We start from the raw sequence: 109,816 nt of genomic DNA, 5'->3' as shown, positions 1-109,816 counted from the left end.
TTGGATATTGCATGAATTAGGCTTCTTTCATGGTTTTGGCCTGTTATATATTTCGTGCATGAATAGGAATTTCTCCTATCGCAATTCACGGAGTGAGATACGGGAAAAGGATAAGAAAATCTGCATTAATTTTATTGACTTATCAGCATCACAAGACGATATTGCGGCATTTCCATTAGCTATTTGTTAGTTCATTGATGACTCTCAAAGGTTGAGACGATGTACGTTTCGTCTAGGGCACCAAACCATACAAGCATTCACAAATTTCACTTGACAATCTTCTGTGTCGTAAAATTGTGTTACATTCTGAAGAGTACCCCTTGTTATTGTTGGGGTTCGTGTTGCTTATTCTTTAGTTTTCTATGTTGTATCATGTGTACTATTGTTTGTCTGTTTGTCTTTTTCGTTTTTAGCCATGGCGTTGTCAGTTTCTTTTCGATTTATGAGTTTGTCTGCCCCTCTGGTATCTTTCGTCCCTCTTTGATAAAAGGTTTTAAATAAAGACATCATAGATACCATGAATGAAATTTTGTATTTACGCCATACGCGCGTTAAATGTGTGATGTTAAAACTTGACACTGGAAATGGACACACCCTATAAATTGTTTATTTTGGACTTTTTATTATTTCGATAAATGTTTTACATGGTTTTAAATCAAATATGAGAATTTGAGTCAAATCGGTGAACATGCATTTGACAGCTAGTGCCCCTTTGAAAAACGTTAGTTGAAACGCTCAATAATATTTGCCCTTTTATGTTATTATAATGATGATGATAGGAATTTATGTCCTTTTCATGAGAACAATCTCTATTTTGTACTCATTTTTCAATAGGTAAGTAAGGATATTTGGTATAACTACCAATAAGACAATTTTAAGCAGAACCGCCTCCATTAATATGCAAAAGCAATGCTACATAGTCAGCTATCAAAGACCCCGCCATGTCGATGTAAATAACACTATTTATTTCGAACATCCGGTGCGTTATTTTTGGTTTTACAGTCGTTATAATAAAAGCTCAAAACCAAAACACTCAGTGTAAAAAATCGACAAATATAACGCCTACTCATGTTTAAACGAGTATAGAGGATGACATGACGGAATGATTTTTAATTTCATTTTTTTTTTTTTGTTAGAGGTATTTTTGCTTTTTATCGACCAGATAATAAATCCTTTCAAACTGATTTTTATGGTGAACTGTTAGACCGCTGTCCCATGTTAGAGGAGAATTTTCGCACCTTCAACTAGTTTAACTCGCCACATTATATGTATATGCCTGTTCGAAGTCGGGTGCTCGCAATTAATTGTTTGTAGTTGGTTGTGTATACCATTTATTATTTGGAATTTGGCATAAATCAGGCCGTCAGTTTTCTCGTTTGAATTGTTTTAAATTTGTCATTTTCGGGTTTGTATAGCTGACTATGATGTATTGATGAATGCCTTACGGTGAACTATACTAGTTGTTAATATTTGTGTCATTTGGTCTCTTGTGGAGAGCTGTGTCGTTCGCAAACATACCACATCTTTGTACTTTATACATTATATAAGAAATTTTGCGAGGCTGGACATTTTTTCGAGAGCTCAACCACTCTCATGACCTGAATCAGTGGTGTACCAGAAAACATTTAGAGCAAACATTTCATTAAAGATCTAGACCGAATGTTATCTGTTTTTTTTTCAAAATCCAAGATAATGGAGGAAGACACCCTATCTACCTTAAGGTAGTTTCATGATATACAACCATCTTTGATTGTACAATCACAGTTCAAGTTGATCTAGTTATTTGACCAAACCTGCAAATTTGAAGACAGATTTGCAATTTAATGGTTAGAATTATTATTTATATAAAGAAAACTTGATGATTTACAATTGTTTTATTCAAAATATTTAAACAAATATCAAATTTGTACTTAAAGCATATTATAAAACCTATCTTCTAACAATTTATTTGAAAATTCTATCTCATAGAATTTTTTTATGCATACACATGTGTTTTTTCATGAAAAACCTTACCAAATTAAGCCAAATTTCATTTGCTTGAAATTAAATAAGCTTGAAAAATAGCACGGTGACCCATACATTTTATTATATTTTTTAAAAAAACATAGTAAAATCCTCGTTTTGGCAAAGTATTAGAAAATTCTATCTAAAAAAATATATACATTTTGTACTTATGATCTACTTTTTTAACATATATTCTTAATTCACGCCATACTGATTACCGCAATAAGTTTGACACTTCTTGGTTAAGATCTCTCTTATTAAATCTGATGACTGTGCAGTAGAATATTACGACTAATTTATTTTCGTGACCTGTAACACAATTTCTTTTTATCTCCTCTGTTTTAGTATATAAAATAGGTAGTTGCGATTTGTTCGGCTAACAAGACGAATTGTACCAGGACTATTTGTCCGGCCAATACATTGTGCATATCTGTGTGTCAGGGTTACACGTACGTGGTGCTTATTTTCCCAAATCCCTCATTTCTTTTTGACCAGATCCTACATCCCACTTTGTTGTTACCTATATTTCATATATTTTGACGAAATCAACTATTAAACTATTAATTAAAACGTGATTTTGTTTAAATAACATTACCGCAAAATGTTTCAAAACTGCTAAATTGAAAACATCACTAATGAAACTTGACAAAATACCAATTATCAAAATGACGTTGTTGATGATAACAACAATATAAAATATATATAATAATCATAATAATAAATTTAAATCTAAATTAGTGATAATAAACATAATGATGATACTAATATATAATAATGACATCACAATAATACAGAGGATGATAATAATATCACAATAATAAAGGTGTAATACCACTATTGATTTCCCCGAATTAGTCTGCTAAATTTGCACTTTTCAAAAAATATTGCAGATTTATACTTGTTTCAAATAAAGAAATACTTGGCCAGTACAATAGAAAACAAATTCACATCATGTTTCATTGCATATAAGAAAATAACCATCACTGGAAGCTAACCAATATCATATTCACCCTTTCTCTTCCAGGGTTTAAGCTTTATTACAAGTAAGCATGTAACTTCAAGTTCCAAACATATTCTCTAGAAACACCAAATAAAAAAATAATAATGGTGCTTTGAAACACTCATGCTATATATGTCTGTGACACAGATTTGTTTCACTGGAATGAAATGTAAGATTTTCTACAACTGTCAAATTCAAGAGAATATTTTTTTTTCGAACCTTCATCGTATACAACCGGATTTGGTGGTATTACACAAAAAGATAATAATAATTATTTCATAAAATCAAGACGATACATGTAAACCAAAGAGCAAAATCGTGATTCAAACTTGCAATGAAAACATTTACTATTGTCTCAAAAATGTGAATCGAATTTGAAAAATATTTCAAAACGTACTGGGCTCAATAATTTTATTAAAAATACCACATAAAGTAATTCTTATTTTTTTATCAAATGTAGTTGGGGCAGCAATGGCATCTTTGATTGCGTTTTTAGATATCTAAAGACAAGAAGGTCAAAACAAATTAACCAAAATCAAAATCAAAATCAAATTTGACTGAATCTTGAATTCTTTCTTTTTTTCAAGTTACATTTTCTGTTTTGATTTGTTCAACTGCAAACACTCTCACTGCGTTTCTAACGGAAACAAGTAAATCTAAAAAGATATCAACACACTGTATGACAAAAATTACACTGACAACTGTTTTTAAAGATTTAATAGAGTTTGAAAAGTCAACAATGGTATCACCAGCGTACATTGAAAGGAAAAGCGAAAACAAAAACATGGTAATATCTAATATTAGCATAGCAATTTTTAAAAAAGTAATCATTATCCAATAGCCATGTTTTGTTTCACTAATGTTGTTTCCTTTACAACAGCATACCAGAAAACAAATAAATATGACTACAATTTCAATGATTACAAATATAAAAGTGAGATAAATGTCTAAATAGATTAATCCGTCATAATAAGCAGCCGTAATTGTATGGTTTGTTTCATTTAGAAATATATAATTTTCTGTTGAAAACTCTGCTGTAACAACAAGGAGACCAATAATTACTCGGAAGCAATACACCATCCATAGAGGCTCCTTGATATCATACAATTGCATTGAAATGTTAAGTCTGTTTGCAGAATATGTGTTGTAGATTGTATAAAATACTTTTTATTATGTCTTCTGAAAAAAAGAGAATGAAAAGTAATCACAAATACAAATATTATTTCTGTAATAGAAGATCAAGTGTGAAATAACAAGAGAAGTACCAATTGTCATACAATCATAAACACACAAAGAACACGTATTTGTTCGTTGCAAGTACCAGTACTCTGCTGATAATTCTTATATGATTTGCATATCTAAAATATTAGTTATATAGTGTGTTAATGACCGTATACATGTGTGTACAATATGTAACGAATTTATCTTGCCAACTATCATTATTTGTTGCATTTAGACTAGAGGTGTCTCATTTGCAATCATACCACATCGTCTTCTTCCTGTGTATGTGGACAAGCCTGCAAAATAGCTATATTAGGTGCTTGATCATCTATGTTGAATACGTTTGTTTGTAGATTGACCCTGCACTCTTTCCACCAACATCGCCAGTATATACCATGAATTCTCCGTCGTTTTTCTCTGGTATTTGAAACCGTTATTAAAACTTTGGCTCCGCGATTCTAGCGATGACCCTACCAGCCTTTTTAGAGATATAATAGAAAAGGGCAGTAGAGTCCTTGATATACCATCTTTTCATGGGAACTTTTTCAACTTACACAAAGATGTTAATTTTAAAACAAAATTGATGTTGTTGACACTTCCTGTATGTTGCATCATCAACTTGGTAACGCACACCTTGCACCGCGCAACGACAAGTATTTCACGTGAAAGTGTGAGATTCTAAAGTAGTTTAAATAGCTTAAATATAGCTTGAAATATGAAAGAATATTTTATTATGAAAATTAAACAAAAAGAATAAATAAAAGAAAAGGGGGATCCGCGACATACGTGTCTGCGACTGTATTCGATTTCATGATACTTTTATCTTCCAACGTTTTTTTTTTAAAAGGAACATATATTTTTATAGAAAATATATTGTAAGCATTGAGTTCAAAACCGACCAAAGTCGGAATCGGGGGGGGGGGGGGGGGGGGGGGGGTTGGGGGAGGGGATTATCTGTGAAGTAAGTTAAAAAAAAACCAATAACGACAGATTAGTTCTGTCGCGTCTCGAAAGCCAGGTAGAACGTCTTGTGCCTGTGATTATTCTAATGTTTTATTCAGAGTCGATATCACTCCATTTACAATTGATTGTGCCTGATGTTTGTCTGCTAGAAAACAATCCTGGTTTAAAAGCTGAGTTGATCTATGTTGGAAGTTAGAGCATATAAATGATGAAGGCATCACATTTGCTGACCAATTATCTTCCCGGTCTGCTCGTACTTTCGAAAAAATAATTTGTACCACAACCACGAACATGTCTTTATATTTGATAGTTAGTGATGTATAATATCCCCTACCGATTTGAGACTGTAAAAGGTCTTCAAACAATCCTTCCTGGTTATTTATAATTACGGATATTTTATTCCTTTGATCAAATCTACTTGTATGGAAGTCTAAAAATGCATTCATAACGCAGATCGTATCTGATCGAAAAAATCAGAGATTACAACCAGTGTATGATTGCTTAGATACTTATAGTACTTGTAGGGCTTTAATTACAAGTGTGAACCCTTATAACCTGTCAAACTATATTTCAACTTTTCCAGCATACACACCGGAATCTACCAACAAATCATGAAGACAACAAATTTTTTCGATACAGACTAAGAAACACGACACGATTTGGAAACCACAGAGACAGAGAATGTTGCCATTGAAAATGTTAGGCTTCTTGAATTCGACTTGTTGTGCAACTGCACCAATGTTTGACCCTGTGAACCATCATTGAATTTGTCTAAACATTACGTCATGCCAGTAACACAACGGATATAGCATTGGGCTTGTCATCTATTATCGGAGTAAATGCTACAACTGCTACATCGGAGACAGACAATTATACTCTAAAAAAGAAACCTGTTCATCAGGTGCTTGTAATTCTATTGTGAACTCTACAGTTACCCTCGTCAAAAAAACTGAAAAAAACCCATATCTAGTCCGCATCACTCCTCTCACCTTGATTCCATAGTTGAAGTTTGTCGAAAGTACCCGATCGTCATGATGGTGCTGCTCTATATTTTGATTTACAATACGTAGTCACATGGGCTAATGATGCTTTTATATTACAAAAGCAAAAGATCCCAAAATAAACGCATGATTTGTTCTGGACTAGAGTCATAGACGTCAACTGGACGTCAACTGGATTTGTTTGAAATTTAGTCTTGGTAATTCAATGAAACGTGTTTTTTCCATCTAATATCTCGGTGTTTATTTTATTATTATCGGAATCCTCTTGAACCAACAGATCTCTTTTTGAAAAGGAAAAAAAAACCTGGGATGTGTCAATCGCTACTGATACGACTGATTGTATGGTTTGCAACACAATTCAATATATGAAACGCAAAACTATTCGATTTCAAAATTTTGATGATGCACATAGACTCAAACTCGTGACAAAAAAAATCTAAGACTAAGATAAAAAGGCGTAAAGATACTACAATATAAACAATAAGTTAAAGTCAAAATTGTCTTCATACTTTCTCTTAAGCCTCGGTCACACCTTACCGGATAGCTCGAACGGACGACTAGCGGATAACTTTTTTTTCAATCCGTTCATGTCCGTTAGACGTCCGTTTTTATTCGTTAGACGTCCGTCCATATCCGTTGCATGTCCGTTAAGCGTACGTTTTATCCGTGAACGTCCGTTGTGTCCGTTGGAAAATTTTGAGCATGTTAAAAACTTTTAACGGACGTCCAACGGATAAAATGTCCGTTGAACGTACGTTAGGCGTCCGTTTTGTACGGTACTCGTCCGTTTCGTTTCCGTTTTGTATCCGTTACGTGTCCGTTATACATTCGTTGGAGGTCTGGAAGATGCATTCACCAACGGACTTCTACCGGACAATTAATGGATAAAACGGATGTTGAACGGATGAGAAACGGACTTCTACCGGACGTATAACGGATAAAACGGATGATGAACGGATCTGAAACGGTTAAAATGCCAATTGAAAATTTCACATCAGAAATGCCAATTATTGGTATGTCAGATTTCTTAAGGTTCATGAATTCTTATTATTCATAGTCGATCTTAAAGTATAGGCACGTCTTCACCATCAAGCAGTTCTTTTTCAGGCCAGACACTACCCTTTGGCGGAATTTTAAAGAACAAACCAAAACCAGCTACACAGAAACATTTTGAATATTTGTGCGATTTACATGTATTATTATTGTCGCCTTTGATTTTTCCGTATATCTTGTTCATCCGTTTTATCCGGTACGCTTCCGTTAGGTGTCCGTTTTATGCGTTACTCGTCCGTTGGATGTACGTTCGACATATGTTCTGTCCAGTACGTGTCCGTTTCTCGTACGTTGCATATCCGGTGTGTGTCCGTTATGCATCCGTTACACGTCCGTTTTATTCGGTCAGTACATCAACAGACAAGACTGTCGTGTTGCTCATGTTATTACAAACCTAGTAAATAGTATTATTCGGAAGGTCACATTCGTTAAAAGGGAACGGGGATGAAGTTACGACATAAGGAACATATCCGATATCATCTGTAAAACGGATATTCCATAACGGTCAACCAAAGCTGGATGGCGTCCGTAAAATGTACGAATGGATGATTTCAACTTCACCATTTGGAACGCTTGATTTTATAGCTTAACCATATATCAGACCATCATGATAGGAAATACAAGCCCGGGAATGTCGTATCAATTGGGAGATATATAATCCGTATGCAGGCGGTGCTGAAATCGTGCTACATAGAATATTGTAAAAATGGAAAGTACACAATTAGGAAGCTGAACTCATCTCTTTTGTCTTAATTTTTGTTTTCAACCGACCCTCTGTCTGCATACATTCCTTAGAAAATTTGTAATTCATTGAACGTTTCAATTGGTGGTTCCCCTGTACCCTCGAAGTTTACCAAGTTGATACCCAACGATAATTAATGAATTCACAGTAGTCAACAAATAGATATAGGAAGATGTGGTGTGAGAGCCAATGAGGCAACTCTCCATCAAAAGTTGGAATTATTTAGTGAGAGAAAATTCCTATACAGCGGAGATTAAAGTGAAAGGTTAATGTTTACTTCTTATCTTTTTTCATAAGAAGGTCCTGTATGAAGTCAGCTTCATAATAATAAAGGAACCAATTCGAAAGAAGAGGGACAAAATCAGTTCCCATTGGAATGCCGATAGTTTGTTGAAAAACACGTTCTCCAAACGTAACAAATATGTTGTCAATCAAAAAAAGAATCAAGCATCTTGATAATGTCAGTTTCTTTTTTCCTTTTTTTCAAATGTGACAACTGAAATTGACCTATCACCGTGTTTCTACTAACACGAGCAACACGACGGAATCCACATGTTGAGCAGGGTCTGGTCACCCTTTAGAATCATATTAGGTCATTCCATTTGTTTTAAGGAGTTCATGTAGCTTAGTGTCTCGTTTTCTATGTTGTGATTGTACAATTATGTTTGACATTTGAATTTTTCTTCCCTTTTTTATGCCAAATGCATTGTCATTTTGTTTTCGTCAAATGAGTTTGAATGTATTGCTAATACATAATAAAGGCGTATCGGCATTAGATATTATTTAAGATAAATAAAATCTGTTATTAGTTTTTTGTACAATTCTATAATTAGCTAGTTTAGTATTATAATCAACAAAATATTAGAAGTATGTATATAAATCTAAGAGCTCAATGATAAGTAAAATTTCGGTAAGTTATGTTAAAGCTGCAAAAGCTTTTTTAGTGTTTCATTCAGAAACATTCCATCTGGATCACACTCAGATTTCTTCAGCTGCTCCTTAAACTCGTCAATCTGACCTTTCATGCGCTGTAAAATCAAAAGATAGAAAAATCAGTGGAGGGTAGAATTTTTTTAAAATCACATAGTTGTCTTATTTAAAGGGATATTATGATAAAAATAAGGGTGTTGGTGGGGTGAATAGAGAATAATGCAGTTCATTAAAATATGAACCAAATGCACTTAGTTTATCAACATTTACACATACAATAACATGAATAAAGTTATTGTATTACTCCAAGCTACTTGCTTTTCAATTTTCCCCATTTGTAGTCAGTATATATTTGTATTGACTTTTAGAGTATTTATAATTTCTAATTCTTAATCTAATGTGGGTTATGACAAAATATGTTTTAAATTAGTAGAGACCAACGCATGCGTATGTCAATATGTTGGTATTTGAATCTGTCTATGATAGTTGCTCCACTGATGAGACTTGAGTGGATGAATCGCAGGTCTAGCGTACCAAATCATAATTTTGCAAACACTATGTTTCATACAGTGGTTGTAGTTCTTTGATGTATGTCATACTTCTTTTCATTTCATTGTTGTTTCATTATTCTGGCTGTTCATTTGGTTGCTTTTTTCCCCTACTTAATTTGTTTCACATATTCATCCTATCAGGGCCTTTCAAACTAACTACATGATTTTTGGTTTATATTTGAAGGTCGGAAGGTGACAAATTGTGTAAAGACACTTTGTTTCGTTCTGTTACATAAATTTCTCATGGTCATCTTTCAATATCGTCTTATTTTATAAAAAAAAATATATATATATTGATCCGTCTTTATTTTTGTAAACTTAAATTAGTTAATTGTAATGTCGTTCATGCATTTCTAATATTAATCAAATTACAATTTGTAAAATCGTGTATTGTGCCAGATATTTATGAGACAAAAAGAAGTTCTTAACGTTTAAATGTTGTGCTTAGTTATATTTTCCATCTTATGTTTTAAATAACTTAGCATTTGCATTCTTCATTAACAATAATAACACTTTAGCCAAATTTTGCATCTAGTTTTAATTCGTACCTCGTTAATATGCTTGTTTATTCCAGGGATAAAATCCCACTGTTTGGCTAAATGAGGAACACCGTCTAACTTCATCCATTCTAGTGCTACTTCTTGGCAAAACTGTTCCCATTCATCGGTGCGGACAACGCTGATGACTTCTACGTAAAGCACGTGACGAGATCCATTATAAGCAGGGTTTCCTATTGAAGCAGGACAAAGAAGTGCGTCGCTAAACAAAAAATGCCATTTTAGAATTAGAAATATAAGACATATAAACATGATAAAAGGACTAATTTAAGACAAGAACACAACTGAATATTTTATACTATCTTATAAGGACAAGAGATCTGAATACCTGATCGGTTTAAAAAGAAATGAGTATTGATATTTCACTTATTGCACAATTCTTAAGTTCAGACAACTGTTTACAACTGAAAAGCAAACGATATGGGTTATCCATCCGACAAAAGATCAGTACATACACAGCAAAAAACAAACAAAAACAAACAAACAAACAAACAAAAAAACAAACAAACAAAAAAAAAAAAAAAAAAAAAAAAAAAAACAATCACAAAAAAAAAAACAAACACAAAAATCAAAGGAACAGCGTTTTTTTGTTGTTGCTGCTCTTTATTTCAAAGCTTGAGCGAAATTCTTTGATCACAATTCTTGGATAGACTTTGTTAGATGTAACCCCGATTATAGAAAGGTTGATAGTACTGAATTGTTTTTGCGTCATGATATTTACCTATAACCCATCATTCGCATTTCAAGTGCGATGTTCAATGGATACTCCCCTTTTTCCTTGTGACGTTGTACTTTGAGAACTACGACTTCGATAATCTTCTTCACTTGCTGATAATTCTTCAAATCGAAGGCAAATTCCATGTCATACATAGGAGCCATGCGAATGTGCTGTCTGTGAAAAACGTGATATTATAAGATTTCAAATACACATCAGTTGAAAGAAAGAGAACATGAACATCAATGTAAGATAAAATCAATTATAAATAAGCAAACCATTAACATATTTTTTAGCAACTTATTTCGTGTAATAATGTTCTTTTATAAGTCTTCGTAAGTATCAGCCATCGTTTTTTGCATAGTGATAAAGATAATAACACTATGTTTACTCCAACATCTCTATTTTTAAATGACCTTTCATGTCTGTTTGTTTTGTTAACAACATTATTGTCAATATAATGGATTTTTTACTGTCATATAATTGAGAGGTTAAGTTAGCTATAAACCAGGTTGCACCCACCATGGTCTACATATAGAAATAATGTACCAAGTCAAGAATATGCCAGTTGTGTTCCATTCGTTTGATGTGTTTGATTTTGCCATTTGATAAGGGAATTTCCGTTCTGGATTGTCCTTGAAGTTCTGTATTTTTGTTATTTTACTTTCTAACATGTAAGTTGTTTTAATCAAACTAAACAATAAGAACAGATAACCTTTTGCATTTGATATTGTATGGTTCGATCGACTTATAAAATGGTTTTAAATGAAGAGAGTCGGTTTCATGTAATTACAAAAATTGAATAAAAACATATTCAATGTTCACATTTAGACAATTATTATGAAGAACAGGTGTAGATAAACGCAAGCTGCACACATTGTGACGTTGTTTCTGTTTTATTTTAGACATTCAGACGTCGCTGATATTGTCTGCTCACGTCTTACAGTAGCGATAGGAGAATTACGGAGCAACCGATCAAGGTTATATAGGCAAAGATGGACAATAATTTTGTTTTACCTGAAATGAACAGCGTTTGGAAGTTCCTGATGGATGGGATCGGTAGGATATATGAGGTTCTTCAACATGGTAAACGATGACCAAGAAAACAGTGGAGTTATAGAAGGATTTTCGGCTAGTGTTGGCGACATCAAGTAAAGAGATTCCTCGGATATCAAATCAATCGAGTCTTTCCTGTTGTAATAATCCTTCTGTTTTATTTCTACATTCTCTCCATTCCCTACTTTATTTATAACTCTGACCCAGACTTCATCATCATCGGGATTATATGTTACGTTACTCCTTTCTGAATTGAACGGAAACCAAAACAACTCCACCGACATGTTCTCCTCAAATAATGTATTCAATTGTTCAACATCGTAGAATATATCTTTTAATTTTCTGTATTGGTTTTCTACTTTAACGATGTCCTGTTGCTTGAGTTCAATAGTCATGTCATATATAACTCCAAAACATCCAAAGTTGGCCTGTATCGCTTTAAACATTTTGTTATCATCACGTTGAAAGGTTTTCAGATTTCCTTTTGCGTCCATTATACGCATTTTGACTACATAGTCACTAGGAGCCTTTACATCATAGCCTACACCCTAAATGAACAAATATATAATTGGATATTCAAATAATAAAATATGGCAAGGGTATCAAGATTAATCAACCTCATTACATTACTAAAAGACAAATTGATGTGCAATATATATACTTTGAAAACAGCACAATGTTGTTCCGTTTTTTTATATTCTTAAAACAATGTTTTAATAAAAACAACTGTGCAACACTACGAAACGTGTTTTAAAAAATATTGTCAATCCCAAATTGAGGAAAAAATTCTGTTAAAGCAGAGGAGAAAACAAAATATTCCGAATCCAGATTTCCCAATACCTTGTAGGGTTAAATTATGAACAGAATTATGGATTGATATTAAGTTAAATTATGTACTCCTCGATAAAAACGTGATACGATATCACATGTTTAGGTATTTAGAGAGAAGATACCGTCGTATTTCATTTAAAGTATTCTATAGGGGGTCAGTGGTGAACCGTATTACGAATTTGTCGCAAACCTGAAATATTTGTATACAAAGCTATCTATAAAAAGCAATGAAATATAAAAACGCTAATCGATGACATTACCACTTAAAATAAACATGACGTCATGTACCCATATGAAATATGCTAACCCCATCCAGGTCCATAGGCGATCAACGCGTGCTGGCATTAACCATTCATTACGACATATTAAAGCCGAGATGCGATAAATAAATGCAACAGTAGTATACCGCTGTTCGAAACTCACAAATCGATAGAAAAAAACAAATCCGGGTTACAAACTAAAACTGAGGGAAACGCGTGAAATATAAGAGGAGAACAACGACACAACATTAAAATTTAACGCACACAGAAACGAACTAAGCAGTAGACAAAATCCGATGAGAATAACAGATATAACATCAAAACTAAACACATTAATTTGGGATAGAAAAGTACCGTGACACGTCTTATAGTAATGTGAATTCACACTCAAATATGAGAGGAAACAAACAACACAACAGAAACACAACGTTAAAATGTAACACACACAGAAACGAACTATACTATAACAATGGCCATTTTTTAAAATAATATGTTTAAGTACATTTGTAATACTTACATGGCAACCTGTTGCTACAACACTAATCATCTGAACAACTTCTAGAATAACATTTGCAGGAATATTCAACTTTTTCTCTAATTGAAATTCCTTGAATTGACGTGTCGTCACACCAGCCATAACGTCTACATGGTTTACTGTACCCTGAATTATAATAGTTCACGTATGACACAAACACACACGTTTCACTGTGGTGTAATTGTACTTATTTAGACGTACATAACCTGTTTAAACGAAATCTGTACTACTTTCATGTATGCGTCATTTTGGTCTCTTGCGAAGAGTTGTCTCATTGGCATGAACACCACATCTTCTTTATATCTATAATATGATAGTGGTGTGACATTTTCAATGTTCATGATTTGAATAGTTGATTTTTGTATACTTTTAAGAGAAGACTAAAATCTTTATTTTTTTTTTCTAGAAAGTCTTATGAAATGAATTTGGGTCATTTAGGAATGTATCGGTTTATGCATTTGTTGTGACTTTGATGTTGTTATCGATGATTAGATATATCAGTAATTGCATAACTCAAGAGAACGTTTTCTTTGTTGTTGTGGTAAGCATCTCCTTTTTATCATGAAAGCTGAAAGGTGTGAAAAAAATGGCTCTTGAGTTTCCGTTCTAATTGAAAATGTGTAAATTAACTAGCTAACGCGAATTCAAAAAGGGTAGATCATTGAATTGAAGATTATTGCATCAATATGTATTTAAACATTTTATCCACTTAGTTTTGATACATAAGTCATTGTGTTAGTCTCAGTCTTAATTAAACAATGGTTTGCCTTGCTATATTATTTGTTATTGTAACGTCGAACCATCTGAACATTGGGAAAATCGGAATAACTGATAACTCGGAAGGTGTATTCACCTCCAAAGTGAATTACCACTATCCGGAAGCTGAAGTAGTCTGGTAGTGGATTTATTGTGAACGAAATGTCATGTTTGACCAATTAAAGGCCAGTTTATTCTCAAACCATGATATTTTTATGACAACCATAATCGAAAATTTAAATGCGAATATGTATATTTATGAAGATATAGTTGAAAGAAGGAAAACAAATGGGTATCGAGAGGATAATAAAAAAATATATATATATCATACATTCTTCTTTATTGATATTTTTCAAGTGACAAAATAAATGAGTACAAATAAGGATAACCGCTGTGTTTTTGAAAACACCAAGTGTTCTTACTCCTTGTAAGCAATTACTATTATGTAGGGTAAGAAAATATGCAAATCAAAAATGCAATAACATACACTACCTATTGTAATGAACTAGATGAGCATTTTGAGAATTAATTGACTTCTGTGATTCTCTAGGCCTAATTTCATATATAATAACATAACTGATATCTAACATTAAAGATCTGAGAGAAAATGTTATTCAATATGTAAGATGCAACACTACTCACAGGAGATATTCTAATTCTGGAACCATCTTCATAATCGCTTTTTATGTTTTCCATGTAAATAAGTACGTTGTTCCTGTCTGAAAATATTGGCGACCAGCTATGTCCACTACCAGCACATCTTACACTCAACTTTTCCTCAGATGCCACTTTGAGCAATCGTTTTAACTGGTCTAATGTCATGGGAACGGACGCAATAACTGGAATAGTTTGTGTCTGTCCCCAGTTTCGAAAAGTCTCTATCCATACAGGTGGATTGTTTTCAATCGCTTTTTTAAATCTGTGAATTATCCATTTAATATCGTCCTTAAAAAAATAACTGTTTGGTAAGTTCTATAGATTTGGTGATTTCTCATACCTTGTAGTATCTTATCATACATGCTTAAATCCCTTAAGCCAACGAGAATATGTAACAGTATATGGTAAATAATTTGAGGCAGTTAAAAATATGTATAAAATTTTGTAATTTTTCTTTTTCTTGTCAATACTTTTGTGGTTCAAATATAATGTTTGTTTTTAGTTTTTTTTTCTTGTCTCACTAAACAATTAAGTTGGTGCTTGTTAGATAATAGAGTTTTCGGTTAGAAATATTAACAAAAAAAACCCACATCCTTACAGAATTTGTCTTAATAGTGCATCCGTTGTCGTTAATACCTCAATCTGTAAATTATTCAGCACCTTTAGTGAACTCTAAACGATAGCGAGCATCATCTGTAACAGATCTAGAGTCACAGTAAAATATATTTTTCTGTAATCGAATAAAAGTTCCTTCATATAGTGGCTGATACATGTATATAAAAGTAATCTTGAAAGTAATTCTTTTTAACTATACCTTTTTTAGAAAGGAAATATCAACTATTGTAATTTTCTCTGCAGGGCTAATTCGGTGTGCCAAAGAATCTTCTGCACTGCCCTCTGTAGGTATAGCAATACGGTTTCCCTGTTGTGCTTTCTCCAAACAATCTTTCAGCTGTTCTATACTATCTGGTATCACATGTAAAACCTACGCGAAGAGCAAAACAGTTAATTCAAAATGTTCGAACTAAAGTGAAAACCTAGTTCATTTTGTTAATTATTTGAAGAGGATACATGTATATTCTTTCAGGATACAAAGTGTATTTTGGAACACGTATTCATTTCAGTCGTGTAATCGTGCACATTATGTCAAACAATCACGCTTACAAAACCTCTCACTTGCAGCAATAAACTAATTGCACCGGCAATGGGATATACATTTCCCAACTCATTCGGTATCTAAGAGATCACATCTGCTACCCGTACTTTAAAAAAAACGCTTCCAGTGACTGAGCAGAAAGTTGATAAGTAAAGGTTATGTCAAAGAACGTCTGTCTTTTTAGATACCAATACCTTTTTGGTAAATATTCCGTGTCAACTTCACAGATAATACATGATAGTATTGAGTTATATATTCTAGATAATGATATTGTTTATCATCTTAATTACGTTTTAATGTTTCCATTTTTAGTTCTTTTTTATTATATTTATGACGTGATTGTGTTATTTGAACTATGCTCAATATTGAAGTCTTGACTTTCAATTTTAATCATTTACTTTATGTATATGCCATTCTGTTTTCCTTGTTGAAAAAAGTAAAATCACAAAAATACTGAACTCAGAAGAAAATCAATTCGGAAAGTCCCTAATCACATGGCAAAATCAAATGACAAAACACATAAATGGACAAGAACTGTCATATTCCTGACTTGGTACAGACATTTTCAAATGTAGAAAATGGTGGATTAAACCTGTTTTTATAGCGCTAAACATCTCACTTTGTTGACAGTCTCATCAAATTCCGGTATATTTAAAACCCACAGATGTTTGTATTTGTAGTGATTCAGATTATATAACAATTATATTGACTGCCCTATCCGAGTTGTTGACGTTCTTGCCTATTATGTATGTTTGTTTTGCTGATACATTGTGGTCAATATAATGGAGTTTAATACGACTGTCCTACAAAGAAGGTTAGAAAGCTTTTAATTTTACCATTTTATAAAGGATTTTTCGTTTTGAAATTCCTTAGGAGTTCGGTATTTTGCTATTTTAGTTTTGTACATGATAGTGCATTAAATTTCCATTATCTTGACAACAATGTGTAAACAAAACCAACAAACAAAACTGTTACAAGTAAAAATGTCAAAAAAGGCGCAGCATGTAGCAATGTGTTATAATCTTAATCAATATAAAAACAAACAATCATGACAACAAAGAAAAACTAAATGAGATATAAATAAATCACATCATAATCAAATAAAGACTAGAATGCATACAAAAAGGACGATAGCACAACAACGAAATGGCGGGATGTATGAATACAGACACTAAAAGGAAGATACAATGTGCCAGTATGCACGCCAGACGTGCGTTTCGTCTACATAAAACTTATCAGCCCAATAGTTAACACTTTGGTGTTGATATGAATATCAAACATGTGGTCATTTTCATAAATTTCTTGTTGACAAAACTTTGATTTTTTCGAAAAACTAAAGATTTTCTAATTCAGGCATAGATAACCTTAGCCGTATTCGCCAAAACTTTTTTTGGAATTTTGGATGATTCTTAGTGCTCTTCAACTTTGTACTTGTTTGGCTTTATAATTACTTTGATACGAGGGTCACTGATAAGTCATATGAAGACGGAACGCGTGTCTGGCGTACTAAATTATAATCCGTGTATCTTTGATAACTATCTACACCACTGAGTCGATGCCACTGTTGGTGAACGTTTCGTACCTAAGGGTTTTACCAGTCTAGTAGTCAACACTTCGGTGTTGACATGAATATCAATTATGTGGTCATTTTCATAAGTTTCCTGTTTACAAACCTTTTGAATTTTTCGAAAAACTATGGGTTTTCTTATTCAGACTTAGATTACCTTAGCGGGATTTGGCACAACTTTTTGAAATTTTGGATCATCTATGCTCTTCAATTTTGTACTTTTTTGCCTTTATAATTTTTTTAATATGAGCGTCACTTATGGGTCTTATGCAGACGAAACGCGCGTCTGGCGTACTAAATTATAATCCTGGTACCCTTGATCACTAGTATCAATGACTCTTAGATCAAAAGCGCTTCAAAGTCAAACCAAGTACAAAATTCAAGATCGTCGAGATTTAAATTCACCAAAGGTTGTACTAAATACGTCTTTGGTAATCTTAGGAAATCCTTATCTTTTCGAAAAATGCATTATTTTGCAAACAGTAGATTTAAAAATATTTACCATATATTTGATATTGATATCAACACAAAAGAGCTGACTACTTGGCTGGTGATACCCAGAAGGAATATGACAAAGTTGTTTTCAATTCGTATGGGTTTTGATCTGACGTAAATTCCACGGTTAGAGATAAGAGACCTTGTAAATAATGTAACATAGTAGCAGTCGATTAAACTATCGACATCATAAAAAGCTTTTATCTTTAGATATATTGAAATCATCCTCCTGGTTTACTGTTTTACAACTTACATTCTGCGTAAAACCCTTATCTGCCATTTCCAGTTTATGTCTGAAAAAGGAGAAGAAAGTGGTATATGATTCAGCAAGTAAGTAATACAACGAACACGCACAGGAAAATATTCAATACGAAAACAGAAGTCACTGCATCATCATCGAACAGAAGAGACAACTAGTGGATTTGTAAAACACATGTAGGTAGTATTTTGCCGATTTTTTTTTTAAAGTATATGTATATAGAAAATAATTTAGTGGACAGAGAAAAAGATTCATCTGAAAAAATATTAATCTATTTTGATCTGAAAAGCTCAAACTGAACAATACACACGAGGCAAGAGGTTTTGTCATTTTCTGCCTTTGTGGCAACAACAAAAGAAGAAAACACTGTAAAAATAACTAGAAAAAATTACAATGTTACAATCAATTGCACGCAATAATGTCTGAATTTAGAATGTCCTGTTTTTTTTCTAGTAATATTTGCTGTTTTCTTTTTTTATTTGTTGTTGATTGATTCGTGTTATTTATAACTGCTAAATATTTCTTCAATCTTATTTTAACTTGATTCCAAGAGCAATCTTTTCAACTTCAATTCACCATTGTCAATGTATCTTCTGCTATTAATTTTACGTTGGTTAAGAGGACGCAAAATGTACAGTTACTCCAAAGGCCCTATTAAGTCATAAATACAACACCTAATTGTATTTAAAAATGTTTTATTTTTATAACAAAATCACTTCTGTAGCTGGTTATCGATCAATGATCGTTATCGAACACGGGTCAGGGCAGTTTATGTATGCAACGCAGACATATCAGACAAAGATGTATTATTTAACTAGTTTTAGTCATAAGTTTGGAAATTATTTGATTGACCTTCCATCTTTGAAATGACATTTGGTTTTATTATATATGTAGATTATTTGTTCCAGTTTTGATGAAGAAAACCACTGAATGTTTGTTTGAATTCGATAAATAATTAAATATACAGCAACAAATGTGTTTTTTTCTAAATCTTAAAAAAAATTGAAAACAACACGTTTAATTATTTCTTGCGTCCGAAGCGCTTTCCTGAACTTTGTTAAATGGAAATCATTTCCAAAAAAAATTTTGTAAAAATTTTAAAGCAAACTTATGTTAAGAAGATTTTCCAAATATTTTTTCAAAATTGCTTGTGGTTTCTTTTAAAATAAGGTTTGTCTATCCAATGGATAGAAATGTCAAATAAACCGACATTTTGAGTAAATATCTAACAACTCCAACCCCATTTATCTCTAAAAATTGCACTTGAAGGTATATGTGTATTACAGATATGATTTGACTAGATAGAAAACACCTTGTATGCAAATTTTTGTTATAAAATCACCGTGGGAACAAAACCGTATCGTATAACCCTAAGATATGATCTACAGAAATTGTCAGGTAAACAGGATAAATGTCGGTCAAAAAAGGATATTTGAACTAATAATACTTACTGTAGTATCAAGTTAGTATATTCTTATTGGGAAATTTAAAAGTAGTATTAACAAGATTCTTTTCTTTATTAATACAAGTAGAAAGAAAAATAATTATTATTTTGTCAACGACGAATTTCATTCATTATGTTCACGAACTACATATATTGAATTTATATTGAGTACTTTTTAACACTTTTGCTTACTTACTGCTTATTTCAAAACAAATCTTTTAATTTAGAAACAATAATTGAAGAAGCAATTTGTACGAATGACTACACAGAGGACTTAGATCTTATTTTAACAGACGATACGGATAATGACATCATTGAAGTAAGAGATAAGCATTTTAAACATAACGAAAAAGTGTTGATGCTTAAAACACTTAAAAGCATCAAATTATTTCACTTTTTCTGCTTTGGATAGTTCACCTATTTAAATATTGATAACCAATTATGTTATAATTTAAAGGTACATACCTGGACGTGTATTAGATAAAGAACAAAGGTAACAAAAAGCATGCTCGTTAAAGCTTTTGCCGTATAGTTTTTTTCTGCTTGAGTAGTCAGGTCATGTCCGATGTTAAAATAGAGGACCTTGACCTGACCACAAATGTTGAAAACTATACGGCTGGTTGTTTCCATCCCATTTCTTTTGTTATTTTTGTTTTGTATCTGACTTGCAAGACGTTTTAAAGTATAAAGTAATAAACATTGCATTAAAAGATGATTGCGTCATTAAAAGAGGTAAACATAAACAAAAATTGCATACCGGTTTATGTATTACGATGTTTGAAAATATTTGGTCTTAAAAACATTAGGAAATTTGATTTAACACTTGGCGCCTCTTATATTTATGCACTTTGTGTTAGCCAATTTATTTCTTATTTCGTTGATTGATATCAGTGGGGTAGGGGTAGTTTGAAAAGTTAAAAGGGGTGGGAATTATTACCGTTGCAATCAGAAACGATTGAAAATAATGAAATATAGAGTAAAATATCTTAATATGGAAATACCTGTTTCTCTTTTTAAAGGTGATAACATGTAATAGAATAAACTATTTTGTCTTGTTACTCGCAAATCTTCTTGTTTTAAAATCATTTTTTTACTTCGATTTCATGCTCATTACAATGATATGATATTCGAGCTGATGGTCTCTCACTGAATAATTCAAAATTCGGTGACTATATCGAACTCATCCTTCCAATCGAAATAGAGATAAAGGATACAAATAAACTCATCATTAATTATTAATCTGCATCATATCTTGACTTACATCTAGAAATTGATAATGCAGATCGCTTCGAAATAAAAACTGTACGACAAAATATCTGATTTCAGCCTCCAAATTATGAACTGTCTATTGCTATAAAGCAACATTTTAACAGCGCTTGCATTTGGGGTATATATCTTTAGGTTGGTACGATATTCCCATGCGTGTATGTTCTATCAGTATTTACTTAATATACTTACAGCTCACAAGGAAGCTATGAAACCTGGAGTTCCATATTTAGTTAAGTGGCACACATCAAAATTATGCAGACTGGTACCTTTATCAACTATTTTACACCACCATGTTGATGCCACTGCTGGTGGATGTTTCGTCCACGAGGATAGTCCCATAGGTGTACGCTACTCATTCAAAAGTAGGAAACAACCTTGATTTCTTTTGACAGGTTATTAAACCAAGAGTTCCAAATGGTGAAGTTGAATTCATCACTGTGTTAATTTTACTGACGACATCACGAGTTGGCTATTGAATAACCCTTTCAAAGATGAAAAAATGTTAATATTGCTACACAGAAGATAGTAAATATGAAAAAAATGAAACACAATGTTTTTTTCAAGTTGGTTTACTGTATTATCGTTTTCACATATGACGACGGATGAATTCTGGTTGTCGTAACCACAATCCAATCCTCTATTTCCCGAATGTTACAAATCTATATATACTTATCACAAGGTTTATATTGACAAGGTCAAACCGATCGTTGCTGCATGTTATGCAGGATATGTTCACCCTTCTGGAGAACATGAGATCACCATGGGTTTGTGTTGCTGAGTCAATGTTGTACTTTGTCTTTTTTTGCAAAAGCTTTATCAGCTTATTTTTGAAATATGTGTTTGATTTTTAATAGTTATCAAAGATTTCAAACTTAAAATTTGATACGACAGACGCGCGTTTCGTCTTCATAAAACTGGTCAGTGACGCTCAGATCTAAATAGTTATAAAGCCAAATAAGTACAACGTTCAAGAGCATTGAGGACCCAAAATTCCAAAAAGCTGTGGAAAATACGGCTAAGATAATCTAACTTGGGATAAGAAAATCCTTCGTATTTCGAAAAATTAACACATTTATAGACAGGAAATTTATAAAAATGACAATACAATTGATATTCATATCGACTCCAAAGTGTTGACTACTGGGATGGTGAAACCCTCGGACAAGAAACGCCCCCCCCCCCCCCCCCCAAGCAGTGGCATCAACAAAGTGGTTTTAATAGTTAATAAAGGTTCCAGGCTTATAATTTTAAACGCCAGACGCGCGTTTCGCCTTAAAAAGACTCATCAGTGATTCTCAGATCAAAATAGTTAAAAGCCAAACAAGTAAAAAGTTGAAAAGCATTGAGGACCAAAAATGGCGCTAAATACAGCTGAGATAGTCTATGTCTAGAATAAGAAAATTCTTAGTATTCCGAAAAATTCATTCTTGATATTCATTTCAACACAAAAATGCTGACTACTGGGATGGTGAAATCCTCGGGGACGAAACGAAGTCGCTTCCCTCTTACATTTTTTTTCAAATATTCTTTGAAATTGATGTTTTGTACATACGAAAATAACTATCTATAAAAATGTATAATCTATTCATTAAATCGAAATGATCACTTTTGTCAATAAGCGATTTAGGCTAACTGAGAAGTAATGGAATAAAATGATAAGTTACTGAAAACAAGTTTTTGAAGCCCCTTTAATCACTTCCCCTTTCACTATAACTTCAGATTAATGACAAATAGTAAAATCACAAAAATAATGAACTCCGAGGAAAATTCAAGACGGAAAACCCCTAATCAAATGGCAAAATCAAAAGCACAAAAACATCAAACAAATGGATTACAATTGTCATATTCCTGTCTTGGTACATGTAAGAGTGTATGGTTCGTGCATACTATTGTTACACAAAACATAGTAAATATGAAAAATGAAGCACTATATCAAACACTTTCCAGGTCCGGACTCATCTTTATTTTTAAACTGACAAAGGTATAGTTAATCATTTTTATATAATAGAGATTGATTTGAGAATTGAAATTGGAAATATGTCAAAGAAACGGCAACCCGGCAAAACAGCAGACAACAGCCGTAGGCAACCAATGGATCTTCAACACAGCTAGAAGATAGAGGTATATTTTATATACTGGTAGTATTAATGTAATTAATTAAGATAGATATAAATATCAAATACAATATAATTATGTTTAATATTTGTCAATTTTGCAGTGAAACTATTGTAACATGGTTAAGCCCTGCTGAGGGAGTCTCATAATGTTTTAAGGTGCAAAAGCATGGCAACATTTCCTTTACTGTTTTAGACCACTCGACCAAGTACACTATATGTATAAATAGCTCTTTTGTAATTTCAAGAAATGCCTTTCATCTTCAGCTTTGTAGGGTTTAAACACAGTACATGATGTATAGTGGCAATTACATTGTATGTCTTTAAGATCAGATTTGTTTTGCCTGTCATAAACGTTGATAATTTTAGTTACCATGCCGTCAAATCATATGTCAACCTTATTTATGTACGTCAAATATGTGATAATCTTTATCAGACGTTCTTCATCTGTTAACCTTTTGTTATACATGGTTATTATCACAATTTACATAAACATCGTCTCAAATGCATATCATCAATGTTGATCGACAATTTTGCTTTATCAAATGTTTGTTCTGTTTTTAGCTGGATTCGAACCACTGCATATAAGTTATCGTGGAAACACCGAGACCACTTAACCAACTAGACTATAAAAAATATAGCTCTCGTCAGTCAAGTAATGTTTCACTTCGTTGTATAAATATCCATGCAGGGTTATCAAACATTACATGATATGAGCTGCAAGTATACATACAATTTACTTTCCACTACATTTAATGTTCTGTATTAAAATCAGGGGCTCGGTGGACAAGTGGTCTTAGTAGTTTAATTACTGTAATCACTAGCCAGTCAACACTGAGGTTGTGAGTTAGAACCCCGCTCATGCGGGTGCACTCGACTTCAATCCTTATTGATTAGGATTAGCAGTTACCCTATCGACGGCCAGTGGTTTTCACGGGCACTCCGGTGTCCTCCACAAATTAAAAAAATTATGCTGCCACGAAATAGCCCTAAAGTGGCGCTTAAAAATGGCGTTAATACAGCAACAATCAACCAAACAACTGTGTAAAAACCCTAGATTGTGACGAGAGGAAACATATTGCGTGACTAACAAAAGGTATATTTCATGAGTTGGTAGAGTGGTTTAGATCGCTGGACACAATTTATTGCGGAGTTGCCTTGTCTTCGATACAGGAGTTCGAATCCCGCTTAGAGAAGAACAACAATTTGCTTTCAAATTTGATCAAACATCGTTGAGCTAAATATGAGGCAGAGTAGATGTAAATTATGGTGATGTCCTGAATGGCCACATGTTATCCTGTGGAATCATCTCTCGTAAATAAGGTGAAGTTAAAATCATCCAGTCATAAGTTGAATGTACTCCATTACTAAATGGTTGACTATTACGGAATATTCGTTTCACAGATAATATTTGATATATTCCAAATGTTGTAACTACAATCATGTTTCCTCTCCACGAATGTGACCTACCGAGTTAGACTATTGACCAGGTGTGTGATAACATATGGAGCAGTATCTGCTTACCCTTTTGAAGTACATAAAATCAACCCCAGTTTAAAAAGGGTTTCGTGTGGCTTAGTCTGATGTTTTCTATGTTGTGTCTTGTGTACTATTGTTTGTCTGTTTGTACTTTTTTTGGCAATGGCGTTGTCGGTTTTTTTTTTATATCTATGATTTTGATTGTCCCTCTAGTATTTTCTGTCCCTCTTTCTTATCCATTTTTTCTCTATTAAACAGAAAGCCAATTTTCTGAAAGGTATTTTCAAAGCTTTATTGTTCTATAATTTAACCTCTTTTATCTTGTTGACTGCATCATGGTCCTTCTTATGATGTTAAAATACTGAAACAAATTTTTAAAATCAATTATAATATTCCAACGAATTTGTATGTTTTTAAATAAAGTTTAAAAAATAAGTAAATGAATATACATCACGACAATTTCCGTTGAATGAGTTAAAGATTTAATAGATTAAAAATTAGTATTTAGTGTTTGAAACATTGTTGTAGAAAATTTTCAAATTTCAGTGGGTATCGTTTGTTGGTGTGTTTCAAAAGTATATCTCCATTCTCTTTTTCATATAGATTATATCATTTGTTTTCAAGTTTCAATGGGTTAACACTTGTAGTTTCCAGGACCCTTAAAAGCGTACTGTTTAGTGTGAGCTAAGGGTCCGTGTAAAATGCCGTACATTGACCTATGATTGTTCTCTTTTACAAATTGTGAATTAGATCGAGGGTTGTCTCACTGCAACCGGATCTTGATTCTGCTTGTACATATTCACCATGTGCGGCAATATCATTAAACTTACATTTTCATTGGTGAATAAAAATTGCACAGCTGGTACTATGGCTTTATGTTCATTTTGTGAGTATAAGACTACCAAATGTCCTATAAAAAAGAAAGAAAGTGCAAATATACTAAATTAACAAAAAGGAAATACTAATGTTTTGTTCTTTAAAGAAAGATACTTGAAATTACAAAAAAAACATAATAAAGCACACGACTTGTTAATCACTACATTATCTAACTATGCTCATATAAGTCACGTGAATGGAGAGGATGTTGTACAAAATGTATATATAAATTACAATGGTGACGTGATTGATTGAATACTAATTCTAACATTTGTCATAGATCTATGAACCCTTTTTGATGCTACAAAGGGTTTAAACATACAGAGTTTATCAGAATACTAATTATATAATCTAGCATGGGAGTGCCATACACAAGCATACATTCTATTACAATAAAAAGCAAAATGAATGCTAGTTTAACCCCGCCACATTCTGTATGTGTCTGTCCCAAGTCGGGAGCGTGTAATCTAGTGATTATCGTTTGTTTCTGTATAACAAGTTTTTCCTTCATTATTTAGTAAAAAAAAAAGTTTTCTAGTTTGATTTGTTTTATATATTTTTTTTAATTTCGGGGCCTTTTGATATGTGGTATTGGTTTCACTCATTATTGAAGGCCATACGGCGACCTTATTTATATTAATTGTCTTCAGAGTTTGATCTGTTATGGTCAGTTGTCTCATTGGCATTCATGTTAAATCTTCGAATTTTTTTATACGTAACTGTATATATTATATTTTTTATCATTAATCTTTTTCGTAATGAAATACCCAGTTTCTTTGCTATGAAAAATGGATAAAAAAAACAAAGATACAGATTTGGATGTTTTACTTAATTAAACTCTTCAATTTGATCAAATTTTTTTGAAACATAGAACATAGATCATGTGAATGGTGAAGCATACCTTTCTTCTTTCCAATTCTTTGACTGTCGACTTCATAATTGTTTTTTACCGTCATCATAGGAAATTCCTTTTTTACAATGAAAGTCGTGTCGTCTGCTTTCCTGAAACCCTCATGTTCATATGCAATATAAACAGATTCCTCATAGTTATCGATTCTAACAGCAGCGAAGTTGACTGCAACTGTTAAAAGAAGAATTTGTTTTATCTTCATACATATCATGTTTAATGATGAATAAAAATTCATTTTTTGTTGAATAATTTATCAACTTCATTCTAGAAATAAAGTGCTGACAAAAATTATTTGCTTGGTAAGGAACTTTATTTGGCCCAAGAAACTCAGTGGTAGGATCAAAATGAGGTTTTTATGGTTATTTCTGTTGAATTTAAATATCTGATTTTATTGTTGCGCATGAACAAAACAGATGAAAATAAGATAAAGAATTAGTGTTTCGTCAACAGACAACACTTGCATTTTTTCTAAAATATTGGTAAAAACAAAATACAAAAGTTAACAGATACAATTCAATCATGATAAAAAAAACTAGATTTCTAAACACGTGCTTAAACCAATCATAAAAGACATAATGAAGTATTTTTATAATGTATTTATTGTTTTGAATGACAGTTTTCTGATAAGTAATGCCATACAGTTATTTATGTATTCTCTCTATGTTATTGTATTAAGGCAACAACCATTTTCTTTTCTGGGGGAGGGGGCCTGGGATTTTGATGGCCTAGTTGAACGAAAAAAAAATTATATTTTGCACTGTAGCTGAAAAAAAATTATGCTGTCACCTGTTTGAAAAAAAATTTTGCACTGCTAAATTTGAGAATAGTGAAAATAACAACAGTTGAGACAGTGAAACAGCAGATTATAAACATCTGTCCAGTCTACAGAATTTTCCTTTGTATCATTCTGTATCATTCTTTATACCTCTTTTTTCAATGAAATATCAATTATCATAGATGGAAACAGTGGATGTTTATAATTTGAAGCTACTCACTCTTTGCCATTACATATGGCAATGGTGGCCACTTCAATTGCAGTATTAAAATTCAAGGACTGTGGTACCTGTTTGACGGACTCAGAGAATATCATAATGTAGAAAGTGGGCTAAAAAAACAAAAGAGACAATGCCAGGATATAGACAGAGCCATGCACTTTACATTTTACATCAATTAAAAAATTAAAATGAATTTTATGTAAATTTTATGGGGTTTTTTTTTTGAGAAAAAAAAATGTATTTCTATTCCACATCGTTGGAAAAAAATTGTTGCTTTCCTTCTCTCAAGAAAAAAATAATTTATCGGAGGAAGGTTCTGAACATTTTTTTATGAACATAATAAAAATCCCAATTTATATGCTAGTATTTTACATTGAATGTGGTACAATGTAATCTTAAAGAACACGCATGCGTTGTGTTATATATGTATTTAAATTGCAAACACTTTAACTACAAGAACACATAAAAAATCACCATGTAGTATTTGTGTTCTGCGTATGTTTGGGTGATTGTTTGTTGTTTTGTTTTAGAAATGTATGTTTTTCATCGACTTGAGATTTTGGATTGCCAACATGTATATCAAATATATTTTTAAATACTGACAATTGTACAGAAATATAAGCAAATAAACAGCAATTGTTCAAAGAACAATTGGGGTGTTTCTACATCAACTTCGATAATAAATTATGCAATTCATAAAAACGCTGATAGGTGTCATTGCTGGTACCTATTGATTGTAAGTTCAAACTGATTATATAAACATAAAATTTCTAAGTACGTTAACATATTTGGCCAAATTATTTTATTTTAAAACTTTTACGGTTTCTTTGGAATGAAGATAACAAGCAAGTTGTGAAATAAAAATATAAACTTGATAATTAATTTCAAATTCCTCTAAATGATTTAAAGACTTAATGCTGTGATGACCTATTGTGTATGAATTTATCCAACATACAGCCATAACTCCTACATGATATCATTTTGTCACTTCGGTTAAAAACCAAAATATTCCTTAGAGTGTACGAACAATTTGGCAAAGACAGATTCTTGATATATTTTACGGTTTAAGAGACATAAATATTACACGAAAAAGAGGAACTGCAGATAACTCCTGTATGAATAAGCTTTCGGTTAATAAGGTGAATGGGGAAATCCTCATCACTTTTCTACACCATTGGCCGAAAATTATTTCGATATGTTTTGAAACTAACAAAAAAAAAAACGTCTCACACAGCAAGAATAAAAATAATAATCGGAAGCTAATCAAAACCATACTCATTACAAATCTTATGAATTTCGTTTGGCACTTTTAATCTCTCTTAGGCTTGTGATTTCACCTGAAGTAAAGGTTATTGATGAAGACATTCTCACAAATTTATAAGACATCTGTTCAGGCGGATATTTGTTTGGTAAATACTACTGCTACATGTACACCGAAAATAGAATGCACAATACGAACATGTTTTAGTTCGTGACTTTATGAAAGTAGAAAAATGAAGCAATTGTAAATATGATTTATTTACTTACCATAGACCAGAAGGAATGCAGATAAAAATACAAGCTTTGCCATCTTTGATTTTGAACTGTTGAAGGCTTGATCAGTCGTGGTACATAGAAGTGGTATAATTTATACTGGTAGTTTTAATATAATTAAATTATATAGTATATAATTATGTTTAATCTTTGTCAATTTTGCAGTGAAATGTCAATCGATAAATAAGAAAAATGTAACTTTATTAAAGTAAAATTGGAAATTGGAATGTTTCAAAGAGACAAAAATCCGACCATAGAACAGAAGTTCACCCCTTAGGTCTTCAATGCAGCGAGAGATTCCCGCACCCGGAAGCGTCCTTCAGCTGGCCCATAAACAAATATGTATACTAGTTCAGTTTTAATGGACGTCGTAAGTAAACTCCAAATTATACACAAGAAACTGAAATTAAAATAATACAAGAATTACAGAGGCCAGAGGCTCCTGACTTTGGACAGGCGCAAATATGCGACGGTGTTAAACATCTTTGTGAGATCTCAACCATCTAGCCAAAGTAGAAAATTAAACGCTTAACAATACGCACATTAAAATTCAGTTCTAGAGAAGTTCGATAAATGACAACACTATGGCTAAAAAAAAGAAAAAGAGAATAGAAAAACAACAGTAGCCAAACACAACATGGCAAAATATGAATAAGCAACACGAACCCCATAAAAACTTGGAGATAAGCGGATTCTGCTCCACATGTGGCACCCGTCGTGTTGCTTATTTTATTTAAAACCCTGTAATAGTCCAATTGGGTAGCTCATATCCGTTGAAAGAGAACGGGATTGTAGTACGACATTAGGAACATATCCGATATCATCTGATGATGATCTGTGATGGCATCCTTAAAATTTACGATGGGATGAAATTAACTTTAACTCTTTGTTCAGTATGTATCTTGCAAGCAATGATCCTCTATCAAGGAAATCTTGTCCTCAATTCTCTTCAATTTCGTACTTCATTTGACCTTAAAAACATTTTTTGATTCGAGCGTCCGTGATGAGTCTTTTGTAGACGAAACGTGCGCCTGGCGTTAATATAAAATTTTAATCTTGATTTCTATGATAAATTTATTTGATAGGAAACACAAATTCGGAAATATCGTATCTTTTGGCAAATTTAGACTCTGTATGCAGGCGCTGCTGGCATGTTGCATTGTACTAATGGTGCTACTACTTGTATTTTGTATGGTAATTTTGAAAAACTAAGGCTTTTCTATCTCAGGAATAGATTACCTTAGCTTATTTGACAAAACTTTAAGGAAGTTTTTATCCTCAATGCTCAACTTTGTACTCTATTTGGCCTTTTAACCATTTTTATGGTTCGAGCGTCACTGATGAGTCTTATGTAGATGAAACGCGCGTCTGGCGTAAATATTAAATATTGATCCTAGTATCTATGATAAGTGTATTTGCAACCACTGGGTCGGTGCCACTGCTGTTGGAGATTTATTTTCCCGAGAGTATCACCAGCTCAGTTGTCAGCACTTCTGTGTTGACCTGAGTTATCATTGATATGTTCATAGCAATAAATTTACTGTTAACAAAACTTTGAATTTTTGAAAAACTAAGGTTTTTCTACCACAGGCATAGATCACCAGCCCAGTAGTCAGCATCTCGGTGTTGACATAAATATCAAGTATGTGGTCATTTTTATAATTTTCTGTTTACAAAACTTTGAATTTCCTTATCCGAGGAATATATAACTTTAGCCGAATTTGGCACAACTTTTTGGAATTTTGGATCATCAATGTTTTTCAACTTTGTATTTGTTTGGCTATATAACTATTTTGATATGAGCGTCACTGACGAGTCTTATGTAGACGAAACGCGCGTCTGGCGTACTAAATTATAATCCTGGTACCTTTGATAATTTTTACCTTAGCTGTATTTGGCAAAACTTGTAGGAATTTTTTATCCTCAATGCTCTTCAACTTTGTACTCTATTTGGCCTTTTAAACATTTTTTTTTATTCGAGCGTCACTGATGACTGTTATGTAGACGAAACGCGCGTCTGGCGTAAATATAAAATATTGATCCTGATATCTATGATGAGTTTATATGATGCCAATTATGTTATAAGCGCAAAAAAAAACCGTGCATACTCACCAAATGCGTTGGCTATTATTAACATAAAATAATGTATTTATATGCCAGCATTTTACATTGAATGTGTACAGGAGATAATTCCAAAAGCAATAAGCTTTCGGTTACATGAGATCAATAGGAAAATCCTCATCCCTTTTCAACGAATTGACTGAAAATCATTTCCATATGTCTTGAAACTAACAAAAATATATCTCACACAACAGGAATAATGTAATAATCTTAAACGAATCAAAACCGTAATCATTACAAATCTTACCCTTTAAGCCGTTTATAAGTTTCGTTTGGAATTTTTATATAACCTGAAGTAAAAGGTATCGATAAAGAATTTTTCACCAATCTATAATACATATATTTTGGCGGGTATATGTTTGGTAAATACTACTGCTATGTATACACCGAAAAAAAGAGCTATACGAACCTTTTTTGTCCGCGACTTCATGAAAGAGAAAAATTGAAGCAATTCAAAATGTGATTTTTTTTTACTTGCCATAGGCAAGAAGGGATGAAAATAAAATTAAAAGCTTTGCCATCCTTAATTTTGTACAGTTGAAGGCTTGATCAGTCGTGGTACATAGGAGTGGTATAATTTATTAACTGGCAGTTTTAATATAATTAAGTAGAATTATTATCAATTACTAATAGTATATAATAATAGATAATTTTTGTCAATTTTGCAGTGAAATGTCAGTTGATAAATTATCTAAATATATGTTACTTAATTTAAAGTCATATGAAACAAGTGACCGGTGAAAAATAATGGTTATCCAATTCTTGAATCAATGCATACATATATTAAAAGTTAAGACTTCTGTGCACGATTTTATCATTTTTTTCACATAAACTTCGTATAATCATCAATTTTTGTTCAATCGGTCAGTGTTGTTGTGAAATTATGGCGGTTAAATAAAGTTCGTGTTTTGAAGCCGAAGTTTAACGATTGTCACCCGTTTGTCAATAATCAAAAAAGAAGCATGGATATTTAGCACGTGTTAAACATGTACAATCAGATAATAGTTTATTTCAGTGACAGATCCATGCGTATTACGATCACCGGAGAAGGGTCATGCTCAGGTCATTTTGCAAACGGAAAATATACCAGCGAATTGCATCCTGGAAGCAAGCAGTTTAAAAAAAGTAAACTTCTTCTGAATATGGACCAGTTGAAAAATTTTCTTTAGAAAAAAGTTTATGTACACAGGTTTGATAATGATAACTATCCATTTTGTTATAAAAGAAAAAACATATACTTCATTGTTTTTAATTTTAGGTTTCATATGATTTTCAGTACTGTTGTCTAGGTATCATTAGTTGTAAAGATGTTTAACTGACAATGATTATCTATATGCCATAGTCTTATTTCAAATAAAGATTAGTTATTTCCTTCAAAGATATGTGTTGTCAAAATGATTAAAAAATACCCACCCTACATCTAAGAGAACAATCCGTTTACTTTTACCATTAAGGGACCATTCGATTTAATTTTCCTCGGAGTTTATTTTTTTTGTGATTTTACTTTCTCAAGGCATGTGTGAAGGATATTCAGTTTATTTAATCACAAGAGAGAACTACGACAACAGTAATCAATGTTGATAGATAATTGGAGACGATATTAAAGATTTTTTTATTTATTTGATATAAATCAAATAACACGAATTGAGCAAACGTTATAGATTGTGTGTAGCATTACAGACACAGTCAAAGTCATCAGGCGAAAAATGTTAACTAATATAGGCCAAAGTACGGTCTTCAATGGTCCTTAAGTGACAAGCATAAAACAATTCAAACAGAAAAATCAATCGCAAATCTATAAAACAAAAACAAGAGACGAGTACCTACATCAACAAACGACAAACACTGGTTCCTGATTTAAGACGTGTGCAACTAAACACAGCAGTTTTAATATGTGAACAGGCGCCAACCTTCACCCTAATCTAAAAAAAAAGTAGTATAACATCACAACATAGAACGAAATACCATTAAATATCAATTGAAAGTAAAAATCACAAAAATACTGAACTTGGAGGAAAATCAATTCTGAAAGTCCATAATCACATGGCAAAATCAAATAACAAAACGCATCAAAAACGAATGGACAAGAACTGTCATATTCCTGACTTGCATTGGTACACGCATTTTCAAATGTAGAAAATGGTGGATTATGAAATGGCTTTACTCGATCAAAAAGAAATATTACGAAAATCAAGTAAACATACACTCAATGAATGAATTTGATCTATGATACTATATGGATACAATTTAAAAAAAAAACATGTCGAAAAGACAACTATAACATGGGACAAAATGATGTTAGATTAAAAAAAATACACTCTATGCACAAGTTACTTTTAAATATACTAGTATTGTTGTTAGGAGTACGAACATATATTTTAAAAACTATATCTACTAATATTTTGGTTTTAGTTTCGGTATCGGTCTCGGTTTCCGTTTTAGGTATCGGCTTATGGTGAACATTTCTAATATTACAAAATATCCGTTTCACAGATGATATTGAATATGTTACTACAGTCATATATTCCTTTCGAATTTGACATACTGAATTAGACTATTTACAGAGGTTGTAATAACATGAGCAACACGGCGGGTGTCACATATTGAGCAGAATCTACTTACTTTTATGGAGTTCTTGAAATTATGTTCTTAAGACTTTATTTTTTTTTTTTTTTGTGTCTTGTGTACTATTGTTTGTCTGTTTGTCTTTTTCTTTTTTAGCCATGGCGTTGTCAGCTTTTTGTAAAAAAAAATAATGTATGAGTTTGATTGTTCTTCTGATATTTTCTGCCTCTCTCTGTCCTCTTTTCCGTGTTCTCTGCAGTAAACAGAAAGCCAATTTTCTAAAAGGTATTTTTCAATCTTTATTGTTCTCTATGTTAATGTAATCTCTATCATCTTGTTGACTGCATCATGGTCCTCTTTATGATGTTAAAATACTGAAACAAATTATCAAAATGAAATACAATCTTTCAGCGAATTTTACATAACGACAGTTTATGTTGAATGAGTAATTAATTTAATAGATAAAAGCTTAGTATTTAGTATTTGAAACATTTTTGTAGAAAATTTTGAAATGGTAATGTGGAAAGTTTAAAGGTACACCTTGTGTTCAGTAGGTGTCGTTTGTTGGTGTTTTTCATAAGAATTTCTCCATTCCCTTTTTCATATAGATTATACCATTTGTTTTCATATTTGGATAGGTTTATACTTGTAGCTTTAGGGCCCTTATAACGTGCTGATTGGTGTGAGCTACGGCCGTGTTGAATACCGTACTGTTGTCTCTTGGTTTCTTGTAAAGAGTTTTCTCATTGGCATTCATACCATATCTTCTTTTTTATATTAGACATATTATTGTTTACTTTTACAAATTGTATCTTCGATCGAGAATTTTCTCACCGCAATAATACCACATCTTCTTATATCTATTAAACATGTTTAGCAAAATTATAACTTACATTTTCACTGGTGAATAAAAATTGCACAACTGGTACTACGGTTTTATATTCATTTTGTGAGTATAAGACCACCAAATGTCCTAAAATTAATGAAAGTGCACATATACTAAATTAACAAAAATGAAATATTATGTTTTGTTCTTCAAAGCTTGATACTTGAAATTAAAAAATACATATTTATAATAAAGCTCTTGATTTTTTAATCACTACATTATCGAATCAAATAAATCATGATGATATAAGTCGTGGATACTATATAAATAAAATATATGTGTGACGTGTTTAATTGCATGCTATATTTTTACATTTGCCACTTTAGATGTATTTATTCTGTTTGAAGATACTTACTGTTTACAACATACAGAATTTATTAGAATACTAATTATATAATCTAGAATCTCCATTACTGTGAGTGTAATACACAAGCAAACATCTTATTACAATAAAAAGCAAACAATTGTGTTAGTTGAACCCCGCCTCATTCTGTATTCGGGTGCCCCAAGTCGGGAACATGTATTTCTGTGGTTGTCGTTTGTTGCTGTATATCATGTTTTTGTTCAATATTTATTAAATAAGTAAGTCCTTTAGTTTTCTAATTTAACTTGTTTTATATTTGTTTTTTTCTGGGCCTTTTAAAGATGATATGCATTATGGGTTTCAGTCATTGTTGAAGCCAACACAGTGACCTAGTTATTATTTTTCTTCAGAGTTTGGTCTGTTATGAGCAGTTGTCTCATTGGCATTCATGTCAATTTTCCGTTTTTTTTTTTTTTATATATAGCTGTATATATATTATATATTATTTATTATTAATCCTTTTAGTAATGGAATGCTCTGTAACTATGCTATAACAAAAATGAATACACAAAAAAAAGATAAAGATTTCGATGTTTTACTTAATTAAAACCTTGCAATTTATCAAGTTTTGTTGAAACATATATCATATATACGGTGAAACATACCTTTCTTCTTTTCACCACTCCGTACTGTTACTTTATAATTGTTTTTCACCGTCATCATAGGAAATTCTTTTTTAACAATGAAAGTTGTATCGTCAGCCTTCCTGAATCCCCGATTGTCATATGATATGTAAACAGATTCTTCATAGTTATCGATTCTGACGGCAGCGCAGTTGACTGCAACTGTTAAAAGAAGCATTTGTTTTATCTTGGCATAAATCTTAATGCATACAACATATATCTTTTTTTTTATATATAGATAAGACCTTTTGTTTTCTCGTTTGAATGGTTTTACACTAGCAATTCTCCTTTTTGGCTTGTTGAAGGCCTTACATTGACCTATAATGGTTTACTTTTATAAATTGTTATTTGGATTGAGAGTTGTCTCATTGGCCTTCAAATCACATCTTTCTATATCTACATCGAAATACATAACAATATATAAAATCTTTGTGCGGTAAGATATAATTATTTATTAACTTTATGCCAAGAACATTATAAAGAAAGTTGTAATAATTCTTGTTCGGCAAGGAATTAAATTTGATCGATGAAACTTTTAAAGGGGTGATGAATAAATTAATATCTGTTGATTTAATTCATGTGATTTTTATTATTGCACGTGGACGAAACTGATAAAAATAACTTAAAGTGGCAGTGTTCCGAAAAATTCCACAGACAACACTTGCTTTTTTCCCCAAAAAATGTAAAGGACAAAATACAAAACTTAAGAAATACAATACATAGATAAAATAAAAACTGACAACACTATGGCTAAAAAAGAAGAGAAAATAGAAAAATAAAAGTTACCAAACACAACATGGGAAACTTAGAATAATCAACACGAACCAAAACTAGGGGGTGATCTCAGGTGCTCCAGAAGGGTAAGCAGATTCTGCCCCACATGTGGCATCCGTCGTGTTGTGAATTTTATTTCAAACCCGGTAAATAGTCTGACTCGGTAGGTCACATTCGTTGAAAGGGAATGGGAATGTAGTACCACATTAGAAACATATCCAACATCATCTGCGAAACGGATATTCCGAAACGGCCAATCAAGTACTGATGGCGTCCTTAAAATTTACGAAGGGATGATTTTAATTTAACTCTTTCTTCAGTAGCTTCCTTGAGGAAATATCGTATCATTTGGCAGATATATACTCTGAATGCAGGCACTACTGGAATGTTGCATCGCACTAATGGTGCTACTACTTATATTTTGTATGGTGTTTCTGATGCCAATTATGTTACACGATAAACAAAACCGTGCATCCTCATCAAGTGCTTTGGCTTATATTTATTTTTTTTTAAATAATTTATTTATTTGAAAGCATTTTACATTGAATTTGTTAATTTTAAAGAACACTCATGCGTTTTGGTGCATATGTCTTTAAAGTGCAAATACTTTTAAATGGAAAATAATAATGTAAAATAAAATAAAAAAATAATAGTAAAAGGAATGTTAGTCATATCGCTTGTCTCATGTAAATACAGTTGCAGATGTGTCGAAGATTCCTTGTGAATATATGATTTCTACGGGTAAAAATAACTATACAAGGGTTTAAAATTTTATTTTATGTTATAATGCTTTCTTTTTCCACTAACAGATTAAATGTATGAAAAGTTAAATATTATTACTAGTCAGTGGTTTTAGAAACAAGATGTTTGAAATATTAGAGTGCGTTTTCACGATTAACAATAACAAATTAGAGCTTTTGCGAAAACAGCGTATTCATCCCAAATCTTACCCTATAAGCCGTTTATGAATTTCGTTTGGTACTTTTGATGTCTTTTGTGGTTTCACCTGAAGTTAAGGTTACTTATGAATATATTTGCATTAATTGATTAGACATCTATTTAGGCGGGTATATGTTTAGTCAATACTACTGCTATATGTACACCGAAAAAAGAATGCGCAATACGAACATGTTTTAAATCTCGACTTTATGAAATAAGAAAAATGAAGCAATTCTAAATGTGATTTTTTTAACTTACCATAGACAAGCAAGGAAGCAAATAAAAGTACAAGCTTTGCCATCTTTGATTTTGAACTGTTGAAGGCCTGGTCAGTCGTGGTACAATGTACATAGAAGTAGTATAAAATATATACTGGTAGTTTTAATATAATTCAGTAGAATTATTATTATTTTGAAATAGTATATAATCATATATAAGCTTTGTCAATTTTGTAATGAAATGTCAATCGACAAATAAGAATAATTGTAACTTTATTAAAGTTAAACTAAGAATGGAAACTGGGTATTTGTCAAAGAGACAACAACCCGACCATAGAACAGTAGGTCACTAATAGGTTTTAAATGCAGCGAGATATTCCCACACCCGGAGGCGTCCTTCAGCTGACCCCTAAACAAATATATATACTGATTCAGTGATAATGAACGTCATAATTAAACTCCAGATTATACATAGTAAACTAAAATAATACAAGAACTACAAAGGCCAGAGGCTCCTAACTTGGGACAGGCGCAAAAATGCGACGGGGTTAAACATGTTTATGAGATCTCAACCCTCCCCTATACCTCTAGCCAATGTGGAAAATTATACGCATAACGATACGCACATTATAATTAAGTTCAGGAGAAGTCCGATAACTGAAAACACTATGGCTAAAAAAGAAAAGGACAATAGAAAAACATCAGTAACCAAACACAACATGGAAAAATATGAATGTGCAACACGAACCCCATAAAAACGTGGGGTGATCTCAGGTGGGCAAGCAGATTCTGCTCCACATGTGGCACCCGTCGTGTTGCTAATTGTATTTTAAACCCGGGAAATTGTCCAATTTAGTAGGTCACATCCGTTGATAGGGAACTGGATTGTAGTACGACATTAGGAACATGTCCGAAATAATCTTTGAAACGGATATTCCGAAACGGTTAACCAACTCGTGATGGCATCCTTAAAATTTACCATGGGATGATTTTAACCTCAACTCTTTGTTCAGTAGCTATAGGTTACTTGCAACCATCGTACCTCTATCAATGAAATTTTGTCCTCAATACTATTCAACTTCGTACTCTTTTTGACCTTAAAAACATTTTTTGATTCGAGCGTCACTGATGAGTCTTTTGTAGACAAAACGCGTGTCTGGCGTAAGTATCAAATTATAATCCTCGAATCTATGATGAGTTTATTTGATAGGAAACACAAGCTCGGAAATATCTTCTCATTTGGCAGATATATACTTGGTATGCAGGCGCTGCTGGAATGTTGCATTGTACTAATGGTCCTATAACTTGTTTTTTTATGGTGTTTCTGATGTTAATTTGGTCACACTCGAATCAAGGCAGTGTATCCTCATCAAGTTCTTTGGCTTATATTTACATTTTTTTAAATAATTTGTTTATATGATAGCATTTTACATTGAATATGTTAATCTTTAAGACCACTCTTGCGTTATGGTACATATGTATTTAAAGTGCAAACAGTTTTAAATGGAAAATAATAATGAAACACCTAAAAAAAGGAATGTTGGTGTATGTCGCGTTCGCTTGTCTCATGTTAATACATTTAATCACTCTTGTGATGTCACCTGAAGTAAAGGGTATTGTTAAAGACATTTTCACCAATTTATCCAATACTAATGCTACGTGTACACCGAAAATTGAATGCACAATACAAACATGTTTTTGTTCGCGACTTTATGAAAGAAGAAAAATGATGCAAATGAAAATGCCATCTTTAATTTTGAACTGTTGAAGGCGTGTCGTGGTACATAGGAGTGGTATAATTGATAAAATGGCAATTTAATATAATTAAGTAGAATTATTATCAATTTCAAATAGTATATAATTATAGTAAATCTTTGTAAATTTTGCAGTGAAATGTCAATTGATAAATTATCTGAATATATGTAACTTTATTTAAGAACTGTTGTGTAGGTATCATTAGTTGTGAGGATGTTTGACTGACAATGATGATCAATATGTCGTAGTCTTATTTCAAATAAAGATAAGTTATTTCCTTCAAAGATATATGTTGTCAAAATGATTCAAACAATACCCACGCTACATTTAAGAGAACAATCCGTTCTTTTTTACCTTTAACTTTTAAGGGACTTTCCGATTTAATTTTCCTCGGAGTACTGAAGGATATTCAGTTTATCTTATCGCAGGAGAGAACTACAACAGCAGTTATCATTATTGATGGATAGTTGCAGAAAATTGGAGACGATATTATAGATTTTTTTATATGATATAAATCAAATAACACGAATACAGCAAGCGTTATATACAGATGGAAAAAAGATGGAAAAAAGTATTGCAACACCTTGATTTGTTATAACTTGAAAAATCAGCCTCTTATTTTGGATGCAAATATGATGAATAATTGTAAAATAATATTGAAATATAGTTAATAATAACATTGGCATTAAAACGGAGAAAAAGGTATAATTATAAGCACAATTTTGATAACAAAAAGAAGTGTTTATTGTACTACAACTTTTACTGAAGTCGAACTTTACAAAGTCAGACATTTCAAAATTAATCTTAAGATGATTGTTCACATCATGGTTGATCGTTATACGCCAAAGAATTAGTACTTTGTCCGCAGCCTACATTAAAACGGATAACCGCCTCTTAACGTCTTCTGGTCTTACCATAAGTCGACTAATTTGTTGCTTAGGTAGCAGTAATCAGTCCTGATGAAGGACATTGTATATTTCATGACGTGTTTGAACTGGGGTGACCTTTCGCGCACTTAACGCTCAATAGTGTCTCATATATGCTAGATATGGTTCAAATCCGGGCTACGATCGAGCCAAGGAAGATGCACATAACTCCTTTGGAACATATTGAGAAAATTTCTAAATATTTCATATGAAAATTTATAAAATGCGAATTTAAATTGTTGCGATAATAACCCTGTCCCAATTTTGGAAAAACTAAAAACATCACAATTATATCAGAATTAACAATACATATTACTTACCAAAAAATAGTCAGACGAAATACAACACAAAATAACATGAATAAGTAAACATTGAATAACAAATTGTTTTAACTGTTCATATCCAAGAACGTACGGTTTCAGAGTACTCATGGTTACTTAAGGAGAGTTTAAAGCATAAAACAATTAATAAAAATCATCATGCATCAAACACAAATCATTGTGTTCGTTTGTTTTGAAATTAAACCCGAAGTTTGTTAAATCTGGAATATCGCTTTAAGTATGGATAGTATATTTCACAGACAAAACAAACAAATCTATTTTCAAAAATATATGTAAAGCATGAAAAGGGTGAAATTGAAATAAGCGGGGGAAAACAGAAAGTCCTATAGATAAAATAACATTAATAAAATACCCCTTCCTCAAAACTTAATACATAACCCGCTAACATGTCTAACCGATATCAGGAGCTCATTACTGGCAAGCAGTATATGATGTTTGAATATATTAGAATGTCATAAGAAAAGCTGCGAAATGTAACTGAACTGAACACTGTTTAACTGATAGTTTGTTATGTATATGTAATAACAAGAAATAGAAAAAAACAATCATGTATATCATTTATATGGCTATGTTTAATTGAGATAATATTTAATAAATAGTAATCGTTACAAAACTGACACTATTTGTTTTAATCAATGCTACTGTGATTAAAACTTCGGTTATTCGCTGCCTGTCATTCTGTGAATTTGGTTTTTTTAAAGTCGTGTGCAAATTTAAAAAAAAAAGAGAAGGAAACACCACATAATAAACATTTGCCTAATATTCAATATCTAAACATAGACATCCTCTCAAATAATTGATAAAAAGATATGTATATGATAAGTATTTCTTGGTATATGTAACATGAATAATATGATATTAAATATAAATGGAAAACTTAATCATGTCATTTATCGCTTTATTCTAATAATCAGGACAACCTTTCATGACTTTCAAATGTAATCAATTGCAATACATGTAGCAATTATTTAATAGTTCATATTTAAATAAACAATCTGCTGGTTCACGTTTATTTGAAATAAATGATGCAAGAGAATGATATGTCAATATTTTAGTGTAAAGTTTTAGGAGTAGTTATTTTATTAAGAAAACTGATTGATATTATGATCGGAATCATCAATTCACGAATAATTGAAATACATACATAAGCATATGTGTTCAAAGAGAATTTGAAAAAAAGGAATATAACCTTACCTACGAATTCAAAAGCATACCACTTCCTCTGTACGGTTTATTTCACATTTAAGATTATGCTTATTATCGAAGGTCGTTATATAGCCTTTAGTGGTTCAAATTCCTTTATATTGGCCTCTGATGGGTATTTCTGTCAATGTCAATCATGCCACTGTTCTTTTGTTTATCTGAGTTTTGACTGAGTGTACAATTACTGAATTTTGTTGTAGGTCTATGAGAAGATCGTTGGGTCATAATCCTATAATTCGCTACTGACATGATATATAACATACCATCTAAACATTTCTCATTTTCACACTCGCACAGCTACAATTGACCTTAGATATATTTGGCTATTATTGTTAGCTCCTTTTGGTCATGTAACTTGATACTTACACATCTTTAAATTTCAAATATCAGTGTTGAACGTTCTTTCCTGAGCAGAATCCAGCAAAAATGCTTGGATTCAGACATTTCATAAAGGATGATTTGCATTCTTTCCTATCACTGGATCAGTATCGCTGCTCGTGAACTATGTGTGTTAAGATAGTTTTGATTACTTAATTTTGTTGAAAATTTGTTTATTGGGTTAATAGGAAAGATTTCGCCCCTCTATTAGATACATATTATCATAATTGTTCAGACAGATTCTCTTTACGGATTACTTTCGTTGTGAGCGAGGCTCTATGTTGAAGACTGTACTTTGACTTTAATTGTTATAATTTTTACAAATTGTGACTTAGATTGAGCGTTGTCTCAATGGTACTCATACCACATCTTCTTATATATATATATATGACAGTATCTCCCCTTGCAATTATATAGTCCATAAATGAAAGTAGAGACAATATGTCATATCTTAGAATTGGGAAAACAAATAACCAGCCCCTGGGAACTTTGCGGCACAAACTAAAACATATGTATTATGCAATAAACACAAGTTATCACAATACTTATGACAAAACTGATATGGACATGAATTAAATCTCACAAATAAATAATTCAACATTGAAAATTCGAATGTAACAAGTCAGATTTGTTTTCAATTAATACACATAAAACATTTGTATAATGAAGCATTTGATTATAGAAAATATGTTATGTACTGATTTAAGTTCAGTTTTACATAATATGGAAACATAAAGATTTGTTTGTTGTTTATCTCTACTACTTATCGCGGTTGTGTATGACATCGTACGGCGAACTAATATTATCCCTGACCAGAGTCAGATCTTGATAAGCTCCATGGTCCGGTTGGATTTCGTTTTCATTCTCTTCATTATCCGACTGGATTTCGTTTGCATACTCTGCTTTATAACGTTGTTCTGTGATGTTCTGAGCAGTCTTCAAAATTGTTGTTCGCCTAAAAAAACTGAAAAGAAAGAAGCAAAGTTTACGTCAACATAAATACTTTGGCATTTAAAAAGTATTATTTTGAGTATTTTCCTCAATCATATCTTGAGAGTTGACGTTTATTCTTGTTATAGAAAAAGACTGCATTTTTAGTCCTTCATGATGGTTAAAAAATATTGCAATGGACTCATTGTTAATCGAATTAGTGACTTTCTGTAGCAATAGTTATAATGCAAAACAGATAGAAAAGAGGACGAAAGATACCAAAGGGACAGTCAAACTCATAAATCTAAAACAAACTGACAACGCCATGGCTAAAAATGAAAAAGACAAACAAACAACAGCACACATGACACAATATAGAAAACTAAAGAATAAACAACACGAACCCCACCAAAAAACTAGGGGTGATCTCAGGTGCTTCGGAAGGGTAAGCAGTTCCTGCTCCACATGTAGAAGATAAGTTTGAGTGGTCCTATGAAGGTAAGTCCAGAGTAAGCGCTTCTGTCGCATGAAATTTTCAAAGAGTGATTTGCAAAAACAGAAACTCATTAGATTAAAGACAATTCAGCCTATTGATTGTCTGAAGTAAAAGACGAACAGACAAAATCAATAACCGCCCTCTAGAACTAGTTAAAAAGCTATATATCAACCTGATTGAAAATAAAGCAGTTTATATTACACATACTAGTATAATATGTTGAATAAAAACAAGTCCACTCTCACTAATTACTGACGATAAAAGTAAGGATAATGGTGAAAAGAAATTGCAGCGTAGAGTTTTAAAGGCTGTATTGCTAACCGGACATGTTTGCCAAGAATGATACACACACTGTCATGTAATCCTTCTGTCAATCAATATACATGACGATTATCAGCCATGGTGTTGTCAGTTAATTTTCGATATCTGAGTTTGACTGTCCCTCTGGTATCTTTTGTCCCTCTTTTTTCAGACAGCAGCGATGGTAATGGTTTAACCAGAAATGGACTTGAATTCTTATTAAAAGGAAAATCACATAAATACTGATATCCGAGGAAAAGTCAAAAAAGAAAGTCCCTTATCATATGGCAAAACCAAAAGGTAAAACATATCAAACGAATGGATATTAACTGTCTTATTCCTGACTTTGTAGATTATTTACCTGGAAATAGTTTACAAATTATATGAATATCTTCATTTTCTTTTATTGTAAGTGAATCAAGTCTGTTCGGTGCAAGATTTTACTTTGCGTGCTTGCTCTCACTACACTTATTTTGGTCTGTGTACTATCAATATTATTTAAAGTTAAAAATTATCTCCAGTTGATATATTGTCCAAATAAGTTTTCTTAGTTATCTGATACTATCTAAAAGCATATGATGTATTATATAAAGTTTCTCTGTACAATATATCAGTGACTGCCGTGGATAGTAAGTTAACATTGAATTGGTGGTACACAGCAAATACGTTTTCTTTTTAGAGTGAATTATATAATTGCATAGCATGTAGAAAACAGAAAACAAAAAAACTTTGGAAAAATGAGGAGGGCTAAAAAATTGTTCTGTCACCACGAAACCCGCAGGAAAGGAATTTCGATACCTTCCCTAAATTTCCTTCAGTCATAAAATCTTTTTGTAAAATTCATTCTACAACAATTTATGAAGTTCATCACGCACAAAATGACCGCGACTTCGCGGATATGTTCTTATAACACATAGATAAAAGAAATAGTGGTGTGAGATGTTATAGATATAAGAAATTGTGGTGTGAGTATCAACGAGACAAATCTCCACCAAAGTCACAATTTGTAAAAGTAAATTATTATACATTGTCGGTAAAAGAAAGGTCTACAACACGGAGCCTTGGCTCAAACCGAAGAGCAAGCACTTATGGGAACTACTAATTACTAGTGCAAAACCATTCGTACGAGATACCAGCGGCTACAAGCATATTTCAGAAGAATTGTGCAAATCCTGCTACAAGCATGAAATTTGGCATAGATCTTCCTCAACTATTACTCTTTCATTTCAGATAGGGAGGCATGTTAATAGCACCTTTTCACATACTAGCCTTCGATATTGGGCTAATTTAAGTATGATGTCCGCCATTTTGTATTTTACCGGAAGTGAGGCCTCCCTATCTGAAATGAAAGAGAAATAGTTGAGGAAGGTCTATTTAAGGTTTAAAATATGGCGGGAAAATGCTGACTCGGACTCTTACCTTAAATTTACAATGGTATTATTTAGGTGTCAAAACAAAAGAAAGACAATCAAGAATCTTCTAAAAGTTTGGTAAATTACCTTACATGAGATTTTAAGTCTAAAAAAATAAATGGGTGTTAAGGGGCAACATATTTTACATTGTATTGTATGCAAAAGCACAGAGGAGTCCGAACATTTGACACAAATTCCAAAACCGCACCTAAGTACATCCTTAATGCGGGTAATTTACTTCACAATGAAATATTAATATTTCCTTCATTTGATATAAAATTGAGAATGAAATGGGGAATGTGTCACAGAGACAACAACCCGACCATAGAAAAACAACAGCAGAAGGTCACCAGCAGGTCTTCAATATAGCGAGAAATTCCAGCACCCGGAGGCGTCCTTCAGCTGGCACCTAAACAAATATATACTAGTTCAGTGATAATGAACGCCATACTAAACTCCAAATTGTACACAAGAAACTAAAATTAAAATAATACAAGACTAACAAAGCACAGAGGCTCCTGACTTGGGACAGGCGCAAACATATTTATGAGATCTCAACCCTCTCCCTATACCTCTAGCCAATGTAGAAAAGTAAACGCATAACAATACGCACATTAAAATTCAGTTCATGTGAAGTCCGAGTCTGATGTCAGAAGATGTAACCAAAGAAAATAAACTAAATGACAATAATACATAGATAACAACAGATAATTACTAGCAGTTCACTGACATGCCAGCTCCAGACGTCAATTAAACTGATTGAAAGATTATGATTTCATCATATGATCAATATCAGGCACAATCCTTCCCGTTAGGAGTTTAGTATCATACCATCATAAAAAGTAAAATCACAAAACTACTGAACTCAGAGGAAAATCAATTCGGAAAGTCCATAATCACATGGCAAAATCAAATAACAAAACGCATCAAAAACGAATGGACAAAAACTGTCATATTCCTGACTTGGTACAGGCATTTTCAAATGTAGAAAAAGGTGGATTGAACCTGGTTTTATAGCTAGCTAAACCTCTCACTTGTGTGACAGTCGTATCACATTCCATTATATTGTCAGCGATGCGTGAACAAAACAAACAGACACAATAGTTAAAAATATCAAAAATAGGGGTACAGCAGTCAACATTGTTTTATCATCTTAATCACTATATAAACAACAAACGTAACGAAGAAGCACAAAAAGGCATACATCAAATTAACATCCTCATTTTGATTATATTAATATATGATTGTATTTGTCTATGTAAAATGCACCCATCAAGGACGGAGGGTTTTGAGGGAAGAACATAACCCGTGTCATGCCAACAACTGTCTTTTTTAAATAGTTTTCTTTTTTAAGTTATGTTATTGTGTAAAATTATTAACCGTATCATTAGCATTGACATGTACCCGATAATTATTCAATGTAGAAACTAAAAGTTATCATAATGTGTGATATAAGACAATATACATAAAATCTGGTTTGTTGAAAATTTTGGTATGGCTTAATGAGATGTATGTAATTTTACCTTTTACCTATAAATAACAACATGCCATCTGCTTATTACTGCATTTCACAAAAAATGTTTAGTTTAAGTTACACCCATCACTATAAGTATTTGTTTATAATCAGTGTATAATCATGATTATTGTATACTAGCATATAAGCAAATTTGAAAGAATAATCAATTTTGTTTATCAAACATATTGATTCATTTCTGTTTCGATTTTGGTTTAGACTTCGGTATACATAGAAACATTCTTTTTTCAGGAGAGGTCTTTTTACCAAACCCTACTCAGTCGATTTCAACTTTCAAGTACAATGGTTGAATGATTTTGTAACAGATAGGGTCAACATCTTATTTTTCAAACTGTTTGTAATAGTTTGTAATCAATGTATAACTGTATCTATGAGGTTTATATCGAGACCTAGTTGTTGTTGATAGTTTGATTAAATACTTATACTTATACTCCTGCGTATGTATTTTTATTTATTATATACTTAGAAGTAAATACAGATAAATTGTATGTGTAATACATCAATGGCAAGCGTGCTGTATCAGCCACCCGTGATGATATCGATATCAGCACGGTTGCAAAAGCTTTATCAAATCCCTAATCTGTATGACGTCATGTCAAACCTATAATCTGTATGACGTAATTTGAAAACTCCTTATCTGTATGACGTCATGTCACATAAAAAACATCTACTTGAGGTATAGGTATATATTAAAGTGTATATGATATGGTTTTTTCAATATCACACACCGTATCAACCCTCAACCAATTGGTGTCTCGGGTTGATACGGATGCGATATTGAAAAAGTCATATGATATTCTCTATAAACACATACGTAAACCCATGCTCGGGAGGCTACTTTATTACTTATTTGATAGGAATGTCATTGGGTTTCTGTACCCAACCCTTTTCATAAATAATTTAGATTTCAAAAATGTATGCCTTTTCATATATTGTATAGGTAAAATGTTACCTTTTCCCATATTGTTTGGCTTTCGCTTCTTGAGTAATGTAACAGTGAAATACCAAAGTGACAAAAGAGAGAACATTGGATGACAGCCCGGAACACCAAGAAAGATGACGGATTAAGACATGGGTACCCTTTTTGACCTTATTCTATATACATGTATCTGATAGTTCACATATTTTCAAGCATGAAAATGTGACATATTCAAGCGGCACATCATATCTTTTGAATATAGGAAGTGGACCCCCGAGAAATAATGTCATTGATATCGTACATCTGTAGGAACCGAATGTTTAGGAATATTACTTATGCTACTGCTATCTGTTGGATGGATGACTGTTGAAAGTCCCATGCCAAAAAAATACATATTTAGCAGGAAACATGATAATGTGTTTTCCACTAGAGCGAATCGTTCAGCAGGATTTTGAACAAGCTAGTTCACAATAAAGAAATGTGTTCGGACTTTTCACACTCAAGGCGAACACGCTTCCTCGATATCACCGAGGTGGTTGTTATATTTTGGACACATTCAAGGACGTTTGAAAATAAAAGTAGTAAGCAGGCTTTTCCTTTTGATAAGATACTGACATCTTGTTTTCATATTTAAAAAGAAAGATTTGGCCTGAGGGATTTTCTTGCTGCGTTGAAGAACCATTGGAGGCCTTCGGCTGTTGTCACTATTTATTCGGGTTGTTGTCTCTTTGACATATTCCCTATTTCCATTCTCAATTCATCATTTAAATATGATCCTTTATTTCCAACTTCTTGTTCCATCCGGTTGAAGGAAGCATTTTATTTTTGCATAGGCAAATTACACACATACAGAAAACAATGTTTTGTTTTGGAAGCAAAGATGTTACTGCTCTACAAAGCACCAAATTTACCTGTTTGATAGTTGATAAAGTAAGAATGTAATTTAACCATAAAAACATGTATGAATTAAAGGTGACCTTTTGATCAAACAAATACATGAAATAAGGGTGATTAGATTCGGTATACTCTCATTTTTCACTGTTTGATCACACAACCATGTCAAAGAGAACGTTTTGCAGTGTAATAAATTGCTATGTTTTTCGTAGATGACACTTTCTTGTCATGTGCTCTACTGATGGGTAGATAATGTTTGCAACCATGATGTTTTCAACCATTGTGTGTTGTGTTTGTAAGCATTGAATTTATTTAGTTAGGTGTTCTTTATTGGAAGCTTCAAACAGGGATCAATAACAGTACAAATACATGAACGATAATGTATGAGAAATATTTATTAATTGTCATATTTAACTTTAATTTAAAGAATATTCCCAATGGTTTGCGTCCTCACACGAATGACAGGGTTGTCTGTCATCTGTTCCATTAAGATTTTCGATACATTCTGGTAGTACTGAAAATAGTTATAATAGGAAAAGACATAAGTAAAAAACATAAACTATTTTGATAAAGGTGTATTACACGAGTCTGAAAAATAAACAAATGGCTCTTTCACATACATCATCAACAAGGGCCATTGCATTGATAAGTATGAATTAAAAAAAGGAGTTAAGTGACAATTTAGTCATTTTGACACATTTGTAGATCTTACCCGGCTGACATTTTGTCTTATTTTTGTGTTTTCTATTTATTTTTTACAGATATCACATAATTAGCAAAAGAATAAAAATGTCATTAGAGGCCAATAACTCCAACAAGAGTTCGACCATGCTGTTTTCTTTCAAGTTATTGTTTTACTGGTCGCTTTTTTGTTTAAATGAATTTTTCCTGTCTGTCATAACTATCGAAATAATAGTTTTACAGATATCAAGTACGACAGTAAGTCATCAGATAGTTTTGATGTCAACAGACATAAGTTTGATGTCAGAAGGTAGATATCATTAGGCTGAACCTTTTTGCCTATGTTCAATCTTTAGCTATTTCGACTATATTTGTAGACAGACGGGACATTTTTTCAGTTGAAACAAAAATAACTAATCCGGACTGTGGCCAATTTCTTTTTTAGCTTTACCACAGTAGTTTCAGTGGACTACTGCCAACGACGAACGCCAGGTGATGACAAAAGCTTATGCTTTCCCAGGACCCGTCAATCTTCTCGAAAGACAATTGACAGATAAGTTGGCATTTTTGAAATCAACCAATAGTTTGATTTTGTATGCCAGATATAAGAAGATGTTGTATGAGTGCCAATGAGACAACTCTCCGTCCAAGTCTCAATGCGGAAACCACATACGGTCTTCAACACAGAGCTTGAGTGTTGGCTTACACCGAACAGCATGAAATAAAGGGCCCCAAAAAAAGACTCGTGTAAAACCATTCAAACGGAAAACGATCTAATCTATATATAAAAAAAAAAAAAACGAAAAACGAGAAAAAATAATAAACCAGATCATTAAACGACAACTGCTTAACATCAGGTTTCTGAGTTAGGACAATTGCATCAAATGCAGCGGTTTCAAGTGTGTTAATAGGTACCAAACTTCACCCTTACTTGATACAATAGTGCACCATCACAACATAGAAAGACACACTATAAAATATCAATTGAAATGGCTTAACTCAATCAAAAGACATATTAACACAAGTAAACATACACTGATCGAATAAATTTGAATTATGACGCAATGTAAATACAAGGTCAATAAAATCAGGAGTGAGATGTTTAATTATTTCAGAAATTCAGCCATAACCTTGAACAAAATGTCGCAAAATAGAATAATGTGCACAGGTTAATGAAATAACTTTGAAATAAGGTATACAGTTTAAATGAAGAACAGAGGGAAACATATCGGCTAAAATACGAAAACAACGTAACAACTTAAACACTGAATGGCAACAAAATCATACGCCAACATTGAAACGGACTGTTTGATAACTGCCTTATTCTTAACTAGGCACAGGCTATTCAAAGGAAAAAAATGGGGGTTGAACCATCTCCTTCAAAAAGATGTTTAGCGTAAATGAGTATTAACAAACATACCGAACTCCGAGGTAAATTTATAAAAAAAGGGGCTAAGTACCTGAAACAGGACAAAGTCAAACGCTCGACTTAACCAAAAGGAACGGAAAAAAATCACATTCCTGACTTGATACAGGTATTTTCGTTTAAAATTTACAAAAACTGGTGGATTATACTTGTTTTATTACTAGATAGACATAATTTTGTATGTAAACGGCTGAGTAATGTTGCCTCAACTTCTTATTCATCATACTTACCTGTTCATTTGTGAAGTAATATCTTAGAGATAGTTGTGGGAACAGTGTTAAATAGCCTTTCCGATACATATATTTGTAGAACTGTACTAAATGTCCTTTAAAATGAAAGAAAAAAGAAACGAAAAGTCAATTTAAATTGTATCATGGAAACAAAAGGTACTATTATACTTTTTAAAATACCTTTACTATGTATTTTTATATTACACATTAAATTCAAAACTACAAAACTTTTACGAATTTTTGGTACTCAATGCTCTTCAAATCGTACTTTATTTGGTCTTTCATAACATTTTTGATTTGAGCGTCACTGATGAGTCTTTTGTAGACGAAACGCGCGTCTGGCGTAAATATTAAATTTTATTGCCAAATACAGCTACGGTAATCTATGCCTGAGGTAGAAAAACCTTAGTATTTCAAAAGATTCAAAAATTTGTAAACAGTTAATTTATAATAATAACCATATCAATGACAATTCATGTCAGCACAAAAAGTGCTGATTACTGGGCTTGTGATACCCTCGGGGAAATAAATCTCCACCAGCAGTGGTATCGACCCAGTGGTTGTAAATAAACTCATCATAGATACCAGGACTAAATTTAGTATATACGCCAGACGCGCGTTTCGTCTACAAAATACTCATCAGTGACGCTCGAATCCCAAAAAGTTAAAAAGGCCAAATAAAGTACGAAGTTGAAGAGCATTGAGAACCAAAATTCCTAAAAGTTTTGCCAAATACAGCTAAGGTAATCTATGCCTGAGGTAGAAAAACCTTAGTACTTCAAAAGATTCAAAAATTTGTAAACAGTAAATTTATAAATATAACCATATCAATGACAGTTCATGTCAGCACAAAATGTGCTGACTACTGGGCTTGTGATACCCTCTGGGAAATACATCTCCACCAGTTAACCGTTAATTTTTTTACTCCACCAGCAGTGGCATCGACCCAGTGGTTGTAAATAAACTCATCATAGATACCAGGACTAAATTTAGTATATACGCCAGACGCGCGTTTCGTCTACAAAAGACTCATCAGTGACGAAAACGAGTTCATGGACCCCTCTTTTTTAAAATGCAATTTGGTTTGATTACTCGAGAAGATTACGTGTGCCAATTTTCATGAAAACGAAAATAGTGCCATTTTTTTTAATTTGATAAATATACAGCAAAAAATGATGTTTTTTTCTACATTCATGAACATTTGATAAATATGATTTATTTCTGAATAAAAAATGTATAAATTTTTATGATACTTATAAAATACAGAAATTAAAAATTGTTTAACAAAAAGCAATAATTTGTGTTTATCTTTCTTTCTGAAGGGAAAATACGGCCACAAATCCGAATTTTGAGCAAAAATACGAAATTTCTACCTCATTTTACTAAAAGTAGAACATAAAGGTATATTTGTTATTACCTATTTGATTTAATCAGGTAAAAAATAGGCTATATGGAAATATTTATCAAAATGTAAATACGGGATCAAAACTGTATCGTATGCCCTTAATGTATATTTTTAATCTGACATACAGTTAACAGATACTTGACCTCTCTGACTGACACCATCTACCGCAGTTTCGGTATCGACAGACATATAATCGAAGATTGCTGGTTCCAGGAAGGTTATACTTGAAGCTGGTGTAAAGGGATCACCCAAATTCTTTTGTATGTATACTGAATTCTGATAGTTATCCACCCTTACAAAACAGTCAACTGAAATGAAAAAAATATAGTTAGAAATGCAAAAGACATTGCCATGGGGTAATATAAAAACTGAATATATCCTATTGCAGTTATATTCAAACTTTTTTTTATCAATTGTAGATGATCTTTAATTTTAATACTTTTTTATACACTTTTTCTACAATATCTTATTATTACAACAGCTCTCAAATATTTAAAATGCTCTTCAACAAGACATATGCTATGGATTAACAAACGGTATAAGCCCTTTTAATCAATTGTTGAAATGTAACTGGACCAAACATCCAAATCTCACTTTAAGTTCCTAATTTTGAACAATGACAGGATGATTCTCCATAAAGATAGAGAACAAAATCGCCTTTGCAAGGATGCATTTATTCTACTTTTATGTTTGCACTCTCCTTTATTACGCGCACGTTAAGAAAGTGTTTGGTATAAAATGGGTTATGTTATTTTCGTATTTTTTTTTTATACTAAACCATAACCATATGATTGTCCTTGATTTTCCTATGATAAAGACATTATCTTGCAATCAGTTAAATTGAGGTCTGAAGCTGGCATGTCAGTAACTGCTTAAAGTCCTTTCATGTTATTTCATGTATCATTTTGATTTTGTTTAGTTGTTTTTGTTACCTATTTTTATATCGGACTCAGACTTTTCTTTTAAACTGAGTATAGGAGAGGGTTTAGATCTCACAAAGAATGTTCAACCCCGCCGCATTTTTGCACCTGTCCAAAATCAGGAGCATCTGGCCTTTGTTAGTCTTGCATCTTTTCCAGTTTAAGATTATAAAAATAATTTGGAGTCTAGCGTAAAATCCATTTTCAATGAACTATTACACAATTTTTAAGGGGCAAGATGAAACCCATCTCCAAATGCGGAATTTTCTTGATGCGTTGAACACCAATTAGTGGCCTTCGGTTGTTGTCTGCTCTTTGTTCGGGTTATATATTTGACATATTCTAAATTTCAATTCTTAATTGTAATTGCACTAAAATCAGGGGAAATGTTTACAACTATATTTGTATCATCCAACAGGAAAAAACTAATGAAAAATTTTAAAAAATATATCAATAGGCACAGTTGATCTTATGAACTCATACATATACGTGCCCTTTTCCAAGTGGCAGTCTAAATTCCCTATCTTTCCCCTCAGTCTTCCAACTTTGCAGAAACCTACTTTTTATTATTTGATAATCTGTTCTTGTTCAAAAATAATTGCTACCGGATTTTTAACATGTTACAAAAATTTAAACAATCAATAACCAATCATTAATAAGTCAATCAACAAATAGTCATTAATAAGTCCTTGTATCTATATTTACTTACCAGGAAAAAGAATAGTAGTGACAAACAACACAACTTTGGTTATCTCCATGCTTAACTTTTCCATTGCCAGTAAAGGTTTGGCAAAGAATGTTAAAATATAAGTATAAGAGTTATTAAAACACGAAATGTTAACAAATTTCCATACAAGGAGTGTCATTGTTGACCTTTCCTTCTAATCATACCATTGCAAATTATTTCTCCAATTTTACTTCATTATAACAGCAATTTACTATGTCCATGTTGTAATTTTAGACTTTTCATAAGTACATAACCACTATAAAAAAAAATCGCTGATATTCTGGTGTGATAAATAAAGGCAACAGTATAGTATACCGCTGTTCAAAATTGACCCTTAAACTAACAAAATTCTAATTGACATCAATTCACATGTTTTATTTTTAAATATAGCATACCTCCATGTAAATAGTATTTATATAGAGTATGACGATTCTCCTTTTGTAGAATATATGTTCTTCTTTTGTTATTAATCGTAGTTTATTGATAGTACTTTTCCATTTTTGATAAAGCATATCTTTATGTTAAGAGTATGTATATATAGTCTGGCGGTTCTCCATACAACCCTTTAATGCAATGTACATTTTAGTTACTGTTTCGGCATGCATGTATTTGTAGTGAAATGCAGTTTTCAAAAAGGTTAATAATCTGTTCCATAACCAAAACAAAGGCAAACATATACTACATATTAAACTAAAACGGTTTTGGTTGTAAGACACACCCCCCTCCTTTCACCACCACCACCTTTCCCTAACTATTTAGCTATCGGGTAACATCTATCACGTTATAATCTATGTGGGGTAACAAGGAGTACGTTAAAAATGTTTCAAAGTGTGGTAGTGTTTGAAATATTGATGTATACAGTTTTGATTGCCATGATTTTTAAACCTTGTGCAACAAATTTTGATCTGTATTCATACCTGTTACGTCTTTGGTACACATTTTCTGTAATATTATATGCTAAATAAGGCTTTTACATGTTTATATTATATTACAACTGAGGCGAATCCGAGGTTCACAATGTTTTTTAAGGGTAACAGTCTACTATATCACCCTCTCATCTATGTGTTATTTGATCTATTATACTGACTGTTCTGCTTCCTTTATCAAAAAGAATATTGCAATATCTGGATACAATTTGATACATATTTCAATGAAGGGGGGAAAATACAACAAAAAAACACAAATTGTTTTTGTCAACAATTTTTTAACATGTTTAACATGTCGTCGTCTTCTTTTTTTTTTTGTAAAATGAGTGTAATTTAGGATCTTATAGCGGTTTGATTTACTTCTCTAATTTCAAACGTACATTTATCATTTTATTTTTTTATGATGGTTAGAAAATCGGGTTTCTTATAAATCTTAAAGCTCTGCTGGAGAGGGTCACATTCAAATATACCTGACCCATGGAATAGAATAAATTGTCTCCCTCGTGTTAACCAATTACAATCTGGCATTTTGACGTGAAGTATGATACATGCATTTTGTCATATACTTATAGAAATAGTAGTATATTTGTTCCCCTTGATTAACCTGTCTATTGTACATATATTTGTTGATAAAATCTGAAAATATTGTCTAGCCGAATGATATAACATATCAACTGCTTCCGGTTTATATCAGCTGTATCCGGCCGTTAATATCGCATTCCGTTCAGTAACATTATAGCATGGCTTTTCGGCGTCTCTTGGGCTGATATTGAATCTTGAGCTGATAATTCATGCGATATGAAAAATGCCATGTAATAATCTAATACTACACCCCGATGATAAGTTTAAGTGATAAAACAGAACAAAGCAGATTAAAAAAAAACAAAATAACTGTTACAGTAAACGGGTAAATATTTTATAAAAAAAGGCAAAACCCATGGAACAATAAATTCATTTTTCAAAGTTTTAAGAATAGTTCTTGTCTGTATGTCTTCTACCTATTTATGTTTATAAGATCATAACATGTCATTTTTCACATCAAACCCTACATCAGCCATCGTTCATGATATCATCCCTCGTCTTTTAGGCTGATATTATGACCTAGGGCCAATAAAGGGTCTGATATTGTTATGATATTGTAATTATTGTATTTATTATGTTGGCCTAATTTGTGTTGTATGGCCTGATAGTTGTTTACAGAATAATCTTAGAACTGTGCAGTTTAGAAATCACTGGAACAATTACAGAATGATTGGAACTTTCCAGAATGATCCTAATAAAAGATGCGTTATATAAACTTCTACATTTTACTAGAAACTTCCATTGTAACTTTCTTGGATGTTCCAGTATAGATTGTTCTAGAATTTTCCTTGACAATTATATATATACAGACACTAAAGTTAAACGCTCACTCTTGGACTTACACTTGGACTTAGACATCGATAGACATTAGCACTCACAGCATTTGGATTGACACTTTTATTCTACAAACAACATCATACTGGATTGTGACCTTAGTAGTGAACGTAATATTCAGATTGGATTCCGAAAGATATCCGGATACAGATAAAGATAAAAGATTGGACTCATATTGTGACAGTTAAGTTGACAGTAATATTTGTGTAATACTTCTTGTAAACTTTTGTATAATAAATATTGTTAAATTTTACTATTGATTTGTGTCTTTTGTTGGCTACAATTTAAAGGCGATTTCTGGCCGTAACAGAAATTGGGGGCTCGTCCGGGATACTGAATTATCTTATTCAAAATTTGTTTAGTAATTTTTATTATAACTAGCCAACAAAATTCTACAAAATGGCATTTGATGCCGGTAAATTTTTTGAAAACGCCAGACCTGGAGGGGTTTGATAATTTAAAGAAAGAGGAATTAGTGTTGCTTGCTAAACATCTGAAATTAGATTTTAAAGTATCTATGAGAAAACAAATTATAAAAAATTTGGTTATAGACAAATTAGTTGACGCAGAAATATTAGGTGAAGAGGCTCTTGAACTTAAGGTCGAAAATGTTGACGCCTTTAAATTAAAACAACTTGAATTAGAACATGAACTTAAATTAAAAGAACTAGAAATGAAGGAAAGATTGGAAATGGATAAAAAAGAAAAAGAAGATGAATTTAAATTGAAACAAGATGAATTTAAATTGAAACAAGATGAACTTAAATTAAAACAAGCAGAACTTGAAATGAGGGAAAGACTCGAGATGGAGAAACTGAAAATTGAAATGGTCAAAGAAGAAAGCAACACTAAAGTCCAGTCAAAATCAGAATATTTTGATGCAGCAAAAAATATACGTTTGGTTCCCAGATTTTGTGAAAAAACAGTCGATAAATATTTTCCACAGTTTGAGAAAATTGCTCATAATTTGAAATTGCCAAAGCCATATTGGACTACAATGCTACAAAGTGTTTTTGAGGGTAAGGCCGCTGAAATTTACTCCGCACTTCCATCAGAAAAAAGTTCCGATTATGACACGGTGAAACAGGAAGTTTTGAAAGCTTATGAGCTAGTACCAGAAGCATATAGACAGAAATTTAGATCTTATAAAAAGTTTGATTCGCAAACCTATGTGGAATTTGCTCGGGAAAAAGAAGATCTATTTGATAAATGGCTCACTTCAAAGAAAACAGATAACAATTTTGATAACCTAAGACAATTGATGTTATTAGAAGAATTCAAACAATGTGTTCATTTAGACTTAAAAACACATTTAGACGACAAAACTGTTGGGACAATACATGATGCAGCTGTTATTTCAGATAATTATACTCTTTCACATAAAAGAAGTTTCAAGGGTCAAAATGTTAATACTTCCAGTGGAAATTACAAAAATCAAAGCACTGAGCGTACTGATAGTAAGCCTGTTGCACAGAATAAGAGTCAGTCCAATTATAATATGTCTAGTCCAAAATTTGATACTTTTGAGAAGAAGTCACTGATTTGTGCTTATTGTAAGAAAAATGGTCACCTGATGGCTGATTGTTTTAGACTCCAGAAGAAGAATGAACGAGATAATAAGCCAAAGTCCAGTGCTTGTACGACACCTTATATTACCAGTACGTTGGAATGTCCTGCGAGTCAGGCTTTTAAGTCCAGTTTTTGTGATTACATGGAGGAATATAAACCCTTTATGTCTGATGGGTTTATTTCTATTGTTGATGATACCACTCTTCAGCCTATTAAGATTTTACGGGACACTGGAGCTTCTCAGTCTTTATTGTTAGAAGGTGTGTTGCCTTTGTCCGAGAAGACTTCTGTTGGTGCCTCCGTTTTGTTACAAGGTGTAGAGTTAGGTTGTATAGATGTTCCTCTTCATCGTATTTATCTGAAGTCAGATTTGATAACTGGACCAGTTATTGTGGGTGTTCGTCCTAATCTCCCTGTTTAGGGTGTTACATTATTGCTAGGAAATGATCTAGCTAGGAACAAAGTGGTTGCTGAACCAATTGTTACCAGTGAGCCAGTGGTGGATGTTAAATCACCTGAAGATGATGCTGAATTGTATCCAGCTTGTGTTGTTACTAGGGCGATGGCTAGAAAACAACAAGATGAGGATTTGCAAGAAAACCAGTTTGATTACATGGACCTTTCTGACACTTTTCTAGCCAACATTGAAGGTCCTGGTAGCTCAGAAAAGGCCATAATAAGACCACCTAATGTTAACAAGAATGTTAGTATGCCATGGCCAGATGTAAACAGCCATTCATTAGCCAGAAAGAACTTTTTGGAAGAACAAAATAAAGACCCTGAGGTTCTTCAGCTCTGCAAGAGGGCTCAACCACAGGAGGAAGCAGACAAAGTGGCTGAATGCTATTTCCATCAGGACAGCATTTTAATGAGGAAGTGGAGGCCTCCTGATGCTACCCCAGAAGAGGAATGGAGAGTGGTATACCAAGTGGTGGTGCCTAAAGTTTATAGGCAAGAAATTATTGGTCTTGCCCATGACACCCCCTTGGCTGGACACTTAGGTATAAGGAAGACTTGCCTTAAGATCTTGCAGCATTTCTACTGGCCCAGACTTCGAAATGATGTCGCAGAATACTGCAAATCATGCCATATATGCCAGGTTGTTGGTAAGCCTAACCAGAAAATACCACCAGCACCACTTCTGCCTATTCCAGCCTTTGACGAACCTTTCAGCAGAGTTCTAATTGACTGCGTTGGACCTTTACCAAAGACCAAAACTGGAAATGCGTATTTATTGACAATCATGTGTACATCCACTCGCTTTTCTGAGGCTATTCCACTAAGAAATATCAAGACACCTACTATTGTCAAAGCTCTTATCAAATTATTCACGTTAGTAGGACTTCCTAAGTCTATACAGTCCGACCAGGGATCAAATTTCATGTCAGGTTTATTTCAGCAAGTTGTATACCAGTTAGGGATTGCTCAGTATAGATCAAGTGCGTACCATCCGGAATCTCAAGGTGCCTTAGAACGTTTTCATCAAACATTGAAGAACATGATTAGAACTTTTTGTCTTCAATTTGACAGAGACTGGGATGACGGAGTTCACTTTCTACTTTTTGCAGTCCGAGAGGCTGTTCAAGAATCCCTTGGATTTAGTCCCTTTGAGTTGGTATTTGGCCATACTGTAAGGGGACCGTTAAAATTGATTAAGGAAAAGTGGCTTACTGAACATACTGACTTGAATCTTTTAGACCATGTATCTAGATTTAAAGAAAAATTGTATACTGCTTGTCAAATTGCTCAGAAAAACTTAAAAAATGTACAGAACAAGATGAAAATTTTGTATGATAAAGATGCCTGGGATAGAGTTTTTGAGCCTGGTGATAAGGTACTTGTATTTTTGCCAGTCCCTAGACATCCTTTACAGGCTAAATATTGTGGTCCTTATACAATAGAGAGTAAAATCAATGATTTGAATTATATTGTAAAAACTCCAGGTCGGCGTAAACAAAACAGAGTGTGTCATATTAATATGTTAAAACCATATTTTGAGCGTACTAATGAATGTGATAGTAAACCAGTTGCCACTTTAGGCATGGTTAAATTTGAGAACAATCATGACAAACCAGATGTAATTGAACCACCTTTTAGTTCAAAAACTATGGAAGAGACAGTTAGATTGAAAAATTCTGAAATTTTATCAAATTTAGACTCAAAACTTGCACATCTGTCTTTTGATCGTAGAGAAGAAATAAAAACTTTGGTATTTTCTTTTAAAAATCTTTTTCCAGATGTGCCAAACAAAACCACTGCTGTTTGTCATGATGTTGATGTAGGAGATGCTTCTCCAATTAAGCAACATCCTTACCGGCTCAATCCACTCAAACTTGAAGTTATGAGAAAAGAAATTAAATATATGCTTGACAATGATATTATTGAACCGAGTAACAGTGAATGGAGTTCTCCTTGTCTCCTTGTGCCAAAACCAGATAAAACCTTTCGTTTCGTGACTGATTTCAGAAAAGTAAATTCAGTCTCTAAATCTGATTCCTATCCGATTCCAAGGATAGACGATTGTATTGACAACATTGGTCAAGCAAAATTTGTGAGCAAATTTGATTTGTTGAAAGGTTATTGGCAAGTTCCATTGACACAGAGAGCTCGTGAAATATCAGCTTTTGTTACACCAGATGGCTTATTTCAATATACTGTAATGCCGTTTGGCATGAAAAGTGCACCAGCTACATTTCAAAGAATGATCAATAATGTTATAAAAGATTTAAACTGTTGTTATGCTTATATTGATGATCTAATTGTATGTAGTGATAGCTGGGAACAGCATTTAACACATTTGTATGATACTTTTGATAGATTGTCACAATCAAATTTGACTGTTAATCTTGGTTAAAGTGAATTTTGTCAGGCCACTGTTGATTATTTAGGGCATACAGTTGGCCAAGGTCAAGTGAAACCTATTATGGCTAAAGTGGAAGCTATTTCCAAATTTCCTCCTCCTACTAATAGAAAACAACTTATGAGATATTTAGGCATGATTGGATTTTACAGAAAATTTTGTTCAAATTTTGCTACTGTGGTTCAACCACTGACTCATCTTTTACGAAAAGATTCTAAATTTATCTGGAGTGAAAATTGTCAAAACGCTTTTGAAAATAGCAAATCACTTTTAATTAATAGTCCAGTTCTGATTACTCCAGACTTTGAAAAACAATTTAAACTTGCCGTTGATGCAAGCGATGTAGGAATTGGAACTGTTTTATACCAAGAGACAAATGATAATGTTGAGAAACCTATATCATATTTTTCCAAGAAATTAGATAAACATCAGAAAAATTATTCAACTATTGAAAAAGAGTGTTTTGCAATGTTGTCAGCACTTCAACATTTTGATGTATATTTGAATCCCACTGTATATCCTATTCTTGTTTGTACTGATCATAATCCTCTCACCTTCATACATAAAATGAGAAACAAGAATCAGAGGTTGACTAGGTGGAGTTTATTGTTACAGGAATATGATGTAATTGTAAAACACATTAAGGGTAAAGATAATGTAATAGCAGATGCTTTATCTAGAGCTTATTAAAACACTTTGTATATACTATGTATTTTTGTTCATATTATTCATGATAAGTTTTTGTTACACTAAAACTTCTTTTAAGGGGGGAGGTGTTATGATATTGTAATTATTGTATTTATTATGTTGGCCTAATTTGTGTTGTATGGCCTGATAGTTGTTTACAGAATAATCTTAGAACTGTGCAGTTTAGAAATCACTGGAACAATTACAGAATGATTGGAACTTTCCAGAATGATCCTAATAAAAGATGCGTTATATAAACTTCTACATTTTACTAGAAACTTCCATTGTAACTTTCTTGGATGTTCCAGTATAGATTGTTCTAGAATTTTCCTTGACAATTATATATATACAGACACTAAAGTTAAACGCTCACTCTTGGACTTACACTTGGACTTACCCATCGATAGACATTAGCATTCACAGCATTTGGATTGACACTTTTATTCTACAAACAACATCATACTGGATTGTGACCTTAGTAGTGAACGTAATATTCAGATTGGATTCCGAAAGATATCCGGATACAGATAAAGATAAAAGATTGGACTCATATTGTGACAGTTAAGTTGACAGTAATATTTGTGTAATACTTCTTGTAAACTTTTGTATAATAAATATTGTTAAATTTTACTATTGATTTGTGTCTTTTGTTGGCTACAATTTAAAGGCGATTTCTGGCCGTAACAATATGAAAAATGACGTGTAATTATCTGTTTATACCAATACTTTTCTAAGAATATGAAGAGTTTAAAGCATTGGAGACCTTTGTATATTTCATAAAGGATTAGTAGGCGTGGTATATTTGAATACATGGTTAGTAGTGGTGATACGTTTCTTTGTAATAACAACACGGGGTTGAGGAAAAATCTGTAAGGTTTCTGCAAACAAATAAATTGATGATGAACGGTTGAAATAAAACACATTTAAAGCTTACTAATAAACTCATTATAGATTCAAACCAGTTGTAACTGGTTGTTGTTTAGACAAAGGAAAGTAGGCTCTTTATGTTGAAGACTTGAACACTTTGAAATGCCCCTAGTCGTCTAAATATAACATGTTAAGATGGCCGGTAAGATGAATTTATAACACAGTGTGCTAGTGACCTAATAAGATTTAGATGGGGTAAAACAATCCATATGGAATCTACTGACCCAATAACATCGTGTAAGGTCCTAAGCACACTATGGAACTAATAATACGCATCACATGCATAACATTAAAATTCATACGCTAGTCAATAAATCAAAATAACCAAAATTATTGGAAAATGAAGAAAAACACAACAATGATGATAATTGTCGGTTGTTTAACCTCCTTTAAAATATTTCAATCACTGACAGAATGAGCTGCGTAGAAAATAACAACCAAGAGATTAAAACATGTTAAAAGTAGATTATGTTTAATGCAAAATCATAGAACACAATACATCCTTTAAATCGGCGGAATGTACAAACCGTATATATCATGTATATTGAAGAGGAGGAAAAAAACGGTAAATGTATAAAATGTTCACGTCGGTACTTACTCGATTTACCTGATAATGAATTATCTTAAGATCTTAAACCGTGAATACATGCTGCGGTGCCCTGATAGTTTGCTATTTGTTGTGAGGTTAGGCTCCGTGTTAAAGGCCGTACTTTGACATATTATGGTTTACACTTTACAAATTGTGACTTGAATGGACAGTTGTCTAATTGACACGCATGCCACATCTTCTTATATTTATTTAACAATTTATAAGAATCCACAACTGATAGACACCACTTGTTGAATATAAAACCTGTTCAAAATGTTTCTGAGTAAAACCTTTAACTGACGAAAGAATGGTATTAAGAACTTATTATCTTTTTTAGTCGACTTTCTTTATAACTTGGTTGTTTATCGTTGTTTATTTAGAAGTTTGGGTACTCGGTATTACGATTAAGATTGTCTCTGTGCTTTTTATGTTTAAAACAATTGCAAGTAGAACGAATTTGTATTTTCTAAAACATCTCCTCGTTCGTGATTGGCGGTATTTTAAGTTAATTATTTAGTGAAACAAGACATGAGGGTCGGTTGAAAACAAAACTTTACGACAAAAGAGATGATTTCAGCTTTCCAATTGTGGACTTTCCATTTTAAGTAGCAACATTCCAGCAGCGCCTGCTTACGGGGTATATTTCTCCCAATTGATACGATATTTCCGTGCTTGTATTTCCTATCATGATGTCCTTGATAGAGGATTGCTACTCTCAAGGAAGCTATTAAGCCAAGAGTTTCAAATGGTGAAGTTGAAATCATCCCGTCGTTAATTTTACGGACGCCACCACAAGTTGGTTGACCGTTATGGAATAACCGTTTCACAGATGATATCGGATATGTTCCTAACTTCGTAACTACAATCCCCTTCCCTTTTAATGAATGTGAACTACCAAGTAAGAATATTTATCGGGTTGGTAATAACATGAGCAACACGACGTATACAACATGTGGAGTAGGATCTGCATACCATTCCGGAGCACCTGAGATACCCCCATGTTTTGGTTGGATTCGTGTTGTTTCGTTTTTATTTTTTATATGTCGTGTCATGTGTGCTAATATTTTACTGTTTTTTTTTCATTTTAAGCCATGGCGTTGTCAGTTTATTATCGATCTACGCGTTTGACTGTCCCTTCGGTATCTTTCGCCCATATTTTAAAAACAGTTTGTGCATATTGTTTGAGATTGTTTGCTAGAACAACATATTTGTCGTGAATGATAGATAAAGCATACATACGCAACTTCGGTCAAAAACCCGTGAGCTAATACCTAATTTTAACCTAATGTGTGGGTTTGTTTTGTTCACGCATCGTTGTCAATATAATGAAATATGGTACAACTGTCTTACAAGTGAGAGCTATAGCTTCCTATAAAACCAGGTTCCATCCACTATTTTCTACATAAAAAAATGCCTGTACCAGGTCAAGAATATGACAGTTTATGTTCTCTCGTTTGATGTGTTTAAGCTTTTGATTTTTTCATTTAATTAGGGACTTTCCTTTTTGAAATTTCCTCGGAGTTCAGTATTTTTTTGTGATTTTACATTTTTATAAAAATCGAATTTCAATACGCTTCCGAATACTTGACTAATAGTTTTGGTCCTTTTAGATGGTGTCCAGTTTTGTTTCTTCAGGCTCGATCTGTTCCCATTTTCTGTCATAGTTCGAAACTTCTTCCATCAGTAACTTGACATTCTTATTCCATTTGATGGGCTAGGTAATTATATATGTTGAGACTTTCGTTAACAACTCTATAATAATGATGTTATATATTTTTAGAGAATTGGATAAGCTATTGTGCATGTTGTGATAAGAATAACCTTGGTCAGATTTTGGCACAGAAAAGAGGCTAGATAACAAATTTGGAACGAATATAAAGTTCGTATATAAAATCTCTTTGATTGTGAGTATGAGTATGAATAATCCCTTGTATTTATTAACTGCTTAATTGTTCTCCCCATATGTTAAATCGTCATAATTTGTTATTTTTATTCACTAATTAAATAATGTCCATTTACCTGTTTTATCTAAGATTTAAACATATCGTTGTATCAGGTATAAGTTTCCGCAGTTTTCATACACAATGAGTATGTTTTTGGGACTCATATGATAGCGAATATCATACATATACAAAACAATATACTATTTGGTAAGTTGTAGAATTTTTTATCCAAATATCACCTGAACTAAGGATTTGGAATGTGTACATTTAAATTATTTAACCTTTGGTGATAGTTGTCTCATTGATAATCATACCCTATCTACGTATTTTTATATTGTTGGTTTTTTTTCTTCACTCTTTTTTCATGAAATGTCTAATTGACGACAAATATGTGGTCCCACTTTATTTATGTGGTTTGTATTTGGGAGTTAAGAAGTACTTTAAACTTCGTTGAACTAAACCATCTTATATGTCAAGAATATATAAATGATATCACAGTCACCTATAAATGATATCACAACTATTAGTCTTAATTTCAAATCCTTTCATCAAAGTTTCCCGCTCCCCTCCCCAATCGTTTTAAGAAGATGACGGAACAATTGTTTTGGTCCGTTCATTTTTTTTCGCCCCTGTGGTTAGAATCTAGTAACTCTTTCCATAAAACCATATTACGATTGAATTTATAGGAAGTTATATGGAAAAAAGTAAAAAAAACTTTTATTGTATTATAACAATTTTACTTTAACATAACACATTATATATAGCTATTTATTATATACTTTAAGGGAGAAATTTTATAGATAACATCGGTTTTCTGGAAACATACTGTCCATTTTGTACTTGTAATCTTTGTAAACAAATTCAAATTGTTCCGTTTAGTAGGAATACTACAATTTTGAATTAACTCATAACTTCAGTGAAGCTAAGTGAAGAATAACCATACGAAAGAAAGATGGTATATCTCTTCCTTCTGGCGGGGCTTGTATTGGTAAATGCCGAAAACCAAGGTGTTTACATACAGGAGTCATGGCAGAATGGTTTTCATGGATACATAAGACTGACTCCTGTAGAAGATCTCCACGGATGGAAGATACGTGTAAAATTTAATGTCGCAGTTGGCACTTTGCAGGTACAGTTTCTGTTCAAATCACAAACGAACTTTATTCATCATGTAAAGTATAATTTGGGGGAAATTAGTTCAACTATTTTGAGGTTGATGCACTTTAAATGATGCGTTTTCTGCATTTTCAATGCCATTAATTTAAAATTATAGAGTGGCGTGAAAAGTGTAATGCCAAAATGATCAGATGAATCCACCCTTAAAATTTATGAAAAATCTAAGAACTTGGAATTATTGCCTATAGTAAAGTGTTTTTTTTTTCTAATTTATAGCAGTTGTTGGTTTTATTCGAGGAAGTTTTAAATGTTAATATCAAAAAGGAGTAGCACGACAAGATGTGTCGACCATCACTCTAGCATTTATGTCGACCTAGTTTGGGGTAATTGTCCCATTAATATCCAATTTTTCATGTTTTTGGTTATATCGTAAAATATTTAAGCTAGTGATGTGATGTTTCAATATTATTTTAAGTGAGGGTGAAGGTTGTCGCCTGTGAAAATGATTTTGTTTACATTTTTCATTTCATTTTCAGTGGTTTTCGTTTGTTGATGTGATTCATGTTTCTCGTTTGTCGTTTTTTATTTAGATTTGTTAGACCGTTGGTTTTCCTGTTTGAATGGTTTTGCAAGTCATATTCATGGCCCTTTCATAGCTTGTTGTTCGATTTTAGTCAAGGCTCTGTGTTGAAGGCTGTACTTTGACCTATAATGATTTACTTTTAAAAAATGAGACTTGGATGGAAAGTTGTCTCATCGGCATCCATACAACATCTTCTAATAAATAAATAATCAGCACAACAAAATTCTAATATCTATTAAAACTTAAAAAAATCTTTCAACCTGTGTTGGAGTTATTATATAATAAAAAGAACATGTGGTATGATTGTCAATGGGACAACTCTCTACAAGAGACCAAAAGACACCGAAATGAACAACTATAGGTCACCGTACGGCCTTCAACAATGAGAAAAGCCCATACCGCATAGTCAGCTATAAAAGGCCCTGAAATGACAATGTAAAACATTTCAAAAGAGAAAACGAACGGCCTTATTTATGTACAAGAAATGAACGAAAACAAATATGTAACACATAAACAAACGACAAGCACTGAATTACAGTTTCCTGGCTTGGAGCTGGCACATACATACAGAATGTGGCGGGGTTAAACATGTTAGCGGGATTCCAACCCTCCCTATAACCTTGCGTCTTATTTGTTGTCCATTTTTCTTACTGTAGCTTTTAAACTATAGGAACCTGGTTAAACATGTGAAAAATGTATACATGTTAAATGCAATTTAATGATCAGCTGACAAGATCTACCTACTCTGAGTTTTCGACAACACATTTTAGAGTTATTGCTCCTAAAATGAATAGTTTTACTGTTTTGTGCAGTTGTGATTGATACCAAAATTACTATAGGAGATAGGTTAAACATATAAATGGGGAATTTGATACTACATTGAGACAGGTCGACATATTTGGACCAGAATATATAATGGAATTTGATGCAACTTTCATGCAAGTGAGATGTTTAGCTAGTTCTAATAGCAGGTTTTACCCATCGTTTTCTACATGGAAATGCCTGTACCATGTCAGGATTAGTCAGTTGTTGTCCATTCGTTTGATGTTTTACGTTTGAATTTGCCATTTGATTAGAACCTTCCTTTTTGAATTTTCTTTTCGGAGTTCAGTATTTTTGTGATTTTACCTTTTACTGGTTGCAAATTAAACTTAACATCGTTGGCGTACGATAAATTTAGAATTCTTGATCGTTTAATTTCTCGTGACAAAATAGTGGTTCATTCCGATGTGAAATTTTTTACTTCGTTCGTTATTTTCCTTCTTTCGAGTTAAATTTCGGGAGGTACTTGTTCCTTAATTGATTTGAAAAAAATACTTTATGTTGATTTAGTGCTATAACAACGCTTAATCCAATCATTTTAAAATGTAATTTTGTTCAGAAGTTATAACCGGCCTTGATTGCTTGAACAATACACGCTCATACTTGTAAGAAAACAGGTTTGAGCTTTTGATTTTACCATTTTATTTGGGAATTTCCGTTTTAAATATCCCTCGGAGTTCTGTATTTTTGTAATTTTAATTTTCTTTATCTCGTTTACAAAAGATCCTGTCATGTAGTTTTGGTCAATTTTAGACGTAAAATGATAGCATTGATAGAATTAAAAATATAACAACATGTCGATGCAATGTTTAAATAATTAATTGATTCAAAACGAAATCCTGATTTCAGTTTAGATACAAAAACATTTACTTATGTAGCCATTCTTTTGTTTAAGGTGTGGAATGCTAAAATCATTCATGTAAGCTCTGATAGAAAAGAATTTGTACTAACTAACGTGGACTTAAGTGAACATGTTATGGCAGGAAGTACTTTAAAGTTAGACTTCATAGTTCGTGGCACTGTGGGTCCAATACACTCTGCAACAGTAACCTTAGAAACAGGATATGCAGGTATTTACTTTAAGTCTAGATAAAAGCCTTAACTAATTGGTGTATAAATTGAACCAATTAACTCACAGACAAATGACTTTTCTTATCTCTAGTGAAAACTTTATTCTCAGCAAATATTTGATTGAAATTCAACACTCTTCAATTTCCTATTGGGACATCATGAAAAAGGCGACCTTGCCTGGTGACGTCTCATTTAAAGTACAAAACTCCTAAACTATCGTCTAAAATTATAAATGGAGAAACACCACCATATCTTGTGTATTTGCGATATCTCCCGCCTCTCAATGTCTAAATATCGTTACACACTTTGATGCAGTGTGGAATCTAAATCTCCCAATGGTAATTACAAAAGAGAAGGAAATAAAAATGAAAGAAAGACTAGAATAGAACAAAATTATACAATTTTTTTTTATATTTTTTTGTGAACGAAATAATAAATCAAACGAGTAAATATTGTCCCAATACTTTATAGGATAACCGATCAAAAAAATGTTCTCCTTTTACCTTAAATAATCAAGGAACCGAGCAAACAGTTTAAACACTGATCTGCTAAAAATGCATGGACATGAAATGACGTTTAATTTATTGTGTTATGAGAATCTTGATTATTGGGGAGGTAGACTGGGTTTTATTGGAAATCATCATAATTATGAGAGGGATGTTTGTAAAGTATACTAAGTTCTTACGATGCTTATGCAATATTATGTGATACTGAATTGAAATATTCTGTGTTAGCTAAGATAGAAGTATTACACAACGGATAATCAGAACTTTGAAGGTATACAAAATTATCCAACTACAATGAAAATTCAAAAGTAAAGTCCATAAAAACTAACAAGATCCAGCACTACCAACAATAACAACTGCTGTGTTCCTAACTTTTCTGAAGAAACGATCGGTTTAACCTGCGTTTACAACTAGATAAATATCCCATTTGCAAAATCGTGTCTATAGTTTCGTCATTTTGACAGACTATACATTATAATAGGTTGATATCCGCCTTCGGATAGTCGATTTTCTCCCTGTGTTTGCAAGTTTAATGTGACAATAATTGAAATCCAACGGCCAACACTGTGTAAACATACATCACAGACACACAACACAATGAATACAAAATAAAAACAAGCAAACAAATGATTTCAGCAAAAATACCCACAAGAGAGTCGTAGAAAATATTATTCTGACAATGACTCCAACAATTAAGGTGTACAAAAATATAGAGTTCTGACAATGACGTCAACAACAAAAACTGTTTTCTCTGATAGTTCTTTCCTTGTTCAAGTAAAACTTAGATAAAAAATGCATACAATGGTAAACAATAGAAACAAACTATACAAACCTTTGTGTCCGAATCACATCTCAATTTATATAACAGCACCAGGAATGCCCAAAGCTTAAAAGTAAATAAAGGCAACAGTAATATACCGCTGTTCAAAAATCATAAATTCATGGACAAAAAACAAAATCGGAGTAAAAATTATAACTGAGGGAAACGCATTAAATATAAGAGGATAACAACGACACAACATTAAAATGTTACACACATACACACACACAGAAACGGACTAAGCCTTAGACAAAATCCTATTAGAATAACAAATATAACATCAAAAACAAGTACATGAATTTGGGATATAGAAGTACCGTGACACGTCTTATAGTAATGTGAATTCACACTAAAAAATAAGAGAAAACAAACGACACAACGGAAACACAACGTTAAAATGTAACACACACACACACACATACAGAAACGAACTATAATATAACAATGGCCATGTTCCTGACTTCTTTAAAGGGAAAAATGGTGGGTTGAACCTGGTTTTGTGGCTTGCCAAACCTCCTTCTTTTATGGCCATGTGAAATATAACATTAGAATGACACCACAACATTAAAGGAAATATCCGATGCCGGGATTAGTACATACCAAGTCACGTCAAAAGTCATACGAATAAAAGATATATAATAGCTACGGCTCCGGATCGAAAGCGGTACCTTAACTTATAATGGTTAACTTTTTACAAATTGAGATTCGGATGGGGGTTTGTATCATAGGCACGTATATTATGTCTTCTTCTATATCTATAAAAGCAATAGGAAATTGAAAATTATTCAATTTCTCACAGCGATTGGAAATAACAGGAACATTAGTGCATTTTTACACTCCTACCTAGGAGTCTACTCCCGTATTCGGAGGAGTAACGTAGAAACTAAAGTAAAGTAAAAAATACACAACTTCAGCAACTAGAATCTAAAACTCAAGACCATCTTGTATATAAGTAAAGTAAGCATTGAATATTTTCTTGCATTAGGTCTTTGTACTTCTTGATGATCTTTTTGAAAAAATGGACGATACGTTCTTTGACAACATCCTGGCATATTTTGAAAAGTCTGATAAGAAGCTCCAATTTCACCAATTAATGAACATCTTACTTAAATATGATATTTATTTATGAAAATGTACTAAGATACATTTATATTATTATTTGTGCAGAAAACATACAAAATATTGCGCTGTACAACTTTTTAGTATTTCCAAAGGCATAATTTAAACGCAACAAATAAACACTTGTTTAAGATCGATCCTTATTTTTTTTTTATTTTATATTTGACTTGTTGTTTATTGTGGGAAATGTTGATTTTTTGTCATTAATAATTGATTACATCCATGATTCTGTTCAATTAATCTTTAATCTTTTTTTCATCTCTTTTACGCAAGTTGAAGATTTAACCAAAACTTTAATTTGACTTGAACAAATATTGTGTATTAAAATATTTAAAATGTTGTATTTTTTAGCCACGACAACTCACGCTGCCACAACTCCTTTAACAATTGCTACAACTTTAACTCCACAACCAGTGCAATCATGTGTAGATGATTCACGTATCAACTGTGACCAATCAGTATGTAATACTGACTTGAGAATGTTTTGCCGCGCAACATGCGGAGTTTGTAGTAAGTCATTTACCTGTGATTGTAGAACACCCTTAAACCGTCAAACTTATAAATTACAAATCAATTTTAGTTAAACCTTAGTTTAGTTCAGATCAGTATTATCTTCTTGAATGTTACACATGTTCGGTAACTTGTTTTTGTTGGGTAAATGCTGATTTTAGAACTATTTGGTATATTATTTCTTATATTTTTAATTGGCAGAGGAAGCCACAGTGCGCTAAGCGAACAATCGACCTTCTGCAGGTAAAATGTTCTACTCAAAAAACAATTTCCATCGAACAGACGCATATTATGGGTAGAACACATTTTTGTTGAAGGCCTCCAGTTGCGGGATTTTTATGTTGTGCTGTAGACCTTTTGGTGACCTTACTGTTTTCTGGTGATTTTTTTTTTTTTTTTTTGTCGGGTTGTTGTTTTTGTGACACCGTACCTATTTCCATTCTTAGTTTTATCATTTGACCTACGGGGAAACCAAACTTACTCAATGTGTAAATAAGGACAACAGTAGTATACCGCTATTTAAATTCCTTATACGATATAACATTTGATAATTGTCCAAACAACTTTGCAGACATAATTCATGAAAAAAGATACGCAAGGAGTCATTCGTTTTTTTTTTTGTTTTTTTTTATTGAGATCTGCAAAATAAAGGCAACAGTAGTTTACTCTGTTCAAACGTCATCAATCAATTGAGAGAAAAGAAAATCCCGGCTCCAAACTGAAAACAAGAGAACTGCATCACCTATAAAAGAAAATAACAAAACAACAGAAAGACTGAAGAGCAACAGAAAAAACAGCAACAAAAACAACATAAAATTGAGAATGGAAATGGGGAATGTGCCAAAGAGACAACAACCTGACCATAGAGCAGACAACAGCAGAAGGTCACCAACAAGTCTTTCATAGTTTAGAAACAACCTATTTGATAAGAACTTTCATATTTCTGACTTATAACAGGAAATTTAAAAAAAATAAAATGTGGATTGAACATGTTTGTATTGCAATGCTAAAAAAATATATCGCTTAATTGAGAATACTATACGTAGTAGGACTTTTATAACTATATGTACAACAAACTTATATTGAACTATCCGTACTAGTTTGTGAAATTAAAATCGCAAAACAAAACTGGACTCCAGGGAAAATTAAAAACAGAAAATCTCTATTCAAATGACAAAATCTAAAGATATAACACATCAAACGAATGGATAACAACTGCCATATTCATGACTTGGTACAGGCAATTTCTTATGTAAAAAAATGTTTGATTGAACCTGCATCTAATTAAATATGATATATATTTTGGAATACATATTTTTATTCCTACTAGGTCCAGTAACAACGCTTAGTCCATGTAATGACGATCCATTTGTTAAATGTAGTCCTTCAATATGCTCTCAACAGGTGTTAAAAGATTTCTGCAAAACAACATGCGGTCAATGTCCCGGTATGACTAGTTTGTGTGTTTTCTTTTACTTTTAATAGCACAATAATTTGGACAGATATGTTTATCGTTTATGATTGTAATAGTTGATTTGAATTTTGGTTTGAACAGCTATTTAACACTTGCGTACGTTTTTTCAAGTCTAGGTTCTCCAAAAATATATTTATTGTCGAAATGCGCTTTAATACTATAAATGTTTTAAAGAATATCGATTCAGAGGATAGTTATCCAAAAAAGGCAGACTTCAAACTTATCAAAAGGGACACACTAGAAATACAACGGATATTGGGTGTCCATCAAAACTCAAAATCATGACATACAAAGCAGATAACACAATAAAAGCAAAGAACAGAGGTGTTGCTGTTCTTCATCTCAAAGTCACAGTGAGGCATTTAACATGGGACAAAAAGACTCTCATCTCACTACAAGTCTAAGACTTCATATTTTAAGACTTCATATTTTAAAATATGTGTATTTAGAAGGGTAACGTATTTTTACAAGACTATATATTGGCTGGAATATGTAAATCAGGAAGGTGGCCATTTGGTGTAAATTATTATTTGCTTTTGAGATATTTTTAAATCTAGCTTGTTTTATTCTCTTTCTAACATCCGTGACACCTACCATGTTAATTATTGATCTCTAGCTGATAAAAAGGGAAGAAATTTCTTCTCTTTTACAGTATTCAACATGATTAAATTCATTACAGTTTACATTGAACATATATTTCATTTGTAACAGGTCAGTGCAATGATGACCCTTTAGTGATCTGCAAACTTTCACTTTGCGTTCATCCTGTACTTAAACAATTCTGCAATGCAACTTGCGGTATTTGTCCAGGTATGATTTATTCAAATGTAATGGGTACCAAACTGATTTAGTTCAATACTGTGATGCAACAATAAAATTATTCGGAATATGTATTCAGAGGAAATAATTCTGATACATGTAATAGATTAACATGAAAGGGGGAGAGAAAAAACAAGATCGGATAAAAAAAATCCGGACAACACTATGGTCAAAGAACACCCAACAATCTTTAAAACACAACTCAGAAAAACGGAAATAAGAACTATGGTGAACCCCATTAAAATCTGTTGGTAGTCTCTTGTGAACCGGACGGGAAAAATTTTGGCAGATCACGTTTACAGAAGCACAACCGTAGTGTTGCTCAAATTAAGTTAAACATAAAATTCTACGAGTTACAATTTAGGAAAGATTTCTCTGGTGTCACTTAGCTGCTTGTTTGGAATACCTACAATGCATTGGCGACTGATATAATTTTTCAGTCTGATTTTAAAATAATTATTTACAGAAATGAGTTTTTTTTATTCAACAGAAAAGCGACTTCAATTTCAAGGGAATATTTTATTCGCAGCAGATATACATTTATTTTATTCATAATTTTTAAACAAAACCACATGCATATTGAATATAAAAAATTGAAAACAACACGTTTAATAATTTCATGCGTCCGAAGCGCTTTTCTAAATTTACCTTCATCAGGAACGCTTAAAGCCAAACATTTGAAGAGCTATATGACAAAAAAACTAAGATAAATAACCAAATTCATCGAAAGTCAATTTTGCCTGAAGGAGTTGAAACCTTAGATTCTTTATATTTTCAAAATTTATAAACAGACAATTTTAGAAAAGTTTGTTAAATCATGTCAGTACCGAAGTACTGACTACTGAGCTGAGGTTAAAAATATGGTTATACCTTTAGTTGTGAATTCTATTCTATTTTTTAAGTTTAAGACCAATTGTTTGCACTTTAGGTTTTTATTTTATGGAAATGTTTTCAGACGATGCTACCAATGTTTATTACAGGTTTTGATTCATTTCTGTTAACAGGAAATATTTCCACGACACAGAATCAACAACCAGCAATCACTAATATGCCTTTAGTTGTTGGGAAATAAATAACTAGAAGAAAAGGATACAAGTGTTGTTACTCTTAATCAAGGAATTCCAAAGTATATAATATAATATTTTGGACTGGTTTTTTTTCTTTCTTATTTAACAGTTATAAGCAGGTCACCTTACATGAAAAAGTATATAACAAAAATACTGAACTCCGAAGAAAATTCAAAAAGGAAAGTCTTTTATCAAATGGTAAAATCAAAAGCTCATACACACCAAACGAATAGATGACAACTGTCACATTCCTGACTTGGTACATGTACATGCATGAAAGTAAAGGTTTACACATAACTGTAAACTCGAGATGTCCCTGGAATGGAATTAATTCGAAACTCTTTCATATATACTATTCTCGTTTCATCTCCTTAGGTAGATTGATAAAAAAAAATAGATTAAACTGGTGATGTCAATTTACAATTTATACAATTAAATTAACATCAATACTAATCGTTACAATTATGTTGTTATGTCGTGTTTTTTTTATATGCGTAACCCATATTCAGAGCTGTAACAAAGGGGCGAAAGATACCAGGGGAACAATCAAACTCATAAATCGAAAAGAAACTGACAACGCCATGGCTAAAAATGAAAAGACAAACAATCAAATAATAGTACACTCAAAACAACATATAACACAAAAACTGAGCAACACGAACTGGGGGTGATCTCATGTGCTCCCGAAGGGTAAACAGATCCTGATCCACAGTAATTCAGTAGTTGGAGTTTATTTATTCATTTCCGTCGGACATACTTGTCTTTCGTTAATTGGTTTGTCATTAACCAGACCATTAGTTTTTTTTGGCGCGCGCGATAAATTCGTTATACGATTCACTACGGTCTCACCCCCTATTGATTTTACTAACCCTCTATGGATCCGTAGGGGGTCAGTAGCGAACCAAATAACTTACTTTATGACGTTTGGCAATTGCGTAACAAATTATAATATCGGTTTTAAATAAAAATGCTTTAAACTTGTGAACAGCGGTATATGTTGCACTTCTGTTAATATAAGCAATGCAATTTCCAAGGTCACTCTTAACGGCTAAAACTTTGCCACTTTTACTATGATATTTCATGAAAAAATATATATATCCTGGAATGGAAAGTTGGAATACACTACTAATTTAAGGGTCAAAACATAGGGCTGTGCGGCATGTTTTCCATATTTATATGCCTTGAACTTCTTAGAGTTCGAACATATATCAGAACTATGTACTACGCCTCCCTTCACTTTGGGTTTTCCTCGGAATAATTTTCACAGCTATGCATGTTTATTATACTGGTAACATTTTCAGGTAATATGTTTGTTTGATGAAACATAGGGATCATATATATTCAACCGAAATGTAAACACGACAAAATATCTATGAATATTATATATCACCCCAAAAGAGGAGTGGTGTATTCGACTTATAAAAATGTTGCCTTTTTTAACATAATAAATAAACAGTATGTATAATTCAATCAAATCTTACTTGACTAGGATTGCTAGTTTTCCTACGAAGGTTCTCTCCGGGCTCTCCGGGCTTTCTCCAACCACTTAACACTGACCGCCATGAATTAACACAACGGTGCTGACAATGGTGTTTGACATTAATCAATCGATGAATTTATCCAAGATATCATTACGATATGTCTAACTCTCATTTGCCACGTACAATTATCGGAAAATCTAACAATTTAGTGTGATTTTTCCAGTTTTTCCGTCTTTGGGAATTCATACTCATTTTTTATTGACATGCTTTCAGCAGCAGATTTGCTTTCTAAATAATCAGGGGCTTTGGTGGCTAAGTGGTCTACACTTGTCTCTATACTGTGGGTTCCATCCTTGCTCTTGGCAAAGTGCGATTGACTCCGATGATAATTGAGTTTTCCTACGGTCTGTTATTTTTTCATGCGTCTCCCACCAATTAAAAACGACAGCAAACACTATAGTCTAGAATTTTGGAATTGACCTTAAACACCAACAATCAATCATCAATATGAATTAGGGTTTGAGGTGTGCTTTTTTGCCTCATCTTTAGTTTTCATTTATTTTAGACCAATAATTGTAATTCAACTAACTGTTTTTCATATGAAAAATGCTGTTGTCAAGGTTTGTTTTATTTTTGATTTATGGTTTTAATAGCCCATATAACATGTCTATAGCTTCTTGTTATTATATTCATTGATTACCTATCGGGAAATACTAGCGTTTACGTAAGATAGACTGTAACTTGTATCAAATTAAACCAGGATGACTTTTATTATTCTTGTTTAATTTAGAATAGACGTTTTACGCTCATTCTTACATAATGTAAAGCTGATATCTTTGTCGTAGAATGTGAATATTTGGCCTGTGGTATATAAAGTTGGGACGACCATATGATTTTCTTCTTGAGAAGGATTTGAAATAAATATCTTGGCCTGGTAACACAAAAACTGCATCTAGCTAAACACATTATAATTGTAGTTTCTTTGATGAGTTTTAACATAATAAAGTAATGGTATGTAAAACTATATTAAATCATAATTGGCTAAGATTGTGAGTTTTCCTATCGGAGGTCTGTGGTTCATTCCGTGCACTCTAGCTTTCTCCACCACTAACAATTGACCTTAAAATGAATAATGCAGAATATAAAGTGTATTCCATACCCACCCACCCCCCACCCCCCCTTGGAATAATGTTTACCCATTAAGATGACAATCTTAATTTAGGCAAAACGAATGTTACATACAAACACACTAAAAACCAAATAATGCTATGGATTTTTGCAGTTTAGTATTTCAATTAGATAATCAATTAGAGTTTGTAACCCGGAATTGATGACGTACTTACGTCGGTGTAAAAATATTGAAAACGAAAGTAGTAAATTTTTACCAGGTGAGTCACAGATACTTATTTGATTACGAAGAGGTATGAACATATTTGACATGGTAAGAAACTTATATTGCAAAAGATAAAAAGTTTTTTCTTTAAACTAGACTAGACTAGGAAATAAAATATGCAATGGCTTGGTTATTTTGTTTATCTAATTTTCAATTACACCTTTACCTATGTGTATGCATGTCAAAATCAATAGTCAATAAACAGTTTTCATATCATATTTATATTTCGTAAACAAACAAATGACTTAGATACAAAGAAGGAAAATGACAACATTAAAAGGCTATCTGTTTATCACTACTGTTAGATATTTTTGGAAATATTTAGCAACAATAAGCACATAAAAGGTAAGTGTTTCGGGATACGCAAAAACTTTTACTCGTCAGTGAAGATTTTATGACATGATTAAGTCTCAAATGTATGTCAAACCTGGAAAAGGGCTACAGCCTGATAATACCATATACATCCACGACGTCGTAATGATTGGAACTACACTTTCCCCACGCAGGGGAAACATTTTGTTTGCTATACAATCATAGAATTACATTCATAACAGTGTAGCCAAACGTAAAACAATTATACTAAATAATTTACCTATAATGTGTTTGTCATAGGCTATCGTTAAAAATGATTTTATGCTGACTCAGTCTATCAGAGGCCTTTCAGCGGGGCTTTAAATAATCAAATGTGTTACACATTTCGATACATAAAAAGAAACTTTCTTTTCACAAAACTTTAAAAGGAAATTTGATTAAAATATTTGTTTTACTATCACATACATCAATTTTTCTTTTAAGAATAAAAATGTTCAGAGCTTATGTCATTAAAAATAAAAATAAAATACGTTATTCATTGTAAAACAAACTTTAAGTTGATTGGGTAAATTCACAAAACATCTTGTTGATTAGAAGAATACATACTTCTACGTTGTGATCAATTAAGAGTGACCTTCTATGTATTCAATGCATCTCTAGATAGTTATTTTAATAGAATTATATATACTGTTAATATTCATAGATCTCATTTTGAAAAGAATTTTGAAATCAATAAAAGGGTCCATGATATTCCCATTTCTAGAATAAGAAATAAACTCCAAGTACTCGCAAAGCGGTTTGTGTTCGTACTGGCAGACAAGGCATCCAATGATGTAGTGGTGGTGTGACGCATATACTACACGGAATTTCTACAAAACGAAATGATTATTTCTACATTCAGGTCCGTACGCTCTACATAGAGTCAAATTGTTAACAAGCATATCACTGTAACTACCCAGCTTAAAGCATCTTCTGAACATTCGAAAGTCCTTACTGTGTACTGGTTACCGAAATTCCGTTTCATCTCCGCATCTAGTTAGTGTTCTACTTCTAATCTACCAGTGCCTCTAACTACCTCCCTTACTTCAATAAAAAAAAACTTGTTATTAACTTTTTTATAAAGCTGATGAAAATAATGGTATTAATTATTTTTTGAATGGTAAAAATTCTTTCGAGATTTTAGATAAAATACATGCTTTTAATTCTGTTGACAGTTATGATTTGTTCTAGTCTCTACACTACACCACACAATCTAATCTGGAAAAGGTATTCATATTTAATATACATGTATTTGAAAAATCTCATTGCAAATTTGTTTGCTGTAACTCGTTTAAAGCCTTTTTCTGTTACGTATGCTAGATACAATTACTGAAAATTTGTAGATATTGTTGAAGCCTTAAATTTTTTCCTAGATAACATATCTGTACGCTTCGGCGATAAAGTGTATCGACAGGTAGTAGGTATTCATATGGATACTAACTGTCTCCCTTTAACATGTTTAATAGCAGATTTATTTCTTTATTGTTATGAATCTCAGTTTATGACCAAAATCAGTAGACACGTCATTGTTACATTTGGTTGAGATATTCAACAAAACGTTATCTGGATGATATTTTTTCGTTAAATAATCCAGAGTTCTCTAAATATACTACCGAAATTTACACAAAAGAATTGACTTTAACTAACTCTAACATAAACAGAAGTAGTTGTCCTTTTCTAGATTTAGACATTTCAATTTCTAAAGCGAAACTCCATACTACAAATTACGACATAAGAGACGATTTTACATACCCTATTATTAGTTTTCCTTTTTATAACGGCGATGTTCCTTTGGCTCCATCGTACGGTGTTTATATATCCCAACTCGTTCGGTATACCCCTTTGTGTAGTGCTGTCGGAGATTTTAAGAAATTTAATCAATACATCACTGGTCAATTATTAAGTCAGGGATTCGTTACCATAAATTACTTATGACAAGCTTTGATTAGTAAATTTGGCTGTACATGTACATGTAGAAAACTTATTGAAATTGGCATGTCACGTCATAAATTCTACGGTAATATTGTACTAAAAGCGCATAAATCACTATATAATTCGTGTAAACTAATCCAACCTATAAACAAACTTGTTAGTAGAGGTTACTAGTATCTTACCAATGTTGTAATTAGATCTTTGAATATAGTTTACATTGACACTAATATCGATTTTGTCTTCAGCAAATTAAAACATAATAAATTTGTATTCTTTTCAAAAAGGATGTATAGAGACACATACACGTTCATTTTTATTTATAAAAAGTAATCCTTAACTATCCTATTATCTGTCGTCGATACATTTATTTTTGACATTGCACAAATCATGTCTTCTTTGGCTGTTCGTGACGTTAAAATACTAAATCACTGGGATGTGTCTTAGTTGATTTTAGTCTCTGATGCATAATTTTTTTTATAAATAATTGTGTTGGCTTTTAACTAACTGTCGGTAACTGCGAATACTCTCAAGTCGTAATTTCTTGTTAATTTGACATGTTGATACAATTTGTAATGCTTTTTTGTTATTTAATGTTAACATGTGTCTGCTCTATATACCAATTTTGATTGTTTGGAATTACTATAAATTGTCACTTCGTCGTACTATGAACATCAAAGTTATTTGCTTTCACCTGTGCCTAAAGAACACAAAGTTTTATCGAGCAACAATTGTATAGTTTTATTTTTGATATTCACCCTACATATACCAAGTTTTAGGTTAGTTTTATTTACATACAAGACATTTCTTGGTATTCCGAAACGGAAGATTATATAGACAGAAAAACATGTATACTTAACAACAAAATTATTTTCATTTACCTGTGTATAATATGACGTAATTTTTTTGTTTATCTAAAATTGTCTAACATGTCACAGGAGTTTTATACGCCTGTATTTTCTAATAAATCAAAAACAATCCCATAGAAAGCAAGAGTTTCCTGTATTTTTTTATTATTGATCAACCTTCTAAAAATTGTCTAACATGTCACAGCAGTTTTATACTTTTACTTTAATAATTCATCCCTTATTTCTATTAAATCTGTATTTGTATTTATCACAGATCAAATTCATTCGTTCATTGTGTGTTAATTAACTTGTATGAGAGGGATAACCGTAACTGGAATTACGACTATCCCAATATGGCGACGGCAGATATAGGTAAAATCTTTACCGTCATTTTTGTCGAGCCTGCGACTTTTGTCGCAGAAAGCTCGACATATGGATAGTGATCCGGCGGCGGCGGCGGCGGTGTTAGCTAACTTCTTAAAAGCTTTATATTTTAGAAGGTAGAAGACCTGGATACTTCATACTTTGTATATGGATGCCTAATGTTACGATGTTTCCGTCAGTCACATGTCGAATGTCCTTGACCTTATTTTCATGGTTCTGTGACTACTTGAAAAAAGTTAAGATTTTTTGTAATGTTAAATTCTCTCTTATTATAAGTAATAAGATAACTAAATTTGGTATGTGCGTACCTTGCAAGGTCCTCATGCCCATCAGACAGTTTTCACTTGACCTCGACCTCATTCCACGGATCAGTGAACAAGGTTAAGTTTTGGTGGTCAAGTCCATATCTCAGATACTATAAGCAAAAGGTCTAGTATATTCGGTGTATGGAAGGACTGGAAGGTGTACTTGTCCAATTGGCAGGTGTCATCTGACCTTGACCTCATTTTCATGGTTCAGTAGTTATAGTTAAGTTTTTGTGTTTTGGTCTGTTTTTCCTTTACTGTATGCAATAGGTCTACTATATTTTTTTTTATATTTATTTCATTTTATCAAAACACATAATATATAATCATGATAATATACAAAGGTATATACATTATTCTTTACAATACAGATAATACAATGTCAGATAATTATAATTAAGTTAATTGTAACAATTCTTTCAATTACAAATTCTTAAGAACAGTTTGAGTTTTCTGCTGCAAACTAATTTGTCTATGTTTTTTTTGAAGGAGAAAAAAAATTTGATACAGGAAAATAAGAGAAAAAATCAAAAATTTGTCAAACAAAAAAAAACACAAAAAAAAATCATTTACAAGTTTGAAATTTTTATGGGAAAAAAAAGATGAATTGGTCATCCGCGGTTTGCTCTATATATTATTTTTATATGGTATCTGATTCAAGAAAGATGGAAAGTAAAGAGCCAGATTTATATGTTAAATAAGCAAAGGAGGAGATTCAGTAAGACCCCTTTTTGGCCCCAAAATATAACAGTTTTACAAAATTGTTAAAATGTAAACTTTTAGTTATTTATTGGACAGTAGCATGCTTCTGCTACATAAATATGGGCTGTTTTTGACAATACAATGCATATATATCCGGTACTAGCACTATTAAGTCATGCTAAATTACTGAAATCTTCACAATTCTAGCATTTTAGTTAAATTTTATACGGTTTTCGTGTAAAACGAAAGTGGCCGCATTCGTGTTCATCCTTAATATTGAAATGTTAGTTGTATTTGATGATAATACATAACATATATAAAGGTTGAGGATGAACACGGATGCGGCCACTTCCATTTTTTCCAAAAACCATCTGAAAAGTGACATTTTTCGGCATATTTGGTAGATTTTTCATATTTGAGCTTGAATCGGATCGTTTTTAATGACTAAATCAGTTAAAATCTTTCCCATAAACTAATTAATTCAAATAAAATAGACACTTAAGTATTTAAAAAGTGGTCAAAATCTTTCGTCAGATGAACCTGAAATTTGAGGCCAAAAGCGGCCCTTACCGGACCTACTCCTTTAAAAACAAAAGTCTCATGTATTTGTGTGATTGTTCTCAGTATAAACACAGAAAGTGCCAGCTATTCCATTCTCTCTCAAACTGTTCTTGGTTTTGTTTATAAATAGCTACAATTTTGTCAGTACAGTACAGATCATTTAAGCACATGAGATCACCCCTAGTTTTTGGTCGGGTTCGTGTTGTTTATTCTTTGGTTTTCTATGTTGTGTCAGGTGTACTATTGTTTTTCTGATAGTCTTTTTCATTTCTAGCCATGGCGTTGTCAGTTTGTTTTAGATTTATGAGTTTGACTGTTCCTTTGGTATCTTTCGTCCCTCTTTTAACTTATGTTTGAGTGCCTGAAGTGATAGAACTTTTTTCAAACATCGACTTGAATAAATATAGTATGTAATACAGAGCAATATCTTATTTTGTACAATACAGTTTATAACATAAAATATGTCAAATACAAAAGTATTACAATTATAGTTAAGTGTTATGTGTGCTATAGATGAAGGCCATGTATCAAAATTTTCTAACAAAATTTGTACTTCTTCACATTCCCACAATAAGTGTATAATGGTTTCTGGTTGTATATTACAAAAAGTATAAAGAGGGCTTTGTACAAATTTTATCTTTTCCAGGAAATAATTTGTATTCAAAACTAAGTGGTTTATCCTGTATTGGAACCACTGTGCTCTACTATTTGTACTAGTTTTAAATGGAAGTGTATAAATGAGTTTCATTTCATCATTAGTGACACCAAACTTTTCCATAATTTTCTTTTTATTTGTTGGTTTCTTTAAGATTTTTTCTCAATATGTAGTACATATCTTTAGAACCTTTTTATGTTTAAAACAAATCTTGATATTATTAGGAATGCTTGGGTAACAATTCTAAATTGGAGATGCAGCATTTTTAACATAATGTTGTGAATACTGTTTAACACAATTTATTAAGCCATAATATTTAAGAAAGTCTGTACGTATGTGATACATGTCATGGAATTTAGTCAGAGAAAAAAATTCTCCAGCTTCATCAAATAAATCATTTACAATGTGTCCACCTTTGTCATACAGTCTGTAGAAAACAACATCATTTTCTATTTTAATTTTCCCATTAAACCATAAAGGCATATTCAAAAAATATTCCCATGTATATTGAATATTTAATGCAGCAACTTCTTTCCAGGCACTCAAAACATTTTCCAAAATGGATTTGTGCATACATTCATACTTTTTTCCATGTTTTAGACACCTGTATTTTCTAATAAATCAAAATCAATCCCATAGAAAGCCAGCGTTTCCTGTAGTTTTGTATTATTGATCAACCTTCTAACCCATGTACATATCTGTGATTTTATGAAAGGTTTCAAACTAATCATTTTTAGACCCCCTTCAAAATAATCTTTCACTAATGTTTCTCTCTTAACTTTAGCAACTGTTTTTTGCCAACAAAACTATAAAACAAGTTATTAAGTTTTTGAATAAATCCGGAGTCTGGATTTGGCAATGATGAAAACAGATGGATAAGCTTTGGTAATGCCAATGTTTTAACCACTGTAATTCGCCCAATTGGAGTTAAATTTCTCTTGCTCCATTGCTTTAAAAGAGATTCAATCTCCAATATGTTTTTATCATAATTTAGTCGTATCATCTTTGATAAATCTACATCAAAGTCTATTCCAAGGTACGGAAAATTATGTTTACCCCATGATAAGGTTAAGCTAGTACAAAGTTCCTGCTGACTGTATTTCATACAGCCAATCCATACAACCTGGGTTTTACTGTAGTTAATTTTTAAACCTGAGATTTCCCAAAAATAATTAAGGTCTTTCATGCTTTCCATTAGTGATTCTTCAGATCCATCCAAAATAATAGCAGTATCATCAGCAAATTGCGACAATTTATTTTCAATACTAACAGATGTTAACCCTTTTATTTTCTTATTGTTGCGAAGCTTAATAGCTAGTATTTCAGCACACAATATAAACAAATAAGGAGAAAGCGGATCGCCTTGTCTACAACCCCGTCAATGTTAAAAAAATCTGATAAATTACTCTCTTGGTTAACAGCTGAATTAATATTAGAATAGAACATTCTCACCCAATTACGAATCGATTGTCCAAAATTGAAAAATTTTAATATTTCTTGTAGAAAATCCCATGATAATGAATCGAAAGCTTTATCGAAGTCGACAAATAGGAGAAGTCCTGGTAGGTTTTTTTCTTCTGCAATTTGCATCAAGTCATATAACAATATTGTGTTTTCTCCTATAAATCGACCTAAAACAAAGCCAGCTTGATCTGAATCAATCAAATTTCCAAATACTTGTTTAAATCGATTAGCAATAACCCCTGATGCAATTTTGTAAGACGTATTTAGGAGTGTAATATCTAGTATATGTCTACTTTATTTGTTGTATGGGATGATTGTAAGGTGTACATGTCTAGGTGGCAGGTGTCATCTGATCTTGACCTCATTTTCATGGTTCAGAGGTCAAAATTAAGATTTTGTTTTTTGTCTTTTTTCCTTATACAATATGCCATAGATCAACTATATTTGCTGTATGGAAATATTCAGTCGCACAGGTTTTATTTGACCTTGACCTCATTTTCACGGTTCGTTGCTCTGTTAACTTTTTGTGTTTTGTTCTGTTTTTCTTAAACTATCAGCAATGGTTCAACTATATTTGCTGTATGGAATAATTGTTAGCTGTACATGCCTGCCTGGCATGGTTCATCTGACCTTGACCTCATTTTCATGGTTCATTGGTCAATGTTTAATTTTCTTGGTTAATGTTAAGTTTATGTGACAGCTGTAATAAAGCTTTATATTTAGGACTATCAACATAATATCAATGATTAGTAAAGAAGGTGAGACATTTCAGTGTGTGCACTATTGTTCTCAAATGAAGCATGTTTTGGTCAATAGTTACTCAGCTTCAAGGTTAATCTATACCATTACATCATATTTGAATCGTAACGGTGCACTGGAATTGTGTATACAAAAACCTTGCAGCTGAGTAACTATTGACAAAAACATGCTAAATTTGAGAAAAAAGACTTTAACGATCTGTTGTTGCCCATATTGGGATAGTCGTAATTCTAGTTACGGTTATCACTTTAATACCAGTGTTATAATAATAATTTATAGTGTGTCTTTCTAAATTCTTTCGTCCCTGTTTTCGATGTTGTGATGTTATACTACTGTTTCAGATAAGGAAGAAGGTTTGGAACCTGCAATTGTTTGCACCTGTCCTAAGTTAGGAATCTGATGTTCAGTGGTTGTCGTTTGTTTATGTGGTTCATATCTGTTTCTCGTTTTTTATTAGATTAGCACGTGAGTTTTTCCCTTTTAATTGTTTTATACTTACTAGTATTTTGGGGCTCTTTATAGCTTGCTGTACGATGTGAGCCTAGGCTCCGTGTTGAAGACTGTACCTTGACCTATAATAGCTTACTTTTATAAATTATGACTTTGATGGAGAGTTGTCTTATTGACACTCATACCACACCTTCATATATCTATGTGGGATTTTGTTTATAAAGAGTTCCTGATATTAAAAAATCGTTTTATATTTTTTATGTAATACAATAAATCGATTCTTTCAGTTATTTGTCAGTTTGCCTTGGCCATTCAAGTCCTACATAACATAACACGAATTTGGTCTTTTTCTAACAAAATTTATATACTTGTGATGTATTCTTTGTTTGAAGAATGAATGTAACCCCCTTTTCTTTGTCGTGTTTTTGTGTCTCATGGACGTATGTGACAACCGGAATACCCCTTTTTTCATAAGTTAAGCTAAAATTAAACTAAAAACAGAATAAAGATAATGAACATGGTTTACTTAATTTCGAAGTCACAAGGTGGTTTTTGTAATAATATTTAAGAGTAATGAGAGAGAAAAAAATATAATTCGAAAGTTCATATTGGAAAAAGAAACGTTGTGTAAATCATAACAATTGTTTTATTTCAAAAGAAAATCAAGCTGTTGCATTATTTTCGCTGCTAGCAAATTTTCACTTTAAAATTTTTAAAATTAACTTTTTTGTTGTATTCCTTTTGGAAGCTGCAATGTGAAGTTTATTTTTCTTGTATTCAAGAAAGAAGAAGATTCAAGTCAAGAAAGAAGAAAAAGTCGGAAGGTTGCAACTTTAAATAGATAATGAATTGGGGAATGTTTAAAAGAGACAACAACTCGAACAAAGATTAAACAAAATAGATGAAGGCCACCAACGGACTTCAACATATGCAGCGTGAAAATCCCGCACCCGATTGCGCACTTCAGTTGGCCCCTAAGCAAAAATGTGTACTAGTTTAGTGAAAATGGACGTCATACTAAACTTCTAAATAACTAAATAAACTAAAATTAATAAACTTACATATCTTTCGTATAACAGATCTAAAGCCGTTGTATAACGAAACTATCTGCAATATATTTGATATGCCCTAAACATGCATGTAAAATTTCACACTAGACGTAAAGCAACCAAAATTATAATTCATATAAAAAAAGAGATGTGGTATGATTGCTAATAAGACAACGATCCACCAAAGTTCTAAAATGTAAAAAATGTAAAAGTAAATGTTAACAATTATAGGCAATTGTACTACCTTCAACAATGAGAAAATCCATACCGTATAATCGGCTACAACAGCACTCGACCTGAAAGATATGAAACATTTCAACTGAATACCAACGGCATAATCAAAACAAAACATTTAACGATAAACAAATTTGACAGACATGATCAAATGACAACCACTGAACTACCGAGATAGGCACATAAAGAAAGTGGTGGGGTTAATCATATATATCGGTAAGCGCTCAACCCTATTTTTCCCCAGGAAAGAGGGGACAGCCCCCTCAGCCTAAATCCGCTTCTGAAATGTAAGAAGTCGTCCATTACTATGTGTATTGGGTCAATATAACAAAAAAAAGTTGAATACATTTCTTTTGCCAAGGGTTTTTTCACAAGTATAGTAGTTAGCAAAGCAGTTCCTATATACACAAAACACTATACAATAACGTAAATGCAAATTTCACTAGGCTTGATCCAAATATTTTTTTACAACAACTTGCAAGTGCGAAAAAGACAGTCCTGATAGAAGTATATTGTGTCTATATGTTTTGTATTTGGACAAATTTAGAAAGTTGATCATTTGGTGAATTCTTTCTAAAAATAAAATTTCAGACCAGATAAAAGTTAAAAGATGACATTATTCGACAACCACAATATATAAATCGCTTTGACGTCCGAAAAAAAAAGATATTTACCAACACATGTATTATTACATTTAAAGCCAATTAAATCATTCTATTTTCTTATAGTACGTGCAATATCATGAACATTGATTATCAAAACATAACAAAATTAAAAGTTAAGAACATTTAAGTAGTCAATATAAATCAAAACATAAACAAGTCTTTTGTGGAGAGTTGTCTCATTTGCAATCATACCACATCTCCTTTTTTTTTATATAATGGTAATTCCTGATTAGTTTTTCGATTTGTTTTACATAGGCGTTGAGAACCGTTGGTTTCTAAAATAAGTACATCGTGAGCAGTGGTCGTTACAATCAAACGTTCACCTTATCTTTTCCAGTCAATGGGATAATTTAGGTCGTCAATCAATGGCCGTGACTACCCTGTTATGAATATGATTCTATGTTGAATAAACACTAGATTTATTCTAAATGATAAGGACACTATTTTCTTTGTTTAACAGCCATTATTCTTTTGGTAATCAATTGAAATCATTTTTTGCTCCTCCTATTTATTTTTTTCCATTATTATATAGTCTGTAAACTAAAAACATGGCGTTTTTTTTAATCAGAAGACCAAAGTAAAACATAAAATATGAAACTCGGTCTGAATTATATACTCTTTAGGAATTGCCAACTTTCTGCTTTATACAGGTGATTAAACTGTTTCTTTTATAGCAAAGTATACTTGTTTGTAAAATTGTGACGACGAACGACATCCGTAACAATAAATATATGTTTGTGAACAAAGGAAAATACAGAATCCTGGCATCAATTTACGCAGTCTTTTAAGCCATCATAATTTGGTTACATACAACATCATACTGTTCTTCCATTTAAGTAGTCGCAAGAATTTGGATTCAAAGAAAACAAGATTGAAAATAAAACGTTTTTAAAACAGGTTTTTTAATGGACACACTTCTCTTAAATTCATTGGGTTTTTTACAAAAAAAATATAATCATGAAAGATACACCAGCATTTAATGCCATCTTAATCCAATTATTAGATAAACCAGTCAATGACTTAGACATTGTTTACTGTATGTGAGAGACACTGGAGTTGCTACTAGCTGAAACGGAAAAAGGTTGTACAAATTTTTAATCTCCACTGAAAATTCCAAGAATTTTATAATGATGTTTTCGGCCTTGACCTGTTCTCCGGATTGTTTTTAGTTTTAGAAAAGTTAGACATCAGCATATATTTAACCGGGAGATAAATTCAAAAAAAGGCACCGATTACTTTAGATGAAGAAAACTGTCTGGTTTAATGTTTCTAACAATCAAATATTTCTTTCTATTATTTAGCTATGACCCACTATAAAACACAAGACCAGATTTTCATAGTTTGTCTTTAATCGTTATGTTAGTTTCGAAAGTGTAAGGCAACTTATATGTTGCATTTTAAAACCTCCATCCGCTTCAGCTAGTATCAATATCCAGTGTCACTCCCAAGGTGTTTTTAGATTTAAAATGTTTAACATTTAATCTATAAATAGCTTTTTATTTTAGGTGTTAGAAAACTATGTAGGAATAAACATAGCCAAAAAGAACTGATTGTCTCAATGCCTCAACATTAGTGGTAGATGATTATTTCGTTTTCGAAGGAAATTATAAGCGAACCGAAAAAAAGGCGAAAAGTTTGTCAAACCATTTTATAAAGCATATTTGAAAGGATGCAATCAGTCAAAAGAGCATTTATGTGTAACTGTGACGGAAACTCCGTGGTTGAGGACATTAAAAATATTTTCATCAGATCCGAATTACCCGAGGAGTGGAAGTCGGAACCCTGGAACAATTTTGTAACAGAAATGTTGTCGTATGAAATGGATACCCGTAAAATGAAAAGAAACTGTGTAGAAGTTTGGCAAGCATATGAAAGACGATGGCACAAACTTCTACCTGACTTGAAGGCGTCAATGGCCTACCCAGTGTATGCTGGGAGTTATGCTGAAGGAATGCCAAATGCAGGCGACTTGGATATGATTTGTGTTGCGACTTGGACCGAAGCTTATGAGTTCTTTGGAAAGTTACGAGACAATGTGACCAGTTTGCCTTTCATTGCCGACCTGTGTCATCCAGGATACATTAAATTGATTGTCCCATCTATTACACGAAGAAACTACGACCATAAAGATTATCAGGTTAAAAAGGATGGACGTCATCATTACTTGAGCAGTACGGGTTTTGTTAGAACAATGAAAGAATGGGGCACGACCGGGTATAATCATGATGTTAATGGTCCAGCCCTGACAGAAGAAGGAGTTGAAGGTACATCGAGTGACATCGTGCACGCGATTAAATGCGTTATTTGGCCCTCGTTTGCTAACGATATTTTTCTACGAACATGCTTTAATGGTGATGTTGAAAAAATAAAACAGTTGAGTGTATATGCGGTTGCGACCGGCCATGCACTTAGTTTACATAACGATTTGGAATGGAGACTATCTTTTACGGAAGCAGAAAAGGTTTTGGTGAAGGAGTGGACGGAAACCCAATACAATTGTTATTATTTGATTAAGCATTTAAAGATGATACATCTTAAAAACACAGATGTCTTGTGCTCATATTTTATCAAGACCGTAATATTGTGGATAAGTGACGTCGTACCAAATGCTTACTGGATTGAATCTCGGCAAATGGAGTTTTTATTCAAAACGCTACACATTCTTCAGATTATGTACAGGTACCACTACCTACCGAATTACTTTATTCCTCAGAATAACATGATAGACCACAAATCTAAAGAAGATTGTCTGGTTTTAGCGGATGAGATCAATGACATCTTGTTATCCGGTCGCATAAGAATAGTAATTGCTGAATTACTTTGTGAAAATGATGTCGAAGTCATATTTTTATCTTCAATAAACATGGATGTAAAACATGCTAGACATAAATCATGTAGAATACTTTGTAAAACCGTTCGTAAATACTGTGAAAGCTCACGGACATTCTATGAGCAGCTAGTTATTAACGAGGCGCAACTTTTGTCATCGCTAACAACAATGATGCCCATTTGGAATCGTACACAGTGCAAAGCGTTAGAAGATATTTTAGCAATTTTATCCAACATTGTGTCATTGGAGTTTTCTTGCGCATTTCGAACTGTCATCACGAGACTAATAGCAGACTTTTATCATTCACTTTGTACTAGACAGTCGATGAAAAAGGCGGAAACTTTCTACAGAGAATCTTTTACTCTCATTTATCCTTGTAAATTCAATGATGGGCACATATCGGGAAGAGTTCAGTTTGCTCTTTTTTACTATTTGAATGGAGAATATACCGTTGCATTATCTGAGATAAATAAAATACATGCAGCTATCGTCGATGTAATTAAGAATAATAAAGTAGATTGTTATCTTAACCTCTCTTTTCCGGTTTGGCTAAAGGACAGATTTTTCCATGACGAGTTTTTAGCCAGATTGGTATCAGCATTATTAACGAATTTTCCTTTTATAGTCAATGTAGTTGTCATCGGCATATACATAATGATTAAGTGTATAGTAAAAATCTGCCCAAAAGAACGTCAAGATGACGTTTTTGCATTGTATTCACTTCTGAGAGAATGCGAGGACCAGCAGTGCACTCCGACGGCATGTGATTCATATCAAATGATTGCGGATAATTTATCCGATACAGTAAAGGAGATATACCATATAATTCAACTACCACCTACAGTTAAGAACGGAATGCCTTTTACCAGGAATCAGGCTGTTAAGCAGTATTGGGATGACTGGTAAAATTAAATAAATCATTTAAAATTTCCTCAAATTTGTTGTAGTAGATTTTTTTCCCTTAGGTTATTCTATCATCTTTTTGGCTAAACATTTCGGAATTTTGGGTCCTCGGTGTTCTTTAACTTCGAATTAACTTGGCTTTATACTTTTGACTGTTCCTTTGGTATCTTTCGTCCCTCTTTTAAAACGTGTGTCAATGACGAATATTTTTGAGACGAAACGCCAATCTGGCGTTCACAATTTTAATCCTGTTATTTCTGATGACTTTAAGAAATCTTCTACATTAAATTGTGATAGTTCGAAATTAATATCATGTTTGATGCAATACAATATTCCCTATTTTAAAGGAGTAGGTCCAGTTAGACCCCTTTTTGGCCCCAAATATAGTAGTTTTACAACATTGTTAAAATGTAAACTTTTAATTATTAATTGGAAAGTACAATGCTTCTGCTACATAAATATGGGCTGTTTTTGTGTTTCAAATGTCTGGTTATGTAAATGTATTTCAGTTGTTTCCTGTAATTAGTTAATACTTCAGTTTTATCATGTACATCTTTTGAATATTCATTTTATAAAATTTACTGTTTGCAAAAGTATAAATTATTCTAAATTATAGGGATTTTCTGGTAACTAACAGAAAACCCTTGCCGTTTTTGGCACAACCTTTTTGATCTTTTGGTCCTCGATGCTGTTCAACTTTGTACTCGTTTCGGCTTTCAAACTTTTGTTTCTGGGCGTCACACGTAGGTCTTGTGTGGACAAAATACACTTCTGGCGTATTAAAATTTTGAACTTGTTGCCTTTTGTTGGCTGTTGTTCGTGTGATTCTTTGTCAATTGTGTTCTCCAATTTATTTATATTGTAGTCCTGTGTTGTCATTCTGATGTTATATTTCACATGGCCATAAAAGTGCGAGGTTTGGCATGCCACAAAACCAGGTTCAACCCACCATTTTTTCCTTTAAAAATGCCCTGTACCAAGTCAGGAATATGGCCATTGTTATATTATAGTTCGTTTCTGTGTGTATTACATTATAACGTTGTGTCGTTTGTTTTCTCTTATTTTTGAGTGTAAATTCACATTGCGATAAGACGTGTCACGGTACTTGTCTCTCCCAAATTCATGTATTTGGTTTTGATGTTATATATATATATGTTATATTTGTTATTCTCGTGGGATTTTGTCTATGTGTGTTACATTTTAGTGTTATGTCGTTGTTCTCCTCTTATATTTAATGCGTTTCCCTCGGTTTTAGTTTGTTACCCCGATTTTGTTTTTTGTCCATGGATTTATGAGTTTTGAACAGCGGTATACTACTGTTGCCTTTATTAGACAATACAATGCACATATATCGGGAACCAACATCATAAAGTCATGCTAAATTACTAAAATCTTCACAATTTAAGCATTTTAGTTAATTTTTTGACGGTTTCCGTCTTAAATGAAAGTGACCGCATTTGTGTTCATTCTTAATACTGAAATGTAAGTTGTATTTGATGATAAAACATAACATATATATATAGGTTGAGGATGTACACGGATGCGGCCACTTTCATTTTTCACAAAAACCATCTGAAAAGAGACAGTTTTTGGCATATTTGCAAGATTTTTTATATTTAAGCTTGACTCAGAGCGTTTTTAATGACGAAATCAGTTAAAATCTTTCACATAAACTAATTGAATCAACTGAAATAGACAATTAAGTGTTTAAAAAGTGTCCAAAATCTTTCGTCAGATGAACCTGAAATTTGAGGCCAAAACCGGCCCTTACCGGACCTACTCCTTTGAAGATATCGAACTGATATTGTTTTTTTTTTAAATCCATCATATTACAAATGTTCTGCTTGAAAAAGTACTCAAGAGAAATCAAATTTCTAGAAAAGATTCCTTTCATCAGCGATCTAAATGCAAACAAGTATGTATAATAAACTCATCATAGATACCAGGATTAACATTTTGTATTTGCGCGAGACGCGCGTTTCGTCTACAAAAGACTCATCAGTGACGCACGAATGAAAACAAAGTTAAAAAGGCCAAATAAATTACGAAGTTGTAGAGCATTGAGGACCAAATTTCCCTAAAAGTTTTGTCAAATACAGCTGATGTAATCTATGCCGGAGGTAGGAAACTTCTGTAAACAGTTAATTTATAAGTATGACCATATCAATGATAAGGAGTAGGTCAACACAGAAGGGCTGACTACTGGCCAAGTGATACCCTAGTGGAATAAAAATTCCGCAAAATCTCATATGAATTTAAAATGAATCCATTGATACTGTTCCGGTCTCTGAAAATTGTCCCACTTCGGACCTCAGGTTAATGTGATAAGTTGCAAATGTAAACTACATGGAAATAATTCATGGGAGTAATTAAACTTTATCAGAGCTCATTTTCCTTATACTTTGGAAAGAAAAAAATGTGTTCGGGTAAAGCACAGGCTTGTTAAAAATAAAAAGTTGGCGGTTTGTGCGTTTATCTTGCTCTCTTGCTTAAATGACGAGACTACCTTAACCGTATTTAGCACAATTTTTTGGAAATTTGAGTCCTCAATGCTCTTCAACTTTGTACTTGTTTGGCTTTATAACTTTTTGATCTGAGCGTCACTGATAAGTCTTATTTATATAAAACGCGCGTCTGGCGTATTAAATTAGAATCCGGGTACCTTTGATAACTATTTAACTGCTTACAAACTTAATACTGTAGCCATATCGTTCCATAATGAAGAAAAAAAATGTTGTATATTTGACAAAACCAAAAGGATTAAATTTTGTATTTAATTCAATCTAAACATAAGGAATGATTGGGCTGTTCATACATGAAATGTCTGCATTTTAAATCAAAATATGAGATAAATTGTTTTCAAACGTGACAAAGTGCAGCACTTAAATATTATCAAACTTATTTGCACTGAATGGATGCACAGTTCATTTCAGTAAAGATAAAACCGAAGGAAAATACAGTTAAATGATAAGAATGCATCAAATCAAGAAAAATGATATTACGTAAATGAATTATAATACCAAAGATACAGAGTTTAACACAAAGGACAGTATTTCGAATTTCATCAGTTAACAGTTTTGACTTGGAGATTTGTGCATGTACGGTATCAATACATACACCATACCTTTTGTTCAGCCGAAATAGAACCCAGAATGTTTATGTGATTCAGTTTATTGCAATATGTTCTATATTTTGATATTAAACATATTAGCTGATTAAACAATAAATGTATATTTTTTTTATTCTAAATGTTTTCTGAGCCATAACAATTTTATAAGCACTTTGTTGTGTATATGCCAGAGGTCAAGTGTCCACATCTTTATTTCTCTTCTTCAGACTTTTCGGCATCTTCCTCTTCTTCCTCCTCTTTCGCTTCTTCTTCTTCTTTTTCTTCTTTTTCTTCTTCGTCGTCCTCTTCTTCTGGCTCCTCGCCTACTTCTTCTTCACCTACCTCTTCTGGTTCTTCTATGCCTTTTTCATTTTCTCAATAAAAAATAATCATAAATTTTAAGTCAGTATTTTATCATGTCTACAGATAAAACAGACTTTTTTAAATAAAGTCAGGTTCCTGAAAATAAAAACCGTGGAAAAAAAATAGATCAGAAGGGATATATCGAGTTATAAAACTTGTTTAACACCTTTCCTTAAATAGCAAAACAAATATCCATATGCACCTTTCCAAAGTCAGGCCTATGTTAGTCTTGTATATTTTTTTTAATTAGTTGATGTATATGTTTTGGAGTTTAGACCTCAATCTTTACTGAAAAAGTACACTTTTTTTTATTAAAAAGCCAGCTGGTGGCCACCTGCTGGTGCGGGATATTCTCGCTGCGATGAAGACCCATTGCTGGCCTTTGGATGTCATCTGCTCCTTTATTTGTTGAGTTGATGTCTCTTTGACATATTTCCCATTTTCAATCTCAATTTCATATGAGTAAATGAACATGAATGATATATGTATCCCATTTCAGACGACATCCAGTAACCTAAGAAAACAAAATGAATGAACATCCAATGATCAGCATACTGGCTGTCATGATAGACATCTGTTATACCTCAACACCAAGCTCGTTATCGCACAACTTCTTGATATGCTTTTATTGTCAATGAATTTTAGATAATTGATTTACAAAGCTGCTGCAAACTACACAAACATTTAGAGGGACACACACACTAAGATACAACTTGAACAACTGCAAAAGAGGTATATGTGTATATTTTGTTCCCTTCGCTGCATATTTTTTTAAATATGCATGTTGAAACAAAAACGGCTTAGATCATTACAGATTTAATATCTATAAATGAATTCTATAAAAGAGGGCGAAAGACACCAGAGAGACACTGAAAACTAAAATTTAATAGTACATTATCCTCCAGATAATATATATGCGAGACACAGAAACAAGGCGTGCACGTACATTGATCGGTTGATTGGTGGGTGTTTAAACCATTTTGAGTTTCAGCAATATTGTGAATTTTCGTGGCGGTCAGTTTCTAAAAAGTGAAGGAAAATGGAGTGCCCGGAAAGAAACACCGTCCTCCGGTAAGTAAACTAACAATTTTAGTTAGTTTAGATTCGAGTCGAGCGCACCGTTCATATGTGAGTCTCGAAGGGAATGGTATATTAACAAGGCAAATGATACGGATACGATGCAGTAAAAGAGACGTAAACTCTTATGTAATGGTAAAGTAATGGGAAACACATAATATAATGTCTAATACTGTGTAACACAAAATCCTTACATGAACTTGACAAACAGCTAACGAATGTTCATTTCTACATTTCACAGTTGTAATGAGGTTAAAATATAAACCTTAAGCCTCGGTCACACCTTACCGGATAGCACGAACGGACGCCTAACGGATGAAAATAAAAGTTGTCCGTTGACAAAATTGTTATCCGTTGTGAGTTCGTTGATGTACTGAACGAATAAAACGGACGTATAACGGATGCATAACGGACACACAACGGATATGCAACGTTCGAGAAACGGAAACGTACCGGACAGAACGGATGTCGAACGTACATCCAACGGACGAGTACCGCATGAAACGGACACCTAACGGAAGCGTACCGTATAAAATGGATGAACAAGATATACGGAAAAATCAAAGGCGACAATAATAATACATGTAAATCGCATAAACATTCAAAATGTTTCTGTGTAACTGGTTTTGGTTTAGTCTTCAAAATTTCGCCAAAAGGCAGTGTCTAGTCTGAATAAGAGCTGTTCGATTGTGAAGACGTGCCTATACTCTAATATCGATTATGAATAAAAAGAATTCATGAACCTTAAGAAATCTGACAAACCAATAACTGGCATTTCTGACGCGAAATTTTCAATTGGCATTTATCCGTTCATCATCCGTTATACGTCCGGTATAAGTCCGTTTCTCGTCCATTCAACATCCGTTTTATCCGTTAAATGTCCGGTAGAAGTCCGTTGGTGAATTTATCTTCCAGACCTCCAACGGATGTATAACGGACACGTAACGGATACAAAACGGAAACGAAACGGACGAGTACCGTACAAAACGGACGACTAACGGACGTTCAACGGACATTTTATCCGTTGGACGTCCGTTCAAAGTTTTGAACATGCTCAAAGTTTTCCACCAAACAGAACGGACGTCGAAGGATAAAACGTACGCTTAACGGACATGCAACGAATATGGAAGGACGTCTAACGGATAAAATCGGCGTCTAATGGACATGAACGGATTGAAAAAAGTTATCCGTTAGGCGTCCGTTCGTGCTATCTGGTACGGTGTGACCGAGGCTTAAAGCTTATTGCCAATTCAAGACGGTTCTTATCATTGCTTTAATATCTATTTCTTAAATGTACTACTTTATAATACACACCTTCTCCTTCGCTTGCTACTTCAGGGGCTTCAGTACTAGTGGGAGGAGGAGGATGCATGTGGGCGTCTGAAATAAAAAAAAGTACATAATTTGATTCTGCAATAGATCTTTCAACTACACTTATACAGGTGTACATATATCACGAAACAATATACGTATACTGTATACTAGATGTATATATTATGGTATCCTGTTCTGTTGCAAGCAAACGATTACGTCAAATTACTGTTCACGTCACAGTTCAGTTTAAAGTCCTAATTGCGGTCCGCGTTTAAGTCTTGTCGATTTCTTTTTAAGAAAAATTCGCCGGTTTGGATGGAAAATAATATTCATAATTAATTCGGCTCGAAACAGGGGCAAAAGCTCGTTGAAGCTCTTTTAACACCTTTGTTTTAGTCTCGTACAAATTCAGCTGATATAAAAAGACACCAAACAGTAATTTTCATTATCCTGTAATTAATTGTGTACATTTCCCCTCCCCCATCCCAATTGTTGTATGTGTACCGATTAAAGTCATGGTAAAAATTTAAAAAGTTAATCTAAGGTAAAATCATTAATTTAATTTACCAAATGTTTCAAACTGAAATGTTTGTGAATTTAAACAACATACCAGACAAGACGGAATCTTTGATATGTCCTCAACACAGCACAAGAGATCATATTAAAGTAATGGAAAAAGCGGATTCGTGTGGAAACGAATTGGTATGGCATATCAATCTGCTAGATACAATATATATCATATACTCAGCAGAACAACTCTATGCAATCAAAGTAACGATGTTATTGCTGTTTGTTCTTTTTATGTAATTAGGAAATTCAAATACAGAGAAAATGCTCGCATATCAATGTGAGTTTTAGACGACTCTTAGCGCGCATCAGAACAATTTGTTTTATTTTTCAAAAATACATACCTTGTCCTTCGGGTGGTGCTAAAATACAAAGATATACAATTATAAACCACTTCAAACGGCCTTTTGTTTGTAAATTCAATCTCATACGTAAATTCAATCTCAGAAAAGATATATACACGTATATATTAGACACGTCGATATAAAGCGTTGAAAAAGTGATACATCTTCGTATAACTTGTCTAATGTTAAATCGTTAAATTTGGTAATCAAATATAGACATTTATAGTCAACAATGAAAAAGAAGCTTTGGGAACAAAGGAAAACAAAAGTAATAAAGAATCTTTGGTGAGTTTTTATCAATCAAGAACGGTCTTGAACATTAAACGAAAAACAACTAATTCATCTGTACATTTTGAACAACGTACCAAACATAATTTGTGCCTCAAGGTATAATTATGCAGTATTTTTTAAATGTCATGATACATACCTTCCTCCTTTCGTCCATATAGATCTTCAAAGGTATCGTAGGCGACTAAAATACAAAGAAATGTCACTATTTACTATTTACAGCAATTATGTGTTCATGGACCCACAAATACATGTATTGCATATACATGTTTGTTCATAAGACGATGTAAATAAAGACAACAGTAGTATACCGCTGTTCAAAATTCATAACTCGATAGAGAAAAAAACAAATAAGGGTTACAAACTTAAACTGAGGGAAACGTATCAAATAAAAGAGACTTACGACACAACAGAAACACAACACCGAAATGTAACACACACAGTAACGAACTATAATGTAACTATGTCCATTTTCCTGACTTGGTACAGGGCATTTTATGAAAAAATGGTGGGTTGAACCTGGTTTTGTGGCATGCCAAACCTTCCGCTTTAATGGCAGTGTTAATTATAACATTATAATGACAACTTTACTTGACATTGTTACAATAAATAAACAGATAAATAGGAGAAAATATAGGACAGAGAAACAAACGAATAATAGCCATTAAAAGGTAACAGGTTAGCGCGATACGTCCACACAAAACAATGTTCAGATGTACCAAGTTTGAAAGCCATAACAACTACAACTACATAACTTGTCTGGTATGTTGTTTAAATTCACAAACATTTCAGTATGAAACATTTGGTAAATTAAATTAATGATTTTACCTTAGATTAACAACTACAATGTTGAAGATCGCCGAGGACCTAAAGTTCCAAAAAGTTATGAGGCCAGGGTTATCCGCCTTGGACAAGAACATCATTATTATCAAGAAAAATACATAGTTTTGCAAACAGTTAATTTTATAAAATGACTATATAATAGATATACATGATTAAACTTAAGTGGTAACTAGCTTTAGCATAAAAACAAATACATTACAAAATCACAGCCCTGTTAGCATAGTCAATGCAACGCCCAAGGTGACGTCACATATAAAACGTGAAAATTAAGAAAGAATTTTGGTAAAATTCAAGATTAGATTTGTATGACTTATCCAACTAATATTAATAATCGTGAAAATTATGATACTAATTAATATTTAATTGTAGTAGTAGTTAGATAATTATTTGATCAAACTGCAAACCAGATATATAGTGTAAATTTCGTTGATCCAAAATTAAATCTACCAAATGAACTGGATGAGTAGTTATCTCCAACACAACACACGAATACAACAGAAAATAATACGATTTACAACTACAAACGTTAAGACATTTGACAAACAAAAAACGGTAAAAATGAAATTACCTGAAGAAAATTAAGTAGTTGACTTTAATCTCAAACTGCCATGAAAATAAGACTTTAGAAAATGATTTTGCATATTGAAGTAAAATTACTGGTTACTTCATGTATTTTGAATCAACCACGAAAAATCAGTGACAGCGTATTTGAGTTTTTCACACACGTGACCTATCAGGTGTCGTGTACACATAAAGTTTCCATTACCTTCGTGACCGCTGTTCCACGATGGTTGTTCCGGTGTAGGGACAACTGTAGGGATCGGATCTCCTGTAAAGCAATACATTTTACATTTTATAGTCTGCTGAAATCAACATAATTTAATGTAATTTGTTTTCGTTATGTTTATGCCTGCACATACGAACTTATTAGACAAATTTTCTCTAATGAGGAAAAATATGTCTAATCAATAAGGTATGTACAGTAATACCTACACATGTGTACATTTTCAACTATGACTTAAAGGTAGACCTTGATTAACATGTTTTACTTATATGAATACAAATGTTCCATTGATATACCTACACAAATAATTGTAAAAACAGATATCAGATGTGTATAGATTTTGATCATTCAATTAATATTATGCCACATCATCCCACGGTAATAGAAAACATATTGAACCGTAAACACTCAATTTCTTTACAGAAATATACTTATGTTCATCATAAGACAATACAGGACAAAACATTAGGTATACAAAGAAAATAAACATGCATAAGGTAAAATAAGAAGTATGTGGTTTCTACTGTTCTGTTATTTGTGTGACTTCAGCAATGCAGAGTCATTGAAAGCAAATAAGATACCTTTATATAAAGATAACTAAATACTGTTTATTAATTTAATGTTTAAGGAAAACAATTGCGATGGCTTAACCCAGCAAATAGAGAAATTTGTAATATATAGAGAAAGATAGATTCTCTTTAATGCACAATCAAGGCCGCGTTTATGGATATCAAATATGTTTTACTATTTTGTTTACTTTTAAATAGTTAAAATGGTAGGCCGTTTGAGTTAAATACATATTAGATTATTGTAAGAAATTTATCATCTTGTTGGTATTCGGCACTCAACAGTTGAAGGCTTGGTAAACATCACCCTTCCCAAGTATATTACAAATGAGATGATATATTTCTGGCATTGACCCCATTGTGTATATTTAAAATACAGTTTACCATTTCAATACATTTATTTAATTTATATCGTCCCTGAAAAAAAAGAAATATTTGCGTCAGTACGTTAAACAATCAATAAATCGTATGACTAAAATAATTAGTATTGCCTCCAATATTTTGATATATATCAATGACACAAAAATAAATCTATCTTAATAGTTTTCATGAAAAAATAAAGTAATTAGAATTAACAAAGGTATGTTTAACCATGTCGTTGTAAAAGTATTAAAAGTAAATATTTCAAAACAGCTCTAATAACTGCAACACATGGAAAAACTAAATAAAAGTTTTTTTTGTATTTAACTAAGAAACAAATCATACTCCCCTCCTTTTTAAATTCAAATGATTGCCTCCAAAGGTATTAAAAACGAATCTCGAATTTTTGTAACAAACAAAAATAATTCACATAGATCTTACCTGCAGCAAACATGCAAGCAGCAAAGACACACAGTAATAGTATTACGAAAACCTTCATGGTTGGTGATATTTTTCGTGCCCGTTGTGGTATATAATTTGATGACTTGAAGACAATCGTTATGCAATTGCTGCTGTAGTCTACTGTTTTTATACCACAGTGACTGTAACAGCCGTGTATTATATGTGGGTTTGCCTTCCGTTAATTTTTATCATATCATTTCGTATTGAAACGACAGACGGACACTTTGAATTGATATCTAATCAATATATGACCAGTTCAAACTGCCTACGACAACTTCTAATGAAAAATATTGCAATAATTGAAACTCAGCACTGTTGAATAGATAAACATGATAAATATTTAATTAAGCTAATTAAAAATTGTATAAAGGGAACACATGGAGCAAAACTATTGTACATAATTAAATTATATGTAAGAGAAATACATTTGCATAAAAAAAAGAAGAAAACAAGGAAGTACACGTCCATGTGGTGTACTTTTTTATTTCGTGATATCTTGTTCAGCGTAGATATAAATGTTTGGTAAATTTCAATCACATTACATTTATTTATTTTAGAGGTAACTTCAAAAATAGCGCTCAGTGGACAATTTGTTTATACAGGATATCCTTTTTAAATAGTACCTTCAACCTTTATGTCAATTTTTGGAGGTCCTAGTACAAAATAAATTTTTTCTCGAAATTTTGGGAACTTAAAAAATCAGAAATCAATTTGGAAAGGTTGATAACCTATTTTCTCAAATATGTTGAAACCAAAACAAATAGATGCTTTTAATTTAGGATTTGTATTTGGTTGAAAGATATGTCTTTATGAAAAAAAAAGTATGATAATTTCATTTTCTGTTAAGTCAACACTGGTACTCAATTTAAAACAGCATATGATGAATATCCATGTATTTCCTTTTTTCTTAAATTTTGCTGATATCATTGGATTTAACTATCAATTTTCCTTCTAGTTTCATCCACAAGTATTGAATTTGGAATAACTGTACCTTAATATATTAATCTTTTTATCTTTATTTAATCCTAGTGCTTTCTAAAAATTTGTAAGTCACATTATATTTTAATTTGTCTATAATTTGAAAAGACTTTCCTATTGTAGATTAAAATACACTATGGATAGATTGTTTTGGGAAATTGGTTGAAGCAATCTTGTATTTGGTATAACATCTTACTCCACTTCAACTTTGTAATCAATTTGATTTTATAACTTTTGATCTGAGTCGGTCGTGACTCGTGCGTCTTTTTTTAGACGAAACAGGCGCCTAGCGTGAACAAGTGTAGGCCTGGTATCTTTGATGAGAATTGTTTAATATTGTATGATATAGAAGAGCTGACCGACGTACAGACAAAAAAGAAGAAAGAAAAGGGATTAACATAAAGCAGGACTAACTTATGGAGCTCTAATTAACAGTATTTTTTCTCTATAAAATTTCAACAATGGTAAATAGAGATTAAACGAGTAACAATCTGACCTGTTAATGTTATAACTAGTATATACAAATGACATCCATTCACCAGAACTTACTTTTATTAATATAACCGTAAATAGTTCACCCTATTATCAGAGTAATTTCATAGAGATTCTAACTATTTCTTGTTGGACTAACAATTATATATCAAACATCTGGTTCATAATTGTTTTTTTAAATTGAAACAGAAGTGAGGGTATAAAAGGCTAATTTTGGACAGCTATTACTTAAAAGCATACTTCAAAATATTGCCAAACAATTTGAGAAAAAAATGCTATTGTTGCATGACGTCAGAAGCTTATTCGAAGACAGATTTGTATTCATTTTTATAAAAATGCAGCTGAAAATCAGAAAAGTATTGAAAACATTTATTGGACTTTATCAGTAGCGCAGTCAAGCGTACGTGCAGAACAAAAAAGAAATCGAAGGCAAAGTAAAGGAGAGTATGTAAAGATGTAAAGCTTGTAATATCATCTTTTCACTAAGTGATATGTAAGGACTTAATTGTATATGCGATTTGAATAGAACGAAATGTTAGTATATCTAAACAAATTATAGCTCTAAATATAATTCATTTTTCACAATATTTAACGTCTATATAGCATATGTTTCAACAATTCTTTGTCTTTAAAATATTCATTACTTAAAACATTTCAATTAAGAGTCGATCTTTTTTTTTTTGGCATAGAAACAAATGTTTTGTTGTATCTGTTATCTACTAGAGATATTATATTTAACAAAACTAATGGACAAACATTATACTATAAATTACAAAGATACAATATTAGATTAAAAACATAATAATATTCGTTTCCATTTATTGACAAACAGTTCATATTAAATGTATATAACAACAGGTTGTTTAGATAATATATATTAGGTTTATTGAACTGAGTTGTCAAATGTTTATTGTTAGTAATGTTACAAAACAGTTAAAGAACGAGGGGCTCCCTTGCGAAGTTCATATCCTATCATTATTGTTAATTATGTTAGAAAATAGTAAAGTAACAGTAGGTTCCCGTGCGAAATCTTATTTGTTGAAGTATAATTTGAATCATATAGTTGCGGTATTTGGTACCGGTACTAATTACCCAAATTCTAAAGGTGTAATCAAAACTAAAATCACAAAATAACGAACGCTACAAAAATTCAAAACGGAAATCCTTTAACAAATGTCAAAATCAACAGGTCGAAAATAAACTCATCATAGATACCAGGACTAAATTCTATATATAAGCCAAACGCGCGTTTCGTCGACAAAGGACTCATCAGTGCCGCTCGAATCCCAAAAAGTTAAAAAGGTCAAATAAAGTACGAAGTTGAAGAGCATTGAGGACCAAAATTCCCAAAAGTTTTGCCAAATACAGCTAAAGTAATCGAATGGAACACAACTGTCATATTCTTGACTTAGTACAGGCATTTTCTTGTGTAGAAAATGGAGGATTAAATCTGTTTTTTTGGGCTAGCTGAAACTCACACTTGTATGACAGTCTCATTAAATTCCTTCATATTGACAAACGATGTTCAAAAAGTCATCTTCGCTTGAGAAGACAATTCAATCTAAGAATAAATCAATCAATTAGGCACAATTTCAAATTGTTTGCCAAAAGATATTTTACAATTAATGACAGACTTTTATAAATACAAATCATAGAGATCGATTAGAAGAAGAACAAAAACACATATACTGTACTAGTCAACAAAAGTAACGATACACAACTATGAAATCCAATTTAACATATACTATAATAATTATAGATTATCGTTGATCATCTCAACGAGATTGATTTTCTCGCTTGAGCTGGTACAGCGAAAGTGAGAAAAGCAATCGAGTTGAGATGACCAATGATAATCTGTTTATCACTATTTTACCAATGACGACGTTGTCAATTTCATGTCAATTTGTTAGCAACGCCACGTGGCCTCCTTAGTTTCTAGCGATAATATTTCCATCTCAAGCGAGAAGCATGATATGAAAATTATCACAAAAAAAGATCAAAGGAAAAATGCATAAAATAGCGATAATACGAAATATTGATAAATTATAAAATGAAAAACAAACATTTACAAAGCAAATCCTTATGATTAAAAGAAAATGACCAAAGTGGAAAGTGAAAAAAAAACGTGTTATTGAACACAGAGGTTGAATTTATTTGGAGAAACTGATAATAAATGTCGACACTTAATTTTAAAGTTGAGAATTGTGTATTCAAACATCTGCAAAGGCATTCTATTTTTCTTTAGAAAAAATATGTTTCAGTTTATAGTGTTGAATTCTGATTTATTTATTTTTTGTTTAAATACGATTTTTGAATGATCAAATATTTCAAACGGAAAGAATCGCGTAATTACCATATACAATGGTGTCGATAAGAAATTAACGCTCTATAAATATTAAAACAATTGAGTAATTTTTACCTAGGTATAGAGATTTCATTTCATTATATATGAAAAATACAGTGCCTTGTATCGTTTCTTTTGTTGAAAAGTAGATATGGTGAGGAGATAGAGATCTGACAAATTTAAAGAAAAGGTAAGATTATTAATTAGACATCTGGAGGAAAAATAAATTCAAGATCTGTCGTTAACTTTCCAAATAAATATCAACAACGAGACGATGATGAACCGTTTTGTATTCTTTGATAACACCATGATATGATATTATTGCTAATATGTTTGTCAAAATTCAAAAGTCATAATGCGATAAAGCAAAAACAAACCCGGATAACAAACTAAAACTGAGAGAAACACATTAACTATAAGAGGACAACGACGTAAAAACATCAACTTTCAACTACAACAAAAGCAAACGCCAACATACATAGAAACGGATTGTAGACATCAAATGCCATATACCTTACTTAGTACAGGACTTTTTAGAAGAAACAAAAAATGGTGGATTGAACCTAGTTTATATAAATTTGAACCGCCTGCTTAAATGGCTATGTAAAGATACCGCTAAAATGACAGCACTTACACTTAAATTACACTTCATTGCAATTATAGTTTAAAAATATCTTAAGGTTAAAATGACAAATGGATCAGGCACAATTATGAAAATGTCACTAAAAAATATAAATGTATTGTTATTGTAAAGAGTCATTCGAAACAACAAATGTCATGTCACCTGTGTACTGTGTTCTATATATCGTTTGACGCTTCCTGTTTTCCCCTTTTTATAATGTATGTGGGTCTAGATATAGAGACCATAAGGGGTCTTCTTTTCTGCATTCTTTTTTCTTTTGTGCCATTTTATCTATACATTTAAAGTGGAATATCTCTCATTTAGCTCGAATTTAAAAGGGGATCGAGATTTTGCACTAAAACTGTAAATATCTTTCTGTATTAAGTAGAAATTGGCTCAGATAATTTTTTCAGAGGGTAAACATCTGAGATAAATATGATCGGATAAGTAAAATATAATGTGCACATATATGTTGAATACCAGTAAAATAATAATAATAATAATAATAATAATAATAATAATAATAATAATAATAATAATAATAATAATAATAATAAATAATAAATAATAAAAATAATAACAATGAATACTTCATTTAAGGTATCACTTCAGTCTAACAGTGATTTTTTAAGATATTTTGTTTATCACATAATTTTGAAGTAAATATTTAAAAAAAATCAGAAATACCAAAGTCATTATCACATCAAAATCGGGAGTTATTGGATAATTAACTGATGTAAATAAGAGCACATGGTAGTTAATCTAAATAGATAGTCATTTAGGAGGGGCTAATATGTCAATCATCTGTTGATACCAGTGTCCAACTGTTAATCCCTGACCACAAGATAGATAGTATGGTCTTATCTCATTGTATAATGTGTATTGCAACAAAAGACATGTATATTACATGGAAGTAAACAGAGAAAAGGAAAAGATATGAAAAGGGGAAAATCTAAATGGAAAAAATCTAACCAAAATGAACAAAAGTATATGTATGGATAAGAATGTGAAAGTATCTTTGAAAGCCTCTGACAAACTTTTAAATAATGTTCTTACTATAAACAAGAAGAATATGTCCCAGAACCATCTGTTAAGATTTTAGACATTTTAACCAAATTAAAGTTTATGTGAAATTTATTGATTCCATAAAACTCAAAAGTTATGTGGAACAGTCTATTTTTAGGAAGGGTATGTCTTGATTTTTTTTCTGAACATGTCTTTTATTACATAATTTTAATGTTCTAGGTAATTTCATAGTATATTTCTTTTAAGAATACAAATGAAAATCATTCTTTATAGTGATAAGCCTCGGTCACATCTTACCGGAAAGCACGAATGGACGCCTAACGGATGGAAATAAAAATTGTTCATTGACAAAATTGGTATCCGCTGGGAGTCCGTTGATGTACTGACCGAATTAAACGGACGTGTAATAGATGGATAGCGGACACACACCAGATATGCAACGTACGAGAAACGAACAAGTACCGGACAGAACGGATGTCGAACGTACATCCAACGGACGAGTACCGCATAAAGTGGACACATAACGGAAGCGTAAACCGGATGAACAAAATATACGGAAAAATCAAAGGCGACACTAATGATACATGTAAATCGCTTAAATATTCAAAACGTTTCTGTGTAACCGGTTTTGGTTTGTTCTTCTTCAAACTTCCGCCAACGGGCAGTGTCTGGCCTGAAAAAGAACTGCTTGATTGTGTTGACGTGCCTATACTCTAAGATCGATTATGAATAATAAGAATTCATGAACCTTAAGAAATCTGACATACCAATAATTGGCATTTCTGACGCGAAATTTTCAATTGCCATTTATCCCTTTCAGATCCGATCATCATCCGTTTTATCCGTTATACGTCGGGAAGACGTCCGTTTCTTATCCGTTCAACATCCGTTTTTTCCGTTAAACGTCCGGTAGAAGTCCGTTGGTGAATTTATCTTCCAGGCTCCAACGGATGTATAACGGACACGTAACGGATACAAAACGGAAACGAAACGGACGAGTACCGTACAAAACGGACGCCTAACGGACGCCTAACGGACGTTCAACGGACGTTCAACGGACAATTTATCCGTTGGACGTCCGTTCAAAGTTTTGAACATGCTCAAAATCTTTCACCGGAAAGAACAGACGTCGACGGATAAAACGTACGCTTAACGGACATGCAACGGATATTGACGGACGTCTAACGGATAAGAACGGACGTCGAACGGACATGAACGGATTGAAAAAAAGTTATTCGTTAGGCGTCCGTTCGAGCTATCCGGTAAGGTGTAACCGAGGCTATAATAACGATGTTAAATATTAATTATATGCAGCTGGTGATTCTTGTTATTCTCTTATCTTAGATTGTCTGGAAAACGGCAGAGTTTTTTCTATATTTAATCACTACATCACAGACGTTGGTTAAATCTGTGACGTTAAACTCCCGCCAAATGCCAAGTTAGTGATGGTCATTTTACACATAATGCGAAATTTACAGTATTAGAGCATCAAAGACGCTATGTGTTCTATTGGTTCTATTGATAAAATAATGGTGTCAGAACATTCCTGGGGTGTTCTCAGTGGGATATTTGTATTTATGTAGCATTTATAGGGGTTCTAAGGGGGAAATTCAGTTAGTAGGTCATTTCTTAGAACAATTTTTCATGATAATTGTAAGCAAAAAATTGAAATATAAACTGTATGGGTACCCCTTTTGGTTTGACTTTGATATATATGATTAAAGGGAGTATTTAATTTATCTACTATACTGTGTCCCAGTTTTGGGATAATTTGTTTCTAAATGAATTTATAGTTGTCAAAAGATGAAAGATGAAATGAGGTTTGGCACCCAGCAGTTAAATCAATATATCTTCTTACTGGAGGCATATATCAAAAATCTGAGAAATGGTTTCGTAGTTTGTGAATGGTTGATTAAAGTGATGAAAACAAATTTTTACTACCATTTGACCTGAATGTGTCATTTTCATCCAAGTTGGAAGACCTTTTTTTGGCAATTAATGAGCTATATTTTGAGAATTATCATACCAAAAAAAAAATGTATCTACAGTTTAAAAAGTAGCTTTAAAATGAGTTAAAGAATTTAAAAATCCATTGAGTAGTTTTGGAGAAATTAATCTTTAAAGACTGTTGGTTGGAGTCAGAAAAATCTGACTGTAGTGCTACCTTAAAGAAGGTAAAATCAGTTAGTACAATTATACTTATTTCCCCTGATGCCCCCTGACTAATTCATTATAACAATATATTATAAATAAATTCAGCAGAGATAGTATATATATATATTATATATATTTACATACATACAACTTTTTACGCAAAACAAATGGCAAACAACATACAGATTTGTTTCATGAACATATTTTGTTATAAATATCAGATATGCAAGAGAAATATTTGGATTAAAAAAATATATAGTAGATAAATTTCATCTGATAATTACATTACACATGTTATACATATTTTGTTTGTGCAACAGTGTGCAATATATAATAGATATTTTGTATTTAGAATTTCCATATAGAACATTTTTTTTAAATGTCACGATTGGCTTTTTAAAAAAGTAAATTTTGTTTAATATATAAATTTTAGGAAATTA

General features: G+C 32.3%; 5 protein-coding genes and 2 long non-coding RNA genes across 8 annotated transcripts; 2 read left to right on the top strand and 5 right to left on the bottom strand.

Annotated features, from left to right (window-relative positions):
• Nucleotides 1–8,772: 8,772 nt before the first annotated feature.
• On the bottom strand, nt 8,773–20,321 carry LOC143069037 (L-gulonolactone oxidase-like). Its single transcript, XM_076243472.1, has 9 exons — nt 20,219–20,321; nt 18,304–18,343; nt 15,647–15,817; nt 14,818–15,120; nt 13,402–13,545; nt 11,755–12,341; nt 10,744–10,914; nt 10,014–10,224; nt 8,773–9,012 (listed from the first exon to the last, which is right to left on the bottom strand). The coding sequence occupies exons 2-9, from the start codon at nt 18,328–18,330 to the stop codon at nt 8,905–8,907; spliced, it is 1,722 nt and encodes a 573-aa protein (XP_076099587.1). The 5' UTR covers nt 18,331–18,343; nt 20,219–20,321; the 3' UTR covers nt 8,773–8,904.
• A 4,571-nt stretch (nt 20,322–24,892) lies between these two features.
• LOC143069036 (uncharacterized) lies at nt 24,893–29,047 on the bottom strand. Its single transcript, XM_076243470.1, has 4 exons — nt 28,924–29,047; nt 26,393–26,572; nt 25,446–25,525; nt 24,893–24,976 (listed from the first exon to the last, which is right to left on the bottom strand). The coding sequence occupies exons 1-4, from the start codon at nt 28,964–28,966 to the stop codon at nt 24,932–24,934; spliced, it is 348 nt and encodes a 115-aa protein (XP_076099585.1). The 5' UTR covers nt 28,967–29,047; the 3' UTR covers nt 24,893–24,931.
• A 4,444-nt stretch (nt 29,048–33,491) lies between these two features.
• LOC143069035 (uncharacterized) lies at nt 33,492–37,545 on the bottom strand. The gene is made up of 4 exons (XM_076243469.1): nt 37,460–37,545; nt 35,471–35,650; nt 34,509–34,588; nt 33,492–33,989 (listed from the first exon to the last, which is right to left on the bottom strand). The coding sequence occupies exons 1-4, from the start codon at nt 37,500–37,502 to the stop codon at nt 33,945–33,947; spliced, it is 348 nt and encodes a 115-aa protein (XP_076099584.1). The 5' UTR covers nt 37,503–37,545; the 3' UTR covers nt 33,492–33,944.
• An 11,344-nt stretch (nt 37,546–48,889) lies between these two features.
• LOC143066579 (uncharacterized) lies at nt 48,890–54,033 on the bottom strand. Its single transcript, XR_012975682.1, has 4 exons — nt 53,879–54,033; nt 52,393–52,557; nt 50,845–50,939; nt 48,890–49,021 (listed from the first exon to the last, which is right to left on the bottom strand). It is a non-coding gene; the product is annotated as an uncharacterized LOC143066579 (long non-coding RNA).
• A 10,668-nt stretch (nt 54,034–64,701) lies between these two features.
• On the top strand, nt 64,702–74,806 carry LOC143066578 (uncharacterized). The gene is made up of 7 exons (XM_076239457.1): nt 64,702–64,774; nt 65,731–65,942; nt 68,230–68,404; nt 71,202–71,360; nt 72,691–72,807; nt 73,546–73,644; nt 74,658–74,806. Exons 2-7 carry the CDS (start codon nt 65,766–65,768, stop codon nt 74,723–74,725), a joined length of 795 nt encoding a protein of 264 aa, XP_076095572.1. The 5' UTR covers nt 64,702–64,774; nt 65,731–65,765; the 3' UTR covers nt 74,726–74,806.
• A 2,796-nt stretch (nt 74,807–77,602) lies between these two features.
• Nucleotides 77,603–91,717, top strand: LOC143069034 (uncharacterized). 2 transcript variants are annotated; one of them, XR_012976301.1, is made up of 2 exons: nt 77,603–77,642; nt 89,456–91,717. It is a non-coding gene; the product is annotated as an uncharacterized LOC143069034 (long non-coding RNA). The 2 variants fall into 2 exon arrangements; XR_012976302.1 differs by lacking the exon at nt 77,603–77,642 and adding an exon at nt 86,781–86,826.
• Nucleotides 91,718–94,836: 3,119 nt separating this feature from the next.
• Nucleotides 94,837–101,901, bottom strand: LOC143069033 (uncharacterized). Its single transcript, XM_076243468.1, has 6 exons — nt 101,740–101,901; nt 100,355–100,417; nt 98,885–98,929; nt 98,458–98,475; nt 97,547–97,612; nt 94,837–95,166 (listed from the first exon to the last, which is right to left on the bottom strand). The coding sequence occupies exons 1-6, from the start codon at nt 101,795–101,797 to the stop codon at nt 95,003–95,005; spliced, it is 414 nt and encodes a 137-aa protein (XP_076099583.1). The 5' UTR covers nt 101,798–101,901; the 3' UTR covers nt 94,837–95,002.
• Between the last annotated feature and the right edge of the window lie 7,915 nt (nt 101,902–109,816).

Source organism: Mytilus galloprovincialis, chromosome 3, assembly GCF_965363235.1.
Source record: "Mytilus galloprovincialis chromosome 3, xbMytGall1.hap1.1, whole genome shotgun sequence".
NCBI lineage: Eukaryota > Metazoa > Mollusca > Bivalvia > Mytilida > Mytilidae > Mytilus > Mytilus galloprovincialis.
This window is presented reverse-complemented; position numbering and strand designations above follow the sequence as displayed.

Bases quoted from the DNA above. Each gene is read 5' to 3' on its own strand.
- LOC143069037 (XM_076243472.1), bottom strand. From the start codon at position 18,330: ATGGCAGATAAGGGTTTTACGCAGAAT. The intron at 10,915-11,754 runs GTAAAACAAAAT...CGTTTTTCACAG, and splicing joins CCAAACGCTGTTCATTTCAG to ACAGCACATTCGCATGGCTC. The intron at 9,013-10,013 runs GTACGAATTAAA...TTGATTTTACAG, and splicing joins TAAACAAGCATATTAACGAG to CGCATGAAAGGTCAGATTGA.
- LOC143069033 (XM_076243468.1), bottom strand. From the start codon at position 101,797: ATGAAGGTTTTCGTAATACTATTACTGTGTGTCTTTGCTGCTTGCATG. The intron at 100,418-101,739 runs GTAAGATCTATG...ATTGCTTTACAG, and splicing joins TGCTTGCATGTTTGCTGCAG to GAGATCCGATCCCTACAGTT. The intron at 98,930-100,354 runs GTAATGGAAACT...TTTGTATTTTAG, and splicing joins GTGGAACAGCGGTCACGAAG to TCGCCTACGATACCTTTGAA.
- LOC143066578 (XM_076239457.1), top strand. From the start codon at position 65,766: ATGGTATATCTCTTCCTTCTGGCGGGGCTTGTATTGGTAAATGCCGAA. The intron at 65,943-68,229 runs GTACAGTTTCTG...CTTTTGTTTAAG, and splicing joins TCGCAGTTGGCACTTTGCAG to GTGTGGAATGCTAAAATCAT. The intron at 72,808-73,545 runs GTATGACTAGTT...CATTTGTAACAG, and splicing joins AACATGCGGTCAATGTCCCG to GTCAGTGCAATGATGACCCT.
- LOC143069035 (XM_076243469.1), bottom strand. From the start codon at position 37,502: ATGGCAAAGCTTGTACTTTTATTTGCTTCCTTGCTTGTCTATG. The intron at 35,651-37,459 runs GTAAGTTAAAAA...TTCTTTTAACAG, and splicing joins TGCTTCCTTGCTTGTCTATG to TTGCAGTCAACTGCGCTGCC. The intron at 33,990-34,508 runs GTAAGTTATAAT...AATTTGTTTCAG, and splicing joins TTTTATTCACCAGTGAAAAT to TATTTTAACATCATAAAGAG.
- LOC143069036 (XM_076243470.1), bottom strand. From the start codon at position 28,966: ATGGCAAAGCTTGTATTTTTATCTGCATTCCTTCTGGTCTATG. The intron at 25,526-26,392 runs GTATGCTTCACC...TCTTTTTTATAG, and splicing joins AAGAATTGGAAAGAAGAAAG to GACATTTGGTAGTCTTATAC. The intron at 24,977-25,445 runs GTAAGTTTAATG...AATTTGTTTCAG, and splicing joins TTTTATTCACCAATGAAAAT to TATTTTAACATCATAAGAAG.